General features: G+C 38.4%; 3 protein-coding genes across 6 annotated transcripts in view; 2 read left to right on the forward strand and 1 right to left on the reverse strand.

Annotated features, from left to right (window-relative positions):
- Window positions 1–5,147, forward strand: part of spi1b (Spi-1 proto-oncogene b) — a 12,618-nt gene extending 7,471 nt beyond the window's left edge. For both annotated transcript variants that reach the window (XM_041787236.1, XM_041787243.1), the window contains exon 5: window positions 2,376–5,147. In XM_041787236.1, the coding sequence (XP_041643170.1) occupies window positions 2,376–2,686 (311 nt within the window). In that variant the 3' untranslated portion in view covers window positions 2,687–5,147. The remainder of the gene's footprint in view (window positions 1–2,375) is intronic.
- Window positions 5,148–14,948: 9,801 nt separating this feature from the next.
- mybpc3 (myosin binding protein C3) lies at window positions 14,949–75,308 on the forward strand. 3 transcript variants are annotated; one of them, XM_041791415.1, is made up of 33 exons: window positions 14,949–15,052; window positions 21,548–21,817; window positions 26,129–26,374; window positions 26,891–26,965; window positions 27,170–27,318; window positions 28,811–28,928; window positions 29,054–29,102; window positions 33,029–33,088; window positions 33,199–33,201; window positions 34,381–34,404; window positions 36,855–37,018; window positions 37,121–37,253; window positions 37,414–37,416; window positions 37,578–37,702; window positions 37,786–37,891; window positions 41,901–42,067; window positions 46,440–46,605; window positions 48,099–48,205; window positions 48,297–48,326; window positions 48,413–48,552; window positions 49,934–50,005; window positions 52,438–52,597; window positions 52,734–52,838; window positions 52,947–53,135; window positions 61,719–61,853; window positions 63,318–63,485; window positions 63,658–63,746; window positions 64,049–64,244; window positions 64,375–64,514; window positions 68,246–68,405; window positions 68,567–68,703; window positions 70,483–70,669; window positions 73,521–75,308. In XM_041791415.1, exons 1-33 carry the CDS (start codon window positions 15,028–15,030, stop codon window positions 73,559–73,561), a joined length of 3,939 nt encoding a protein of 1,312 aa, XP_041647349.1. In that variant the 5' UTR covers window positions 14,949–15,027; the 3' UTR covers window positions 73,562–75,308. The 3 variants fall into 3 exon arrangements, with proteins under 3 accessions (XP_041647349.1, XP_041647361.1, XP_041647356.1); XM_041791427.1 differs by lacking the exon at window positions 49,934–50,005; XM_041791422.1 differs by lacking the exon at window positions 33,199–33,201.
- A 116-nt stretch (window positions 75,309–75,424) lies between these two features.
- Window positions 75,425–120,954, reverse strand: lgr4 (leucine-rich repeat containing G protein-coupled receptor 4). The gene is made up of 19 exons (XM_041791439.1): window positions 120,636–120,954; window positions 120,107–120,392; window positions 103,078–103,149; window positions 96,557–96,628; window positions 95,205–95,276; window positions 90,936–91,151; window positions 89,455–89,526; window positions 87,439–87,507; window positions 86,302–86,373; window positions 86,006–86,077; window positions 85,850–85,918; window positions 85,696–85,767; window positions 85,369–85,434; window positions 85,181–85,252; window positions 84,994–85,065; window positions 84,754–84,879; window positions 83,195–83,292; window positions 81,631–81,684; window positions 75,425–81,483 (listed from the first exon to the last, which is right to left on the reverse strand). Exons 1-19 carry the CDS (start codon window positions 120,664–120,666, stop codon window positions 80,084–80,086), a joined length of 3,063 nt encoding a protein of 1,020 aa, XP_041647373.1. The 5' UTR covers window positions 120,667–120,954; the 3' UTR covers window positions 75,425–80,083.
- Window positions 120,955–135,782: the final 14,828 nt, after the last annotated feature.

The raw sequence follows: 135,782 nt of genomic DNA on the forward strand, positions 1-135,782 counted from the left end.
TGGAAATAAGGCGTCATTGTAAAATTTTACAATTAGACTTAGAAAAAATGACTCTATAAGGCTTATTGGAAGGTCTAACTTTTTACTTAGAAAGTTAAAGTAGTTTTGCCACTATCTAGAAGCATCTATTGACAAGTTTTTCACTAGAGACAAAGCTTAAACGAAGAAGAGCTTACATTTAGGTTTAATGAAAAAACAAAGTATGATATCTGATATCAGGATACTTATAATACTCACTAATTCTGATTCTAAAGCATTTTAAAGCCTGCAACCTCTTTAGATTACTATAAAGTAAAAAGCAACCCAATTCGATACATTTTATTCTTGCATTTAAGACTTTTTAATACTTTTAAAAGTCTTAATTTTTGCTAAATTGATTTATCAACTTCTAATACTTTTAAGACCCCACGGTCACGGTGTTAATTCTTACCCCTAACCTAAACGGAAGGTTAATCTGATTTTATTTTGAAGTTTTAGCGGTATTTCTGTTCTGGGATATACAGTAGGTGCCTCAGATGAACCATCAGAAATGAACCAGCTGCGGCTGGACTGTTTTGAACAGAAGATGGAGCTCCATGTGAAACAGTGACCTTGAGTGGATTCATTTTTTCATCATTTGATTTGGAGTTCCCCGACTTATTTTCATACTCAAAGGGAGCTTAAATGAGGCTTTAGAGTGTCCCTACACACTGTAAAAACGAAAGGGTCCAACATAAAAAGTTAAGTAACAAGTTTCACAGCTTTTTTGAGTTTCGGGGCCCAACCTGACACTTCATGTTGCCATTTACTTGACGCAACATACTCATAGCTAAAGATGTTGAGTTGGTAGAAAATCTTTCCAACAGAAATACATATTACAGCCGAATACTTCCCACGCTGGCTCAACTTAGATCCATATGTTCACTTGGTCTTACATAGTTTTAGAAACTCAGTATGACATGTTGTAGCAACCAGTTGAATTATCAAGAGTGCACCCAATAATTCATAATTTGTTCACTAAACATCAATTAAGTTGGATTTTCTTTTTACAACATATCACAAAATTATTGCCAGGCACACATTCAAGACCCAGGGTCCTGACCCACTAATTGAGAACAAATGTTCAAGTCTATCCCGTCCACTGTAGCCTGTCTTGTGCTGCATTAACATACAGCCAGTTTAAATCAAATCCTCCATCAAACAATAAAAACTATAACAAGTAGAGTCCAGCGCTGCTCAGCTCTGCCAACCAATGTTTTTGTTTCATGGATGAACTTCTCAGAATGTGGGAGAAAAGCTGTTAAAAGTGCCCCTTACAACACAAAGCTAGAAGGCCACTTTTAACAGTTTTTCTCCCTCGTTATGTAAAATTTATCGATGACACATAAAAATGGTTTACGGTATCAATACATCAAATGGAGTGCCGTTTTTAATTAAAGAGTCCTCATTTCCAAACCAGAAGTAAGCTGCAGAGGTTGGGGCTCTTGAGCAGTTGGCCTGGTCTCTTTTGAGCCTTTAAAAGGATATTGAGGGCCGGTTTTCTGCATCCCCAGAGATGAGTTGGGGCGATTGAATTTGCAACCAATGGGAGAGAATAATGGTGGTCCATCACAAGTAGGCAGCACATAAGTAAGTCTTGTCTTTTACGGTGGCATGGTTATGACAGCCATTGAAACAAGACACGTGCCATAACGTTTCAAACATGAAGAATTCTCTGTCTTTGAAATTCTGTTTGAAATATTTACGGTAATATAAGAACCCAACTATGTAAATAACAAAAGAGTTGTGTTTTTTTATTTTGAATAAATCTAGATGTTGCGGTGCAAAAATGTAATATATTGAAAATTAGATAGTGTAATGTCCAACATGGCAGGAGTAGTACCGCACAGAGAGATTTTCTCCCTTCTACGTGTTTAAATATGTAGGTGCAGAAATTAATCCAGAAAAGCCACAGAGTTGAGTTTAAGTGTGTGAGAGGTTTTGTTTACTACAATACAATCACACAACAAAATAATGCTTTCATGGGATACATTCAGCAACTACATTCATTTTGTGCTCAATCTTTGGAGTGATTTAAAACTTTCACAATATCAAACACTGTTGGAAAAAAAGCTAATGTCAACTGTTTTTGACTCTGCCACCATGACAATGTGGAAACACAAAGAGATGACTCATGCTGGATCTTAATTGTCAGAATTTCTTAGAATTGTAACCAGTTTTCTGAGACATGGTAGATATTGATCAGTCTTATACTGTTTTTAAATCCAACGTTTAAAAGAAACACATTTGATTCCTCATCTCATCTCTATTACATTCTAGGTCTGTCTCATTTTTAGATATAAAAGTAATATGTCTACATACTGGACATGTTTAACTGAGTTACTCTGTTTCCAAAGGTAACAAAAAGAAGATTCGTCTGTACCAGTTCCTGTTAGACCTTTTAAGGAATGGTGATATGAAGGACAGTATCTGGTGGGTGGACAGAGACAAAGGGACATTTCAGTTTTCTTCAAAACACAAAGAGGCCCTTGCACACCGCTGGGGAATCCAAAAAGGGAACCGCAAGAAAATGACCTATCAGAAAATGGCCCGGGCTTTGCGCAACTATGGCAAAACTGGAGAGGTGAAGAAGATAAAGAAGAAGCTGACGTACCAGTTTAGTGACGAGGTCCTGGGCAAGAGTCATTTGGAGAGAAAACCGTACTGAAATGTCAAGGTTTACTAAGCACATGTGACACTGGGGGAGTTAAGTGTGATAGTTACTTAATAAACCTGGTCAAACTGGTAAATATGAGAGTGCTCGATTGCTGTTGTACAGTTGTTATTCTAAGTTACCAGCCAACGCAATGTTAAAGTAAACAACAAAGCCCTTATGCCTTACCAATATTAGTACAAAGACTGCATATAGGCACTACTTCTGAGTTAGCCCTGTTAGACTTTACATGAAATGGTGTAAACTCTGCTGAGTACAAAACTGGGGGCTGCAAGCTGCTCTGCAGCTTTACCAACATGGTGGTTCAGTTATACATTGATATATAATGTTCATAAATGGTTTATTATTGTATATATGCATTTTGTTGGTTGTAAAGCACCCAAATGGTAATGTCTGGATAAACATTTATTTTTGTTTATGTTTCCAGATCTTTTCTTTTTTTTTTTCTTTCCTTTTTGATTGCCTATTTGTGTGGTAATATAAAGTGATTGCGAGCAGGGATTTGTCTTACTTTAGCATTAAGACATGTAACAGAGGGAAGCAGCCGGCCTAGCTCTTTCACATACTTAAACTTTCAGCACTTCTTAAACTCAATAATAAGTGCATTACAAGTTATTTGTACAGTCTGTTCAAATCATAGCTGAAGGGCCTCTTGTCCTGAAGCAGTGACTTCCTGGAGTTTTGATGTAAGGTTTCTAAAACACCGGCATGAACTTTTAATGATTTTGTACGACCCTATAAAGGCCTGCCCACAATAAATGACTGGGCCCCTGAAAAATCTACCAAATTGGCCCACCTTAAACCTGACTTTTTCTTATTAATTGTGTCTTATCTTTCAAAACACTCTCTCCTTCATAGACAAATATGATGATTAAGGAATAGATTATCACGAAAGCATCACCTTCTATTTCTTCTTAGTGAACAGGCCCTCCCCAGTGGTGTTTAATTATCAACGCATGTGTGTTGGATCCGTGCTAGCATCCTGGCTAACAGTTACCTCATTTTGGAGCTGAAAATTATCAAGCTGTTATTTGGTTCTGATGTTCAACTGACCTATATGTGCCACTTTTTAAGACCTTTTCACCATTGTCTCCACCCATTGATGTCATATTCTTTACACATTAGACCAATTTTTGCATCTTTTAGCCAATTTTTGCTTCTTTTAACCTATTTGTGTGACACCTTTTCACAACTTTAGTCTTTTGTTTTGCAACTATTCAGTCACTTCTTGCCTCTGTTACCCTTTGTTGCCACTTTTTAACCACTTTTCACTGTTTTTGCTCTTTTTAATCATATTTTGACACTTTCATCCCATTTTTGTTTCTATTAATCCATTTTTACCGCTTTTTTTTTCTGCCAATTTTTGCCACTGTAGCCCATTTGTGCCACTTTTCACCTTTTTTGGGTCTCTTTTTACAATGAATTGATCATTTTCCCCATAAAGTTATTCTGGTTCCTTCTGTATTCTCTGGCATTCTGCTTGTCCACATCATGGCTTATCTATGAAATCTGTCATTACTTTACAAATGCTTTAGTTCAGTGCCCATCCACATTGTAAACATTACTGGAAAAAAGCTAAATCTGTTTTAAGAAAAGAGGTTTACATTTTTTTTAATTGGCTATATTTTACAACAGCATAAATGAATAAAATAATTTTCCCTTAATAAGTATGGTTATTATTCGGGTAAAAAATAAAATCTGGTAAAATATGGACCATTATTTTCCTCGTCTCCATGGGACCCCCAGTATGGCTGGGCCCCAGAAAGCTCTCCCCTTTGTCCCCCTTTGTAGGCAGCCTTGCTCACCATTGTTATCATAAAACTGGCAAAATTGAACTTAAGCAACAACTAAAAGCATATGGAAATTTCTTGTGTCAGTTAGCATTTAAGGTCAAATAAACAGTACATATTTTGTTGTAAGCATTCCCACATTATGGGTGGGCGCTGCCCTTATACGTGTGTGTTGTGTTAATCTTTTCATCCAACCACTGACATGCAAATAAATAACTATTCTAGGTGTAAAGCTATTCCTTTCAATGACTCTCTTTAGTGATGTGGGGAAAGGAGAGGCAGATGTAGCAGTAATGTATGTGTAGACCCTGTGATCATGTTGGCATTTTAAAGTGCATTTTGATGAGCAAATCAGTTTTTGTTGAATATGTGAATGTCTTCTCTCTCAGTATTTTTTTGTAACATGTAACACACAGTTTTGTTCTTCTATGTTTGATATTTCTCTCCTGTCACATCCTAAAGTTCTCTTTCAGTTGTGGGTGATATTCACTGTATCACTGTATGTACATACTAATGTTATGATTTAATATTTAAAACAGGATGGAGACAAAGAACCCTTTTACAAGATGAGACAATTTCAGTAACATGATACATTTTGTATATAGACAAAACTCTGTTTTATCATTCATAATTGCATGTAAACAAATAAATTGTTTATAAATTTATGTTTATTTTTACTGTTGTAATGTTCACTGCTAACATGGTGCATATTTGTTATTGCACAACAAGGAACTATCAGCTTTAAAAAACAAAACCTCTAATATTTTACAAGAAAATGTTCATCTACAAAGGTGTATAAACATGATAAGATCAGCAGGGAAGAGATATGTATTTTAGAAGGGATTTTAATCTCCTGAGACCTAAGCTTTTATTTGTCATGCAGATTAGTAGGACCTGAGAGGTTTAATTACTAGTGCTGTCAGGCGATTAATTATAGACGTGAATAATTAACTGCATATATGGATCATATGAGAAGGGCTGCATTACAATCCTGTTTTTAATTGGTTATATATTAAAATCAACCTAGCACAAAAAGTAAGGAAATTTGTGTTTGGTAGATTATTTCTTTTTTTAACAATGCTTCTTGGTGATAAATATTACCATTGGATAGCCTGTTTATTTCCCTTTTAAATGATGCCACATTTGTAAGGAACATGCATTTGTGGGATGAGCAGCAGAGCTGAGTATGTGGGTTGCGCCCATGAAAAATGAGCCAAATCCTCTCTGCCAGTGCCAAGCAGCTTATCTTGCTGTTGCTAATGACTCTTGTTTTGAGCCAGTATTTTACTCTGGTCTTCCCATTAATAATAATTGATTCAAAAGTAACTGTCTGATCTTATCCATTGAAATCTGACATACTGTACGCTGGGGGTACCTCTGCTCGCTGTCTGATTGGCTCTCTGCCTCCTGTTTTAGTCACTCTACCTCTGCAATGGTGTTAGTTTGATTCATAAGGTTATGTTGCTATTCCTCATGAAGAGGTTTCCATTACATACCTTTTTACGAAGTTAAAGTAGCGACACAGGAGTAAACTTTAAACCTGGGGAAGTCTGCGCATTACTAGATGAATTCAGCATTTTTTGGACGTTGTATGTCAGCAAGACCCAAGCAGGTGGGAGAGCTTGTCTCTGTGTGTGACAGTGTGTGTGCATGCTCAGAAGCCCTAACAGACACAGGCAGGAGGAGGAGATATGATAGAGACTAAAGGCTGTCTTATTAATCAGTCCTGATGAACGTATCGTTTAGATTTATGATATAATAATCATCTGAAGACAGACATGTATAGCTTGTTCTTTCATCCAGTTTACAATGCTACGGTGGATAAAGTAGAAACGGTGGTGTATGAAGTCAGTGTAATTAATTTGCCTAATAGATATATTAATAATATTAATAATTACTAATAATTACTAACCATGTTATCTCAACAACAAGAAGTCTGAAAACGATGTCCTCATATGAAGACAGTGGGTCTATTTTACTGTGTAACAGTAAAGACACCTTTGTGAAACAGTATGGGCAGTTCTACCAAATAGGTGCATAAAACTGAGTTGCAAATATTCTTAAAAAATGCATTTATTGCCTAAGTTATTTATTTCCTGCATATTGCTAACACTCAATATACAAATTTTTAAAACAATTTTCCACATAGATCTTACTAAAAAAATATGAGGAAAATGTTCATTTTCCTGTTATTATATATTATGCTATATATATAATTTAATATATATATATTATTTATCTCCAAATTTGTCATTACTGATCATAGACTGTAGAAAGAATTGGACAAACCCTGTGTGACATCAGCCGTCTGCTTACAATAGGCAGACTCAAACGGCTTTTGAAGGCAATCCATGTAGGCTTCTATTAGGGATGGGACCGATCCGATCCAATACCGGTATCGGGTCTGATATGGATGTAATTAATAGATCGGATATCTGACTGACGGCGCTGATCCAAATGACCGATCCAAATCCATCCTACAGTTTGTGGTAGACCATGAACGCACCGCTGTCTAACACGAGACAGTCTGTGTGTAACTGAGCTAGTATTAGTTGGGGATGTTCTTAGTGGTATAATAACCTAGTAGATTAAACATAAATCTATATTTAGAAGGTTCAAAACTAGTCTAAAGATGAGAGAACACAAAGAAGACTGGGTATGACGTTAGCCTGATAACGGGCGTCGCTAGCATTGAAAGCTAGCGCCGCCCGCCTTTGTTCCTCTTTGCAGATTAATATTGTGCTTTTGTATTTGGCCTCTTTTCACTTTGGGTGAGTAATCATACATGAGCTTAACCCTCGACAGCCCACATACCACTTTATTTCCATTTACTACTTTGGAAAACTGTCATACCGTGGTGTTCCTACTATACGCTACCAGGTTAGCCATTAGCCACTGCCGTCCGTCTCATTGTTTGTATCTGGCGAAGGGTCAGGGAGGAAGGCTGTGGCCATTAACTGAAGCTACAGCTGTCTCTAGTGGCGGGGGGTTCATTAAAGAGCATTATAGACCAGGATTTATAACTTTTACTCAGTTGTTATTTTTTGGATAATGCTGATATTTATTGTTTAGTAGTAGTTCAAATAAATTTGTTTGGAATACGTTTAAATTCAATTCATTTTTGTATTTTTTTTATTTTTTATTTTTTTTGCTTTTAATAAGAGGAGCTGGGTAGTTTACTACAGCCTCATGTAACCTCACACATTATACCAACAACAATAATAATTGTTAAAAAAAAACATATATATATATATATATATGTATATATATCGGAATCACTATCAGTACTGGCACATATTTATCAGAATCTGAATCGGATCGGAACTGAAAAAAAGAGGATTGGTGCATCCCTAGCTTCTACATTGAAAATACGGTCTCAACTGAGCTTTGGATCAACTTAATGGCCTGCCCGATAAGCGCGACTTCCTGTCAGCTAGATAGCTAGCATTCTGGTTGACAGAAACGTAGCTATCTGTCAATCAAATGAGACGTGCCAATCGAAGTGAAGTGAGGTTTTTCCTAAATATTATCCAAACGACTGTGGTACAAAAAAAATTCAGCCCCCGTACAGTGAGAGCACAAGAAGACACTAGCTAATGAGACACGTTTGTTTGTTTTTTTTTAAAATCAGGCTGTAAACCAGTTTATTTCTAGTGTAAAAAGTGGTTGTTTAACAGGTGTCCAGACGGGACTTCCAGTGTTCCTGCAGCCAGCCTCAAGTGGACACTTGTGGTATTGCAATTTTTTGCACTTCCGCTTTGGCTTCATTTTTCAGGACCGGAGGTTGCCGCTTGTTACTGATACAAAAAGGTTTGAGAAAAAAAAAATAATAAAAAGTTCTTAAGATTTAGCTGAAATTATATTTAAAATACACGTTATTCAAAAATGATTCTGTTTTTTTTTTAAACATTTTGAAAGTATTTTATTTTTTGACTTATTTATTTATGTATTTTGCATGTCTCTGTTCATAACATTGTTGTTGTTAAAGACCTCATTTTATTTGAACGGGTTTCAAAGTTATTGATTCATGAGGGTTTTCACACATTTAACAGGAAACCCAGGAGTTTGTTTTCTTGTAAAAGTTCTTAGTTGTTTTGTCAGAGACATCACCTTTCTTCCCAAAGATTTACAGATCCTCCTTATTCTTTTTAAATCTTTTCTGGGTGGCCCAAATATGCCATTTTACATAGCATATCTAATCATGAGTTTAGAAAAAAAAACAAAAACAAACTATATGCACATCTTATTTTTACAATGTCAGAGCAGGCACCCCCCCCCCCCCCCCCCCCACCACCGAGATCTTTGGGACCCCTCTAGGGGTGCCTGGACCCCAGATTGTGAAGTAATGATTTAGATCACAGTGTGATATGTTACCTTGAATATTTTTTTTTAATAAATGAAATGAATATCATATGACTGCTGCAAACATCATTAATGGTTGAAAACATCTCACATCAGAGTGAAAAAAAACCCCTAGAAAAGCAGAAGAAGAGGTCAACTCTTGGCTTCACAGATCCTGGCCATCACCTTTTCTTAGAGGGAACGTGGAGGGTAATTGAATGTAGGAGGGGTGAAGTGTTCTGTCACCCACTTCTTGCATGTATCTGCCTGTGTATCCTGACACAGTGCAGACAATGGCTCTTGATTCATAGTGTGTAAGCAAAGAGAAGGTCTCACATCAGAGTGTTTAGTTTATACAAATGTAAGTATGCAGTGCAGTTGTGTAGTTATTTTCTAGCTGCAGTGGATACTCAACCTCTCCTGCATGACTTGTTGCATTAAGTTTATCAAAAATTACAAGCAATAGACTTTATTTACCACCTTAAATTAATTATGTTAACTGTTAGGATTCAGCTCAACAACAGAACATGTAGACAGAAAAGTACCTTTCTGAGATCAAAATACAAAAACACTGAAATAAAGAGGAGCCACAACTTACACCAACTTAACATGCAGTGTGAAAACAGAAAAAAATGCACAGTAACACACAGCAATCAGTGTCCCAAGAGCCAACAGCTCCCCTCAATGGTCAAGTGATAGAAGCCCTCACGGGTTAGGAGTTACCAAGACTTTCATTCATTTGAATCACAAACCATGCAGTAATATAATAATTGTACATCGGTGTTATCTGTGTTAATATGCCCTAAAACAGCTATTTATTTTATTTGTGCATCTTGTATTGTATTTTACTTAATTTTGGATACTTTCACATGAAATGAGTATATTTTGAGACCAAGGATAAATAGATGTCTGCTTGTGTTTATCTGTTGTGCTAAAATCACAAGGTATCTACTCCCAAAGCACTCTGGGATCACTTGCAGCATGAACCAAGAAGGCCACTTTTAACATTTTTGTCTCTTGTTTGAAATTCATCCATGCAACCAAAACATTAGTTTACTGTTGGGTTAATACACCTCATGGAGCACACAGAGCCTCAACCAGGGGTGTCAAACTCAATCACAGCAGGGGCCAGATTCTGGATTCAGGTCTAACCTGAGGGCCTAACAGGGTCACTTTTTTAACCATAAACTGTCAACCTTGTTTCACCGGTAATATAATATGAAAAAAAAAAATTAGCACTCAAAAGGTCAAAATATGAAATAAAAATTTTAATCATGAAATTAAAAGACAAAATATGATCCAAAATTTTAAATTGTGAGTCCGAAAGGGATTATGAAGTCAAAGTTTGGAGTTGAATATATGAGGTAAAATACAAAATAATTGGTTCAAAAAGTCACAATATCACTTAAAAATTAGAATAATGAATCTTAGAGCTCAAAATATTATATGAGAAGTCAAAATTATGAGCTGAAATGCTAAGTTTAAAATTAAAAGTCAGAATCCTAAGTTTGAGTCCTAACTGTGAGATGCTAAATTGAAAATGTGAAATGAAAACACAAATTCATTTCTTTTCCCACATTCCTGACTTCTCATCGAATTATTTTTGCTCCTTATTTTCTTTTTAGAGTTTGTGACTTATCAAGGATACCTTAAATCATCAAGAATAAGTTGTTATGTTCGGTAGTGTAGTTGGACCCAGAATGCGGAAACGAAGGAGCAGGTTTAAACAGTTTTATTGTGCAGGTAAGTGAACAAGGGAGGGGGGATTCCAAGAGTCCAGGTGAGTGAGAGAGTGCGCTGGTGCTGGCTGCGGTGATCTGGGCTGGAGGCACTGGAAGAAGAGGAGAGGCACGTTAGAGGTAAGTTCACAAATGTTCAAGCACTGGAAATCACTGATAATAATCATTGAAGAGCACTGGAAACTTCTCTGAAGATCTTGAGAGTTAGCCTGGAGCTGGAGTTACCGTGAGGTAAGGTCTGCAAGACTCAGGCGCTGTAGAGAACTGCAGCCGATCTTAAGTAGTGTCCGTCAAATGAGTGATTCACTGCAGGTGTGGGCTCTCCACAGCACCGGGGGGGGTGGGGGGGGGGGTGGATGCCTCAGGAAGAGCAGAGTAAGGTCAGCAGCCAGCACGAGACTCCGGAAACCGGAAGTTAACCAAAATAAATCAATGAATATAAATTAAAACACCACATAAGTTCACTTTTTTTTACTTGAGGAAATCTGCAGACCTCGCACTGATGGGCCAGTTATAACAGAAATATGATATGATCTTGCGGGCCGGATTTAACTGTTCCATGGGCCGGATTTGGCCCCTGGGCCTTGAGTTTGACACCTGTGCTCTAAACAGAGGAGGTTAGCAGGCTGAGCACTGGGCCTGGGGTCTCATTTATATTACAGTGTGTAGAATCCATAATAAAACTGTACATATGCCAAAAACCCAAAATAGAACTGCACCAAAAATAATTCAGGTTTACAACACTCTGCCCACACACATTTTTACACAACGCCATCTTTATAAATCCTGATCAACCTGGAAACGTGCGGAAGTACATCAGCTTACTACTCTATCCTTTACAAGTATACATTAAACCTTACATGAACAATGCAAAGCCCCTTATGAATGAAAATGCATAAAAATTAGTTGTTTTTCAGATGAATCACAATGGCAACCAAAAGGAAGTGAAAAAAGGAAAAAAAAAACTTTCTGACACCAAAACTGAGGTGTTAGTGGGTTTAAATGGTAATGGATAACTCTCATTGTTTATTTGCTAAGACAGGAGCAGTCACAAACAAAAGAAAAACTGATTTCTTCACATAATTTCTCAACATTATTTAAAGCTTGATCAATGTACTAATACTTGTATTTCTTACCATTTAATTTTTTTTTTTTGTAATTAGAGAATATATTATGATTGTGTGAGATCTTTCCAGGCTTCATTTACACAATTTGCTTTATTATATGATTAAAAACATGAAGGTGATGAAGATATACCTAGTGATGAGAGGGCAAAGAGGAATCAGTGTAGAGCAGACACTGCCAATGCCATGTTAATACTGTGCATCTGTCTGCACAGTGAAACAAAAACTAAAGAACAGAATTTACACTGTTATAACAAAGAAATATTCTAAATAATTACTGGTATGAGTGTTATAGTACTCGAGAATGGTATTGGTCTTGTCTCAGACTCGAGAACACTTTACTCAGCCTCAGACCTGCCAGACTCAGGATTTTCCATCAAGACCAGCACTGATCTGCTATTTTTCGAATTCATTAATGCGATAATAAGAAGTACAGCATTTACTAAAACAACAAATAGCTACACTAAACACTTACTTTAGACCCCATTCACCTGACAAATCTAGATAAACATCTCATTTTCAGATATTTAAAATACTTGGACCTGTCAGTGGCTTTTAAATACTTTATTTTTTTTACAAGAAATTAGTTGAACAAATTTGCTAGATTTGAGATGAATGCTGTTCTTCGTTAGAGTTGCAGACACATTGTTTTTATCTGTCAAATGAATTAAAAAGAGAACTAAAATTAAAGAGAGAATGCTCTTTAACTGTTCAACCTTGTCATGGTGTTTTAAAATTGATTTTTATGGTCTTGGTATTGTCTCGGTCTTGGCTTGGTCTTGACCCTCAAAAGTCTTGGGCTTGTCTTGGTCTCAGTGCACTCTGGTCTCAGGCAAGTCTTGGTCTCAAATAGTGTGGTCTTGAGTACAACACTAACTGGTATAATGGTCTGTACTTTCTGTTGTTCGATTTCTTCATTAAACAGTGAAGTCAGCTACAGTCACGGTGACTGAAGAAGAGACTTTATAATGAAACATAGCAGGTTTTTAAAAGAAGTGATACATTTTAGAGAGTAGAAAATAGGCACGTGTAAAACTGTAACTGTCAGCTTTAAAAATTTAATTTCAGAAATGAATTAACAGAATACAAACTGGCTTTCATTTTCATGGGAAACTGTCTCATGTGTGCCCGAAAATATGTCTTGCACACTAGAAAATATCTCACGCTCACAACATTGTCTCTGGTAAGCATGAGGAAGTTTCTTGGGATCAAATCAGAAACCTAGACGTGTGCACGCAAAACTACTGGTATGCCTGCATTAGACAGTTTTGTGTGCTTTCAGAAACTTTATTTTTCTCCCACTCTACCTTTTGGGACTTGTAAATTCATCATTTTACTGTGTTTGTTGCCAGTTTCTTCTGCCCCCAAATGTTTGCAGTCATGGGTCTGATTTTACAACCAAGTCAGTGGCAAACGCCAAGTTCAGGCCCTGTTTGTTGCATAGTCAACTTTTTAACTGAGACCCTGGGCGAGACCTGGAAACGTCTGGTGGGGCTGCAACATTAAGAGAAGGGAGACTTCAGAATTATGGGAGTGAATTGGGCGAATGAACTAAGAGCAAGTGTCAGAATAATCTCGTTTAAGCAGCACAAACTGAAGGGCAACTTCCAGTAGCAGTCCCCATTTCATTATGGAGCAATCTTTCACTTCACATCCATTCTGACAGCTACAACTGACAAAATTAGAAAACTGTTGTAAATATTTGAAGTAATATAAGAAAAATAAGATTAACATAGTAGTAGTCTTGTAAAGTAAATATAAAGAGTTCAGTGCAAGACCCCCACACACAGACCGTAGCTCTCAGACGCCCATGGATAGCATACATATCTACGTTAGCTACAGCTCACAAAACAGCTATGTAAGCTACATGGATATGTTATCTATGTAGCTATGTTAGCTTTAGCTATGTTTGCTGAGCTCACACTGCTAAAGCTAATTTTGCTACATTGGCTTATGTAGGAACGTAAATGATATAGTTAGCGCAGATATGATAGCTTTAGCTAAAGCTAATGATAGCGAAGCATCCGTTCATGTAACTACTTTTTTTTTTTTTAGGATTTATTATTGGGCTTTCCATGCCCTTATTTGACAGTGGAGGACAGTTTATAGATTCAGAAACAGGACGAGAGAGTGGGGAGAGACGTGCGGCAAAGGCCCACAGGCTGGATTCGAGTATGGGCGCCCGTGTATTTGGGTGGCGCCTTAGACCGCTGGGCCATCTGCGCACCCCCCTTAACTACTTTTAAAATGTGTAAAACAAGCAAACAAACAGAAAAAAAGCAATGGCTGGACGCATCTGAAGAGGACCAAAAATTATGATGGGTTTCTTTGTTTTAAGCAATTATGATATGTTTAACTGCACCTTTAATTAGCCTTGTAGTCATTTGACGTCCCGTTTTTCATGTCTATATTGAGGTTTTGTGGTGAATACTCAAGATAGTCTTTTTAATCTATATGAACAATTTGTTGTAATACTAGATTGTCCTGTTCTTTGCGAAGTTTGCTGTTGGGATTTTTATGTTCAATGGTGTGGTGACCTTTGTTGCATGACTTATCACATGACACCTCATTTGTATTTAAATACTTGTTCTTCATCAACATGAAGATGATACTTGGGAACACAGGTGAGTCGTGAATAAATTAACATGATAAAACCTCTTAAATATCTCCTAATCGTGTTAATGAATAAGACTTAGCTGTAGCTAGCCATTTTTGCTTTGTTACTGTAGCATAGATTGTTACGTCTCTCCTGGATATCGCTTTGGTGTAGTAAAAATTGATAAAATTCTGTAGTAATCACCCATAACATTTTTGACCTCTCACTTGCTAATACAGTTTCCATAATGCTGACCGCCCTCTCTCATTCATTCTTACATTTAAGGGTGACTGGGTACAGCACAGATGTGCGGAGAACAAACAGACTTTTTTTAGGATTCAGGTTTCTAAATTTAACCGCTGCCTTACATCCTTTCCCCTCCCTCTTAAGGCCTATCAGTCAACGGAGGTGTTGGAGGAAAGGATGGGTGAAATACAGCCCGGGGTCTGACGTGACAGAGGGAGTGTGTGGTGGTGGGGGGGGGTGTCTGTGTTGCTGCTGGGATGGGATGTGCTTTGAGGAGGGGAGAACAAGGGGGCGGTTGTTATTGTTTTTCTTTTTTTCTGACATTGTGTTAAGCCTAGAAATATAATGGCAGGAGGGATGGGTTTAATGATAGGGAGTGCTGGGTGGGTGGGTGGGTGGTGGTGGTGGTGGGGGCAGTATTAAAGCCCGGGGTCTGAGATAGACAGTGGACTGTTTAGGAACAGAGAGTCACGCTGTAGAGGAGAGGAAATCATTCAGGATGCCTGAGCCGCCCAAAAAAGCAGGTAAGCATGTTTCCTTAACTACTACATGACTTTTATTTAATGCATGAAAATATTCATAAATACACAGCACTGGGTCAAACGTTCAACTTTGTATTTTAGCAGAGCAGTCTGTGGTGCCTGTTGTTGTGTTGTCAAAATATTACCAATGACTTCCAAAGTGACTTTATGTCATCATATTTTAAAGGTCTCTGTGCCATTAAATAGATTTAATAAAATATATTCAATATTTTTTTATTTATTTGAGGGTACTAATCAATCAGGCAAAGTGTCTATATACCTTTTCTGCTAATTTTACTTACTAGTTATAAACAGTGCCCCTTATAGACATAAAACATGTCATATAACATATGATAGGTATTTATATTGACCAAATTCATATTTTAACAGTTTAAAGGTTGTTTTTTTTTTTTTTAATATACAGTACTGTGCAGAGCTTTTGGGGTATGTTTGGGCCAAAAATTGAAGGTGAAATAAGGAATAGCTTTGACAGGTAAAACTGTCTGGCAGTCAGGTGAGAAGGAGGATTAACACAACCCTGGTCAACCCTGGATGTCCCTGCATAACACTGCTGAAAATATAACAAAGTCTATAACAAAGTCCACACCTTCAGAGTAAAGGTTTGCCAAGTCGGAGAGGGCGAGAAAATTTTAATTCAGTCTTTCTACGGTGGCTGTGAGGATGAACTTTATCTGTTCAATTTTTAAGGTTTATAATAACCACACAATACAAGGGCAAAGCACAGTTTATAAAGTGAGGTTACAGCATGAGAGCGAGAGGAGGGGGCTGAACGAGCAGGAGAGAAGGGAACTGTTTTTAATCATCACACATTTAAATGACCTGGACTGATGTGAAGATTCACATAAAATTGAACCTGTTTTGGAATAAATGATGGACGAAATTTTCAACGCCAGTGTGCAAACATGATTAGATCAACATGAGATTTAGACAGACTCAGTGTGCAAAGGCCTTAGGGGGTAGAGGTGGCACGTAGGTATGGTTTCCGATACCGTATGGGTTGGCAGTAGGGTTGCCACGAGCCCCTGGTTGGGCTGTGGGTGTCCCAAGGGCCCAGAAACTCCTATCAGTCTCCAGGTATACTCCAGGAGAAAAAAAGACTCAGACAGAGGAAATACCATTGAGCTTGACCTTGGCTGCCTGTTGACACACGAGTGTCAAGCTTGACTCCGGCCGCCCTCCAGCCCCAGGTTGTGCCACATCAACATTTGATAATGACTAGACACTTTTAGCATTTTTTGGCATTAATAAAACATAGGTAAGCACTTTGCTTATGATTCATAAAGCATTAATTATTTTTTAAAAATTTAATGTTATTGATGATCACAGTTATTTATGCTCTATTCATGCATAAGGAAAGCATTGGTAACTTTTATCCTGACCCTAAGTGAACCCGTACTAATGCATCAATAAAAGATTTATAAATGTACTTAAAAGTTGAAAATTGATTAATTATCTAATAAAGCAATTATATCTGTCTTCATAAATAGCATTTAAATTACTTTATGATGGTTAAGATGATGAATTGACTATTTAATAAAGCTTTATTGATGTATTAATTAAGTATTTAGTATTATGTTTATAAATGAGATATAGATAATTAACTAATGCTGTATAAATGATAAGTTAGGTTTTTAAAAATCAAAAATAGTTACTGTTAGAGCAGCTATTTGTGTGCATAGTGAGAATATAAAAAACTCATTCTTTGTCTAATGATATAATAAAACATTGTTCACCCAGCTGGTTGCTAAACTATCAAATGTACCATGGATTGCCCCTGGTTAGTGTCCAGGGGTGAGATAGTTACTGTAAACCCCTCTGGCCTTGTCAAGAACTCAGTAACACGTCACATGATCCGTGTGGAAACATTGTCTGATGTGAAACACACATGGTGACATTTCCAGCAGCACTGCATTCACAAAATACACCGCTGATCCTGAAATGCCAGTTGGGATTCCAGCTTGACAAATGACTTTGCTGAGTTTTTTTCTTCTCTTTGGTCTGAATGGATTGTTTGTGGAGTGTAAAGCCCAAAGTATCAAATGTCAAGTGACAGAGAGCAGCGTGTGTGGGCCAACACTTTTAGAGAGGAGGATTTGTTCAGGACTGTCACAGTTATGATCATCTTGAGCCTGTAGCATTATTATCAATTATTATTAACACCCTGCAATCAACAGGATGTTTGTCAGTGTTTTAAAGCATTACGACAGCTTCTCATAATAATGATTAAATATGAAAGCAATGCGATACAAACAGGTATTATGTTCTGTTGACATGTAGAGTTATCGCCTGACTCTGCAGCTCTCCTTATGTTTATAGGGCTGCAGCCATCATATAGATCTATAAATCTATTGTTTTATTAACCTTTGACAGGGGAAGAAATTATGGGCTCAGTGACAGAGCTTTAAAAATACTATCTGCATCAATGGCTGTGTATAAAGCTGGAAGGACAATGCATTTGCACCCTCTCCTAATATAACTAGAATGGAGCCGTAATACCCCTACACCAGGCGCTGACATATCGGGCTGGTGATTTAAAATCTGAGCCTCAGACGGTGCCATAGACCCAGTTGGATAAGCCACACTACTGACATCAGGCCTTTTCCACTAACTATTGCATACATTTGACTGCTAATCTGGGTCACACAATGCAGTTGGATTCCTCAACTGAACTGCAAATCATGACATTGCAACCTTTTATAACATCAAATTATGAATTCAAACTAAACATCGTAGAAAAGTGAAAAAACAGAAAACATGGGTTATGAAAAATGTATTGATGCATAGTTTGATTTTATAAATTGATGAATGTCCCATCTGTTAACATGGAGACGACAGAGCTTTATATGCAATGCTACAGCCAGTCAATGAGCATGGCTTAGGTGTGTGGGAGGAAGCTGTAGTACCCAGAGACACACCACACATGAATGTGGAGCACACTTAAACTCCACATAGAAAGGGATTCAAAGCAGGATCCTTTTTGCTGTAATGCAACAGCACTAACCACTGCACCACCGTGCAGCCCTGACCACACAAATAGTCAAATGCCTGATATTATGGCTAATTTTGTCTGTCTAAAAATTACAAAAAAATCTGAAATACAGTAATGCAAGTGTATCAAAACTTACAAATTGTTTTCTAATTAGCAGGATAAAACATTATACTCTAAGGAATTAAATGCCAAATAAGTACTGTGCAGAACTTTTAGGCATGTTTGGGCTAAAAATTGAGACTTAATAGGTGAAAATGTGGCGAGTAAGCTGCCTGAGGGCTCTATCAGGTGCAGAGGATTGACACAACCCCTACCATGCTCTGGATGTCTTTGTATATTACTAAAGGCATGGGAAAATAATCTGTTGAAGAAATAAAAAATTCCACACCCTTAGGGCAGAGTAAGGGGTGGATGTGGCGAGTAAGCATGGCCTAGGCCAGTGGTTCTCAACCTTTTCAGCCTGTGACCCCCCAAAATAAAGGTGCCAGAGACCAGGGACCCCCACTGTACCTGAAGGTGGTTGAACAGCCATGTGCAATCAAGAATAGTCATGTGCAGAGAAGGCCATCCATAAAGGGGGATAAATGGAAGAGCTTTCTGGTGCCTAGCCAAACTGGGGGTCCAAGGAAGTCAGCAAAACCATGGCCCATTGTAAAGTTAAGCTGTGGTATCCATATTTTATATTTAACCTGAAAAAATAACCACTCATATCAAAGAAACAATATCTTTTCTAAATCATTTGTGTACTAAATAACCTTAAAGAAGAATGAAAATGATTTAAAAATTGCTAAAATGGGTTAATAATGGCAAAAAATGTTGAAAGAGTTGGTGAAGTTGAATTTTAAAGGTAGCAGAAATGGGTTAAATTAGCAAAATGGACATAAATAGTGGTAAAAGGGAGTTAAAATGTGGCTGGAATGGCTTTTAATTGGCAAAATGCGTGGAAATTTGGTGAAATGGGATGAATAATTGATATAAACTGGCCAAGAAGGGTTAACTGAGAAAGAAAAAATAGACACACATTGGCAGAAATTGGTTAAACTACCAAAACTGGGCATATTAAATGTGGTTAAAATGGGAAAAAATTGGTGTAAAAAGTGTAAAAAAAGGTTTATTAGTGGCAGTAATTTGTCAGCAGAGGCAACATTACGCTTAAGTGGCAAGAATTGGTCTAGAAGTGGCAAAAACAGGCAGAAAAAAGTGGTGGAAAGAGTTTAAAACTGACAAAAATAGGTTTTAAATGGCAAAGTGTGTTAAAATTTGTGGGAAAAAGTTAAAAGGGATAAAAAATTGACAAACTCGGTATAAAGTGGCAACAGTGTCATTTAAAAAATATTCTTAGATTTTTTTAAGACCATCTGGAGACCCCCTCTCAGTGTCTCGTGACCCCCAAGGGTGTCCTGACCCCAAGGTTGAGAACCACTAGCCTAGGGTATGGTCCATGTGGGTAGTAGGGTTGCCACAAACCCTTGGTCCCACTGTGGATGTCCCAAGGGTCCGAAAACCACCAGCACTCCCCAGATCAGCCGATCAGATCAGACCAGATTAAAAAAAATAAATTAGTCATAATACATGTTTTCAATGCAAAATGTAGATTTTAAATATTTTGAGCTAAAATGTCAAGATTTGGACCCTAAATGATCAACTGTACTATTAAATTTCCATAACCATGGAGTTTCATCTGAAAAAAGGGGTTGAGGGTTTAGTTACTCTTTAACAAGTAATTCAAAAATTCCATGATAGCTGAGCTTATAGCTGGTCTTTGATTATGCAGGGTTTAAATTAAAGCAGCATGAATGATTGACACCAGAGATGTGTTAACAGTGAGACTGGCTGCAGACAGACTGTGGGGACATCATTCTCTCTGTGCTTCCAGAGTCATAAAAATAGAGTCAAGTTAATCCCTCAACTGTGATACCTGCACTACAGTTACAGCTGAAACCTGCCACACTCGGTTATTAGTCTGGCACATATGTGCCCTATATTTAAATCCATAAGGTCGTCTGTAACACGTGGGCTTCTTGTGCTCTGTGTGGTTTCATGTTGATCAGCATTCAGACCTGGAAATAAAATACACCAGAATTTTACTTCATGACGCCAATCACCTGCCGCCGCTGTGAAACTCTGGCGCTGTGAAACCCATGTCTGCTTTCAGGGCAGGAGTTTCAGTCACTATCTTTAGGTCGGTTTTTAAATTGACAGGTGTGGACATTTTATAACTTTTCAATAGAGAACAGCACAGCAGGTGAGGCAACAGCTGCTCTGTCAAACAATGGGAGTAAAAACACCATTACAAGCTTTTCAGACTGACTGTGAATGTTTTGTTATGATTTAGGATCATTAGTCATCCCTGATACCTTTATAGATACTGTATATGTAGTGAAATCAAGTCAAATTATGGTAAATTTTGTCTGCTGATGTTTATCTTATTTGGGATTGATGGATTATAATAATAAGTGAAAGTAGCTGGACTTCAGGGCAGGAGAACACAGTGGTTTGTCTTTCAAGTGTTTTGGTACTTGTACTTCATTTAAAGGGGGCATACCATGAAAAACCCATGATTTTGTGTTTTTTGCACATATACAGTATACTGTATATTGGATATCTGGGGGGGGGGGGGGGTGCATGTGAAAAGACACACACCAACACAGGTTGTAGCAGGCGGGTATAGTTTGTCCACATAATTTGTCTTTGTAACACTGGCATTCGACAAGGCTGGGAACTCTGGATGGGGAGTGATGCAGGCTGCAGACATCTGTGAGTCACTATCATCTGAACCGAACTGTCCTAAAGAAGTCCCACTCGTGACAGCAGAAGTTCTGTGTTTGTAGGCATAAAAAATGAAAACTTAAACACTTTAAAACATGTTCAATATAGCGTACAATTGAGCCAACTTTGTTTTTGACCCATTTTTACATAAAACTTGCTAAATTACATGGAGACAGTGTACCCGTCTGCTATGTTGTATAGTCAAGCACCTCTGCGTTTGTGTGTTGATTCCTAATACCTATCAAAACATGCACATAGTAAATGGTTAGGGTGAGGCTGAGGGTGAGGGCTGGACTCTGCTATGGTTATGTTCAACAACCAGTATGGTTACAACAAGTTAGTCCTCTCAAAGGGGCAATGCACACTTTAATCACTGGGGGATAATGCCACTAGTATTGGCAAGTGCTTTATACAACCCAACTTGAAAATATACCAAAATATTCCTTAAGTGATTCACAAAATAAAACTCAAACAATAGCCTTTTCAAACTTTCTCTTTAATTTGTATTTTTTTTCCAGGTATACATATATGTTGTTCTTTCTTCATTGTTTTTGTCTTTAAATGGGGGAAAATATCATAGAAAATATCCAAAACTACAACAAATTAACAGAAGTTATTAAAAGAGTTATAGTATCTGTTTTCTTTGATAGACTGGCTCTCAAAAAGCAGACATGTTGAAAAGCATTTCTTTGTATTATGAACCCACCTTACCTCTTCAGTTTCAGCCTTCACAAAGAAACCAAAGACTCGGGAGGCAGAGGAGGGGTCCTCAGTGGTCTTTGAAGCAGAGACAGAGAAGACTGACGCTAAAGTGAAATGGCAGTGCAACTCAAAGGACATCACCAGCAGTGACAAATGTATGATCACAGCGGATGGAAACAAGCACTCGCTCACTATAAAATCCATTACCAAGGAAGATGCCAATGTCTATGCAGTGATTGCTGGGGCCTCAAAGGTCAAGTTTGAGCTGAAGGTTGTACCAAAACCAGGTGAGGGGTCTTTGATGCTGTAGATGGGGCCTGTGCATGGTCGCTTGCATTCGCATGAAATAAAGCAATTAGTGAGAAAGCCTCTGGGATTCACTGCATTTATTTGATGTTCGTGCATGAAAACTTTCCACCTGCACTGCCTGCCTGCTAACCTGACACGCCAGATGGATGTGGTTCACACATCCATCTGGGAAAGCTTCAATAGGAAACGTTTGAGAAAAGGCAGAGGCTTTGAAAAAAACTCAGAGTATGATTGGGTGAACATTCTGTCTGTCACATCTCTACAGGCCAATCAAAGCAACAAAACACATGGTGTAGCCGCTATCAAGCTGTGCGTGCGCAGCTACTTACGAATAATGCGAAACATGGCGACTATAGGCATGTAGGTACTCGACTTTTGTCGTTTTTTGAAAAGAAAACAACTCACTGCTGTTTTTTGTTCTTCTTTTAACAAAGAAATGTCGTCAAGTTCTGATAAAACTGGCGCTTTAGCAGCATCCACGCTAATCTCTTCCTCCATAACTGCACCAGCTCTTGCTGCTGCTTGTTTACATCATGACTCTGCTGGGCCTGAAAGTACTGCCTCTTGTCGCTGATTGGTCCTGTCACTTTCTAACCGGGCCCAAACGGTTCAGATTGGAGCTTTGCAAGATGGATTCCCCAGTGAAAAACAAGGAAACGGGTGTATCCATCTGCTTTGCAAGGTTATCTGCCTGCTGCTTCAAAAAAATCTCTGATGCCACATTTCATGGTCTACCTTCAAGAAGAGGTTTCTCAAAAAGCAGACATGCTTGTTAGCATTAAATCTTAAAGGGACAGTGTGTAATATTTAGCCTAGTAGCACTGAGAATAAATGGTTAATAAAAATGGAACATAATATTTGTAATAATCTATATAAAGGTTTAAACACCTGAATATATAATATATACATTTTCTTTATTTTTTTTTTTAACTTAGAATCCAAGCAATGATAAAAATGAAGTCAGTGAAGAAGAGCAAAAAACGGTTCCTTCCTCATATGAGCACATTTCATTTTAGGTTCCCTGCACCATTTAACTTAATTTGCTAAACTTAAAGGTCTTATATTTTGCTAAATACACTTTTAAAGGCTTTTCTAGCAAAAATTTGTGCCCCTGGCCAGTCCACAAACCTCCCAAGAATCAAAACAATCCATTCCCTCTCTTTCTCCACCTTTTAGAAAATATGTGCTCTCAGATTTTCCCCTCATGATGTCATGTGTGGAGTTAGCCCCGCGCCCAGGCTCCGTAGACCCTCCTCGCTTGGAAGAAAGTTCCACCTTCCTCTCCTGATCTTCCTCTCAGCTGGAGGATCAGGAGAGCCACATCGATTTCCTGAGAAGGGTGGAGTCAGGGGTGGAGTCAGACAGCTCATTACCATTTAAAGCTGCAGACACAGAAATGGCTCGTTCTGAGCTGGGCTTAAACAGAGACACGCCAGTATCCAATACTGGAGTGTTTTTTTCAGAAACAAACTTCACAGGCATGTTTTGGGGACCTCTGAGACCAAACTTGTCTTAAAGGGGTAAAATATGTGACCTTAAACCTTATTCATGGACACTTTGTCTACTATCTTGTAGTCACAGAAGCCCAATACATTTGTCAATGTACATTTAAGGTAGCCACCATTCCCATTAAAATGTTCTACTGCCAGTCTTGACACAAAACTGGCCAGGGTACAAAAACTCTTCATATTTTATGAATGATATCTGTTCTTGGTAACAGTTTTAGTTTGGCGTGACAATTTGACAAATATTATCAATGGTAACAAGCAACAACAATGTTAAACAGTAAGTACTCATATGAAGACACTGGGACTTGGCCATTGTTTTATGGTTTAATATAGCTCGGGAAGAAAGCAACAAGTGTAAAAGAGAGTATATGTTTTTGCACCTTTTAGGTAGAATGGCCTGTATTTTGTTACACAATGGAGTCTTTACTGTGCTAAACTGTAAAATAAACCTAGTGTCCTCATATGAGGACATCCCTCTTTTATTCAACAATGACTTGCTAATATATGATGTTTAGTTTTTATACTCATCAGGTCCTTCTAATGACAAAGAACCTGGAGATACCAAAAATGGACACTAATTGGGTGTGTAGATGGTCACGAGGTTTATGGCGCTACCCATGTACGCGGGTGGCAAGGGTTCGAATCTGGCCTGTGGCCCTTTACCGCTTGTCTATCCCCACTCTCTTCCCTGTTTCCGAGTCTATCCACTGTCCTTCCTCTATCCAATAAAGGCATGAAAAGGCCCAAAAATTAATCTTAAAAAAAGGACACTAATAAAAGCTTTGGTCTCAAGAGGTTAAAATGCCTGTTTTATAGTAGAAATGTCTTAATTGGTGTGCACTGGACAGGGAATGTGTCATGATCCAGGTTCTGATTTGTTAGGTTATGAGTTTTTCTAGTGTATTTCCTGTGTTTAGTTTTGTTACTCCTTGTATTTCATGTCTAGTTTATTCCTTGTTTCATGTCTAGTTTTACTTTCCCTGTGTTTCGTGTTTAGTTAATTCCTGTGTCATGTTTAGTTTTACTCCCTGTGTTTCTTGTGTAGTTTATCCCCTGTGCTTCTTGTTTAGTTATTTCATGTTTAGTATTACTCCCTGTGTTTCATGTTCAGTTTTTCTCCCTGTGTTTTAGTTTCCCTCCTTGTGTTTGGTTCTTTGTATCCTCCTGTGTTTCCTTTGTTCAGCTTCTAGTGTTTAGTTTTGTGATTCAGTCCTTGTGTGCTTCTTGTGTTAGGTTCCATGTTTCCTGTTTTATTTTGTAGTTGCCTTCCCTTGTGTGTGATTCCAGTTTTGCTTCCTGCCTGAGTTTCCCTCCACTTTGATTATCCTCACCAGTTTCACCTGTGTCTCGTTATCCACACCTGTCTCCCATAGTGCAGTCACTCCCAGTGTATTTAGTCTCTGTGTCTGTGGCGGTTCATCAGATGTCATTCCCCGTTGTTACTCCCAGTGTTACTCCTCGTGCCTCCCGTGCCTTTTCCTTTGTTTCATGGACTTTTGGTTTTGTGGATTAGTTTAAGTAAGTTCTTTTGTTTGTTTTATTAAATCAGTTTCCTTGAGTTTATCTGCAATTTGGGTCCTTCTCCTTTTGTTTTTTGGATATTGCCTGCCTGCCTTCTGTGACAGAATGATTTTATTCAAATTCCTCATGTTTAGATTTTTTTTGGGGGGGTTATACATTTACGTAAATAGAGGGGGTTGTGGCTGTTAGTTGTTCACTGGAAAGCCTAAAGTCTGCCTCATCTCTACTTCTTTACCTGTAACTAGATTGACTGAAAGTTAGGAAGTTAGGAAGTTACATCATTTTCAGTATGGCGACTGTGAGCACTTGGCTTCAAACTCGGAAACCAGTTGGTGATGTTACTGAGACAACTTCCATGTTTAGAACAGTCTCTGTGCAAACCTTTATTAGAGGAATATCCCATATCCAGTACAAAACAATATATCTGTGACTTTATTCAAAACTACTCTATTATTTGACTGGGAGGCACAAAGCAAAAGATATAAAGTGTAATTCATACTGATTGGGGGATCTGATTGCTTTAAAAAAATAGACTTTTTTTTTTAAATCATAAGCTATGACAGCTGGCCTTTTCCAGGCTGTAGAACAATGTTTTCCATATGAAAGCAGTATGTATGGTTTCATCTTACTTTAAGCAGCAAATGACACTTTTTCCACAAAAGCATCAGACATGTTATTTCAATGATCTGGACATGAGTGCTAGAATGGCACTGTGCAGGGTTGTAGCATATCCTGCAAATGTCTGAGTACTAAGTGTGTCACAGAACAATATTTTGCCCATTATTCTGTCAGCGTGACCCGCTGAGGTCGTTTGTTTGGATCTGATAAAGTGGAAATAAATGTGAAAGAAAGGAAGCAGACTAATGGGCCCAATGCACTACAAGAGACTGTCTGTGGCTCATATCATCGCCACTCTTACCCTGTCTGCACGCCGACCTTGACCCTCACTGCAGCACATTATTTCCTCATGAGTAACCAGCACTTGACAGGCACTCAGGATAAGCATAACAGGCAGCTGATAGTGCATGGAAAACCAGCCAGCCTTTCAAAACGATAAGACAAAAGAAATGTCTGTGATAAATGTATGCCAAAGAATATTGCACTCTGTCGGAGCAGAGTTTAAAATATTTCACTGAAAGCAAAGGCAAAGAATTAAAAAATGGCCTTTCTACACACTGTTTTAAACTGATAAAATCCATGATACAATATGTGGCCATTACCTCTTACGTGTGACTTTTCTCTGTTGTCATTGTAACACAGAGGCTCTAGCAGAGGCCCCTGCTGATGGACCCAAGGAGCCCAGTGTTGAACCAGAGCAGATCCCTGCTGCTCCACCTGCAGAAGCACCCTCAGAGGATCAGTCTGCTGCTCCAGCACCTGATGCTCCGCCTGCTGAAGCACCCACACAGGATCAAGCCGCAACCCCAGCACCTGATGCTCCTCCTGCAGAAGCACCGGCAACTGACCAGACTGCTGCTCCAGCACCTGATGCTCCACCTGCTGAGGGTGGGTCACTGAATCCTTTAGTAGCTCATGTTCCATTTAACATATTTTTTTGTATTTTCAAGTTGAAGTCACACAGCTATAGTTATCTTACCATTTCATTAGAGTTTGCTGAAAAGTGATGTTTTACATGATGCAACTGACACGATGTATAAACAGTGTACTTCACTGCTTCATCCAAACTAGACACTTCACTGTGTTGATGTGAGGTTTAGGTAACAGGATAAAACACATTTCATTCTCTCAGGATACCTTGTATCAGTACTGCCTTTTCGACATACACATTATTTGGCTATTTTTCTAAGTTTTCGCTGTATAACTCCCAATAAAACTCAAATTTTGATAAAAATCAGGATTTCTAAGGTTTTTCTATGGAGGTCTAGGAGCCTGATGTCGAAGTGCACTGTATTGCTGCAAGATATTCAATTGGCTTGAGGTGTTTGAGGGCAGGGCTAAGCTTTAGGTAAGTTGTTGTTTTGTTCTGAAGCCTCACCTAAACTCTGCTCTGTTAATGTTTAGAGGTGCAGCCGGACACCAGGCAGGACCTGACTGGACTCTTCACTGAGAAACCTCAGAGTGGAGAGGTTACTGTAGGTGAGAAATGTGAAATAACTACTGTACATTCACTTCTAATAAATGTGAACTTGGCAACCTTGCAGAATTACTGAAGGTTGTTACATTTGTGCAAAAAAAGAGAGAAAAAGTTCAAGACTTACCATGTTTAACATGAGTGAACATGAAGTCCAAAAATCAAGGCTGCATTTCAAATGGAGGAAAAAAATCTACTTTGATGTGCAGGTGAAAACATCATCTTTGTGGCTAAAGTGAATGCTGAATCACTGCTGAAGAAACCCACAATCAAATGGTTCAAAGGGAAGTGGATGGACCTCGCTAGTAAGTCTGGAAAACACCTGCAGCTGAGGGAAGCCTACGACCGCAACACCAAGGTAGATCTATTTATTTACAGGCACCGAGACATTAACAGAAAAAAAGCAATATATTTTAATATTATTTAATATCTGACCAGGATATACAGTGCTTAACAAATTTATTAGACTACCACCCAAAGTAAGGTTTATGCCACAGCTGCCCTAAATTAACAGCATTGGAAGTGACTGACCCAACTAAACACAGGTCCAGCCTACTGATGCTAGTAGTCTTACAGATGGTGAAAAAGAGATACCCTTGAGTACAATAAATGTGTCTTAAGTGATCTCTATAAAGACACCTGAGTCTGGAAGGTCCAGTCATTGGTTAATCAGTATTCCTGGCTACCATTACATCATGAAGACAAAAGAACACTCCAACCAACTCAGGGAAAGGATTATTGAAAAGTATGAGTCAGGGGATGGATACAAAAAAAGATTCAAAAGCCTTGAACATCCCCTGGAGTTCAGTTAAATTGATCATCAAGAAAAATAAAGAATATTGCACATAATAGAAAACTCAGAATAAATCTTGACTAGACTTCACCAAAACACATGTGGGAGACTCCATGGTCAAGCGCAAGAAAGTTCTTTGGTGCTTTTTGGCCATCAGACAAGACCCTGTGTTTGGCGAACACCAAACACAGCACATCACCACAAACACACCATCCCCACTATGAAGCACAGTAATGGCAGCATCATGCTGTGGGGATGCTTCCCAGCAGCCGGCCCAGGAGGGCTTGTAAAGGTAGAGGGTAAAATTAATTGGGCAAAATGCAAGAAAATCCTGGAGGACAATCTTACTCAGTCTGCAAGAGAATTACAGCGGAGTAAAATAATTATTTTCCAGCAAGACAATAACCTGAAGTATAAAGGGAAAGCTAACAAGAAACGGTTTAAAAACAATGACGGAAATGTTCTGGAGCGGTCGAGTCAAAACCCAGACCTCAATCCAATAAAGAATTTGTGGCTGGACTTGAAAAGGGCTGTTTATACCAGATCCCTGTGAGCCCTGACAGAGCTAGAGCAGACTTTACATTTTTTTGTAATATTTCTTGGTCAAAAAAAGCCACATTATATTGAACTTGAGTGATTTATAAAATTGATGAAAGGGTTAAACACACAAGGGAGTGAATACTTTTTATAGACACTATATTGGTTTTATTACAAATTTTAAAGAATTGCTATATGAGCAAAGAAGTTCTGCAAACTATGTCCTTATCACCTTTAGTTTTCAAACTTCTCTCAACTGTTCAGCTTGATGGCATGATGAACTAAGGTACTCTACCTAGAGTTATTCCTGAAATGAGATTGAAGTTGTGTGACCCCCACAAATTTCATCTCAGCAATCAGAGGCAGTTCGAAAAACCATTGATACACTCAATAAAGCTCCAAAATCAAAAAAGAAAATGAATTAATGTAAAGCATGTGTGTAAGAAGGTATGAAATGAAGAAATCAGCATGACTATTTATGCCACTTTTTCAACATTTCTCCTAATGCTTGTGGTTGCAGGTGTACACATTTGAGATGCACATCCTTGCAGCCAAGCCTAACTTTGCTGGAGCTTACAGGTGTGAGGTCTCATCCAGAGACAAGTTTGACAGCTGCAACTTTGAGCTGACTGTACATGGTGAGATTTGAGATACATTCTTTCTTTGCTTTGTTTGTAACACCAACCATGTTTCCAATATCATTTCAGTCACTGGTAGGTTTCTCTTGTATCGTGATAGCTTTGGACACTGCTTTGTATTTCAGAGGCTTGTGCAGCTGAAGGTTTGGATATCAGAGCTGCTTTCAGGCGCACGTAAGTTTAACAAGACTCCGTTTCTTTCCATAAAAAATTAAATATCCCAAGTCAGTGGTTTCAAACTTTTTTTCCTAGGAGCCCACTGATCACTCCCACAATCCACCTGATGTATGTCATTATGAATTGTTTTTATTGATGAAATCCTGAAGGAGCAGGTCTACACACACTTTTCCCGAAAGACTCTGAATAAACTATTCTGTAATCCTGTTATGGTCATTTTTACTGATAATATTGATTGGAAATTTGAGAAAAGCTTTGACCCCTGCCTTGACCCAAACCCCTGGTTGGGAACCAATGCCTTAGGTCATATTAAATCTACATAAATGTTGGTCCCTTGACAAACACTAAATGGACAAGTATTCAGACACCTGACTATTACACCAGCAGGGACTTTAATGACATTATATTCAAATACATGTACTTTAATATGGAGTGGGCCCCCCTTTTGCAGCTATAACAGCTTCCACTTTTCTTGAAAGGCTTTCCTCAAAATTTTGGAGTGTTTCTGTGGGAATTTGTGCCCATTCATTCTGCAGAGCATTTATGAGGTCAGGCACTGATGTTGGGTGAGAAGGCCTGTCTCGCAGTCTCCGTTCTAGTTCATCCCAAAGGTGCTTGATGGGGTTGAGGTCAGGTTCTGTGCAGGCAGAACTCATTGACCATGTCTTTATAGGCTTTTCATTGTGCACTGGGGCACAGTCATGTTGGAATAGAAAAGGGCCTTACCAAAACTGTTACCACAAAGTTGGAAGCATAGCATTGTCAAAATTCGCTTGGTGTGCTGAAGTATTTGGGTTGTCCTTCATTGGAGATAAGAGGGTGGCCCAGACCCTGAAAAACAGCCCCATAGCGCTATCTCTCCTCCACCAAACTTCACAGTTGGCACAATGCAGTCAGGCAGGTTCTTCGGCATCCACCAAACCCAGACTTGGTCATCTGACTCTCAAACAGGGAGCCTGAGGATTTTTTGTGGTCCTCCGCTTCCTGGCTGAGTTGCTGTTGTTCTTAAATACTTCCACTTTCTAATAACATCACTTACAGCAGGGATGAAATTTTATGAAACGTCTTATTGCAAAGGTGGCATCAACAATGGCGCCACACTTGAAGTTGCTGAACTCTTCAGAATGACAGTGCTTGATTTTAAAACACCGGTGGCAACAGGACAGCTAAGTGTTTGTCCAAACACACTCAAAATATCTGAAATTGTAAATTAATTAATTATATGTTAATATTACATAGAAAAGCTTGATAAATTGAGGTATTTTGAAACTATAATGTCAGTGATGTGCTTGAAAACTTGTCACCTAATTAAAACACTGAGCTTATCCATATCAAAATGCTCATTTCCATAATTGGCAGATTTGTTTGTTGTTTGGTACAGATACTTCTGAAGGCCACTTTTTGCTTAAGTTTCCATGGTTTATATCAGGGATAACCCAGGAACTGTACCTTAGTTCCTTTTTTATATTAAGTGTTATATCTGGCTCATCAAAGGAGATTAAAAACTAGGAAAGGTACCTTTTTGCACCATTCCAGAGATTCAATAACTTTCAGTGAAATATTATCATGCTTTGTTTAACACATAACTGTGGAAATGCTAACCTATCAGGAGTGAAGCCAGTAAGAAGAAAGGTGGACAACAATCAAGGTAGTATAGGTGTTTGTGCAACTAATGGAGGCTCATATTCAAACTCTAAGGATTTCTGATTCTTAGTGAAGAGAAAAACCAGGATCACTGACCCTGTCTATACCTTGCATTAACACAGATTAACATGTGTTTGAGGAATCCGGATACCAAGAGGTTAACATCAATGCCAGGTGTGGCCATACCTCAAGACAATTTGACATCAGATTAAAATGGAAGTAGCCTTCATCTGGATTACATTAAAGATCAGACCATATTTTAATGGAATTGTGGAAGTCTGTTGGCAAACTAAAGGCATGGCTTTATGCAGACCCATCTAAGTTTGCTCGCTTTGATTGTAATTCTGGCTCTTACAGGTCTAGAACATTTGGCTCAACATTGTAATAAGAGCTGATCTATTGAGAGTGAAAAGCTGTTAAAGAGACACCACTAGCCCTGTAGCTTGTTGCTAATACATTCTTATTACTAGTGGCAAATAAACTACAGGAAGCATGGAGATCATGCATTTTCTACAACTTGCATAAGAGGCAGATGAGTGAGTTTCAATTGCAAACAGTCACTGAAGTCATATTGTTAGTCCAAAGTAAAGAGGCACATACTAAGTGCGGTCAACTTGGTATTTGATTACCTAAAACAGATGTTTAATTTGTGGTATAAACAGTCCCATAGACTCTCTCATGTGGCCTGGTTTTTCTCTGATTTCAAGGCAAACAGACGCAGTGTTTGGGATACGAAGCCTCCAGTCTGCTGAATTTTGAGAGAACAACAAAACAGAGATCAGAAAAGAGCTGATACGACCCAAATCCAGAACCCTGGATGTTCCAGTCGCTTACTCTCGTACCTGTCATTTTGTTAACCTATGACTTAAGAAGATCTTCAGATGCAGAAATGTATTTAACTGTTAAGTGTGACGTGCTGGTAGCAGCGTTCAGCTCCCTCTGATCTCTTCCTGGGTCTCAATCAAAACAGCAGAGCCAGCTGCACAAACAGCTCCCTGGCAGAGTGAGCTTTGACGGTGGTTTGATCGTACTGAAAGTGCAGGATGTGCTAAGACACACAGGCTTTTCAGTTGTCGAACTCTTCCACAGGGTTGCCACACAGAGGAAGCACAGCTTTGGTGTGTTGTAACTTCACCACATACACCATACACTGAGCGTCTATCCTGCTGTCGGATCAGAGACAGAGACAAGCACACAGTCAAACCTCTGCCCTTGTCTTTGTCTTTCATCCCACTGATTAGAGTCGAGCAGACTGTATGCTCACACTCTTTTCTTTAACCTCGAGTGTTTTGTGTTCTTGCCTGGATATCTGTTGCTGGTCATGATTTAAAGGAACAGTTTGCTGTTTTGGGGAAAGTATGCTTGATTACTTTCATCTCCAGTCAAAACTAACAAGATTGAGGTAGCTCTGGTAAGACAGAACTGGAAGTAGCTAGCCTGGCTCCATGGTTCAGATCTTTGATTAAATTACAGAAATGTAAGTTTTTCTAAACTCCCACTGTGTAAACAGGGAAAACAAGCAGTACTGCTAACTGATTTAAGCTTGACAAGAAAAGGGGGTTCAAGACATGACTTTTGGAAGAGAGCTCCATGTTGTTTTAAAAAGAATCCTGATTTTTATGTTTTAAAGCGTCTTTTAATGTTGGATTTGTGGCTTTGTAAGTATGGTTTAAATCAAAGTAAGTGTATTTTATGTCACTATGAAAAAAATTAGTCTAGCTGTGCTAGTTGGGCTATTGTTAGCCCGTCTGCACCTAACTCCCTGAATATATAATAACAACTTCAACATGCACATGTGTTTTGTGTTGATTAAAAAACAGCTTTATGTTTTAACTCCTACAAGTCTTTTTTTAAGGAGCCATGGCTTGCCTTATCACTCTGCTTCCAGTATTCGGATATGCTATGCTAACGAACCTCTTAAAAGCATATTTCTCAAAATATCTGTTCCTTTTATCACTTGTCTCTCCATTAAGATATTCGTCTGTGTTTTCATCTCTCCGTACATCCACTGTATTTCATCAATCTTTGATTCTGTTATTTCAACTCTTTATTAACCAAACTTATTTTGAACGTCTTTTTGCACAGTACCCAGTGTCATTAACGTACACATCCATATTGGAGCAAATGTTGACAGAAAATGATTAATTCTCTTAAAATATGGATGGTTTTATCACAAGCAAACACCATCTTAGGTTTTTATGCATCTTTTTGAAGCTGAAAGTTCTCCCACTGTGAAAAGCGTGTTTATGTTTTGCTGCTGGTTGATGATATTTCTGCAGTAGTACAGATGGAAAAGAAGACTCTGGAGAACTGGACTTCAGTACCTTATTGAAAAAGAGGTGAGCAATCATGTTTAATGCATTTTATTTGCTTCTATGTGGATCTAAAAGTATCAACTTTTGTAATCTGTGTGTTTCAATGTTCTTCCTGGACTGCCCTGCGTCTTCAGAGAGTAAGTGACCACCACTTTTGAAAACGAAATATTGGAATGCTCAGCTCTTAACCTTTAGGCTTCCTGAAGACAAATAACTCACAATACACCAAGTTTGGGTGACATTTTTCTCCGGATTTTTCTTTAAGATGTGTTGTGGCATACTGAGTTTGCAAAAACTTTCCCCAACTTCTTTAAGCATCTTTAAAAAATGCAGTTCAAAATAAGGTGTTATTTATGAGTACTCAGTACTTGCATGCAGCTGTTTTCATGCCAATGTAAGGACTCCAAACAATCAAGTCACCTTGTCTTACCATATACAGCCCCACTGAATCAGTCCAAGCCACACAGTGACGAGCCGCAGTAATGGAGGCGGGCAGATTAGAGCGGCCTGCTAGTGTCTGGCTTGGACAGATCGATGAGGCACAACTGTTACTGCACTTCCATCATCACAGTTATCATATTTAGATTAACCTTCTGATTAGCACTGATGGATTATGACACAGCTGGTCCCTGGACAGAGACATTTTAAGGCTACGTATCTCTTTGGTTCTTTGATTATCTTTATATCTAGTTATACATCTCTTTCTAGTTTTTTCCCAGCTATGTGTCTTTGAAGTTCTTTGTATCTATATTTTTTGTGTCTATATTTTTGCGTCTTTTCTGGTTGTTCAGTATTTAGAAAAAAAGTGTTGAGCCACATTAAGCAGAGGCTCTGGTCTGAAATGCTGCCTGTACTGCCTTTACTTCATCTTTAAGGCGTTATCACTCACAATAAAACAGTTTAGGCCTTTTTTTATACCCATCAGAGAGTTGCATCTCCCCTACAGATGCTGACAGTTTTCCCAGAGAAATTATTTAAGCCACTGAGATTTTTTAGTCATTAGTTCCCCCTATGAGCCCTTTTAGTCTTTGATATTTTTTGTTTAAAACATTAATCAGTTCTTCAGCTTCTGAAATCTCCTCTGTGCATGTGCTGAAAGTGTGCCACATACAGAATGATTTCTGCATGATTTTCACTGACCTGTTAATTTGGGCCTAAACTGTGCAGGCAAGCCTAACTGCTTTTCAATCAATGTAATGATATTAAACTTTTTTAAAAGACCTATTTCTAATAGGCTGTCTGCTTTGCTGTTGAAATGTTGTGTTTTAACTTGTCTGGTTTGTTTTGCTTCTTGGATTCTTCCTCTGATTGAGCAGCAGTTTCTTAAAATCCTCAAACCGGTAAGAAACTGCTGATATGCTGCCTGAGTATTACAGTTGAAAGATGCCTTGCATGCATGTTTATCTCTCGCTATTGCTTGTTTGATAGGATGTTTCATTTATCCCATAGTTTATAATAAAACAAATAAATGAACTGTTTTCTTATCTGTATAACACATACTGACCACTTTATTAGGTATATGAATGGGTATATCTAATAAAGTAGTGAGTGAGTCCATATTGTACTGAGTGTTGGAAGAAGCAGGGGCGTAGCCAGGGATTTTGGGCCCCCAGAAAGAATATCACACAGGGCCCCCTTCACCAGCTAGCCACGCAACAAATGTTGCATCATTTTTGCAAAAATCTATGCATTTATGCACTTCCCCCTTGTGCTACGCCCATGAAAATAAGTAAAATATAATTTAGGTTCTAAATGGCATTTTTTTAAATCATGAAATAAATTATTTGTTATACATTAAATATGTTAATTTGAATGAAGCTTTGCAGCAAAGGGCAATTATGTAAATAAGAATTTAAGAATAAAAGAAGAGCCTTTATTAGGAATACTACAGATTCAATAAGCAGATGATACATCTAGACTTTGGTACAGATTTGAATCTAACTTTTATTGTTTTTCAACACAGAGACATTTCTGTTTTTACTTCAACAAAACTGGTTTTAAATAGACATAAATAGAGAATATATCTACCAAAAACAATCAATGTACAACAGAAACACATAAAAAATAGACCTTTTCTATATTTTTCAAAACTTGGTTGGTTAGATTGGACAGCATCATGGCCCTTGTATACTTGCAAGTTTTAGTAAACTGCTGCAGACGTGCCACTTAGACGCTGTGTGTTGAGTGGCTGAGGGAGAAGAGTCACTGACAGCACCTAGTGGACAGGTGTGGTAAAGACACAGACTGATGAGAGGGAAGGAAAAGAGGAAGAGAGAGAGAGAGAGAGATGCTGTAAATATGTTTAGATTTAGAGATTACACATGTCCATGAATTGAAGAAATGTTTTAGCATCATATTAAGACTGCAAAGCTAGGCCAATAAAAAAAACTACTAAAACTTTATTTTGAGTTATCAACAGCATTGATTTAAATATGCAGTGAAATTGTGTTGCCAAGTTTCTTTACAGCATTCAGTGTGAATATCAAAATGCTGTGCAAGGAAAATGCAATGTTTTTCAGTAATGTTAGAGTCAAGCAATAGTCTCCCTTTAGATCAGGGATGTCAAACTAAAGGCACGGGGGCCAAATCCGGCCCGTGGTACAGTTATTCCTGGTCCACCAGATCATACCTATTTTTATTATAACTGGCCCACCAGTAGGAGGTCTGCAGATTTCCTCCAGTATAACAATGTAAACTCAACCATAATGATTGAAAATATCTTTGTAAAGTCATAACACTCCAGAATGTGAAAAAAAAGTTTTCATTTTTCATTTTGTAATTTGCATCTCACAATTATGACTTAAAGTTATGGTTTTGACTTTTTATATCATAGTTTGATATTTTCAATCCTAATTTTGACTTTTATCTCATATTTTTACTATTTAGATTTACCATTTTAATTTCTAAGTCATATTTTGACATTTTGAACTCATGAATTTGAATTTTATCTTACATTTTGGCATTCCAACTCCTAACTTTGAATTTTAATCCCAAATATTAAACTTTTCGATTTAAAATTGTACATTTTTGTCTCATCTTAAATGACTGTGTTTTTAATTTTATCTCATATTTTGACATAAACAACTCACGATTTAAAATTTTATCCAATATTCTGACCTTTAGATCTCTTGATCTAGAATTTTATCTCATATTTTCCCATTCTATTTTTTTATTTTGATTTTTTTTCTCACATCTTGACCTTTTCAACTCCTTAATATAACTTTTAATCCAAAACATTGACCTTTCAATTTGAATTGCTGAATTTTTAATCTCATCTTTTGACCTTGAAAAATCAAAATTTTGAATTTCTTCTCATATTTTGACATTTTAAACTTGTGATTTTTAAATTTTATCTCAAATTTTGACTTTTAATCTCAGTTTAAAAAAAATGTATCTCATATTTTGACATTTAAAACTCATGATTTTATCATTTTATCTCACATTTTGACCTTTTAAACTCATGATTTTGAATTTTATTTAGTACTTTAACTATTAAATATTATGATTTTAACTTGTGTCTTTTTTTCTCGAAATCATGCATCATCAATGTTACATTTTCTCCCTATAATTCGTTACCGAGGCAGTATGAGACAGTTTATGGGAAATTTTGACCCAGGTAGGCCCTCAGGTTGGACCCAAATTCAGAAGCTGGCCCCTGGCGTGATTGAGTCTGACATCTCTGGTTTAAATGGTCTAAATGAGTAAACTCACTGCCTCTATTCTCCTCTATTGTAGGTAAATGAATCTGTGCTCGTGTGGCCGTCTAACTGGGAGTGTTTATGTGTTTTAGGGCTGTCCAGGTGAACACAGAGCCTGATGTGGATGTGTGGGATATTCTCAGCAAAGCTCCCTCCTCTGAATTCGAAAAGATTGCTTTTCAGTACGGTATCACTGACCTGAGAGGCATGCTGAAGAGACTGAAGAAGATGAAGAAAGAAGAGAAGAAGAGTGAAGGTTGTTGCAGCTAAATCTGCACTAAATCTGATGCTGGCTGAATGTTAATTATTGATCTCATGTAAAATTAATATTCCTGTGTCTTACTTCTCTGTAACTCAGCTTTCCTCAAAAAGTTGGACCCTGCTTACCAAGTGACAAAGGGACAAAAAATTAAACTGGCTGTTGAGGTCGCCAATCCTGATGTAGATGTGAAATGGCTAAAGAACGGACAGGAAATTCAACCAACAGGAAGGTCAGAATAATCAAACTGCACCCTGACACCATGAACAAATGATCAGCTGCAACACCAAGCCTTGATTATTGTTACTGAATTTTCCTTTATTTCTGCCTGTCTGTCTTTTGCTTCTCATATTTTGCCATTTATGGACTATCTCTTTGCATTTCATCGTCAGCAAGTAAGTGTTCAAGAGCCATAAAGACTAGTAATGATCTGCTTTTTTACAAACAGCTTTAGCCTGACATTTTCCAGTTTTCTTAGTTGGACATTTTTAAATGTTTTGCCCTAAAGGTAAACTGTGTGTAAGTGTGTGTAAAACCATCCTCGGTCTTTATCAAGGTACATCTTTGAGAGCGTTGGAAACATGCGCTACCTCACCATCAACCACTGCTCGCTGGCGGATGATGCAGCTTACAGCTGTTTGATTGGAGAGGAGAAATGCACCACTGAGCTCTTTGTTAAAGGTAATTTAGGCTACAACTGAAATCTAACCATTTAAAGATTCACAAGTTTGAGTTAATATCATACTGTTATCTAATTTGTGCAGAGCCTCCTGTCCTGATAGTGAAGAACCTGGAGGATCAGATGGTGATGAAGGGTGAGCGGGTGGAGCTGGAGTGTGAAGTCTCAGAGGAAGGAGCCAATGTCAAATGGTTTGATATACTTCTTGACATCCAAAAATAAGAGGGATTACCCCGTTGTATGGTGTTTTTATATTCTTAAAGTGGAAAAGAAATAGTATAACAATAATAAGCATATTGTGAAATTGAATAACAAGTCACAGTCAGGGTCAACTACTTATAAAGAACTTTCAAAACAAACTGTGTTTCAGTCAGGACCACCTTGTCAAGAAACACAAGATTTGCAGTTAAGAATATTTGTCTTTATTAGCAGTTATTAATTTGCAGTTATTACCATTATTTATATTTGGCAGTATGCTTGTTCTGGGATCCCCCTTCCCTTTCCTAAGCCTAAAAAGCATCAAGCAGCAGCAGCACACATTTCTGCATTCCCCGTGCCTATGAGGAAAGAATGACATTGGTTGAGTCAGAATAGAATAGGAGCTGGGGTTGAGGAGGTTTGCAAAAGGTGCCTTGCAGAGGGAGCAGCAAAGTGTAAGCAGGCTAGAGCATCTTAAATATGGCAGCATGAGTGGGATTAGCCAATAGCGTGCTTAGAGCAAATCAGCTAATCTCAATTATATTGCATTTCTTGATCCTGTGGTCTGCCAAAACTAAAGCTATACACTCGATTTGATTGTAAATGCAGCACACGATTCAGGCAAAGGACGTCTACAAACACCGATTAAAACACTGTGACGTGGCACTAAATGTTTAATGGCTTGAAGAATTGTCAATCTAAAAACATACATCAGAAATATGATGTGTTAAAATGAAATCTAAGAATCAATGACCCAAAATGACAACACAGTGTTAAAAAGTGATCTGTCACCAATCTAAATAAAACCTGCAGAATCAGTATCACTCTCTTGACAGAGTTTCTAGCATGTTATTCTTTTTTATTTTGTTGTTGTTGTTTTTTACTATTATGAAAAATTGTGAACAGAAGATCAAGATGTGGTTGATGTTGGGTGACATCTCACCCAGTTTCAGATTTCCAGCTAGTCCACATAAATGTAGGTAAAGGACATTTAAAGGACAGCAGTGAATTCTGGCCTGTTTTGAGTCCCTGCACCCTCCGACTGGACATAACCTCACTGTCTTCTTCATTTGAAGTCAAAACCCTGGTTAAGCCTGCCATAAATCACTGAGCAAGTAAACAAAACATCGATAAGGAAAGTTGTAAATCACAGAAAGTTCATGCAGAAGAAACAAGGACATCTGAGGGAACATGAGAAATCTTTTGACCATAAATCTTTATCCACTTCCACCCATTTTTGTTACATTATAATGTTTAAATACAATTACCAGCAGTGGTAGTGGTGGACCTGGAGGGCACGGCTTCTCAAAGATGGGTCAGAGTTTACAGCTTGTTTGTCAGCTAGATGCTACATAATGAAAAACACCATTGAAAAGCACCACTATGGCAGCAGTTCTAACTTAAGAAGAAATCTATTTTATCTTAGTGGTTAGTAAAACAGTTCTTAAGTTAAGAGATGCACAGTTAGTGTCTTTGCATCTGTACAGACTTTGACACTGCACTACAAACTCTCACTTTGCTTATTGTTCTCCCTGACCTGGACTAACACAGAGTGCTCTACCTCTGAAAATCTACTCCTTTAATAATTTAATTCAAATCCATATTAATATCCTATTCAAGTGAAGAATTGGTTTTCCTCTCTCAGTATTCTTTTTAAACTTCTCATTTTAACTAATGTGCCAGGTCTAGCCCAGAAAAAAGGGATCTCGCAAGGGACTACCTGGTTAAATAAAGGTAAAATAAATCCACAAGACGGTCTGACTGCAGACCATTCATTTGTGACAGCCACTCTCACAACCATTAATCTGAGATGCTGTATATCTCAGAAAGGAAAACACACTAAACTTTAAAAATTAAAACCAGATTAAATGTTGGGTAAGGGTTAAGGTAAGGGCTAGGCTACCAAAAGTTAAGAAGTTAAAAACCTAACCCGACTAATCTGATTACGAAAGGTTTTATAAAGCCAAGTAAGCAGTCTGCTTACAGGAAAATAGTTCATCATTCATGAAAACATTCCAATGCAGACAGCGTAACTTACGCAACTCTTTTTGCTGCATAAGCTATGCAGATAACAGTTATGTCAATGTTAATGTAGCTACATAGCTAAAGCAGCTAAAGCTAAGCTTATATAGAAGCTATGTCATTTATGTATCAACATAATTGGCATAGCTTAGTTAGCTTTAGCTATGTTTGCTAAAGCTCACATTGCTTAAACTTAGTTGTAAGTTGTAGTTACCTTAGTTACCTTAGTTGTAAGTTGTAGTTGCAAATAAGTTAAACTTAGTACATAACGCAGCTATGTAGCTCACGTAGTAAAAGATACTTATGTAGTAAAAGACTTATGTAGCTACCTTAGCTTTAGCTATGTTTGCTACAGCTCATGTAGCTAAATTGCTTATGTATTAACGGTAATTTTGTAGCTAGCATAGATATGACAACTTTAGCTATAGCTAATGAAGCTAAAGGTAGCCACTGTTTGCATAACTACGTATAAAATGGGAATTACATCTGGATTTGACCTCTGACCCTTTTCTCACTTTCATTTACGAAATACTTGCATTGAGGTCATTTTAAGAATGTCTCTGTCAGAGTTTGTTTATGAATAGAGTTGAAATAAAAACAAACCTAAAACTGGAAATATGTTGTACTGGCCAATTACGCCACTTCCTTTCTGTCTCAGATCAACGGTCTGTGAGAGTGGCTGACAGAGATATATGGTCTGCAGCCAGACCCCTTTCAAAAAATAAGTCAAATGTCACCAAATCAAGGCAGTGTGCCATGACACCTATCTTATGTTTGCACCACTGAAGAGAACAGATGCTCCAGTGCTTAGGCTGTAAACAATAAGCCAGTTTACAGATGTTGCATGTCTTCTTGGAACTGTAAGTTTCAGCTGCTTCTCTAGGTTCTGCCAAAAATAAAAACAATATTAAGTTCTTTTCAGAGATATAAAGACAGCCAGATAGATAAACTTTGTTTTTTCTGTCCCAGAAGTGATTGAAATCCTCCTGTGACTAGACTCAATCAATAGATTAAACCTACATTAAAACAGATGTGAAAACACAAATAATTTTCTAATCTTATCATATGTGGAAGGGAGGACTTAGCCCTGCGAGTTTTCTGTGAGGCCCTGACAGAAACTCCTATGAGCCATACTAACTTCACCTGTGACTCCACAGTTAGGTCAGGTCGTGACAGTGCAGTTGTTTCAGGTTGGCAGCCAAATATACGCCTGGCAGCTTTAGGAAAGGCTCACGTCATGATTTAAATTTAGCAGCTGGCTGAACTTTTATTTACCTGTGGCGTAAAACGAGTAAAAAAAAGGGGGTTTTCATCATTATTAAGTAATGAGTGATGAAAATATAAAATATATTTTTAACTGAAGTAGGAATTGAAGCCTTTTTAACTTGATGACATGTCACTGAATCAGTGTTTATTACTCACACACCCAGCAGATGGCATTTGAGTTTGTCATGTCCACGCACACACTGCACTGTCTCTGTGACAGACAGGAGCTGTAAATTATCACCTCAGTGAAAAGGTCACATCAGCATTTCACCACATCCCGTGTGACCTTTTGTCAAAAGGGGAAAGGTGCTGCAAACACTGGTGGGCAAAATAATTTTCCTGGATGAGGGAGCAAAGTATCAATGTGTCTGATTAAAAGTCAAGTAATTAATGGTGAAAGAGACGTCATGAGCTAAAGTCTGCACAATAAATACAGTCTGAGTGGTTAATCTAAAACCTTCATAAGCCGAACAAAACCACAGCTTTTTTTTAGAGATTAAAACTGTGGTTTTTAATCTGGAAGTGGATGGGTTTTTTTTAACTGTTGAATAGTGATAGCCAAGGCCGATCTACCAAATGTTGTTCTTTATTTCAAATCTGCTCAAAGTAAAGATAATTTAACTTCAAAAATAATGAGTGGCTCAAGCTTATAACCTTTGTTACAACAAATGAGAAGCAGATCTATCATCAGATTACTTTTTTCTTTCCACACAGGGAGAAAGATGGTGTGGAGTTAACAAGAGATGAATCCTTCAAGTATCGCTTCAAAAAAGATGGCTGCAAACATGTCCTCATCATCAACGAGGCCACGAAGGAGGACTGTGGTCACTACAAGGTTAAAACCAACGGCGGCGAGTCGATGGCAGAGCTCCTGGTGCAGGGTGAGTGTCAGCCAGCTGAGTGTTGACTACAGTATGAAACATTTTTATCATTGATATACGTGCACTCCAACTGCACATTCCCATGCCTGGCCGGTAGTCGTGTGGCCTCGCCTCCCCTGGCATGCTGTCTATCTTTGGGATCTCTTGCCTGCATCATTCTGCCAAGGTTACCGCGGCGACGCAGATCCACATGCCAGCTAAAGTTAGAAGACGTGGACCATATTTCACCTGAAGGGCACGAGCCTGCACAAGGGACCAGGTTTCACTCCCTGGTCTTTGTTTCACCTGTCTTTGTTGTTGTTTGTTGTTATTTTGTTGGGATAATGTCAAACTTTTCAAGCAGAAATTAAGTCTGAAATTTCAATACTCTTTATAGTAAAAAATAGGTAAAGACTTTATAGTGCAGCCCATAGTTTTGGGCCATATTCTTATATAAATCACCACTAGGACATTAAAATCATAATCAGTTTCTACTGAATTCAGGGATGATAAGAATAGGATTGTTAGAAAAATGCAGAAATTACATTTATTTGCAAAGTCTAAGCAGTACTAGGAAATAAAACTAAAGTTTTAAACAACAGCATTATCAATACTGTTATTCTACATAAAGTAATGTACATGTATGTCATACTTAAAGAGCAAATCACCATTTTTTTTACTGGACTGTAATCAGTCTCCACCTTTATCTTGTTGATTATTTGTCTATGGGGTGAGCTATGGTGTAAAACCTGTTAAGTACTCTATTAATACAGTGTCATACTTGATAAATGGCTGACAAGTCACTGAAAACCTGAGCTCTCTACAGAGAGCTTGTTGCTGGATCACATCGTTGGTAGTCATTAAAAAACATGATCCCCAATGTTTCCTCTTTTCTTCAACATGTGATGAGATATTTGGAATTTTTGTCCCTATGTAAATCCCTATTATTACTCTATAAGCTCTGTGGAACAGCAGTGCTGATTAAAAAATATAATGTAATTTAATATTTTTTTCCAGTAGTGATCCACATAGGAAAATAGTATGTACACAGAATTAGTACCTTTATATATATAGTTTTCAGTCTTTTTGTACCTTTCTTCAGTAATTATGTCTTGTCCCCATAATTTTTTCTGCCATTGTTTTGGTTTTGATTTACAGCAGTCATTTATCATGTTAACTAAACACACTATGCTATAAAAAAGCTTAAAGGTACAATATGTAGAAATGACACTGAAATGATTACATTAATTAAAAAAATGGCTGCTCCGGTATTATATATTTTTTCCTAGTGGAGTATTGGCATTACCTCAAATATTTCCAACACTTTTCAAAACCAGTGAAATTCGTAATTTTTACTGTTGCGATGGACCATGACAGAGCGATCATGACATGCATCACATATTATTGCTGATGTGGAAACAGTGGATGAACCATGATTGTTCTCTGCCATTGGCTATACGTTCAAGCACCCTCTGTAACACACAGTACCTCACCCCTGGCCTCTCAAACATTGTAGTCCAACGACACATTTCTAAGCCTTGAGCTTGGCTAGCGGCTCAGCTTCACCAGACCCATCGCTTACTTATTTAATTAAGGACTCTGCTCACTAAAAAACTAGACCCCATAAGATGTATTCACCAATTTGTAAACCACATATTTGTTTCATTGGCAAATTTCACATAATGAGGGAGAAAAGCTATAGGAAGCTGACTTCCTGGCTAAAGCTGAATGCTTTACTGGTAGCTTGTAGTGCGAACCAGGGAGGCCACTTTTAGCAGCTTTTCTCCATCATCATTATGTGAACTTTATCTTTGAAACCAAAATGATTGTTTGCTTTTTATGGAGTGCAGTTGCTATTGAAAAGAATCTTCATTCAAGTTATATGCTATGGAGGCAGGCAGAGCCCCCTGGTGGTAGAATTAAGAGGGGTCTGGCTGTAGGTTGCAGAACTCAGACAGTTGCGCATCTGCACGAACATTTAGAAAAATTCAACTTTATTCATAAACAAGTCTGGCAATCACATTCATGAGAAAACCACTGTAGCTGTGTTAGTTTTCTAGCTACCTACATAGCGAATACAGCTTCTTAAGTTGTAGATTTAGCTATGTTAGCTTTGTTACCTACAGAGCTTACATTGTTGATGTAGCTTCATTAGCTTTAGATTTAACTAGGCTAGTTACATAACTGTTTCCTATGTAGCTACATTACCTACAAAGCTCATGTAGCTAACCTAGCTTCGTTAGCTTTAGCTTTAACTGCATGAAAAGGTCTTCATGGAGGAGAAGCTTTTTTTCCTGTAAGCATATCTGTTTACACGGCTTTGTTAAACATTGTGTAATGATGTTTTGCAGGTCTGGTTTTTGACTTTTGACCTCAATCTAACCTTACCAGATGTTTAACCTGATTTTATTTTGAAAGTTTTAGTGTGTCTTTCTGTTCTGACAGAGGTGGCGTCTCTAATAATCTGCAAGACTGTCTTAGTGGAATTTTGCATATTTTGTATTTAAAATGATTAATTTTTATCTGTAGATGTGTTTATATATTTTTCATTGAGAGAAGAAATAATATATGTATGCAAACATGCCAGGGTTAGCATGACTGCTAAGTTATTATTGCAGTCGTCAAACCTCAAAAAAGTTTAAACAACTTTACATTTCATTTCTAATATTTGGGGAATAAAAGCTCTCTGATAGGTTTTCTAGTTTTAAAAACACACAATGGAACATTTAGCCTGTCATTTCAGAGGTTTTAAAGTTAAAAAAGATTTTTATATTTGTCAGTATCATGGATTTTGTAGAAGATGGAATAAGTGGCATTTTTTTTTCTTTTTCTTTTTGTGGAAGAACACAACTATCACACTCAGTGTGAGTTAAAGTACAGTTAGAAATTCACTTAAGTATAAGTAAAAGTACCAGTCCATAAAATCAAGTCAAGTAAATGATAAAAGTAAGTTATTAAAGTTTAATCAAAGTACTGAGTTGCTCCTTTTGATACCTAAGGAGCTTGTAATTTTATTGCCCCATAATGTGCAATAACAAGAGAATATGAATCTCAAACCAAGTTGTTTATTAGAAGGTTTTTGGCTTTTCACTTTTCCTTTTTTTCCACTCAGTACTCAATGCTTTTTTAAATGTAATGAAGAACAATACTTTCCCCCAAATATACTTAAGTAAAAGTACAATTACTGATTTTAAAATGTGCTCAAAAAAGTACACATACACAAATAGCTATTCAGTGACAGTAACATGAGAAAATGAGATAGTTCCTCTAAACCCCTGCTTAAAAGAGACAGGAAATATGGCAAGACAGAGCAGGGAAAGACATGCACCAAACGCCTCAGGATTGAGAATCAATCCGATGACTATGTTGAGGACTGTAGCCTCTACGGTATTTATGGGATCTGCATTACCAACTGAGCTCATCCAGACCCATAGGTGGCATAATCTGCAGGAAAAATCTAAGGGTGATATGTTTTCTCAGACCTCTTATAATTTCAATCCACAGGTGATCTAGAAATGATGGAGGGGGACAATTCAAAGTCAATTGAACATGAACGTAGGCAAAAAATAAAAATGTAAACCAACTCCAACTAGTTTCATTTCCTATTTTATACTACCCTGTAACCATTTCATCTTAGTGCCTCAGATATTCATTCAAACAAACCAAACTTCATCCATGTGTGTTTTAATTTTTGGTATAATAGATATCTATGGAATATATATAGCCTCACCTTGCATATATATTCATATGAATGTGTGATGTGTTCGTCCCAGTGTTGTTGTGCGCAGATTTAAGCGTGACCTTTGCTCCTACTCTCAGTCCATTCTAGTTTATCTGGCTGTTAATCGAACATCCAGCCTGCCAAGAAACCCAGCTGTCGCGTGCAGCAGGGATCAACACCTTCCTCCACAGCAGAACTCCCATTATTATACCATTCCCACCTTATTCGCCCACCCAGTGAGCTGACGTAAAACTCCTGTAACCTTGACATGGAGCGGGGTGCTAGTTATCTCACTTGGATTACACTTCTTTCAGAGATTATTTTAATAACTCTCCTGCACTTTATTTCTTGTGATACAGTTTTTAGCCTGCAGCTCCTGCATCTAGTCTTCATATCCTCCCACTTGATTTCTTCTATAAAATCCAATTAGCTATTCCCCTTGTGCCTGTTGCTTAGATACAACACACCAAAGCTGCACAAAGATTATAAACACCTCACGCTCCAACATATGAGTAGTGTATTATCCTCACATAAACAAAGGTGTATCTTGTTTTTCATGATTTCATTCTCATGCTTCTCCATCATCGTTTTATTCCCACCCTTCCCTCTGAATTCTGAAGACCTCTGTGGTTGATTTTATCACTCTGACTCTGTGCTTTTCTGACTGTGTAGAGAAAGATCTGGAGGTGTACCAGAGCATCGCAGACCTCACAGTGAAGGCGAAGGATCAGGCGGTGTTTAAGTGCGAGGTGTCGGATGAGAACGTGAGAGGAACATGGTACAGGAATGGTGTAGAAGTCCAGCCAGACGCCAGGATAAACATCACACATATCGGCAGGTGAGGACAACTTTTAGGCTAAAATATTCACCCCCTTGGATGTTTTACCCTTTTATTAAATTTTATAAATCAATCTTGGTCAATGTAATTAGGATTAATTGACAAAACAAACAAAAAATTATTTAATGTCAAAGCAAAAACAGATATCTACAAAGTAATGTCAACTGAATAAAAATATGTAATGTAAAATAAGCAACTACATAAATATTCACCCTCTTCAAGTCAGTATTTAGTAGATTCACTTTTGGCTGCAATCCCAGCACTGAGTTTGTGTTGATAGGTCTCAATCAGGCATGCACATTTGGACACTGCAATTTTATCCCATACTTATTTAAAAATTGCTCCAGCTCAGTCAGGTTGCACAGGAATCAGACATGAACAGCCTAACCACAAATTCTCTATTGGATAGAGGTCTGGGCTTTGAATCAGCTACTCCAGAAAATTCACCTTGATGGAGATTGCTTTCCAGGATTTTCCTATATTTTGCTGCATATATTTTACTCTCTACCTTTACAAGCCTTCCAAGGCTGGCTGCTGAGAAGTATCCCCACAGCATGATGCTGCTGTCAACATGCTTCAAAGTGGGGATGGTGTGTTTTTGGTGATGTGCAGTGTTCAGTGTTTGGTCCCAGCAGAACAAAGAATTTCCTCTATTTGACCATGGAGTCACCCACATATCTTTTTGAATTCTAGTTGAGATTCAATGTTAGTTTTCTTCAGCAGTGGCTTTCTCTTTGCCACTCTCACATAAAGCTTTGACTGGTGAAGAAACCTGAGCAACAGTTGTTGTACAGCAGAGTCTCTCCAATCTCAGCTGCTGAAGCTTGTAGCTCTTTCGGAGTAGTCATAGGTGTCTTGGTGGCCTCTCTCACTAGTCTCCGTCTTGCACGGTCGCTCAGTTTGTGAGGAAGGCCTGATCTAGAAAGATTCACACATGTGCCATATTCCTTCCATTTTTGGTGATGGATTTATTGGAACTCTGGAGACATTCAATGCCTTGATTTTGTTATTGGTATCCATTCTTGGAATTATACTTTTCAATTACCTTTTCTCTGAGTTTTTTGAGTGTTCTTTTATCTTCATGGTGTAATGGTTGCAAGAAATACTGATTACTCAGTGACTGGACCTTCCAGACACCGGTGTCTTTATACTACAATCACTTTAGACTCATTCACAGCATTAAGGTGATCCCACTGATTGTTATACTAGCAGCAAATGGCTTGACCTCTGTTGAATTAGGTCAGTCAATTCAAAGAGGAAAAATCTTTATGCAATCACTTATTTTACTTCACATATTTTTATGTAATTGACATTACTTTTTTATAGATTTTTTGTAGCTTTTGTATTATTTCATACTGACCACGATTGATTTATAAAATCAATAAAAGTGTAAAACATCCTAGGGGGAAGAATACTTTTTTTTGGCACTGTATGTAGCATGCATGTATCCTGTTACTCCATAAAGTTAACTTTGAAAATATTCTTCTCTGTAGGATCCACAAACTGACCATTGATGAGGTCAAACCAGAGGATGAGGGAGACTACACGTTCGTGCCTGATGGCTATGCTTTCAACCTTTCTGCTAAACTCAACTTCTTGGGTAAAACTTCACTTTTTACTCTTTATACAAAATAATTAAAAAACACAGAAAGTCTTATTAACTAAAGCTGACACTGTCATCGTTTTCCCAGAGGTGAAGATCGATTATGTCCCACGCCAAGGTAACTAGGGCTCTCCTGTAGCATCAGACCGAACCATTTAAAATGCAAAGGTCAGCTCATTTGAACAGCTTCTCTCACTCTTTAAGATCCACCTAAGATCCACCTGGACTGTATGGGTCGCACTGCTGAGTCCACCATTGTGGTTGTGGCTGGCAACAAACTGCGCCTAGATGTCCCCATTACTGGAGACCCAGCTCCCACGGTGGTCTGGACTAAAGGAGAGAAGGTAAAACAGACGAACAAACCTCCGCTTTTAACCAGGCCTCTTCCTGTCTTATGATGTTTGGCAAATGTCCAGAGGTAAAGGTAAGGTTTGATTTTTACAGCTTATTCACAATTAAAGAAAGTTTTAAAGTCTCACTAATGCAGAAATTTTAATGCAATGCAAGCTAAAGGGAAGATGCTCTGTCAACTAACAATTCTGAGTCTAAAAGGCAGATTTAAGGTGGCACAGGTTTGAAGAAGTATAGAGCAGCATCTAATGTGCGTGGTCCAAAGTGAAACATAATTCTGGCACAACCCAAGGCACAGAGTGCAGGGAGGATGGATTACATGCCCTGATTACACATAAAACATTGTATCTCATTTTCTATAAGAGGCTAGGTGCCCCTGCATGGTGGTGCGTTGGTATTTACACAACAGATTTTTTTTTTTTTTTCCTAAATAGACCAAACTTCAGTTGACTCCTTTGACTTGACCTTTTTTCGGACTCTTTTATCTGTTTTTTTCAAGTTAACAGACATCTCCAATGGCATTAGTTAATAAGTTGTGGGTTTACAGCAGCACTGTCAATCCCTCTGACAGTATTTTGACAAAGGATCATTTTTTAAAGCTTATCTGTCAGAGTTCCAGGAGGATGACTGGGGAAAAGGGGGAAAAGCCTCTTCAGACTTCACCCTCTTTATTGAATACACATGAATTTACATGAATACAGAGAACACACATAGGACACTGATAAAATATGTTGATGGAAGATCCAAGTTACATTTCTCTGAAGCGTTCCCAAACATCAGAAATGATTGAAAAGATGCAGGAAAAAACTTCTGTATGAGGCACAAAGGTGTATCCTCATTAATAATCGCAATCTTCTGACACACTGTAGGAAGGAAATATGAGATATTAAGAAATGCTGCGCCATAGATCGTAAAAAAAAAAAAAAAAATAGTGCCTGTAGCCTTATGGTAAGAGTGACTGCTCTCCCGACTAAGCTCACCCTGTACCCCAGACCTAATGGGGTTCAGGTGGTCTGAGGTGTAGGTATTTTCTATATCCTCAAGATAGGAACATGCTTTGCACATAACCACTCCTTAGTTTTGATGAAAAAGACAGTAATGGATGCTAACGAAAGATCCATTTGTGCTTGGCGCAATAATGACAACTGTACCAGGTGGAAAATAGGAAAGACACATAGACTACGCTGTGCACCAAGAGCATGCTCCAGGCATCTGATTGGGCCTGAAGTGTTTTTGAAAAGGGCTTACAGGGTATAATGTTTCTGAATTCACTAAATCTTACCAGCCTGCTAATGTTTGAGTTGAGGAGAAAGTGAGGTCATGTGACCTCTCTGTACTCCTCAACCTTTACTGCTTTGCTTTACTTAAATATAGGCTAGTTCTGTAAAGCCTGATGGAGAGGAGAAAGAGGGGCTGACTCGCTCTTGGACTCTGAACGATGGAGACGTAAGTTTGCATGTTTCATACTAATATAGGTCTGTTTGCACCGGCATCATGCTTTTTAACGCTTACCTATGTGTGACGTTTGATGACAACCCCACCCCTCAGTCAAAAATAATGGGATCACCTGTGAAGTACTGGAGCAGTGGAGAAGCTGTTGTTCTCATGCATTACAGTCTAAAATATACATCGAATTTGATTATGAAATGAATTCATAAGAATACAAGAAAACAGCTTCACCAGTGGTCATCTGTTTGTCATCACTGTGAGTTTGTCAGTTTTTCCCTTCTGGAGAAAGGAAAAAACTGCTTGTGTTGTTCAACACTGCTCTGTGTCAATAAGGTAAGAGCATAATTTGGTGTGGCTGTTGTTCAGTGGTGAGACGGTCATCTCTCAAACAGAGGATTGGGGGTTTGATTTCCGACTCATACATAAAAGACATTAAAGCACCTGGTGCTTGATTGGTCAGAAGACGAAGAAGACCACTTTAAAAACTTGATTTGGGTCACATGTTCAAATTCTTTTTTATTAGAATAAAGAGGACAAGAAGTCACAGACGTGTAGTTTTTGCATATCATATAAGCGGACCTTTGCTCCAGATTATTTTCTTGCCGAAGGTTTTTCATGAGGTCACTGCAGTCATGCATATCTATCTATAATTGTTATTTCAAATGCAAAGTCGAGCAAGAATGCAATAAACTGCGTATGGACACAACTGCTTTTGTAAGCAACTCTAAAGCTTAATTCGGGACACTCTTCAGAACTGGTCACGTTTTGCATGATGACATCTGTCGGCTTATAAAAGCACGATTTGCACAAATTCTTCCAACAATTATTGTTGGAAGGTGTTTCCCTCTCCATTTTAAGGAAGCCGAAAAATTGCAATGAATGCAATTTTTGTCAAATGCCATTCATTTTTCAAGTTTAAAAAGCATGTCTTTGTGATAGCAGTTGCTATAAAAGTATTCACCTTCTCGGATGGTTTATCCTTTTATTTATTCTGTTATTCATTCATGGTCAATGTAGTTTGGCTTTACTGACAAAACAAAAATTATAAGGAGAAAACAGATTCATGCAAAGTTATTCCAATTAAACAACAATAAATAAGGTGAAATAGGTGCCCACATCAATATTCACCTCTTTTAAGGTGACTGACCTAATTCAACAGAGATCCAGCCAACTGTGCTAGCAGCCTCACAATTAGTGAAACAGGGATCACCTGCCTGCATCGAGTGTGTCTAAAGTGATTGTAGTATAAAGACACTTGTGTCTGGAAGGTCCAGTCACTGGTTTATCTGTATTCCTGGCAACCATTACACCATGAAGACAAAAGAACACTCCTAGCAATTGAGAGAAAAGGTTAATGAAAAGTTTGAGTCAAGGTATGGATACAAAAAAACATTTCCAAGGTACTGAACATCCTCTATAGTTAAGTTAAATCCATCATCAAGAAATGGAGGAATGTGGCACATGTGTAAATCTGCCTAGATCAGGCCGCCCTCACAAACTGAGTGACCGTGCAAGACGGAGACTAGTGAGAGAGACCATCAAGACACCTGTGACTACTCTGTAGGAGTTACAAGCTTCAGCAGCTGAGATGGGAGAGACTTCACCAGTCATAGCTTTTTATGGGAGTGTGGCAAAGAGAAAGACACTGTTGGAGAAAACTCAGATTAAATCTGTACTAGAGTTTGCCAAGGCATGTTGGAAACTCCATGGTCAAGTGAAAGAAAGTTCTTGGGTCAGATGAGACCAAAATAGTTCTTTTTGGCCATCAGACAAGATGCTATATTTGGCAGACATCACCGTTTACATTACATATTTCTATTTTATGAACATTACTTTGTAGAAATCTGTTTTCAATTTAACATTAAAGAGCTGTTTTTGTTAATTTTTTTCATAAAAAAAATTAAATTATAATAACCATGATTGATGTATAAAATCAGTAAAAGAGTAAAACATCCAAGAGTGTAAATACCTTTTATAGACACTGTATTTATGATAGATTTAAAAATGGATCCCTGCTTTATTTGATCACACCTGATATAATTTCTTAAAATCATCATCATCCCTAAAAGAAACTGAACAGAAGTTAAAATCAAGAAAAAATACTTCTTTATCCAATATTTTCAAACATTAATCCAGTTCAGTAGTCATCATGAGACCGCCTCTGCATCAGACGACATTTTAAATAGTAGAACAATACAGTTGTTTTTAATAATAATAGGTTTTGATTTCCAGATGATGGCATTAACAGTAATTGACAAGCACAGACCCTTCCTCTTCTCAGCCAAAGAAGCATGAAGTTAAAAAGCCTTAAAACATGAACTTTATCCACATCCTTACTGATGTTATGTCCAAAATAACAATCATTTAAGAAAAATGGCGGACTTCCCTAAGAGATATCTGACTGAGGATTTACCTCTGATTCTCTGAAGGTTGTCACAGAGGGAGACGGCAGGGTCCATGTTGAAACCACCAAAGGACACTGCATCTTCACCATCGAGGGGGCCGAGAGGCAGGACGAGGGGATCTACTCTGTTGTGGTTCGCAACCCTGCTGGAGAGGACACGGCAGATATCCATGTAAAAGTTGTTGGTGAGACAAGAGAAGACCTCATTTTAAACTGTCGTAGTGCCAGCTAGCCCGCCCAAACAAAGCTGCATTTAAAATGATAAAAACCCATCACACAGCTAGAAAACATTAAAGTCAAGGGGATTTTCTTGTCTCCCAGATGTTCCTGATCCACCACAGGCTGTGAGAATCCTCAGCGTGGGAGAGGACTCCTGTGTTGTTCAGTGGGATCCTCCTGTGTTTGATGGCGGCCAGCCAGTTATTGGTATAGCAATATATGTATCATAAAAAGGCATCACTTGTTGGTATTGTTTTGAGGCATCCTCCCTCGATGTCCTGACAAGCCAGACGACTTCTCCATTTTACCCCTCAGGTTATGTGCTGGAGAGAAAGAAGACCAAGAGCTACAGGTGGATGAGACTGAACTTTGATCCGTATCCTGAGACGACCTATGAGGCGAAGAGGATGATCGAAGGAGTGATGTACGAGATGCGAGTCTATGCTGTGAACAGTATCGGCATGTCTCGTCACAGTCTGGCCTCGCAGCCTTTTGTGCCGGTCGGTGAGTCTGAAACTCGTCACACTTACAGCCTTTTAGAATCACTTTACTCTGCTTCATATTTAATGAGAGCAGCTGTTTCTATAAAAGATCTCATACATTTATCATCAGATTAAAACTAAAATGTTGATTCTGTGTTTGTACAAGATGTTGATGGGTGATTTTTCTGGATGAGTTACTAGGGCCATCTCCTCTGATTGACTTATGTCTCTGACAGGTCCAGGGTCATGTTGATTGCATGTCTGTTGAAACCCAAGAAATCTATGGATTGTTTAAGAAACAAAAATACAGATCTGCAGATCATTTCTGAGTATTGTTAGTTATGAAGCTGTGTGTAAAAGATGGGCCTGGTATTTTTCTGTAGAGTACAATGGTAGATTGGTAGAAGTCATGCAGTGTTAATTAACATGTTGAAAAAGGCAGATGGGGTCCTGGTGCAGCAGATACTCAGATTAGATAGTTCTGTCTACCAAGTCATTAGACCCCTGGGTGCTGAGTCAGTCTATTTTTTGGCAATCCAGAAACTCTTGTTATTCCATTTTTAAAATTTTTTGTTGTTTGTTTGTTTGTTTATGACCAAAAACGGAAAAAACGGAAAAATCTGCTGTTTTTCTGTTTTTGACCAATAATGGGGAAAAATGATAAAAAACAAAACAAAACAAAAAAACCCAGCTAGTTTTCCCTGTTTTCCCTCTTTTGGTCAAAAACTTAAAAACGTAAAAACAAGAGTTTCTCCCAATTTTTCAGTCTGGTTTCAACCAGGAAATGGATCTGCCAGTAAGTACACTGACCAGAAGGTTTCCAAGAGCACAGTGGCCTCCATAATTCTCAGATGGAAGAAGTTTGCCTTACTAAGAGAGGTGACCTTCAGTGCAGCAGAAATGTTTTTGTATCCATCCCCAGATCAGTGCCTTGCAACAAACCTGTTCCTGAGTACAGAGGCAGGATCCTTTGACCTCAAGGCTTGGTTTTTGCTCTGATTGTCAGCTGTGAGACCTTCTATAAAGAGGTGTGTGCTTTCCACATCATGTCCAATCAAATTAATTTATCACACTGGACCTCAATAAAGGCATAAAAACATCTCAGCAAAGATCAAGAAAAATGGGAGGAACCTGAAATAAAAATCCATCTTTGGATGTCCTATATAAATGTGCTATTTCAGGTTTTTTTTTTTTTTTTTTAAATACATTTTTAAAAAATATTCAAAAATTGTGTTTTCACTTTGTCCTGATGGGAAATTGAGTGTAGATCCCTGAAAATACAAATATTTTTTTTCTTCAATCGTACTATTAGGCTGCAACTAAGAAAAACAACAAAAGTGAAAGGGGCCTGAATACTTTTTGAATGCACTGTACATAACTTTGTTTCAGTGTGTGAACTCTACCATCATTTTACAGCCAACTTTTCAGCCCATAATGTATAACTCTGCAAACCGATACCATTGTTTAAAGGCATAAACACGTTTTCAGTTCCTTAATATGCTCACAGTTTGACAACAAACAGGGCAGAAGCCAGCCTACAGCAGTGCTTCCTCAAAGTGTTGGTCAGAGGTCATGGTTAACAGTAACTGAAAACCACAGCAATTATTTGTAAAAACATTTTAAAATCTCATGAACTACTTGTTTACATGTTGTTATTTTAAGTCACAGAAGCAGCAAAAGACAGTAGTTTTAACTTGTGCAACTTTTTTTAGCATTCATTTTATCTGATTTGTACAACCAGTGTCATGATTTAACTGGTGCTGGATTAACTGGTGACACTCCGCCAATCAATCTACTGACTCTCACTTCCTGTTTTGATGTCTTAGAATGTATCATTGTATTCAAAGACATTAATGCTATAGACCAGGGGTCATCAGCTACATTTGTACAAGCTTTTTCCTTGATGAACATTTTGGGGCAGGACTTTCAAATGAACTTCAATAAATAGACATTTGGGTCTAAATAACATGTTTTAAAAATGTATTTTCATTTTCTTTCAAGTGTGTGCCATTTTGAGCCTCTAGAAGTGAGATCAGTCCCTATACCATAGTCAGCCACAAGGGGGCAATTGAGATATTTTAGCTGAAAATTTCTGAGGCTGTTATGTTCTCCATCCTTGAGTTTGATGCTAAAATGGAACATTTATGTTAATATGAATATGCATTTATTGTCAGTGATTGATTACCAAAAACATCCATCAGTGCTGTTTTTGCTATAAACTTATTTTTGAAATGGTTTTGTCTTTGTAAGGTAAGAGGGGGTAAGAGGGGACAGTTTAAATAAGATTTAGCTCCAGCCTACACCCTTTTGTTACCTTAAGAATTCAGACATCTCACTTTAGCCTTGCAAATTTTATTCATCCATTCAATGTGCTATGTCCTGATTGGTGAAAAATCCATGCAAGACACAGGTCTACAGTTTTGACTCTCAGGGAGGAAAACAACTGAAGTGGAAAGAAAACCACAGTTTTAATTAAATAATGGCTGATAGGAGGGTTTCTGAAAAAGGGGTTCAACCTTTAGACCAATCCAGACTTTTTTTTCAATCCTAGTTGTCTCAAAGAGTTTTTAAATAGCTGCATTGATAACAAAAGATACCTGATATACATCAACATATTTTCCCTATGCATATTTCTGAATTAAATAATGTTCTAGGGGCCAAATGGGAAGTTGTGGGGGCCCTGATGTGGCCCCTGTGCAGTCAGTTGATGATTGCTGCTATATAACATTAGTGATAAATATTACAAAAGAAAATTTGTATTCAACTGATATATCAGATGCATGAGCTTAACAAAATTAATGGCAGGTGCTCATTAATGTTATTTTGTGACCCTGAGTAATGGTAATGTATCTGAAAGCTAGGCATTTTGCTTTCAGATGCATTAACATTCTTGGAGAGAGAAAGAAAATGGAGCAGATTTTTCAGCAACAGATCACTTTTATGGTCAAGAACAAGTCACTGATTACTTGAGTTGCAAAGCTAAAGTGTTATGTCACAGGTTACGACAAAAAAGTAATCTGAGTACTCTGACGGATACTTTGTAATATGTTAACTCAACACTGGAGTGAAAAATTAGTCTTAAAACACCTGGAATTAACTTTCCACGTGGTTTCACCCCCCTTTATAAACTGGAGATGAACTCGCCCTCCATCCTGACAAAGTAATTTAAGTCCATGGCTCTGGTTCTTATTGTCTCTTAGTCCATCACTGATTTTTTAACTCCCCCTTCATTCTCCCCTTGTTGTTTTAAGAGGGAGCATCATTGTATCCAGATGGCCAGTGGCTTGTAAGGCAGCTGATTAGGAAACAATCTGTGGCATCCCTCTCTATAAATAATGGCCTGGGAGCTCTTGGCTCTGCTAGGACCAGCTGTTAAACACAGGGGGTTCATGCTACTGTGGAGGCTGCTGCTGCAGAGGAAGCATTGTTGACACTTGAGCCAAGACAAGTACAACAAGAGACCGCGAGTGTGTGCAAAAGAGAGAATGAGAGGTTAGAGCGAGGCATTTATAAGAAGAGAAGCCTAGGTACAAGGACAAGCTTTAATCAGGACTGGGAAACACGGAGGAGGAATGACGAAGCCTAAACTTCCAAAGACAGCGGAGAAGAAACCCATAGAGGAGAAGCCAGCTGATGCTCTGGTGGAGGTGGAAACCGGCAAGACCGAGGCGGAAGCGCCTACACCTCCTCCTGAAGCAGAGGCCGACAGTGAACCTGCTCCAGAGGTCCCAGCAGAGGATGGAGCTCCAGCTGACATTGAAACACCACCTGCAGAGGAAGGTGTCCCCCTAACAGATAGTGTCCCCCCTGCAGAGGAGACCCCCGCTGAGCCTGTTCCTGCTGCTGAACCAGAGCCTGAGCCTGAACCTCCTGCTAGTAGGCATCTTTGTTAGATGATGATTATCTTGTAGGGTTCAGACATAGAATTAAGATTTAAAACGGTTTCTGTGATAGTAAAGGGATAATTGGTTGCTTATTTTGGCCTCTTTATTGCTGCTCTTTAAATCAATTGTTTAGCTATCTTACTGGTGATTCTCCATGTGATTTTTAAACATCTAAGAGTTTTGCATCACACCATTTATCTAGATTACTCTGCCTTTTTAATCAATCCCTGCTTCTGTTACTTTCCCTCACATGATGAAACTCTTTACCTCTGATCTTTCCATTATTTTCTTCTGTTGTATACTTAGTCTGTGTCTCGTGACATGGAGTCTTTTGGCCTCAAGAAGGACAGGGCCACAGCTAAAATTCAACACATCTCAACTTGTCCTCGTAAAGTCAGCAAGTTGTGCCATGACATGAAAATTTATGGATGACTAAATACTTCCTCAGAGCAGGGGCGGGATGTTTGTTTCCGCTGTCATTTGAAGGAGTCTTCTCTTGAACACAACACCATAGCCCTAGTAGTGTCTGCTATATTGAATAAAGGTTAATTAGAAACACAGATGTAGGCAGTTGTTCATTTGTTCCAGAACTAACTGCAGTTTATCTTGAATAACTGTTGATTTTGTGTGCTAAACTATTATTAAGATTTATGATTACGATTTGCCTCCACACTTCTCTGCTCCTCTGTTCCTGGTTCACCAGTATGTGAGACAGAAAACAGCAGACACATACTGTTGAACCTCTTAAAAAAACATAATATAATCATTTTTAAGCAATAATATGTTGACTGTTGGTTTTCAGTCATTTTATTAACAAACTGCCTGAGTGGCTGAGGTCGTCTCCCTTTCCTGACTTTGTGGCAGGGTTGATAGTTAGGCAGGGAGGGTTGTCATGAAAAAAATGCTTGAGTTACTTTTGTATCTCTGATTGACATACAAACAAGCTAAGGGAAGCTCCTCCCTGTCAGTGTGACCACAGAGCTGAGAACAACAAACCCTTCACATGTCAGTGGCATGGGATGAACAGTATTATAATAGACAATGTTTGGGAAGGGCACAACCTTTCCAAATGTTTTTTTTTTTTGCCACATTAAGTATAGGCCAGTCAGATTATTAAACCCCGTGAAGTTATGCACTGCCCACGGTTGTAAACTACATATTAGCAGCTTTGCCAGCAGCTGCTGTTGAGGTTCTCTATCATAGGAGCCAGTTGGAAGATTAACTGGTGCCAAACCAGTCGCTAGAAATGCAAAAACATCTTTTTCTCCCAGAAAAGCCATTCCACCTTAATCTAAACCTCGAGGAATCATTGAGGGCATGCTCATTTTCAAAAATACAAAACCAGATAAACAGCTCAATAGGGTGGTACAAAGTTTAAGTTAAAGATGATAGCAACATAGTTATTAACAGTCACACTCAAAGGCAGAGTACTCTAAAATCATGGTTTTAAATTGACCCATGTGAACAAGTGTTTGCAGTTTTAATGTTTGTTACGGAGTTGTTAAGCTGTTGTTCTAGAACTTGTGGAACTTTGAGCATTGGCCAATCTCTAGATTGTGTTGAGTATTGATTATGGGACTGATTATTGAATAAATATAGTCCAGTTCTGATAAATCTAAAGCTATAGCAGCATTCACCTTGTTGCCAGCTGTAATTACTCACAGGCTGCAGCACAACCAAAGCATGTCTGTAGCTACTGTCTCTTTCTCTTCAAACAACACTATTTTGGCCTGGAATAAACATTTTAACCTGAAGATTTGCAAGAAAGAGGCCCTGACTGACATGGAGTCTGGCCAGTCAATTGACTTTGCAATGTTAAAGGTCACATATTATGCAAAATACACTTTTTAAGGCTTTTCTATCAAAAATATATGCAAAAATATATGCTCCTGGCCAGTCCACAATCCCTCAGAGGGCTATTTAGACGTGCAAAAATCCAATACTTGAGTGTTTTTTCAGCAACAGATTTCACAGGCATGTTTTGGGGATCTCTGAGATCAATATAAACTTGTCTTAAAGGGCTAAAATATGTGACCTTTAAGACATTACTCATCAATATAAAGTTGCACAGGGTTTTTTTTTTTATCATCAGAATGTCGTAGATCAAGACTTTGCAGCTTACTAACTTATGACTGAATCTATTGAGTTTACTGTGGTGACATTTTGAACTGTTTCATCCAAAATGATAAATTACAAGTTAATTGAAGGTTAATTGATCTGTGTACAGTCATCCCCATGTGAGTAAGATTCAGGGTTGCGCTCCTGAATCATCATCCATAAAACTGCTCTGTCATTTTCCCTTTTACTGAAAACTTGACCTTTCAGCATCTGTAGATTCGTGGTTGTTTGGCACTTGTGTGGTGAAAATAATGAGTGGGAAACTGCAGATGAACCAGCGTCTATAAGCGTGAGATTAAATCATGTCATTTTTTTCCGGAGGGACACACAGTACAGCAGATACTGAGACATCAGCCCAGTCAGGGAGCTGCAGGTCAGTCAGACAGCTCATGTTTCTCATGATGACGTTAGCAGACATTCATGCTAATGGAGTCTACCATAACTGATGATAACACAAATGTTTAATGTACAAATACTGACTTGTATTAAGTAGGTCGTGGCAAGACAGTCTGGCTGCAGACTGTCCATCTCGGATGGCCACTCTCACAGACTATTCATGTGAGATGCCGTTCGTGTAGTAGTTTGTTATAAAACCAAATTTCCAGTTTAAGATGTGTTTTTTTTTTAAGTTAAACTTTATTCATAAACAATGTCTAGCAGTTACATTCATGAAATTACCAAAATGCAAACATTACAGACTAAGAAACATTTCATTAATGAAATGGAGAAAAAGATCAGAGGTCTAATCCAGGATTAAATCATGTATCAACCTGTTTTCAAAGCAGATACTTGAACAGTGACTTGCTTTAGCTTTGTTAGCTTTAGGTAAAGCTACAATAGCTACACAAGCTACATAATTAATGTTATTACTTAAGGCAATGTAGCTAAATTAGCTTTAGCAACGTGAGCTTGAGCTAATGTAGCTACACAGATAACATAGCTATGCTATCTTGCATAGTTTACATAGATGCTTTGTGAGCACGTCTTTTGCCACATTAGCTATGTAGCTACTAGGGCTGACAGCCTCGAGTCGGTTGGTCGATTAATTGGTCGATAACCTCATGTCCGACCAAAATCCGATTGGTCGAACAATCGCACGTGCTACTTCAATTGAAGGAATCCATTTTTGCAGGGGTGAGAGGGGAGACATCATGTGTTTTTATTTTTTCAGTTATCTAGTGTTACAAAATATAATTTACAAAAAAAAAAAAAAACTATGAATATAACTATTCAAATACAATTTACTCATGCCTTTAAGAGTAATTTATTACAGGTTAAAAAAAACCCAACATTACTAGGACCCTCCCACCTTGGAGGAGAGCAAAGCCTGTGAAGCACCTTTATACTCCATTTCCCATTAATTGACAACATGTTGAAAAAGTCAGTGGTGTGGCAACATTTTGTTAAAAAGGATTATTATTTAATTACAACATAAGGTGATTATACTGCGAAAAATCGTAAGATTTTTTTAGTTAATTTTGGGCTCATGTGAGTTTTAATTACCACCTAAATGCACTGACTACACTGTCAGTGATAAGTTTGATGTAGAAATAACGAGAAGGCATGAAGGTTTTTTTTTTTTTTTTTTTTTTTTTTTTTTTGTCCGGCCCATTACCAATCGATTAATTGATGATCTAGTGCGATTTTAGTCGACCAAGTTTTTCTTTGGTTGACTACAGCCCTAGTAGCTATCTTAGCTATGTGGCTACGTTAGCTTCATGGCTTATGCAGCAGAAAAGAGCTAAGTGAGCTATATTTGCCGCATTACAATGTTTCTACAGTGGACAAGCTTTTTTTTCCTGTAAGCAGACTGTTTACTCTGCTTTATTTAACACTTTATCTGGTTTTAAAGGTCAGGTTTTCAACTTTTAACTTTTGGAATCCTACTTCCATTTTAACACAGATAAACAGATGGTCTGCAGGAAGTGCAGACTCTTCCCTATCACGGAGCATGCTTCATTAGGTTGTTTTTGTCTATAAAACACTTTTAAAATGTGCCAGTTTTTAACAATACCATCCTCTGAATGTACAGCCAGACTGAGTCCACACGTGCTTTACACAGACATGAGATCTCACAACATCAAACATGACCTCAGAAGACAAATATGAATGACGCTCCATGTCATAAGCTAGCTGTACTGCCGTTCATTCTGTTTTGAAAAAATAAAAAATCAGAAACATAGGCTAGTAGTCGTTTTTGATATTCCACTTGGCTCAGGCAACAGTCGTGTTTATATTCACTGACATGTTTGGAATCTGTAAAAGTACATTTGGCTGGTAGCACTTCCTGGACTGTGTGCTTTCATTTGTTCTTGCCGATATTCCATCAAAGGCATTCTGGTCTGGAAATGAAGGAATCTACAACTGAACATAAAGTAACCTTAGAATCATTCTGGGGTAGTAAAATAACTGTACTGAGACAGCCCTAGTTTTTGTGTTATGCTCTGTTTGCTGTTCCAAATCTCTCTGAAGGCTTTTGTAACAACACAAGTTGTGAAGTGCAGTTCAGGTTCAATCACTCTTCATCCTTCATTCTGGATCTAATTTGTTAATTGTCTAACTGACCAACAATTTCATTTGTCTGCTCTCCACCTCACCCTCAGCTCCTACAAGTGAGCCCATCGGACTGTGTGTGGAGGACATCACTGACACCTCCATCTCTCTGAAGTGGCGTCGGCCTGAGAGGATCGGCTCAGCTGAACTCGAGGGTTATGGGGTCGAGTACTGCAAGGAGGGCAGTAAGTGCTGGAGCCACAGACCTGCATGCTTGGATAAGGCTGTTTTGTACAGCCTGAAACATCAATTGTGATGAATAATGCTGAGACTACAACTGATCAGTCAAATGTGGCGCTGTTTAGAAGAGAAATAAACAGATTTTCTAACAGTATAAGACTTAATGCCAGGAAGCATTGTTACACAAAAGAGACTATTTAACCTACAAAAGGAAGTTGATACAAGGCACAGACATAGACATGGACATTTTCAGAAATTATTACAAAATTTTTGCCACCTTGGCTGGTACCCAAATTGGAAATTTTGGGGTCTGACCCATATCATTGAAAATTAACATAGTTTTCTATCAGAATCTCACAGGCTATAAGGCTGAGACTCTAGTTATTCACAAATCACAGTTATTCTGATGCCATGTCAGCATATTTGAATTTTTATGACAAGATTAACTATTAAAAATCACACCAGATGATTGAACCTTCCTCAATATGCATCAAATGAACTCCTTCAGTGACTAAAATGATCCTAAATATACATTATATGGACAAAAGTATTTAGCTGCCTGACCATTACACCAACATGGACTGTGATGGCTTTCTATTCAAATACAGGTACTTTAATATGGAGTTGCCCCCCCCCCCCCCGCCCTTTTGCAGCTGTAACAGCCCCCACTCTTCTTGGAAGACTTTCCACAAGATTTTGGAGTTTTTTTGTGGGAATGTGCGCCCATTCATTCTGTAGAGCATTTATGAGTTCAGGAACTGATGTTGGACAAGAAGACCTGGCTTGGAATCCCCATTCCAGTTAATCCCAAAGGAGATGGGGTTGAAGACAGGACTCTGTGTGATAGCATTGTCCAAAATGTCTTGGAATGCTGAAGAATCAAGATTGCGCTTCAGCAGAGATAAAGGGTCCTAGCCCAAACCCTGAACAACAGCTCCATATCATTGTCCCTCCTCCACCAAACTTCACAACGCAGTCAGGCAGTTATTTTTTTTGTCGACATCTGCCAAACCCAGACTTGCCCATCTGGCTGTCAAACAGAGAAGCATGAATCATATTTCCACAGAACACATTCCCACTGCTCTACAGTCCAGTGTCTGTGTTTTTTGCACTACTCCAGCCAACACTTATGTTAATGCCACTTCTGCTTTGTGGCTTGTTGCTGTTGTTCATAAACACTTCCAGTTTTTAATTATGTCACTGAAAGTTGACTGTGGAATAACCAGGGAAGAAAGAGACTTTGTCCATGTAGTGTATTTCTGCATTCAAAGGTGTGTCTTTGTGTTATTTGCTGTCAAAGCCTGTTTTTTCTCTTCCCAGGCTACATCATAAACAAACACGGGACGATATGCTCAAAAAAAGTGTTTCTGATGAACCTGCATCTGTATTATAACTTTGGCCTAATTGCAACAATGTCAGTTTTTATTCTTGTGTGTTACTTTGGTTTGTTGTGTGTTTCATGGTCACAGCGGATGAATGGATTCCAGCCATTCAGGGTCTGACCGACAGGACGGCGATGGTCGTCAGAGGTCTTACCACTGGAGACAAGCTGCAGTTCCGTGTGCGAGCGTACAACATGGCAGGACCCAGCGCTCCTGCAACTCTGGCTCAGCCTGTCACCATCAGAGAGATAATGCGTAAGTATTTAAACTTTACATGTCTCTTTGCAGCTGCTCTCAAACTGATGCTATATCAGATTTGACAACTTTAAGTCTCCTTTAGGTCCAGATGGATACTCACACTTAAATTTTGAGCTCCTTCTTTTTCTTGTCTTGCCTCTAATTTTGTCTTTTTTCTTTTCTTTCCTAGAACGTCCTAAAATTTGGCTTCCCAGAAACCTCCGTCAGACCCTCATCAAGAAAGTTGGAGATACTGTGAACCTTGTGATTCCTTTCCAGGTACAGGACACATCAGTTGATATCTACACAAAGTCATATGTTAAAAAAGAGGATGCTACACTTTTCTCTTTATAAGAGATTGATACGGCATTTTAAATGAACTTTTCCTCAACAATTGAGTTCGTTTTTACCCACAAATGATTAAAAATAACCTTCTCCATTGTGAGAGAAAATAATTTAAGAAAGTCGGTGCTTGCATTTGTTTCTTGAACTGCTAAAATGATGCTGTATTGGGCTTTGAATTGGGTTTATTGTGCACAAAATTAAAGTGTAGTGTTTACCTGTGCTCCTTGTTCATGCAGGGTAAGCCCAGGCCTAAGGTGACATGGAGCAAAGACGGGGAGCCTCTGACCCAGTCACTTGCCAGTGTGAGAAACAGTGAGGTGGATACGATCCTCTTCATCCGTAAGACAGACCGGATCCACTCAGGGAAGTATGATCTGCAGGTGGAGATTGAGAACGTGGAGGACACAGCGAGTATCACGCTGCAGATTGTGGGTAAGCAGGACTGAACTCGTGTTGGGATTAACAGGAATGAATACAATCTCTGTAAACAGCAATCATCAGAGTCACTCGAAACCAAGAGAGGTGCTGCCTGAGGAGAGCTCATCATATTCCTCCTCTGTAGATCTCCCTGGGCCCCCTGATGGTTTGAAGATCGTGGATGTCTGGGGTTTCAATGTGGCGCTTGAGTGGAAGCCGCCTAAGGATAACGGGAACTGTGACATAACTGGATACTGCATTCAAAAGGCTGACAAGAAGACTATGGTGAGGGTCTACAACCTTTAGGCTCAACAACAAGGCCTATAAGTCTTTCTTTATTTTACTCAAATGAAACTCTACTTTGTTCACTATTGTTTGCTGTGACAGTCCAGCTCAAATTTTTTAATGAAATGTGTGTGCACACAAATGCAAAAAGAAAATACGTGAATAAGACATAATATATCTAAATATTAACTTCCCACAAATGTAACATGAAAAATGAAAGTTGTGGCCATTGCCTTTTTTCAACTTCCAGTGGGTTAAAGTCAGCCTAACTCAGGTCACATAAAAAAAATGAAAAATGAAATTAAAGAAGTCATGGCAATTTTTTGTTCGCCATGAAACAGGAAGTTTTTCCTGTGTCTTTTAACACAGGAAGAGTTATAGATCTAAGCATACAATTTGGAGCAAGAACAGGAGAGGACTGATATCAACTTTCTTCTTGAATGAAGCCATCAGAGGGGGTTTATCTGATCCAAATGTAAGTATGTGTCTTAAACATACAGGGTATGAACTTCCTGAGACTAATAACAAGTTAAGTTATTGTGAGACAATAAAACTAGCTAGGTGAACAGTGTTTCTGTGCGTTATTTTATAATTTCCTTAGAGGGCTGTTTTGACACATTTCAAACCACTCTGATTAGATTCATGGCTCTGCCGGTGCTAAAGACTCTGATAAAACTACTTCCTGTTTCATGGCAAACAAAACATTGCCTTGACTAAATTTTTTGATGTGACTTGAGCTGAAGATGACTTTATCCCAACGGCAGTTTAAGAAAAAAGGCTACAACAAGGAATAGTTTGCTGAATAATTTTCATGTTCATGCTTTATTTGAGGAATTTTTTGCAATTTTTAAGATTTTTGCCTTCCCATACGTGTAATAAATCCCTGCAGATGTCATATTAATCACGTTTGTGGGATTTTTTTTTAATTACATTTGCTGCAGGCAACTGCTATTACATTTGTAGGAAATGTATTAAGTTTGTGGGTTATTATGTCATAAACTGCTGATTTGTATCGTGTTCGTGATTTCTTATGTTTGTGGGCAGTTATTATGTTTGAAGGTGTAATAAGCTGCTTCATATTCTTTCCTTCTAGCCAGTTTGTTCTTTTTCACTCTCCCATTGATATAAGTCACAGTTAAACTTTTTAGAGTTGACAAATCCAAAAACTGTATTTATAGTGATGTACTCAGTTGTTTGGTCCACCATCTTGGATATTTTGTCAATAACATTATGTACTTCCTTTGTTTTTTTTTCCATCATTCTTTTTACCTCATGTCCTATGGGGAAGATATGTTTTGGGGGGGGGGGTGTAAAGAGCAAATTACGAAGTTTCAGTGAGCTGTCCTATTTTCGAGAAATTTTCAAGAAGAGGTTAAAATGATGCCTTGGCTGAGTGGTGGTGTTAGCGTGTTGCACCACAACATAACAACTATGACATTTGTCCCTGCACTTGATACTCTCTCTGTTGCCTTAATTATCTGCTTGTTCACAGCCAGCAGCAAGTCCACTGTCATCTGTTTGGTGTGACACATACTTAATTACACGTCAAGCTCTGCAGACTATTCAGATCAAAATCCAAATACAAAGAGACACTGCCAAACATGGCTCGTGAAAACTATGTTAGCTTACTAAATGAGGACAGTGGTGTTTGTGTCATATTAAAAGCTTGCAGTGTTTTTTCTCTGGAGCTGAGCCAAAGTAAGACTTAGTGGAGCTGATCGGCACTCACATTGTAAAACCCTCTCTTCCCCTTATGATAAATGCACATCTGAAAATGCAGGACAATGAATGCTGCTGGGACACAGAGGGATATTTAAGCCTCCCTTGTGACATATACAGTAATCGGCTCTATGGGCCAGAAGTGATGCATTACAGGATGGTTGGCAAGAGCTCCGACCGGCACTATCCTCCAGCTTGAGTTTCCAGGAACAAAGTGAAACAGGAATGTCCTAATCTTATCCTCACAGCCTTGACCTGGTGTGGCTTGTCTGTGCTGTGACGCAGAGCCATTGTTCTGCTGATGGTTCATGTTTCACTGCGGTCGTTATTAGATCAAATTAATTTAGCCCACTTCTTTATATAGAGAGAGCACGGGTGTTGATTATCATGTTACCAATGACAATCTGCTGTGTACCTGTGAGATGGCAGACAACTGCTGATACTGACTGGCCACTTTATTCAGTTCACCCATCCTACATGGCAGTAACCGTTGCATCTAGGTGTATAGATATGGCAAAGACGATCTGCTCACAAATGAGTTTCAGTGGGAAAGAGAGGGGATTTCAGTGACTTTGCCTTGCCGTGGTTGTTGGCACAAGATGCGCTGGTCTAAGTATTTCACAGAGAATGGTTCAAAAAAGAGTAAATATCCAGGAGCATCACTTTTTTTCTGCAAAAATGCCTTGTTACTTGTAAAGGTCAGAGGAGAATGACTAGACTGTTAGAGCTGGCAGTAAGGCAACAAAAATTACTTTTTACAAGAGGGAGCGAAGAAATAGGCTAGCAACACTTAAAAGGGCAGAACATCTTAGGAGGAAGAGGAAGCAAAGGGAGCAAGTTAGGACAGCATATCAAAGGAATCCATTCAAGTTGTTCAACAAGTTCAAGTTCAACAGAGTCCCCTACAGGGTTTATAAAAGCATGACTGATGTGCTTAGATTTCTGTGGTGGTTACCAAGGATAGTTTGGGAGAAGCAATCTATCCAAAACCTGGTGTAGAGCAGTGAGAATCTTGATTCCCAAGGAGAAGGAGTCCTCTAATCTGAGCCAGTTTCTTACCATCTCAATCCAAAATGTGAAGGGGAACATTTCCTTTAGCATCATAGCATAGAGGTCATCCAATTATTAGAAATGTGTGGATTAGTAGACACAACAGTGCAGAAAGAAGGGATCCAAAGTTTTGCAGGGTTTATAACACCAGATTCATGGCCGCTAAGATAGAGAATAGGGAGTTAATAGGGTGGTGGGAACTAATTGAATGAAACACCAGCAAAAGGGGGTTCCTATTTGACAACCCTGGTGAAGTCCTGGATTTTTGCTACCCGTTGTTCTGCACTGGTTGACTTGTTGAGGCAAATAGTATTGGGTTAGGGATTTCTTCACTGATCCTTTTTGTAGGTATGCAGGATCATCTGAGATATGCAGAAGAGCATTTTTGAGCACATCTACCCTAGCCTGTAATTACCACAGCAATCAAGACAATTAGTCCTGGTGCCAACATAACACACACAGTCACTGAGGATTAAACTATGTTACACAAGCGCAGCAGGGAGCCATTTCCATGTCAATGCACAGTTCTTCCCTCTAAGTGGAGTCAGTTGGTATATCAGACTCTTACAAGCTTGGGCTGGGCTGTTGCTCTACCTCCCACTACTCTTTCATTTTCATAGTGGAAGAGGAGTGCAACAGATTAAGTGCTGATGTTGTTTTTATCTTTGGAAAACAGAAACTCCTCGCTGTATAACAAATATACCTTTTTAGGTAAAAACAAGTCTGAAGTCTTGACAAGAGAAAGTGACCCACAGCATGAGGAGACTGAGTTTGTTCATGATTCCAAACCTTCAAAGCAGTTGACTCTCCAGATTTCTAAAAATAGATATTTGATGTTGACATTTTGATCCTTAGTGTTTCATCACATTATTCAGTGTTTTGTTTCTCCACTTACTTTAATCTGTCACCTACATGTGAACAGGGATCTGTAAAAACTGAACTTGTCTGTGTCTGATATGTAGGAGTGGTTCACAGTCTTTGAACAGTACAGGAGAACAAACTGTGTGGTGTCTGATCTCATCATGGGGAATGAGTACATCTTTAGAACCTACGCCATCAACCTGGTGGGTCTCAGCCTGGACCCCTGCAACACTAAAGACAGCGCCTTCATCCAGAAAACAGGTGCACATACACATTCATTACAGAGCTGATATAAAATTCTATCAGTAAAAATACAATTAAAACAGTATAAGAGTCCAGATATATGGATATATTTATAAAATGTTGCCATAAGCGTAGAAAAGCAGAGCTGAAGGAAATTATTTGTTCGTGTGTGTCTTTAGGTATGGAGTACAAACCGCCTTCCCACAAAGATCACGACTTCTCAGAGGCTCCTAAATTTACTCATCCTCTGGTGAACCGGTCTGTCATCGCAGGATACAACGCCACGCTCAGCTGCTCAGTCAGAGGAATACCAAAGGTGAGTGCAGTGAAAAAATTAGTAACAGATATGATCTCACCTCGAAAATCCTGCAATTTCAGAAAAAGTAACTAACATCTTAAGTGCTGAAGCCAAATAACTCTGATTTTTCTGATCATTTTTTCATTGAAGTGAAAACAGATTTCTGCAGAGTAATGTCCACAGAAAAAAAATGTCATGTAAAATAAGGGACTGCATAAATTTTTGTCTGTGTGGGCAGGTCTCAATCAGGCTTACACTGAAATTTTACTCCATTCTTACTGGTAAACTGCTCAAGTTCTGTCTGGTTTATGGAAATCAGGCATAAGCAGCCTGTTTCAAGTCCAGTAAGAAATTCTCTGTTGGATTGAGGTCTGGGCTTTGACAGAGCCACTTCAGAACAATCACCTTGTTGTTTTTAAACCATTTCTGTGTAGCTCTCACTGTAAGCTTCTGGTCATTGTCTCGTTGAAAACTGAATCTTCTCCCAGTTTGTGAGGACAGCCTGATCCAGGCAGATTTACACGTGCCATATTCCTTCCTTTTCTTGATGATGTATATATCTGAACTCTGAGGATGTTCAGTGCCTTTATGGTTTTTATCATCTCTTGACTCATACTTTTCATTAATCTTTACTCTAAGTTGTTTGGAGTGTTCTTTTGTCTTCATGGTGTAATGGTTGCCATGAATACAGATAAACCAGTGACTGGATCTTCCAGACACAGGTGTCTTTGTACTACAATCACTTGAGACACATTCACTGCAGGCAGGTGATCCCTGTTTCACTAACTGTGAGGCTGCTAGCACCAACTGGCTGGATCTCTGCTGAAGTAGATCAGTCACCTTAAGAGAGGTGAATATTGACGTGGTCACTTATTTTACATTACATACTTTTATTTTATTGATATTACTTTTTACAAATCTGTTTTCTCTTTGACATTAAAGAGTTAAAAAAACAAGTCAAAAAGCCAAATTTTATTGATCATGATTTATTGATTTATAAACCAATAAAAGGGTAACACATCCAAGGTGGTGAATACTTTCTAAAGGCACCATAAGTGCCTTTGGAGACATAGCATTACTAGGAAAGAGTTTCCAGTGTCACAATGTTTGAAAAAGAAATATTTATAAAAAGAAATGTAGGTTTCTTTGCATGCTGGATGAATGAACAGTAGTGGCTGATCAATTTTATCCTGTTACACTGTAAAATCTTTTCTTGTGATGTAAATGCCTCTGAAAATGAAGTGTTTTTACTGAAATTTTCTGTTAATGAAATGAAAATATGGAGGTAACCACTGTAAGGCTCATTTCTACAGCTGTAAGAGAATTGTGATGGATCCAAGAGGATTATCAGGTATTAAATTGGCTGTTTTAAATTGGGGAAATGTTGCCCTAGTTGTTAAGCAACAGTGATATTCTTTCTATTCTCCTATCATGATTTTGTCCACACTGGCTTATGTAAAGGTCTTACCTAGATTAATTCACTTGATTTTCCAGATTTTTCAACTATTCAGTTGTCAGCCAAGCATAATCGTTGATACCAAAATGTTATTATTAAAAATGTCAGAGTAGAATACAATCACAAAGAACAAAATGAAAGAAGAAATCAGCCAAAAGTCACAGACATCAATCTTCATCTCTCTGACTAACACACACACTGGCCCTCACACTCTCTCCACGCCTCTTTATGCGAACACTTGGGGGTTATAATCGAGTAATAAACACTCAGTGAAAGACGATCCAGTCGATAAATGCGGCTGTCTTGATTGACAGTAATGACACTCTTTGATACTCTGTCAGCCAAAAGTGACCTGGTACAAGAACAAGATGGACATCTCCCATGAAGCCAAGTACCGGATGCTCAGTAAGCAGGGAGTCCTGACGCTGGAGATCCGTAAGCCCTGTCCGTTTGATGGAGGAGTGTACATGTGCAAAGCCGTCAACGCCAGTGGAGAGGACACAGTGGAGTGTAAACTGGAGGTCCGCCGTAAGTAGAAACACTTTTTACTTTTTTTACGACAAACTTAGACACAGTATCCTTTTGGCCTCTGTACATACTTTAAAATTAATCACTGTATCATAAAAGTCCATTAAAAACAATGTTCAAATGGCATGTAAAATGATAAATATATATTATACCCTTCTGGACTTCTGTGTATCTAGGGCCAAAAAAAATAATAAATATAAAAACAAAACCCAAACACAATGTTCAGTTTACTTGATATTTCATGGAGCTATAACTAGAGTTCAGTCAGACGGCTCACGTTTGTAATGGTTTAAACACATTTCTAAGTTGAGTTTCTTCTACTCAAGACACCTCAATTCCTGATATGGCTGTTTCATAATAAAAGCACTTTGATATATAAACCAGGTACTTTTCTTTTGAAGAACGTGTCAAAAAAGTGTTTATTGTCAAATTAGCTGGCCTTTAGCTCTTCTTATAACTAATCAGAAAAACAATCCTTTGTATGTAACTTAAAATGTTTCATTCTTCATGTTTTTTCAGTAACAGTAATGAGCAGTGCAACAGCTAGCCACTGTTTCTTCTGTCTACTGTTTTCACCAGATTATTTTGTCCTATAAATAAAAAAGAAAAATGGAAGTCCTGAAAACTCTTCAGTGTCATAGAAATATTTCACTTTTTAAAGATAAACAATTAGTACCATAGCTGTTATATAAGTTACCATGGCAACAACAAACACAAACGTGTAGAGCAATGCCATGGTGTTAAAATCACAAGCTTTACACTGTGAACATGTATTCATGAGTATGTTCTTAAGGTTTAAATAGACCTTTAAGTCCTGATCCCTGAGTGTCTCCCTCCCTCTTTTATCTGTTCACCTTTTACTGACAACGTTTTGTCCCGTCATGCATCAAACCAGCCTGTGATCCCGAGCTAACACCCAACTCCACCTCACATACCGATAAATGCTTTACATGGATTTGTCAAATCATCCGAGCTTAAGGACAATTATGTGATGTTCATGTTAACTGCCTCCTTTTTTGTATGTCACTTTGACTCGCTGAGAAATTTTAAGAGCTTAAATGTATGTGTGATTTTTTTTAGAAAAGCTGTAATCACTGTGTCAAAAATCAAGCATGGATTTAAAAAAAATACTTGTTGACTATTAAAGGTGTCAGTCAAGGTGTTGAAACCCACACACAATGTTTACCAGACCCTGCAGTTCCCCTCAGCACACAATTTTACTTTTTTCAGTCTCTCTCAGCACTTCTATACCTCTGAAAGCCCATTCACTTCCTGGTAAGCACGACACAGCAGATTGAAGGCCTGATTCACTATAAGTGGATTGCAGCACAAAGAGCTTCAAAAATTGTGGATCATTTGCACTTCCTGTATGCTCCATCATAGTCTGCTTCACAGAACACATAGCACTCGTGAAATCCAGGCATGTACACACCTACAACCTGCCCTGTTCTGTGCATTAAGCTCTTTTTCATTTAAATACAAATAGTGCCAGTACACTGGGAGGCTGTGCAGCGCAGCTAGGACAGCATTTAATGCCTTTGTTTTTGTGTGAATTACACAGTTTATGATTTATTTACTCAGGTTTAGCATGGGCAACAGCCATCAAATCATTTTGTATATCAGGCCAAGATAAATCTAGCATTTAAGCTGCTAAAGGGCCTGATTTTTTCTTTAGGTGATGGTGGAGACCAAACACAAAGAGAAAAGTAGAGTAACTGCTCAGTTTACACCGCTGTATACATGAAAAGTTTTGCAAATGTTTTGATTAAGTTAGAAAATTATATTATGTCAATCTTAGAATCAACCAAGCAGCAACCTCTGATTGAAAAATTAAAGAAATGCAAAAAAAAAAAAATGCAGTTCAGTGTCAAGTGTCACTTGAGGCTTGCTGCAGAAGCACTGGAAATCTAACCTGGCACACCTGTTTGACTGTGTCATATTTACATTGCATGGATATATTTCACATTTATTTGGGAAACCTCCCATAGAAAGTATGGGAAGGGCAGGACCTTTCAAAAAATTCTCAGACAGTGATTGGACAAACATTCTGTCTGTCACTTTTGGCATAGGCCAATCAGAGCAACAAGAAAAAATGAGGTTGTCTGGCTAAGACTTGAGCTCTACAGGCTGGGGCTGCTGTATGAACAGTGGAGCTTGTCACAACTACTATTACATTGCAGAAGAGCAACATTTTTTTTCTACAATGAAAAGCCTTCAGTGATGTTCTTTGCTCTTTATTTAATAAATAAATGTTGTCCAGTTCTCATAAAAAATTGAAGCTTTACTGTAGCTAAATCTAAAAGCTACACTTGCGGCAGCCACTGCTATTGGCTCACAGTACAGCTTAACCCCGCCCAAAATCAATAGTGTGCAATATTTGGCCCAGTAGCATCTAGCAGAAAAACTTGATAAAAATGAATGTAATTTCTATAAGGAGGTCTATATAAATAAGTGTTCGATCAGCTAAATACAAATAATAATAATAATAATAATAATAATAATAAATACCTTTAAAAATTTCACTCGGAATATGCTTGATATGCATATTTAGGGAGGGTCCCTTCCATTGGGGCTGCCATCTTTGATTTTAGCATTTTGCATGTTTCTACATTAAGACAGACAGAACCAAATAACTGATAACAATTTTTAAATGAGTATCACAGTCAAGAATTGACCATTGGATATCACTGATATATCCAATTTTACACACTAGACCTTTAAAAAAATCACAACAGTGAGGCACTATTAGCGTCTATAGAATTGTATTTTATTTTGAAAAATGTGCTCACAATAACAAGTAAATTTCCTCTAAATTAATATGTCTATCTTGACTTTTGTTCTTTGCTTGCAGCACAAATTGCAAAGGAAGACAAGAAAAATGAGAAGAAGTAGAAAGTGCGACTTGCAGACCAAAAAGAGGACAAATCGTCTCCTGCATGTTTACTGTTCGTTGTCATAAGAAACCCCTCACCTGCATCACAAACTGTGTTTAGCCCACAACCTTTTTACACCACTTTCCTCTTCTGCAATCATCTTTCCATCTTATAATCCTCACCTTTGTGTCAGAATCATGTCTATCATTGGATTACTTCTCTGATAGGACCCGTACTTGTGATTTAGTTGTTTGTTAGAAGGGAAATGTAAGTATTTATGTCATCTAACATGGAAGATTCAGTATACACTTAAAGATAATGGATGCTACTGAACAGTAAATCCATCATAGTCAATAAAAAAGATGATTTTTCTGAGCTATTTTTGTTATTGCTGTTTGTTTTGTGTGCATAAAAAGTGGTTTAAAAGCTTGAAATGTGGATTTATTAATCTTCTTTGAGAGGTGCAGTAAATTATAAATGTTCAGCTAGGTGGACTGCAGCTTCTCTAAGTGCCATCATGATGGCTGTAGTCCATGGTATTCAGAATACGCAGAACACATTACTAGTGATACTCCAGAGTCCAGAGGAGTGGATGAGAGTTGTCAGGGGATTAGTTTTACTGTGACAGAGCCTCACTAAAGCCAGAGGTGTGAGGCATGTGCCTAATGTGCACGCCACACAGAGATGTGTGTGAGTGGCTGGAATAGCTGGGATGTCCTTTTACCACCGAGGACGTGTGTCACTGAGGAGGAACACATGTAGCGTTGGCTGCTGTAAGATTACACCAGTTATGTCTTTGATGCCTTAAATGTAAATATTTCCTTCCTGTGTCCTCCCAAAGATCTGGGTGAATCTTGTTCCTGTCACTGCACCGCCATTAACACACATGACGAATGTCTCACTGGACCTTCATTTAAGAGGAGTGTTGTGACATGGTGATCCACCAAAATCCATAGACTACATGTGGAAAAGGCTGCATGGTTCAAAGCTAGTTAGACTTTTGATTTTAATTTAAAAAAAAAATCAATTCAGCTGGTAAACACACTTTTTTTTCTGGACATGCTGATGTTACAGTGAAATTAAAGTAAAATTGTCAAAGAAATCAAAGGATGGTTTTTTGCCTTAAGCTATCTGCTAAGAACTGTTAAATATTCCAGGTTTGTCTCTGTATGCTAATTCAACTAATTTTTTTTTCCTGTATGCATGCTATCTCCATTTGCAAACATTTGTGATACAAAATGGGCCTTTCTGAAGAACTCAGTGACTTCAAGCGTGATAATGTGATTGATGTCACCTTATATAAGATGGTATGGGAAATTTCATCACTGCTGAATATTCCACAGGCAACTGTAAGTGATATTAGAAAGTGGAAGTGTTTAGGAACAGCAGAAACTCAGCCACAAAACAGAAGACCGAGCGGGGCCAACTGCTTAGGCGCATGGTACAAAAAAGTGGCTAATGCTCTGGCCAAACTCTTTAAGATACATTTTCTTGGATCCATTGATGTGTACACAAACATTTAGGCAACATAATTGCACACATGAAAACAAATTTTATAGGATATTAGAAAAACTTGTACCTTACCGTGGCACCAAGTATCAGGATTTGTCTTCTAAGGACCATGACTGTCTACAAAAATGTCCAATGTATTTCAATATTGACAATAAACTGATTGACACAGCCACCCTATCAGCATTTCGGCACATTTTGAGCACAAAATTAAGACACTTTATTTAATTTTCAACTCCATTCTAAAACCCATTGAGTGGCTGATGTTACTCAGTTTAGAAGATGATATAAATATTTGGTGAAATTTGGTGTACTTCCTCTCCTTCCAACACTGAAATTAAGCTTCAGATGTTTTCATATAAAACAAAAAGGATGTTTTCTTCCATATTTATTCTTTCACAATTAACAGAATTATTTTTTCTAACAGAATAGACCAGCTTGGGAAGATCTCACATTAAAAAAAAAAAATCTACAAATAAAATTACAAATGCATCTGAAGTGAGATTGGGTTTATAATCTGTATTATTCTGAAGGTCTGTATCTATAAAAAAAATAAAACAAAAAAAATTAATAGTTTATAGTTTGGTTAAAAAAAAATCACAGTATACAGTACATAGATTCCTCCCACAATTTGTACTTTTCTAAAATGATGACATACAACACGTGTTGACATAAAGCCCACAAGCCAGAAAACACAATAACGACAAAGAAAAACAGACTTTTCTTTTACAAAGCACTGCTGGCAGCCACTACAGTAGAGGAGGTAGCTTCCTTAGTTAACATCCCATTCTTGATTACTTTTGTCTTTCAAATAATTTACATAAAAATACAAAAAAAACAAACAAAAAAAAAAAAAACAAAACAACAACAACCAAATACAAAAAGGTTTGTACATTTTCACCAGATGGGATATCTCAAAACAATCAACGGACATTTTGGTTGGTGCAAGAATTTTCCACACCCAGTCGAGACACAATGAAACAAGGATTCAAAGTACATGTTGCATTATAAGGAGACGTGTTGGTGGCAGAAAACAGTTCCCTACGTTGGCTAAATTCCTGAGCGCTCACATGACGTGCACTTGTGGAGACACGCTCCGAGGGTGTATCCACCTCGATGTGTGGTCATGATCCATCACACCAAACATCAGTCAATCTCCTGTCAGACACAGCTCAGCTCTCAGGGTGAAAACAGACCTACAATACACAAGCGTCTTTGACATGTAATAATGCTCGGACTGAAACAGTGAGTGTAGGAAGAACAGGAATTTAAAGTCTTGTTTTAAAAAGAGGCCTTATTTTCTATTTTTGTACCATCATGTCTGTTAATTCTGGTCATCATTATTCTTATTACTCCCCAACATTTAACAAGCACAGACCTACCCTGTGCTCACATGTAAATAATCCTTTAAATGAAAACATACTCTACAGATTTTCCTCTTTGAATATCTGCCATGGAATAATAATTGCCCAGTTTTCTATACAGTGCTCTATTTCAGGATTTTTTGGCAACCCCTGCTCACTTTCTTGTTGACTCAGCTGGCTGAGAGTCTTGTGCTGCTTTCAGATCACTCTGGAAAAGTGTTAAAATGGGATTACATTCAGGTGTTTAACTTGGACGGCACATGTGTGTTTAACTTGTAGCCCACAAGCTAAATTATGTTTAAAGATTGGAGTAAATCAACTACAAACAAGCAGCAGCCATCACTCTTCTGGGTTTAACTAAGCCGTAATGGTTGTGGATATTTAAAAGTTTTCTTTTAAGGTTTGTAGTGTTTGTCATCAGATAAATCATAAACTTGCAAGTATTTTCTCTGGTGTAAGATGAAATATGCCATCTTGCTTGTAGCTGGAAACTAAACTAGAAGCAACAGCCTAAATTTTGTGTAAAAACTGAACCATTGTTATCAGGGGAGCTGGCTTGTGCATGCCTCATTAAGAGAACTCAACGGTTATTTCCAACATTATGCAATTGCACCACCTGATATTTGTAACTAATTTCAAATTAAAAAAGCAAACACTTAGAATGTTACTTTTGTTCTTGTTGGAGACTGGAAACATTTTTAAAATAAAATCAAGAGTTTAACGGTGAAATATATATATATAGTATACAGTGAAAGTGTACCCACCCACCTGTGACGGGCAACAAATATTTTTTTTATCTTAATTTGAAAAGGGTCTGCAAACCATCTCACTTGGTCATGAGCGCCAGCTGGAATCAAATAGATGAAAAATTATACCTCAATCTGCTTTTATCACTTTATTTCAAAATAAAATACCCCTGATTATGGTGCTCCACTCTGACATTTAAGAACTTCCAGGACAGAAGTTTTTGGATTACCTTAATAGCTTTGAAATGATACATTTATTTTAACCATAAAATCCTACCAAAGTATCCTAATTTGAGTTGCTCACAAACAAAATCAATAATCTGTTCATTGCTCAGACTGTTGCTCCATTGGATATTTTTAGAGTCTGAGATGCCAAAATATTAATTTTATTATTTAAATATATGGAAAACGTAAACAAAGAAGGTTTCATAGAACAAATTAATAAATACCATGAACTGATTGATTTCTTTCCAAAGGAAATAACAGATTCAGACACAAAAATATGCATGCCATGTCACCAACCCATACTCGTATTTTGTATTTGGAAATATTTATCTTTGTCTATCTTCTTGAAAATATCATTTTTACACCCAGTAGACAATCTGGTCCAGTCCACCAGTTGTGCAGGGTACACGGTGCTACTTGCTATTAAGCCCATATAGGAAATTCATGGATGTGGCAGCTAAATTTGTCAATATGAACATTATTTTCAGTAGAAATCTGTTGGTTTTAACGTAACAGATGCAGCAAAGCATCTTTGTGTTTATATGTGCTGCAGTGAGTGAAACCACACCATGCTTTGAATGTGATGGTAAGACTTAAATGCACAGCTGCATCATTATTAAAGGGAATTAGTGATGAATTATCCATGTGTAGCAATCACATAGCCAATACTGAGGTCTCCAAAATATGGCCTGGGGGCCAAATTTGGACACTGCAACTACCCCTGGACGTTTTTCTTAAGACTTCAATGTGTTCATCTTCTTTTCCCTGGATAGCAAGGCTTATTTTTTTCAAGATACTAAGGATCTTCCAGAAATGATCAAATTGCTGTTCTGTCTTGGGAAAAAAGTGTAAATCAGAACGTATACATGCATGTCCTTCCATGATGGGTCCTGATACCAGGCCAGATGAGAACCACTGCCCTGATAGATTATGGCAGCAAATAGAAGCACCAATGACATCCAGGGGCGGAGCCACAGGTAGCCAGGGCCAACCAGAGCCCCCTGAAATCTAATTAGCCACCCTGTAATCCTTACAATGATTGGCTATTTGCCTTGCCAGCCATTTTAGCATACCCAATCACTAAGCATATCTCAACCTACATTCGACAGGTTTTACTAACTTAACTATGGTCATGGAATCTATAATTTGGCACTGATGCTAAGCTGGCGGCTGATGCCAAACTACAATTTGTTGTGTAGAACTATGCACTGATAATAAAGTACCCACCTATCCACCTGCCAGCCAATAAATGTAAATTCACAGGACCCTCTAATTTCAGAATTTATTTTTCTTAAAAAGCACTGTATGGAGGATGTTAAAATACCACAATATCAAACTTCAGTATCTTACAAGTAAAAAACAATAGTTATAGATATTTTCTGATATCACAGCAGAAGAAATTGGAGCCCTAGGCATCCAATGTTGCTTCATTTACTCTCCTCAGTCCTCAAACATTGCAATCAAACTCTTGCACATTGTCAAAATTACACAAATTCTGTTGAAATTAATGCTGTGTGTAAGAGTTTGACTGCAGTTTTTCATGGATTAATTCCTTTGTTATTTATCAGTCTTATTAAATACAGTGTAACTTTTAAAATTACTTGTGCTATTATCAGTTGTTAGAATGACAAGGGTTGTATTCCTTAAATACATGTGGTATCAAGAAAGTATCAAAATATGACATTTTGGCAACCTTTGGGGTAACATAGCTATGAATCCAAAACAGTTCTATCAGCCAGTACAATCAGACTTTTAGATAAAGGCACATTTCAGAATAAGTCAGCCAGCAACTAAATAACTGAAACTTTGATCCAATCACAGAGATTAATGACAAAAACCCAGAAAATAAGGCCAAGATTTAAAAATAATTATCCTTCAAACAATGAAAATAACAACCTCCTCATGTATGAGAATTATTTGAGAGGGATTACATAAAGAGAGCTGCTGTTGTTTGGGTGAATGTTTGGGTTATATTGTGTATTCATCATTCAAAGGCCACCTCACATGCACCTGAAATCCTCTCCACTCTTGCTCAAACAATAAATAACGTCTTTCACCACCACCAAGCAAAGCTTTTGCTTAAACAGTGATATCTGCTACTTTTATCACATTCTTAGTCTTAAAGCAGAGAAGTGTTTCTAATAGTCTGGCATTCTCACGCGGTAGATTACGATCACAGGCAGGCAGGGAAGAAGTTATTGCTGGCATTGGAGTGTACCTCCTCAGCCTGAACTTACATTCATACAGAACAGTCAGGATGATTATTACATGTGCTACATTTAAATCAGAGTATAAAATCAACAGTTGATGTGAAGTTAAAAAAATTAAAAGATGAATAACAAAAATGAAAAGCTTATGAGATCAGGTAAAACAGACAAATCATAAAATCTTTGACAGATTGAGGCTTGCAACATCAAGACCTCCATTCTAAAGCAAGAGGCAGGCACTGGTGGCAAGACTTTTCTTTGCAAGATCCTTTGTCAGTTTGTCGCATGAAGTGCTCAGTTCAGATCACTTGCAAATTGTAAGTTAGAGCCGTTCCCTTTAAAGACTGGCTGCATGTGTTTCCACAGTAAATACAAACATAAGTGCTCTCTGAGAATTCTTTTAGCAGACTAATTGGCACATTTCGTCCGATATAAAATGTCTTGATATTCTTGTAGCATCTAAATTCACATGTGGTGCTCTGAAGCGTTCTTAGTCTTTGACTCGAGGTATGTTGTATGAGTAGTGTACCAAAGGGAGTCCTCTGCTCTGACAGAAGCACGCTCTGCCACAGGCCTGAACCTGGTCTGAGCTGTCCGACACAAACGAGTCCCCCTCGTCTGCGTACTCAGACTGAGCGGAGGGAGTGCCGCTGTCTGCCCAAAAGCCCTCGGCACGCTGGCAGAGTGCAGCTCCTGCCAAGAGGGTTGGACAGCTGTGAGACTTCACCAAGTGTCTACAGACTGCGGAGGATGAGGGGGAAGAGCAGGTTCTGGCATGCAGCGCTGCCTCACACTGCTCACACACAACCGTCTCTCCACAAAGCTGTGTGTACATCCCACAGTCAAAGCCCAGGTGGGTGGAAGAGCCCCCGTCTGTCAGCTCTGACCCTCCACTGCCATCGTCTCCGTGACTTTCTGCTCCAGCCTTCAACTCTCTGCTCGAACCTCGTCCACGTAGTCTCAGCCAGTCCTCCCTGAAGGCTGGGCTGAAGAACACATACAGCACCGGGTTCAGACATGCAGGTAACGGGAAGAAAATGAGGGTGACAGACTTAGCAATCTCTGGGCCCCCTGCTGTGTATCCAGTCAGGAGAGGGGCGAAGGAGAAAGCAGCCACAGGGCAGAAGAAGATGCAGTTGGTGAAGATGAGCCAAGCAACATGTCGCAGAGCACCAGTCTGCTCTGGATCGACCAGCTCCATCCTGCCAAGGTGGCAGTACAGCTGTGTGTATACAGCTGCAGTGAACAGGTAAGCTAGCGCGTTAAACAGCACCAAAGCCACTGTAACACTCAGGGCGGGACTCTCACCTCCAGCTAGCGGCAGGCAGAGAGGAGAGGCAGACTGCTCGCTGGAGGTCAGGACAGTCAGGCACGCTCCAGCAGCAGCCAGCAAACCCAGAAGTCCTGCAGCCAGGCTGAAGCGTCGGTCTCCTCTCCAGCATCCTCGATAGCCACCGTTCCTCCTGGGTGACATAACTTTCCTGAGTATCATCCGCACGGCCACACTGCGCTCCACTGCAGACAGTGACAACAACAAAACGGCCCACTCCGAGGAGAAGACGGCCAGAGCTCCTGTGATCTGACAACCGGGCCCCATCTCCCACCACACACCGAACTCAGCAAAAGAGCCCCAGGTAGCAATGTCGAGGACAGTTAGCACACCGACATACAGGCCTGTGAGCAGGTTAGCCAGGGCCAGCAGCCCCATCAGCAGTCTGGCTGGAGAGAGAGATGGGGTGAAGGAGTGGGAGTGGCCTGCAGCTCGGTGAGACGGGGAGAATGTGACCACCAGAACCAGGCTGTTAAAAATCAGTGACACCAGGCAGATGAACCAGACGGTCAGACGGATCATCCAGTTCCCCAGCAGGTGCTCACATGGCTTGAAGGCTCCTGAAGGCAAAAAGGGGACATTTTTTAAATGTCTGTTCAAAGGTGAATACCAAAGATGTTTTAAAAATTTTGCTAAATCGCTTTAAAATTGATTGAGAAACAAGACAGACTCAAAATGAAAGATGCAAAAATATGGTTAATGCTTACCTGGTGAAGGGGAGCAATGCATGATCATTGAGATTCTTTCAACATCGTCACCACCTACATTAAGAAAGCAGCAGCAAAAGTTAAAAAGCAGCACAACAAAGAAAGGTAAACAAACATCTGCTACTGCTATTTCTCAAATTTATGCTCATCCTTAAATTAATAATAAAAAAGTTAAGTATTTAGTGCAAACATATCTTACAGAAAAAAGCACACTATCTTCAGTATCTGAAACTCATTTCCTGCTACCATGGCATGAGCCTAATATGAGTTATCATCGAGAATTAAAGATGCACAATATTGGATTTTAGCCAACAGCCAACATGCTGATATTTCCAACTCATTTTTTTTGCCAATACCGATATGAATATACTGTATACATCCTTTTTTATAAGTCAAGAACATTCAAAATGGACTCACAGTGGGCCTCCTTGGTGGGTACAGGCAACCACCTTTACCTGATGGCACAGTTGTACATTCTCCCAATATTTAAGGCTAAACTATGATTTATACTGCCTATATAGACAGCAGATATATCAGCTGCAAATATCCGCAGAAATTTTCATACCTGCCAATAATGACATTTAACTTTTTCATCTAAAATCTGCTGATTGTGCATCCCTTGGTAATGATTTTATACAACAAACATACTATAAAACAATAATCCACTAACATGCTGATATAAAAGAGGTTGTAAATGAAGAAACCAGGCATTTCAAGTATGAAAATGTACAGAATTAGAGAGAAAACACTGAAAAAGCCTTTATTATAATAGCAAAATCATTTAAAAAGCCAGAATATTTTGACCACGTAGGTCTTCATCAAGGCTAACATGGTTGAAACATGGTGGCTTTTTAAATGACTTGGCCATGGGTGCAGGTGGCCGAGTGATTTAAGGTGCGCCCCATGTATGCGGTCGACCTGGGTTTGCATCCGTTCTGTGGCACTCTCCCGCATGTCTCTCCTCAGCTCTCTCATTCCTGTTTCCAATTCTATCCACTGTCCTCCACTGTCAACAAAGGCATAAAATGCCAAAAAAAATCATTAAATGATTTGGTCCCTATTATAAAGGCTTTATCAGTATTTCCCTCCTTTCGTTTCCTTATTACATTTTTTAATGCATGCAGTGCCTGGTTTCATCTATTAGCATTGGTCATGATTTTTCTAAGAGCACCCAACTTTATTATACAATTCTTCCACTTTAGCTGCACTGAACAGCCATCCCACTTTGTCTTCAGAGTGTAAATAAGGTTTTCATTAGGCTACAAGTTGCAATAACCTCACATTAATTGACCATTAAGCTCAAAGAGACTGAAAATAATAATAGTCAGATACTCCAGATTTAGCTAAAATTGTATCCTTTATTTCCTAATTTCAATGTAAAAAAGATCTAATGCAGCAGAGGACAGTCAACTGTTCACAGAAGCAAACAAAAAAATTGCAATACTTGTTAAATGAACTGTTAACAATTAGCAAACTGAATGAGTCTATACTTAAACTCCTTTTCTGTGGAAATAACAATTAGCTGTCAAGTCAACACTTCTGAGGAAAGAATGCAGCATCCCACCTGTAGATTTCTTTGCATCATTTTCTCCAGGGGAAGTCATCATTGAGTCACATCCCACAAATGCACAGCACTGGTATGCATACGGGAGAGAGATGGACCTACAAACAAACAATAATTATTTAGGGGGGGTGAAGAGGGTTGAGTGCTACACGGGGTCACAAATTGTAACATAGAAATATCCACCAGAATGAGAGGACAAGGATTAAAATTTTATAAAAATTAATTGAGGGAGGTAGTGAGCTTCCTGTGCTGATAACACAATTGTTCCATGATCTCTATTTCCACACTAGGAAAGGTATAAATGATGTGTTTGACTGAAATATTAAGCCCTTGTGATTTTTCTGGAAATAGTCCTTAGAATTTTCCATCGTGTAACAACATTTTTTCTAGGAAATAGATTCACCTGGTTTTTACATTACACCAAAAGAAAAGTCTAAGATTGTGCCAGGACCTCTGTCAGTCTGCAGCGTACACACAATCAAAGCAGACAGACCAAAACAAGTTTGATGTTATGTTAGTGTTTTATTTGTAAAACCACTTTGTGCTATGCTATTAAGACATTTCTAAGTTTAGTGTTTGGCTGTGGAAAATCTGGTTCTTGTTTAGGATACAGAAGACAATGATGACCCTTCAAAAAATGAACATAGTAGTATGAAAAAGTACTTGGATACCTAAAATGCAAATAAATCTGTCTGATATAAGACAAATACATTAATCTTGATTAATGAAGATCTTAAATAAGTGCACTAGTTTTATAATGGATATGTGAACCAATTCCTGATGTTAAACATTTTAGTATTGCACTGTTTACTATTTTTCTCAAAACTATTGATATAATTTCTTTCTATAAACATTTTACATGTCTTACATGCATATCTTAAATACAATTTCATTCATTAAAAATCCAGATTAACCTTGTTCTATTGTCCCTTTGAGCACACGTTAGTTAAACCAATGCAACGAGTCCCTTTAGCCATGCAGGTGTCAAATAAATACACCACTGTGCCATAATGGCTCATTTAAGTTTTTAAAAAAATTAGAGAGGTCAGTTGACCAGTGAAAAGTCATCCCCACATTTACCTTTTTACTGTTCCTGTGTTTCTTTTTCAATCTGTAACAAGTTCTTTTTGTTCCACAGTTGATGTCATGATCCTCATTCTATTCAAAGTTCCCTTTTTTCAAAATAAAAGCAGGTATTTATTGAAACGGGGAGTCAATTGCCCTTAGTTTAAGACAGTACTGAAATTCAAAATGGAACAAAAGAAATTTCAAATACATAACACTGGAATTTCAATTTAAAGAAATTAATTGTGACTAAAATATTTAATCTTTTGAAAGCCCTGGTCTGAGATGATTGTTCTATCCACTTTTCACTGAATCATATGGGCCACTTGAAGAACAAATATTTCCACTGGAAATAAAAATAAACGGAAAAGGACAAGGACAGAGAGAGAAGTGGGAATTCTATGCAACAGATTTGTCAACATTTTCTCCTTTCTTAACACTTGAGACAACAAAAACATGCCAACAGATCATAAAAAGTGCTTTCTTGAGTTTACCTGAGCTTGGGCAGATTTTTTCCAGTCAGAACATTTTTCATTTGTGGGTTCCCTGAGAGTTTCAACTGACTGAGTGCGCTCAGTCCAGTGGTTGGCATCACAGTCAGAGAGTTCATACTCAGGTCTCTACAAAAAGAAAAACATTACAACAAGTTTTATTCTGCAGTTTCATGATAGGAAACCAGAGTTTTGTACTGATAATGGAGAAAGGTGACAGAATTGCAAACATTTCATACTCACAGGTTGGTGAGCGCGCTGAGGGTGAGGAAAGCATCTCTGTGGATAACTCTGATTTCATTTCTGCTCAGATCTCTGTGATGATTCACACAAAAACAAAACCACAGACCAAGCTTTAAACATTTGTTTAAAAAAGCATCTAAACTGAGACTGAATGTGTCACTCAGTAAGTACAACTGAGCTCACTTACAGTAAACGGAGAGCAGAGAGACCTTGGAAAGTGTCCCTGTCAATCTGTTGAATTTGATTGTGTTGAAAGCTTCTGTAGATTGAAATAAACACATGTAGCACATTATAACCAAGAATTATACTAATAATAGTATCATCTATCAATTCTGAATTGGTTTGTAGACAGACTTTTACATGTTTATCACTCACATCTCCTGCAGGCGAGTGCAGCCCAGGAGGGACGGTAGCTCCTTGATCTCATTGTAGGACAGGTCTCTATTGAATGACACAAACAGCTTCAATATTTACTCAACAAAGACATTTCTTAAATGAATCTAGTGAGCTAACATTTCCCTCTTTTTAAGTGTGGAAACTTTTCTGCAAAAACCCACTACAGCATTAGCTAGATTCCACATTCAGTCTTTAACAATAAAGCATATTTTATCCATCCAGCTAAATTTTGTACTTTTACTACTGTCCTAATTAACTTAAATATGTTGTGAAAACAATTATTTATCACAGGGAAAAATGTTTTACAGTGTCCGAAGTAACTTGAGATCTTCACAGAGATCAGCAGGGATGGATGATATCCTGGTTCCTGACAGGGTCCTGAAACAAAAAGTGTATTTAGTCACTCCTAAGATTAACACAAGGATCAACAGAGGCAGATGCTGCGTCCATTTTCACTCACAGGCTCTCAAGGTTATTAGTGAACGTAAGGATGGGGAAGTCCTGCATCATGCTGGCCCCTCTCAGCATCCTGAAACACACATGGTGATGAAAAGTCAAATCTCTGCCATGAGCACCAAAGCTGTTTTAGATTAAAGAAAACAAAGCAAGGACTTACAGGGAGTGCAGGTCGGACAGATTCTGAAAAGCTGAGGCGCCCACGAAGGACAGAGGGTTGTCATAGAGATGTCTGTGAGGGCAGCAAGAGCAGAGAGGAAGAGTTCAAACTGAGATCATTTACTATGCGAGAATGGCACCATCTTCTGGACACTCATTCGCTGGAGACTCACAACCATGTCAGCACACAGGTATGTGAAAAGACAGGACATTATGCATGGCAGCATTTGTTCACATCTGAGTAGTTAGTGTGCTCAGTTTGTTTCAGTGTGAATCAGTGGGGGAGTTTGACCTTACATGGTTCTCAGCAGGGGGTTTTTATGGAAGGCTCCTTCAGGTATGGAAGCAATATCATTGCTGTGAAACCCGCTGCAGGAAAAAGGTCACAGAGACTGAGTGAGAAAAGTTACATTAGCATATTAAGCAGTCACACAATGCACAAATTATCTGTCTTTACCTACAGAGATCAAACCTCTGTAAACTGATTTGAATATTACTTTATAAATGTGCTCATCCAGAAAACCAGGAAATTACACTTGTGTGGGTTTTAGGGATTAAAAAGAAGAGCATAGATACTGAAACTTATCAAACAAAGTTTTAAGAGATCCTGTTTCATACTATTCACTTGGTGAGAGCTCACATAAACAATGAATTAATGACATAAAAAATGATATAATTTTTGCCCAATCTGGTGGTGCATTTAAAGGTATTTTTAAACCACGTTGGGTTAATATTTTGAGGAAAAGGGAAAGAGAGCCGCACACCAGGAAGCTCCCATTCCAAGCATTTATTAACAACAACTGACCTTTCAAGCCAACCTGCTCTTAAGACTTGAAAACATTTCTGATTCGCCATCCTCAATAAGTATGCTTTAACACGTGATCTAACACAGCTGAAGGCCATGTAGGATATTTTCATATCCATTTATATAGTGTTGGTGCTTAAAAGATAAGAAAAGATAGATAAAAGATAGATTATTATATCAAAATACCTAATAAGACACTGATGGACTTCAGCTGTGTTAGATCATGCGTTTATGTATACTTATTTAAGATGCCAATCATAAATACATTTGTGAAGTCTAAAGAAGACCATGTTGGCTGGAAACGTCCCTGCATATAAGGAAATGCTTGGATTCCTAGTGTGCAGACCTCTTTCCTTTTTCATCAGATTTTTTTTTTTTTTGATCCAGCCCCCCATTCTGATGTGAGTGTCTGACTTTATCTTTTCAAGAATAACATTTTAACCAGTGATTCACACACAAAATGAGGAAACAGAGGAAAAATTAGGCTACTTTATTAGATACATTTCTAATTGGTATCAGATTATGAAATAAAAGACATTCACAAGCCTTCGTGTGTTCACTCGCCCCTGAATTTAGTGTCAGTGTAAAAAGTTTCCTATGGTGGAAGAGAAACATGAAGATATACTCACAGTTCCTTGAGTTTGGGCAGGGCCTGAATAGCTTTGGGAAAAACCTTGAGGTTGTTGAAGTTAAGATCTCTAGGATGAAGCAGAGGAATAAACAGGAAGTTGGTGCTATTTCTTGCATTTTGACGTTATACAATACAACACAACACAGTGCATTATGATATTTAACCACCATTACAAATCCATCCTTTAAAATGTACTTAATAATGACACAATCCATCAAAAGACTAGGGAAATCTTTTATAGTTTCCAAAATATATACAGCCAGCAACAAGTTTAACAATAATTTCTAGACACATTGGTGTCTAGATAACATTGGTACTGGGTGATATTATTCCAAAAACATTGGCCAAAAGAGTGACTTTTACAAACTGAAATCTTGGCATATAAGAAGTGTTACACTAAAAGAAGTGATTAAAAAACTGGTATCGTCAATTGACATCAGCTGAATTGTTATGTTAAACATCAGTAAGGGCATCAGCCCTTTTCTCACAACTTAGGCATCTCAAACAAGTAGATAACCAAATTATGGATTCCAAGTTCATGCAATGATGATAGTATGAGGCCTCCAGAAAAGTCCCATTGTGACTAATCAATAAATCTTTATTTTATAAGCTGCTGGAAAAAACTGTGGAATTGTGGTTTGTTATGCTGCACTTGAACTTTGGTATTCTGTTGTGTTGCCTTATGGCATTTGAAACTTTCATAGGGTGGCTTTTGTGAATTTTGTGGGCAGACTTTGTTTAGATTTTAAGATTATGTTTGTAAAATTTGTAGTGTTTGCCATGTAAAGTGCCTATCAAAAGTATTCACCCCCTTTGATGATTTACCCTTTTATTGATTTTATAAATCAATCATGGACAATTAATTTGGCTTTTTTGACAAAAAAAAAACTATTTAATGTTAAAGTGAAAACAGATTTCTACAAAGTTATATCAATTAAATGAAAAAAATATGTAAAGTGAAATTAGGGGTTGCATAAATATGCACCCCCTTAAAGTCACTGACCTTATTCAACAGAGGCCCAGCCAATTGGTACTAGTAGTCTCACAATTAGTGAAATGGGGATCACCTGAGTGCAGTGAATGTGTCTCAGTGGTTGTAGTATAAAAACACCTGTGCCTGAAAGGTCCAATCACTGGTTAGTCAGTATTCCTGGCTACAATTACACCATGAAGACAAAAGAACACTCCAAGGAACACAGAGAAAAGCTTATTTAAAGGAATAGGTCAGGGGATGGACACAGGTCTTTGATATAAATTTTTTTTTGTAATTTTTGTCAAAACAGCTAGATTATATTTACTGTGATTGATTTACAAAATCAATAAAAAAGTAAAACATATAAGGGGTTTTTTTTTATGGGCACTGTAAATCTAAGATGCAAGTCTGATGTACCTACAACAGACACTGAAAGTTTTGATGTCTTTATTTGCAGTTTTCCCCATCATGTTACTGTGGACAAGTTAAAGTAAATGAGAGGAACCTTACTACTTCATTAGTTTAACTTCTTGTTTAGTCAAGAGTACCCACAAACTGAGGGAGAACACTACAGTGCTAGGACAAAGAGGGCCCTGCCTTTGCTTAAAGGTCTGCTTGTGGCTAAGTGTTCAATGTATTGTATTTTAATGTAAGATTATTCAAATGCTGGATAAGCCCAAGTTGGAGTAGGCACTATATAATTATGTACAAACATTTTGCTATGGAGTACAAAACAAGAAAAGAGCCATGTTAAATCCCCTTTAAGCTCTGTGTTTTGTACAGTAGCTGTTAGCCATTAGGTACATCTGTCACGAAGGAGATTTTTCATGGCTGTGTGGCAGGAGGAAGTGAACAGCAGGAGGGCAGATTTGATAAGCATCATGTACTTTGCTCTATTTATCCTAGAGCAATTAAAGGCGGAAGTGGACACAATGATGTCTGGAGGATGGGAGCAGAGGTGGGTGGGGGAGCTGTTAGCACACTCAAACACACAGACACAAATGCATATATAAGTCAGCTATTTTGTGACTGTGCACTTACAAAGTCTCCAGGTTTACAAGACCAGCAAAGCAGTTGTCTCCTATCTCCTTGATTCTGTTGTTATGGAGATGCCTGGAGAAGCAAACATGAGATTTTCATACCATGACAGTAAAATATAAGCTTTTCACTTTATCATTTTATTCCAGTTTCTAAAAATGTTCCAAGATTCCTTTACCATCACAAAAAGATTTGTGAATCAGAAGGCTGTGCAATGTGTGTATATACAGAGAGCTCCCCTCGCCTAATAGATTTCAGGTCTTTTCTTCCTGTTTATTCTTATATGTTTATACTAACCCAGCAGTATTACCACTCAGTGTGTGTGTCTGTGTGGTCGTTTATGTGAGCAGCCAAAAAAGTCTATGTTTGGAACAATCCTTCTTGTTGGTAGTGCTCCACATAATTGTAAAAGCTGCTCTTGTGGAACGTTTCAGCATAAAACAAAAAGATAATCTTGATTTTACATTAATACTCACAAAGTGACATTAACATTCAGATTCAAACCCTAAAGTCACTTTTCACCGCTAAAGTGCCTGCATGCAAAGCACAGTAGGAAATGAGCAGCGACGCGATTTGTTGACTTATTAACTGTAAGCTGAGGAAATAAATACTACAGTATGTTTGTGTTTGGATCTTTATTTACAGTGAGAGCAGAGCACGAGCAGAGGTATTTTGCATTGATTTGTGGTGACAGAAAACTGAATGATATATAAAAATCTGAAAAAATGACTGCTTTTTAAAATTATTGGGTAGCATCAGCAGCAGAGTCAATTTTACTAACACGATGGAAATCTAAGCAGGAAAAGAGGCAGGAAATTAACCCACAATGACTAAACATAATTTTACATTAAAGAGGCAATGGCTCAGAAATGAAGTCACTTTAAAGAGTTTTTTGTATATTGGCTTTCAACCGGAGAATTATTCTCTTTGAAATAACACCCCGTGGCTTTCACTCCTTCTGCTACTCCCTCAGGTCATTTCAGTAAACACGAGAACATTCTCAGTCCATCAACGCGCCTGGTTAATTAAGCTTTTAAAAAGTATACCAGCAGGTTGTTCCTGCTGAGTTATTCAGTGAACGTGTGTATGCTAAATTAGCCTGACAGTTCTGGGAGTTTTGCTTGAAGCACTGTGAAGTAGTTTGTTACAAAATGTAGATACTGAGTCTTTAAAATGACATCTCAACAAAATCCTTGGGGAGAACATACCATAGTGTGTAGTAACTTGAATAATATTTGGAGGAATTAATCTAGGTTCATGTCCAGCATCATTCACGTTTTATTGTGGGTGTTTTCAAATTAAGTTTAGCAGTGTTGTTAAATATCGTACTGCACCTGATTTAGAGTTATTTCGACAATAATACAGTATTATTAATAGACCAGTGTATGCATCAGAAAAAGAAACAGATTAACTTTTATACATTAATAATAATTTGGGGTTTTCACGTTAATCCAAAAATAGAAGAGTAGCTAATTATAACTTACAGCACAACAAGACTGGTGAGGTTTCCAAAGGAGTTGTCTGGTATGTCCGAGATGCGGTTCAGTGCCAACGTCAGAGCCTGAAGGTTGGCCTGGTGTCTCAAAGAACCAATGGGGACCTCAGTCAGGTTGTTATCATCCAACCAGAGGTGGCGTAGTTGCTGAAGGCCCTCAAAACTGTCGTCTGGCACAGCGGTTATATGATTCGCATCCAGGCGACTGTAGGAGAGAAAAAAAAAAAAAGAAAAAACAGAAAAGGCATAACACAATTTTAGTATTAGAATAACTCATGATTCAGTCATTAGGGGTTGCTTTAAGCGTGATAGAAAAGGGAGGAAAAATAAGTTGATGCTCCATGATCAAATAGAGGTGAGCAAGGCAGCTTACAGCCAGGGTGAAGAGTACCTTAACTAATTTTTAAACAACGGATTACCAGTCTGTAGGCATGAAACTGGATGACAAGCTCTATTGTTTTTTTATCTAACCTCAAGCATTTCAATCATGTTACGTTCTTTAAAACACAAAAAATGACCTATTAATAGAGGTGTTAGGGTATTGTTGGTACTGCGGTATCGCGGTAACAGAAGCGCCTCTGTGACGTTGTGGGCACGGGATGGTTTCAAACGGTAGGTCTCAAGGGAAAAGTGTTTTTTGCGGAGCAGAGCGAAGGGAAGTGGGGACCAGGGATGAGTGTGGAAATTTGGTACCAACATGGTGCTGGTACCAACTCATCTGATACCTACCGGACCAAATTACAACATAGATATTGATACTTCATTTTGATAACCCACCACCCCAAATGAAAGGCAAGAAAACTGTTATGGATTTTACGTGATTTATGTGTAAAGTATCTTAAATCTTATATATATTTCTGTGACTCATTTACGAAACCCAGACAGCTTTAAGTCTCCCACTGACTTTCAACACACTTTTTCCCTTTAAAAAAGTATCAATTCAGGCACAGTTTAGGCCCAAGCACCATATAAAAAGTATAGATTTAGTACTGTTATCAGGAAAAAAAAAAACCCAAAAAAACAAACAAACAAACAAACAAAAAAAAACATCCCTAGTAGGAACTACAGTTACCATCGGCCCTTGTGGGTCCATCATCTGTTACGTGCCACTCACTGGCTTGATCTAACAGCCCAAAAATGGAGGATGCTACGAGTGGCAAGGGAGACTCAGTCTATGAGAGGAACTATGCAAGTGATTTTTTTGAGATTGTAGAGGCTCCCTGATGTGTGGAAGTGTCAAGAAATGAGAAAGGAGAAAAGGTGACGGACAAACAAAAACAATATGCAAAAACTGCCAGACTGCAGTGACACACTTGATGGGAAATAGGAGTGATACAAGGAGCCACTTGGCAAATCATCACCCTAAAAGGATTCAAAAAGATAGGAGAAACAGTATCAGGCCAGGCCAGAAGACTCTTAAGGAAGAGTTCACAATCCCACATTTCCACAGCAGCGAGAGGGCTCAACAGATCACAAGGTGTATGTGTGAATATATCACCAAAGACCTACAGCTGTTTGTGGAAAATTAAGCTTCAGAAGGTAAGTAAACCTAAACGCTGGAGCCAAGTAGAAGTATATATTTTTAAGCCAAATGCACATCTATTATTATTATTATCTTTTTTTTACTATAATGGAACATTGAAAGTACAATTGTTTTATAAATGCAGATGTCACTTTTTTCAAGTTTTTATTTGTTGACACCACAATAAATACTGTACTATGGACTTGTTACCAAGGTATTACTTGGTAATCTTGCTTTAACTTGTAGTCACATCAGTAACAGAAACCTTAGGTTAAACTTCTGCTGCACTGCTCACTCTTTGAGACCCGTCTAATTTTTTGACCGTTATAAATGTCTCATGACTTTAAATAAGGGTTCAGACTGGTAAAAATTAAAGGGCTGTTCTCTGGTGATTTACTTCCTTTGCTTTTCCACAACAGTCGATACAATGGCTGCTTTATTAGAACCACTGCAATAGCACAACTCACTTTCAAGCTTCTTCAGGTCTGAGAATCACCAAAACATCTAATAATTCCCTTCTTAGGTCAACTTTTTATTTTTAACATGAGCTATAAGTCATGATTTTAATAACATAATGAATATGACATAAATATCCTCTAGTTACAACATGAAAAAAAATCAAAAGCTTTCTGAAAATGACAAACTGTACAAGAGGACCAGGTCTGATACAACAGGTTTTCAAGAAATACAATTTGGACTTTAAATTACAGGAGTAGCAACACCACAAGCTGATGAAAGTTATGATCAAATGCCATTAATTCAGTGGTGAAGGGGGAATTATTTTTCAAATGAGCCATATCATGAATGCACAAGTGTTCTTTTCACCATCACCACACTGTTTTCTCCTGCTATCCTCCCTCACTGAGTGTCTCGCCCTCCCTCAAAATTCCTCAAGTGTCTGGGCTAGAAGAAAAACAGTCTTGATTGACATTTAGCTCTCTAAGGCTTTATACAAACCAAGTCTCGGCTCTGCCAAAGCATATTACTTCAGCTACAGACCTTAAAACCCTCACAGAGAAAAGACATCTGTTAAAAAGAAAGAAGACGCGCAGAAAAAAAAAAGAGGGGAAGCAAGGGACAAGGGGGGGATGCAGAGGGGTGATAATAGCTGAAAGCTGGATTTTCAGCACGTCTCTCCAGCTGCATTCATTCCTCCATTAGTCCCTGTCAAACTCAAAAGAACGGTGGTGCAAGGAGGTGGCACAAATAGAGACATGCACATGTAATGGTCTCATGAAACTGACATTCAGCAGGCTGAGGGAAAAATGCTTTAAGGAGACTGGAGGCAAGTGGTACAGAATACAGTAAGAGTAACAAGTAAACATGCAGAGACACAAAAATAAAAAGTATGAGGTGAAAAAAGCTGCAGATCTACTGAATGAGCAAGATCCCTATTTTCATAGAGCTTCGCGTAAAATAAATGCTGCAGTAGGTTTGGGAGGAATTTAATATCACTGTTAATATATAATTATGCATCAGATGCATTGAAAACACTTGAGTCAATTATAGACAAAAAAATACGGTTCAAAGACTTTAAAGATCTGCCGGCTGTACTTTTAAAAATACATGGAGCATGTAATGCACATGTAACCCAAAGACATTACTGTAACTTTTTTATTAGTGTATGGCTGTATTTGAAAAAAAACAATAAATCCTTAATTTCTAATAAAAATCTAATGTTTATCGGATATCAGCAAAAATCCAATATTGTACATCCCTATATCTTTAATCATATTTTGTATTCTTTATGTGAATCTGAAAGCAAGTTCTGTTTTCAGATGTAGGGTAGCAGAAGAATTAAGTAGCAGAAAAGGAAAATACTATGTCAAGTTCTTTGTTTGCACCAGGTCTTCTATGAAGTTTTGTTGCCTTTGTTATTTGACCACTTCAGTCCAATCAGGGTGGATGTGATGGTGACATCATCATTGGGTCAAGGTACTGAAGCCTGAGAGGCAGGTAAACACGAAAGCTTGATATAGATGATGAAAATAGTGATGTTGATATAATGGATTACAGCTTTGTGTTAGATTTAGTCAGTCAGGCTTTTCTAACTGACATAATGGAATTAATTTGATAAATAAAAGCTACAGAAAGAATAAATAGGATGAAAAGATTATGACTTTGATTAGGTTTTCTTCAGACTTGTAGATGGATAGATGCATAAACTTCTTATACAGCTGAATATAAATGTTTCAAAATGCAGAAAAGGGCGTCATCCTTCTGGTTTCCCCCTCCTGAAAAGGAACTCTTTGACCGCCTGTAGCTTAGCACCCCCAGACTTCTGGCTTTCCCCTGGTACTGCATTTTGTTCCGTTCTTTATCTCGCTGCCACTGAAACCTGTGCATCAACACAGAAGCTTTACTGGGATGTGGCAGCTGCATCCCCTGATGCATTTTGTTCAGACACACAGGAGACAAATCCTCTATTAATTAAAATTACAATCCCCTTAATTTTCAACTAATTTTCAAGGGTTTTCTTTTGTTCTTCTGTAAAAAAAGGCAGATGTGAATTTAAAAATGTGTGTACTCAAGTTAAATAAAGACAAATTTTAAAACCAAAATACTGACTTTGCTGCTAGTGGCAGCAATATTTCTGAAATATATTCAGGGGACTGTAACCTACACAACCCTTTTCTTACTTTGAGTGAACTATGGCTGTTATGATGTTTCTTATTTTGAGGCTCTGGGGATGCAGAGGTGCTCATATGTGTTTTTGTGTGTATGAGAATAACTTACAGAGACTGAAGGGATTGAAGGTTTTTCAGAGCTGCACTGGGCACAGTCTTCAGCTGATTATTCTGGAGCATCCTGAAGGGAAAGTGGCATTGTGATTATTCAAGTCAAGACACTGAGACACTTATTGTTGTACCATGAATAAAAAAAACTACAATAAATATATATGTTTAGTGTAGGGCTGTCAGTGTTAAAGTGCTAATGGTGAAGCAAGTAAAGGCTACAATTAATGCATTAAATGTTTTACTTGCATATATTGTAAGCTATTTTATTGCTTAAGGTGCACCATAGCTCCCGTAGCAGGGCAGCAGCTGGATCTTACTTATGTTAGTGCCTTCCTGCTCTCACAGTTATAGAGAATAAGGATGTCGCTGTGCCTTTGATTTCACATCACTGTGATATCGAGTGATTTCACTCCCTTACAGCTCAGGTGACAAGTCAAAAGTAATATGCTACCTATAACTTCAAACATTTTACTTTTTTCCAGTTATTTTTTTCTTTTCTTTTCCTATCTGTAGCAAGTTATCCCCCATAGTTAGGCTAAAGCTGCTGCTTTTGATCTCTACAAAGTTAAAGCATAACAAAGAACAGTTTCTTTAGAAAATCTCTTAGTTTGCTGGTAACCTTAATTAGGTAACTTGCATAGAGAAAGCAAATGAAGTGCAAATGAGTGACATTATCCAGGATCATTGGACCTCAGTGAGTCATTTTGTCCATGTACTCCTACATATTTCTCAAAGTAACAGTTTCAAACACTGTATTTCACAGAATAAGCACTTTAAAGCTGTCTCCTACCTCTAAATCATGGTTTCAGACCACACTGGTGTAGGAATGAAGTATTTATTTAAATGATAAATCAAAAAGTTAAGATCATGAAATATTTCTCTCTGCATTCATTTCATTCCCAAAGTAAAACATGGATGAGAATTGCTTAAATTTGTCAAATGGACTTCAAAAATTATTTTTTAAAATAACTTTTTTAACAGACTGTTTAATGTGTGATTAATCTGGATTAATTAGTGCAACAATTAATCGTGATTGAAAAATTGAATCATTTGACAGTCCTAATTCAAACCAGACCACCTTACATGTTTAAGGTTGGAATCAGATTTTCAGCCTCCACAGCTGGAAACAGAGCTTGGGAAGGCATAGAAACTGTATTTGGGTTTGTTTGACTGAATGTGAATTTGACAGTGTTTAGTATGGCAAGGAATGGCATCACCACAATGTTACCACACACTGCAATATTTACTCCCTCCCCTAGAGTGTGGAAAACTTCACACTGTCACAGCCATGAGTGTGCGTGCCTGCATGTGTTGACGTTGGTGGTGGTGGCAGGGAAGGTGTATACTTACAGGACTTTGAGCTGATGCAGTCCAGACAGGGCTTCAGGGTGGATGAATGACAGGTCATTCCCCGCGAGTCGCCTGTGAGGGGAGAAACAGTCATACTCAGTTTGGAAATTTCTTAAATGTTTAAAAGAGCCATTTCCTGCAATATAAGTACAAACTGTAACAAAAGAGTATATTTAATTTCTGATGAAGAAATGCATAGTGTTGAGAATTTCTTCACACCCAGTGTCACGGCAGATTAGATTCCAGGACTGACGCTGAATATGGGGCCAGGGGTGTCAAAGACATGTGTCTGTGCCATGGCCTGTTGTCACTTTGTCTGACACCCACAAGAGATTAGAAGTGTTCCTAGATATCCCCTCCTTACATCCTGTTTTGAGCCTCCCAACCAAGCAGAGAAAGACTAATTCAGCCCTCTGAGGCTGATACAAGCAGTACAGCTTTGTAAACCAAATATGACATTTATCACCAGAGAGCTATATCATTCCCTGCATGAATTACTTAAGGCTGAGGGGACACCTCCCTTTCCTGTTGGGAATAGGAAGTGCAGGAAATAGGGGTGTAAATAAGCATGGGACATGCTGACTGCGACACAGCACGAGTATGCTATCTGGCCAGAGAGATTAGCGACAGATTTATCACTCCGCAACTTGAGTAAGGCACTGTAGAGTTCCCTGCAACAAGAGCTGCTGGGTGTGAGCCTGGGAATGGAGGCTGACTGTGTTCAACCTTCACATGGATTCAAAACTGCTACTTCATTTATGTGTGATAAATTCCACCAAACTAGGGAGAGTCTATTCTGCAAAAGTGTAAGCTGACAGGCACATCAGATGCGAGCACAGTCACTGAATAACCTGTTCCTTAAGCATACTGTATGCCAGTGGTATGCAAATAGAAGCTTGTGGGATAATTCCGGCACTCCAACAAACATTTTTTCCCCTTGTTATTTTTTCAGAAATTGACTGTCAACAATGGTAAAACAGGACCTTTTACAACAACAAATAATAATACATGATTTAGATCTCAAAGACGAATAGGTGACAGCACTACCATGCAGATAAAAAGCTAGTCACTAGGAAAACTTCCCATCAATCAAAACCAAAGGTACTGGTGCAATACAAAGCATTGTATTTTATTTGCGTTTGCTTGGCCTAAAAGGATTTGCAATACATTTTCTGCCCCAGTCTACAACATTTAAGAGCACAGAACCAATGCAGTCATGCCATGAAAATTAGGGATGGGACCGATCCAATCCAATATTGGTATCGGGTCCGATATGGGCGCCGATCCAAGTGACCGATCCAAATCCATCCTACAGTTTGCGGTAGACCACGAACGCACCGCTGCCTAACAGGAGACAGTCTGTGTAACTGAGCTAGTATTAGTTGGGGATGTTCTTGCGGTATAATAACCTAGTACATTAAATATAAATCTATATTTAGAATAGTCAAAACTTGTCCAAAGATGAGAGAACACAAAGAAGAGTGGATGTGACGTTAGCCTGATAACGGGCTGATAACTGCCCGCCTTCGTTCCTCTTTGCAGATTAATGTTGTGCTTTGATATTTGGCCTCTTTTCACTTTGGGTGAGTAGTCATACATGAGCTTAACCCTCGACAGCCCACATACCACTTTATTTCCATTTACTACTTTAGAAAACTGTCATACTGCGGTGTCTCTACTATACGCTAACAGGTTAGCCTTTAGCCACCACCATCCTTCTCATTGTTTGTATCTGGTGAAGGGTCGACGAGGAAGGCTGTGGCCATTAACTGAAGCTACAGCAGTCTCTGGTGGCGGGGGGTCCATTAAAGAGCATTATAGACAGGGATTTATAACTTATACTCAGTTGTTGTTGTTTTTTGGATAATGCTGATATTTATTTTTTAGTAGTAGTTCAAATAAATTTGTTTGGAATACATTTAAATTCAATTCATTTTTGTATTTTTTTTTGCTTTTTAATAAGAGGAGCTGGGTGGTTTACTACAGCCTCATGTAACCTCACACATTATACCAACAACAATAATAGTGAAAAAAACTATATATATATATATATTTATATCGGCACATACATATTTATCAGAATCGGATCGGAACTGAAAAAAAGTGGATCGGTGCATCCCTAATAAAAATATCAACACAGTTTTAATCTATAGCATTCTGCAATGGCAGACCAACTGCTCTGAACTAGCTTTAATTAAATATTTAGCCGACCACAGGGCCTCGTTACTGTTTGATTTGTTGTGGTTCACCAAAGCTGTCAAACTACTACATGAACACTTACCAGCTTTATAACAAGGTTGTTTATTTAGACTGACTTGGCTTTGAGACAAACCCAATAATAAATTCCCAAAACTGAATCTACTTTTCAGCTCATCAATGTGAAAACGTGGACCTCTAATGAACGCCAATTTGTCAACACGATGTCTCAAGACTTTAAATCCAAATACAGAATCCTTAATTGCAGTCATGACAACAGTACATGCTGTCACACGCATACAGACGCCTACAAATTAAACAGGACACGAATCGTGCCTCTAGCTGTTGAGTCATTCTTGCTGATTTCTTACAAATAGTGACCAATAAGGTTAATTCAATATGACTGAGCTCACCAGAAAACTTGAACAACTCACAGCCTGCACTCGCTGTCATTAGCAGCTGAAAAACACATTCACAAATCATACAGATATCCTTGAAAGATCACAACATTAAGAGCTTCTACTTCTCTTCCATCCGTCAGCCAATTCAGTACATGTCCCCCCAAGGCTTTAACCAGGATCGAAGAATGTGCTAAATCTCATTGAGAAAAGGCTAAATCCTCTCCTTGTGCAACACCACTCCCACAGATCTACTTTTGTCAAACACAAATTCACAGACAGCCCTGCAGTGCACTCTGACAGCAGTTAACAGCAACAAACATGATTTGATAAGTGCCTTGTGTGTGTGTGTGTGTGTGTGTATGTGTGTGTGTGTGTGTGGGGGGGGGGGGTTCTGGGCCTCAAATTCAGCTATAACAATACAGTTTGATTTTCTCTTTAGGAAAAGACTGGGGCAAAACCAAAACAAGCTGCCTTCCTTTACAACATGCTTCCACATGTACAATACACACCTTTCAGTAACCTGGCAGGTATAGGAAGCTAGCACAAGTCTGTGACTTCAATTCAGAAGTTCATATTTGCAGTAAAGAGTTTATAATACATTTCCTAATAACCATGATATTAAAAAGGGTTGTGTATTAGGAGGCTCTATTTCATTCAACCTATATACTATATTACTTAGCTTTAGCTATAGCTCTATTAAGGCTGTGAAAGTTATCAAGAGATAAACAGCTGTGTTAAAGTTTTGAACATGTGGTAATTTGATTAAAAAAATGTGAAGTTAGGGGCCCATGCTGGTAAAACATTTGGGAGGAAATTAACTATGACTGTGGAGATGCATCTGAACAGGAAGCATCCAATAATCAAGCCTGGACGCCACAGAACAAGTTGAAAAAATATGCTGTTGAGAAAACTTAGATATTATTCTGCAGATTTCAGACATGTTTTAAATGGTACATCAGCAGCTGTAGTCATGTGTTTCATGACCACCTAAGAGAGTTACATATGTCTTAGCTATGCTAACAGTTCTAATAAAGAGGAACCCAGCTCTGTGTGTGTCCATCTACTTAACCACAGTCCTGAAGTTTAGCTCATATTTACCTCACTGCTCATGTTCACTTAACACTTCATAAGACCTTAACATTCACTCTTAGGTACAGTGCACCTCTTTTAACACTGCTGAGCATGTGGTGCACACTGGGCTGTGCTTTACTGCCAATACTGAAATACAAATAGGTATATGTTTGAGAGTTTTGATAAAACTATTGATACAAGAGTAAGATGCCTTAATACCAATAGGTTCTTTGCAATCACATGATCTGATAGTCCGTTGGGGGTCAGGTAGTGGGGAATGGCCATAAGGGATGAATAGGAATGAAGGAAAGTTTGTACTAAGCAGCTCTAAATGGACCTGTGCAAGTATCATAAGAAAATGTCTACATACATTGAAAATGATCCATACATTTCACAAAAAGTTACCTTTTTTTTTTAAAACTACAGTTTAAATGATTTTGCTGGCATAACGGTGACCAACTCCACCAATTACACAGTCCTGCAGACCGTCTAGCATCTAGCATTGTCTAGCCAGATGAAGGGAGACAAGAGCCTTGGGGATTTTAGTACGGAGCTAAGAGACACCCTGAGCCCCTTTAACATTCAAAGAATTCCTCATTTTGTCACAAACATGCTTTTAAGTGAAACAGTAATATAATATCAACCAAATAAACTTTGTGGGTGAGCAATCGAGTTAAGATGTGCCGTTCATAAATGACTCTGTGCTACGAAACAGCTCTTTTATGAAAGCCACAGTGGCTAGCTCCCTTTTGAGTGCCAGTTTCCTTTCCTCCATCCTTTGTCATTATTTAATCCACATTCAAAAAGACAAACTGGTACCAAATGAAGGGCTGTTTGGAAGCCAAACCAGCTCTACTGAGCTGAGCCAAATGATCGGATCTCTAAAAAGTGACAGATGTCATATCACAGCAAGCGAAGCTGGAAGTTGGTGGGACATACTAGTACATCAGCTTTGGAAGCACAGGTAAGTTCACTGTTGAAAGTGCTAAGAGCTGAAAAAACTGTACAAAACTAAAATGGACAGCTTTGTGGAAACAGACCACCCGCATGTGCCCCACCCTTGCTTTAGATTGAGGCTGTTTTAAATTCTTGCCTGCTGCTGTTTCTCTGTGATTTTTGAAAACCTTTATTTTTTGCCTGAAAATTTCACTACTTTCAGAACACAAAAGTAGCTTAAGGATTAAGAATGTTTATATTTTCACACTTTGGATGCTTGGCAAAGTCGTAAACAACTCAAAACATGGCCTTTTGGTAGCATTACTCAATGTAGAAATTACTTTTTGCCCCCCAAGGGGTGTTCTCCACTGCTACATGACGCCATCTGCAAAGAACCTATATGTAAGCAAAACAGATTTTGAAAAAAATCTTTTTTATAGAATTACATATATTTAGAGGAAATCAACACGTGATTGACAACAAAAATTAATTTAATAAAAAATAAATCTTACAAAAATCTAAAACTAAAAATAGCACTAGAATAAAAAAATTTCAAAACATCTAATTAATGATTATTTTTTCATCACTCTGTCAACACAATGTAAAATATAGACAACAGCAGACCAACCCAGCTGTCATTACCACAACCCACTGCAGACATAAAGAGTGCCAATCGGTCACAGCTTATTTTCAGAAATAAAAACAAACTGTAAGAAAGACAGAAAGGACCTGTCATCACCTCTGCTAAGCTTTGTGGTGCCTTTGGCAGGAGAGAAAAGCAAGCACAGGAGATTGCGTGACTATGAAGGAGGGAATATTCCTCCCTCATCTCCGCTCCTGTCCTGCATGAGGACGGCCTGCTCTCTTGTCTCTCCCTGATCTCTTTCTCTGTCAACTCTTCCTCTCCCTGTCTTTGCCTTCAGGGCCCATGCTCTGGTTCACTGACACTGCTACAGCCCTTCAGCCAAAAAGTCATCCAGTAGAGTTCAATCCTGTGGATTTGTTCTCAGAAAAAAGGTTAAACAAACACACACATGAGCTATGGGTACATGTCAATCAAGGAACCTTCTGTCAAAAAAAAAAAGAAAAAAAAAAGAAAAAAAAAGATACCCCAATGACAGTCCATCCATTATGAAGATATAAGATCTTGCAGCTAGACTGGGTGGGTTTCTCAGCCCTGTTGCCATGGAAACTATTGTTTTGCCCTCTTCCTTCCTGCCTTGCATTCCTCCTCACAATGCGATGAAAAGTAAATTGCCTTTTTTGACAAAGCAAATTGTAGTAAGGAAAAGACGGGGGTGAAGATGCAGCCAGCTGAAAGATGCTTGAGCACTTGGGGGAAAAAAAAAAAAAAGCCTGCAAAGGCTAAGTGGAGCTGAAACCACTGGAGTGTGTTCACTCACTGGTCATTTTGTTTTCTCAGGGCTGCATGTTACCTGATATAAGGTTGACAGATTTTATCACTGACTCCCCAGCAGTGCTGAGCCAGACAACAGAGTATTTAAAGAGTGAAGAAATAACAAACATCCACTAAGATTAGAGGTACGCCACTCAACAAAAGCCCCAGAGCATAGATGTGCTGTTGCCACCCTGATAATCCCTTAAAAGCAAAAATCCTCACAGGATGTCACATGACTGTAGCTTCAATACAAGTTGTCTCACCTCACCTTTTTAATTTAGCTTTACTGCACCTTTTATAACTGCCCTAGTTCAATTCATGGATGATGAGTGATCTCATGTAATGCCGAGCTTATCTTCTTTAGCTGAGCAGAAGGGCCTGTTGTGTGCACCTATGCTGTGTGTTTTGCAGTACAAACTTAAACACCCAGGTGCATATCATGAAGCCTAGCCCTCATGTCAACATTGCACAGAGTAAATACATCATTAAGTAGAAAAAAACGTTGGGCATGTACTCACAGTTCTTCAAGATAGGGGAAGTTCTTGAAGATGTTGGCTGGAAGCTCGGTGATGTTGTTCATGCTCAGGTCACTGTGAAAAACAATAAATCTGTTAAAAACAAAGAAACAGTGGAGCCTCTGCAAGACTGCTTATAGTTTTTTTTTGATAAATCTTAATTTAAAAAAGTAGATCTTTAACAATTTAACTGATAAAGGTGTTATTTTCAGCTTATTCTTGTAACAGATTTGGAATGCATTCTGTGTACATTTAGGTTATAAAAATAATAACACAAACAGTGAGGTAATTGTAACATCCATCCCCTGTGGCAGTCTCATGGCTTTAAATGTGCCTGCATGAGTTCAACCTCAACAAAAAAAGCCTTGGAAAAAGCCCTTCTCTCTAGCCCCAGGGATCTTCATTTTTCAGACCAACTACAGGTAAAGATAGGCATGTAGCAGCATGAAAAATATGCACACAGGACTTGATTTGCTTCTCCGCCAAAGCTAATATGAGTAAATGTGTTTACGTCTTCATCAAGCTAATCAAAAAATAAACACACTGAGGTAGTTATCCCAACTACTGAGAGGATTTAAACTTCATGACGGCTTACATTGTTTTCAACTATCTGCGAAACAAATAAGGGACTGTCACCGTAAAAGAGAGGACAGAGAGGTCTACTGAATAGGCCTTAACAGCGCTGATCCCTAATCTAGATAAGGACTCCACTAACATGCTTCAAAGAAAAGCCCACTAGATGCCAAAATCAAGATTGAAAAAACATCCTGGATTCACAAATGAAGCGACCCCCTGTCCCCTCTCTCTCCCTTTTCACTCTCCAACTGGCCATCTTGAATTTCACTGCCAGATCTCTGTGGGACCTTGTGTGTGGGCCCCTGAATCCTACAAGGATCATATTGCCCTTCCTCTGCAGTCCCAAATACACACACAGTCACTCACACAAACACACAGGCACACAGAGGCCTTAAAAGGCGGGCCCTGACAGAACCCTCATCATCACTGAGACCTGGGTCCTATCTCCACTTACCTGGCTATCCAATTACCTTATAAACTGTGCAGCTACAACAGCGCTTCCATCAACATCCAACCACTCCTGATCACTCTGCCATAGCCAGAAAACATCTCTGCTGGTGTTCTGCAGGTCTGCCTCCACGGGTGGTCAGATGGATACATCCCTAACCACATTTTGACTAAATCTTGCACAGAGTGTTGACTGGTCTGAACCACATGCTGGGTTTGGGAGTATGGGAGGCCTGCATGCCTCTATCACACTTCCTCCCTCCCTCTGTGTCTGGCTGCTTTACTCATCAAGGTCCTGGCCTGTCCTTGCTAAGATAGATTGAAGGAGACACTAAAAATGCAGCTGTGATAAATGGTGACAAGCCTAAACGCTTCTACAAACAGGTATCAGTAAATTTCTATCCCATGTGTTATTTGCCTTCAGTTTAGCACAGAGGAAGCAGAGAATCTGAGAAAAACAGCAGACTTTCTGGAGACAAGCAAAGGTGGCTAATAATGAACATATTCAAAAAGTAGGCACTGATACGCTGAAAAGATAAGACATGCATCTGTATGAAGCGAAAATCTATTGGAACTAAATACTGATTAAAATAAGCTTTCAATTTGGACGATCAAGTTTGAAAGCAGCGTTTTAACTTTTTTTTTTTTTGTTTTAGTCTCATTTCTTCCATACTATGCCTGGTGCACATATTGAAAGGGAAAAACTTTAAAGATGACAGCATGTAGCCTACCCATCAACATCATACAAAGCATAGCTGACCAGTACAATGCAGCAGAGACACCATAGCCACTGCTGGACTCAATAAGAGCAGAACAATAATTTAGTTTAAACCACAACAGAAAAATATATCAATACATGATACATTTATGCATTACTAGCAACACCTTTTATTTCTGGTCAGTGGGCTACAATTGAAAAACATGAACAATACAGTGCTGTGAAAAAGTATTTGCTCACTTCCTGATTCTTGATTTTTTTTGCATATTTAGCACACTTAAAATGTTTCGGATCATCAAACTGATTTTAATTTCTCACAAAGACAACCCAAAAATGCAGTTTCTAATGATTTTATTTATTAAGGGGAAAAAAATCCAAACCTATCTAGCCCTATGTGAACAAGTAATTTCCCCCCTTGTTGAATCATGAGTTAACTGTGATTAACCACAGTTCTTGGAAAGCTGAGTTCAACTTCACTGGCCACACCCAGGCCTGATTACCAGCAGATTTGTTGAATCAAGAAATCCCATAAATAGAAGCTGTCAGACACAGTGAAGTAGGCTGCAAGATCTCAAAAAGAAACGCATCATGGAACAATTCAAAGAAATTCAAGAACAAATGAGAAACAGAGTGATTGAAATCTATCCGTCTGGAGAAGGTTACAAAGCCATTTCCAAGGCTTTGGGACTCCAGCGAACCACAGTCAGAGCCATTATCCACAAATGGAGAAAACTGGGAACAGTGGTGAACCTTCCCAGGAGTGGTCGGCCAACCAAAATTACTCCAAGAGTGCAACAATGACTCATCCAGGAGGTCACAAGAGAACCCAGAACGACGTCCAAAGAACTGCAGGCCTCAGTTAAAGTCAGTGTTCATGACTCAACCATAAGAAAGACACTGAGCAAAAATGGCACCCATGGGAGAGTTCCAAGACAAAAATTACTGCTGACAAAAAAGAACACAAAGACTCATCTCACATTTGCCAAGAAAGATCTCAATGATCCCCAAGACTTTTGGAGAAATATTCTGCAGACTGAGGAGACAAAAGTTGAACTTTTTGGAACGTGTAAGGCCCGTCACATCTCACGCAAAAATAATACAGCATTTGATAAAAAGGACATCATGCCAACAGTAGGGATGGACAATATGGGCTAAAAAAATGTATCACGATATTTTGCTGTATTTATTGCGATAACGATATAAATCATGGTAAAAAAAAGCACCATTCAACACAACCGTTTTGGCTAGGTAAAATGTATCAAATGGGATGCTTAACTACACCTACATATAAATTAGGGCTAGGTATTGCCACTGATTGCCTGAATCGATTAAATTCCGATTCTCAAGGCCCTGATTCAATTCTCGATTCAGTTCAATTCGATAAATATCAATTCATGTAGGGATATTTTAGATATTTTACAACAACCTGAAACATACCAGCAAGTCCACTTCTGAATGGCTGAAGAAAAAAAAAAATTAAGGTTTTGGAGTGGCCAAGTCGAAGTCCTGACTTAAATCCAATTGAGATGCTGTGGTGTGACCTTAAATGCTCATGCTCGAAAACCCTCCAATATGGCTGAGTTAAAACAGTTATGCAAAGAAGAATTACTTTTTCACATAGGGTCAGATAGGTTTGGATTTTTTCCCCCTTAATAAAAATATTGTCATTTGGAAATTGCATTTTGTATATACTTGGGTTGTCTTTGTGAGATATTAAAATTGATTTGATGATCCAAAACATTTAAGCATGATAAATATGCAAAAAATATCAGGAATCAGGAATCCAATCCAATCCAATCCACTTTATTTATATAGCACATTTTAAAGACATTCAAGTTTACCAAAGTGCTGCAAAGTAAAATCAGAGATCACAAACACTGCAGAAGTAAATACATTAAGAGGAAAGACATAAAAGCAGGCAAGGACACCATAAAAACATAAAAATGAAATAAAAACATATAAAAACATAAAATAAATGAAAGCCATAAAAAACACAGACATTAGGACCATAAAAGACATAAAAGGACAGAGATCACACAACTCTCATGCTAAATTAAAAGCCAAAGAATAAAAATTATTTTTGAGACACGATTTAAAAGTTGGTAGGGTGGGAGATGTTTTAATTTCTAGTGGCAATTCGTTCCACAATTTGGGAGCCACCACAGAGAAGGCTCGATCACCTCAGGTTTTCGGGATGAAAAGGTGAAGCCAATCAGCAGACCTCAAGAACTGAAAGGGGGTGTAAACATTTAAGAGGTCAGAGATGTACTGGGGTGCTGACCTGTTTAAAGATTTGAAGACAAACAATAAAATTTTAAAATGATTTCTAAAATGAATGGGAACACAGTAGAGGGACGCCAGTATCGGAGTGATGTGTTCATGTTTTTGTGTACCTGTTAAAAGACGAGCAGCAGCATTTTGGACTAACTGTAAGCGTGTGAGGGAAGCTTGGTTAACACCAATGTGAAGAGCATTACAGCAGCCCAACCGTGTAGAAATAAAAAAATGAATTACTCACTCAAAGTCTTTAAAGATAAAACCAATTTAATCTTGGATAAAAGCCTCAGATGATAAAAACTGGATTTAACAACAGAATTTATTTGTTGATCCAATTTAAAATCATTGTCAACTTTTACACCAAGATTTAAAACTGTGGATTTAAGATAAGATAAGGTAAAGAGGGTCCAGCTCCCTGAGGGGTGCCTCTTGGGCTCCAATTGGGCCAAAAATGATCAGTTCTGTTTTCTTTTCATTCAAATTTAAAAAGCTCAGGGCCAAAGGAAGGGGGCAAATACCTTTTCACGGCATTGTAAATACCATAATTTTTGAACCCCTACAACTTGTCCATCTTAACTGCTGTGTTAATATAAATCTTTGTACTGGTGCATCAGTTCCGGTTTGTGTACATTAGAGCTGTGCATCTTGACTGGTCTCGGGATATGACTCGATTAGGATTATCAGGCCAGTGATTCAATTCAGTATCATCCAATGCATTCACATGGCTTCTTTTTAGCAATGGAGACAAGCCATCTGATAAACTCCATGTCAATGTAAATTCATTTACAAATCCATTTTCACCTATATCATATAAGCTATAAACTGAATAATATTAACAAAAATTACTAGCTTATAATCATTCTCTTATTTCAAGTAAAAGGTTTGCATGAAAAATAACAGATTTGGAAAAGGCATATTGAAATAGGCTTTATAATTGAAAGTATGATAGAAGGTTTAGTTAGGTTTTTCTTTTTTAATTCATAGTTCAACTTGTTTTCTAAAAAAATGTAATCAATAATGTTACATATTGAAGTCAAACAGATTCATCACTTACTTTTCTCTTTCCTTCCCTCATCACACACATCTGATTTTATGAGAGAAATGAACTTCAGATCACCCTGTTAGGGTTCCTGTGTAATTAGAAGTGTTTTCATATTGACTCAAACTACCATGGCTTTAAGAGAACATTGTTGGCAATTTTGGGCAGCATTTAACTGTGTAAGGATTGTAGCTAATCAGACATATTGGGCTTTTAGTTCATTTATTTTCTGTGCCATCATATGGTGCATTCAGGTGTTTGCATTACACCATCACAACAGCACTGAAACATACGATACACACTGGCTATTGTCTGCGAGGATGACCATGACGAGCATATTAGCATCCATTTATCCTTGATTTAAACGTCTCTTTTTGCTGTCTTCTAATCCTCCCTGACTCACTCTGTATCTCTGCGCTCTAAGGAGTATTTTCGGGCAGACTCCCCAGCAGCACACTCATAACAAAGGAGCTTACTGGTTTAGTAGCATCCCATGTGACTACTGCTACCGCAAGGACAAGAAAAGCTGCATCATTTAAAAAAGACCATCATTGAAATGCACTGAAAGCAGCAGTGTAAAGAAGTGACGCGGGTCATTATTTGAGTATATACAGTAGGTCCAGCTGTAGCAAGAAAATACACAAGCAGTGTCTGTCTGCATCGATTAAGAATGCCTCTGCATCAATAAAATTTGTCCATGTCTGTAACGTGATGCATCGTGGAAATTATTCTCAACACCAGTAATGTACAGTATATTATGTGCCCGAAACTTTCAATTCATGAAAAAGGTATGCAGAGTGTTTTATTTTTTTATGTTATGCATGCTGACTTGTGGGCAAATTTTCCTTCAGAAACAGATTAGAGCCCGACCGATTTATTGGTGGGCCGATTAATCAGGCCGATTATAGTGTTTCACAGATTAATCAACATCAGCCAAAATGTAGCCGATATATAAACTTTTTTGCTCCGTGGTGCTTGTCTCCTGTTGCTCTGTGTTGACTCTCCATGCTGAACTCAGCCCGAGTGCCTGTCCCCTCCCTCTCGGACGCAGAGTGCAGCAGCAGCTCTCCCTCACTCAGTGTTGCCAACTTAGCGACTTCGTTGCTATATTTAGCGAGTTTTCAGACCCCTCTGGCAACTCTTTTTCATAAAAGCAACTAGTGACAAATCTAGCGACTTTTTCTGGTGTTACTGGAGAGTTTTGGAGACTTTGACGTGAAAGCACGTATCGTTGTTTTCCTTCTCACTGAGAAGTGCTGCTGCCGTGGGCCTCTCGCCGTCCCTAAGCACTCACAGGCAGCCTCTTCCTCGCGCAGTTCGGCTGCAGCAGAGTAGAGGACTTACGCCCGTTTCAGACTGGGATTGTGTTTTGCTGCTCGCCTGTGCCGCGAGTGTCAGCTCCGGTTCCTGCCGGTGTGGCTTTCACACTGGACGCGAGTTTTCTGCATGTCAGCCGCATCTCCCTGCTCTCAATGCCCTGTCCTTCTTCATAAGTTTTACCTCAGTAAACACCGCTAAAAGCTACTTGATTTAGTGTACAGAGGAAGTGTGTTGGGAACTTTTCAAAATAAAAGCATTCTCTACAAGTGAACAGAGTTTCTCTATAGAAATACTAAACTGGGCTTTTACTTTGAAAAGCACAAACCAGAAAAGCATTCGTACAGTGTTTATCTTTCCTGTGACATATTCTACCAGTGTGGAGACAGAAAGTTTCACTAATAGTAGATCTTTAGAGAACAACTTGATACCACATGTATAACACATTGTAAACATATTCTATGTGCATATTTGCCACAACGATGTAAATATGGCTCCCCATTTATCATTTTCCTGTCTAATATTGTCCACAGCCACAGGATAAGACTATTAAACAGCATTTTAATGTCGTCTGAGTTGCATCTTTGTGAAATAAACAAAGATAAATGCAACTGGTTATTCACATGTCCACATTTGTGTTCATGTACAGTATATATCCTGTGTATATTAATGTTCTTCTTTCATATATCGGCCAAAATATGGGTTATCGGCCAATATATCGGATCGGCCGATATTTCGGATATCGGCTTTGTTTTTAGCCCCCAATATCGGTATCGGCATCGGCCCCAAAAATCCCATATCGGTCGGGCTCTAAAACAGATGTTAGTTCTTAGACAAAGTAGTCACAGAGCAGCCAGAAGCTATAGCACAAACCTTGTCAGGATATAGTTTTTGAGTTTTGCTTTATTGATTTTTTTCTTTTACCAAATTTACCTCTTATAACTTTATGGCAAATAAATAAAATGTGTTATTGCTGCTGTTTGCTTACTTTGAGCAACCAATGATTCTCTTAGAAAAGATGCTAGTGGCAGCCATTTCAAGAATATTATTGTTGAAGGCATGATCTGGAAAGGGAAAACAAAATGGTAAATTCATGGTGGGCAAATAAATTACACTATGGTATACCTATAGGTGCATTTACTGTTCAGGTTCAGGTTACTTTATTTGTACAATTTCAAAATGCAGATCACAGGACAGAAGCAATGAGAAACAAACAAAGGGGGGGGGGGCAAAAAAACTTGAACTTGTCAAAACACTTTACCAAGCTTTATCAGACATTTCACATACTGCTATCTGTATCAAAAACTCTAAAGAGCTGAATGGGCTACATGACTTGGAAAAACAAACAATATCCAGTCTTCCTGGAACTAGCTGCATCACTTGTCAAGCAACCAGGAAATCACGATGGACTGAAACCGGAAATCCCAAGTTCAGTGATATTCAGTGATATTTGATATGCTGATATGTCCAAACTCACTTTAGCTGATACAAATGCCAATACAGATATATTTACATTTCTGTTTTTGTAAAAAGCATTAAGTGTCTCCTGTGCAAAGAGAGGCTTAGTCAAGCAGAGCTTAGAGAAAGGATGGGAAGGAGACAGTCTGGTAACTGTTTTAAATTTGAGGCTTCATTTAAACCCCCAGGGCGACAGTGGGCCTCTTTATGTGTGTGTCAACCTAAACAACCACCTATGCCTGATGTTACAGTTGTAAATTTTGCCAAATTTTAAAGCAGATATACATTTTTTACTGCTGATATGTATATATACAGTCAAGGGCATATGTTTTTGGCATGTAGGGTGCTAGGGATTCATCGCAGGGCATGATGTGCCACAACCCAAGGCTAGAGAGGAAGGGAAGGGTAGCCAGAGTCAAGCTTGACACATATTGACACACAAGCGTGTCCATCTGAAGGTCAAGCTCAAGTGCTTTCATTTGTACAGGCCTTTTCACCCCTGATGCGCACAGAGATTGCCGGCAGTTTTTGAGTTCTTTGGACATCCGTAACACAACCAGGGGCTTGTAGCAACCCTACTACCTACCCAGATGGTACAATTGATCCACATCTACCTCCATTTATCCCTAAAGGAGTGGACTTTGATACTTTTAACAGATTTTTCCCATCCCCCTGGTAATACACAAGGACATCCAGAGGATGAACAGGGTTGTGTCAATCCTTCCTGCCTGATGGTGCCCTCAGGCAGGCAGGCTTACTCACTGTTACACAGCTTACTATATATCAGCTGTAAATTTTTTCAGAAATGTTCATATCTGTCCATACTGCAGTAAATTTTAGGCTTATCTGTCATTAATGATATCATGCCGATAGTTTGCATCCCCAGTCCAGAGGGTTTTAAGGCTGCCTATAGAGTTTTTCATGAGATGCCCAGATAACAGTCCAGCACTGTGTGGAAGAGTGAATGAAAAAAATCACTCTGAAAAAAGGAATATGTGTAGTGCAAAGGTCCTGCCATCTGAAAAAACTGAAATCCACAATTTCAGCCATATTTTAAAGCATAATGCCAAGAGGACACTGGACCATCAAACAACATATGACAAAGCAATCCATCATTTAATATTAATTGATAAGGCCAAGCGTTGACAGATAAATCAATTTGTTTGTGTCTGTGTCATGGAATACCTATCAGTTCTACTGATATTTCATTTTTGATGTAAAAACTAAGAAATAGCTCCAGACCAAGAGCTGCAGTTTTGTTAATTTCTAAGTATTCAGCTTATTTATAAATGGTGTTTTTGGTCAATTATTCTCCCATAAAAACTCTTCTGCAGTCAACCTGCAGTGAAACAAATATTTGGCCACACTGCCTATTTTCACAGTTTGTGGAGTGTAAATTTGTACTGCTGATCAGACATAACATTTAAAGATGGCACTTCAAACTCTGGAAAGCTGGACTGACCATTGATTATATAAATAGCCTATGCACGTTGATTCTGCGAACACTTTCAGAGTTTTGGGAGAGAGTTTTGGCAGTCCATCAGTATTTGTCTGTCAGTGGCTAGTTAGCTTAGTCAGGTTAGTCAAGCTAAATATGCACTGATAAGTGTTCTACTGTGTGTCTCCATCCTTCAGCTGTTGAGTTTGTGGAGATTTATGACAGCGTCAGCTCAATTGGTCAATTACCAGAGACACATAAAAAGACTGGAGGGCGAGTCCTTACCCTCCTTCAGTCAGTCAGTCACTACCATGTGACAACGTTTACTGGATAGATTGTTATCACTGGGGATGTCTGGTGTCTTGAAAAATATCACTCTTTACATTATTTTCAATGTAATAATCATAGCTACATAGTAGTACCAAAAGAATTATGGTCACCATATCTTCATGTTGTATCTTCATGATGCAAAGAATATTCACTCTGTTTCAGACTTTCCTCCAAGATTCTTGTTATTGTTTTTTAACCATTAAATGCTGCTTTAGAGCTCTTCAAATATTCTGTCTTCAGTCCCACTAGTTAATAAGGTCTTAGTTTTCAAGAAAACAAACTTACACAATGCAACTATTAGTACTGAATGTGTGAAATACTTGTTTTTAAGTAACTTATGTTACACCAGTACATTTCAATCAAGAGTGGTATTTAATATTTATGTACTGGACATAAAATTCTGAAAACTTGTGATGATTAGCAGTAAAAAAAAAAAAAAGTTGTGTGAATGAGGTGAATAAGCTAAGGTTGGAGACTCAGAGAGGGGCCCAGAAAGCGTTAATATTCTCCCATCCACAAGTCATCCTGTTTGGGACCGAGAACCACTGACTGGCTCCTTTCACCTCTGCTGACCAAGAACAAAAGTATCATTCAGTTAAAAATGGATTGAGGGCACCAATGGTGAAGCCTGCAAGCTCCACCAGCAGAGTGCAAGACCCCTGACGCCACCCCTCACTCTTCCCTCAAGTCTCTACCTTGTGCTCTCTATGAAAGGGCCTAACATGACTGAGATGTTAGCTGCAATAACCACTTCTTGCTCCCTAAAAATGTACAAGAGTCCATGCATGAACTATACCGAACACCTATGCAAGGCTCAGTGGTGGCAGGTAAACTACATACCATGTGAAGGAGTGTTTGCTTTGTTACTGGCTCTGGGGCCTCCTCTATTTTCTCATCTGTTTTTCTCTAAGAGGGCTGTTTCCACTACAGATGCCAAAGCTCAAGCCCCTGTGGGCTGTAGGTAAGAGTCCACTCCAATGTTGTCATATGATTTATTGTCAGATGTGTTGTCTGCCAGTAAAATAAGTTATTTCTTGAGTAAATCAAGATAACAATGGTCAACAGACTGTAATGAGACTCTCCTGACCTTTGAGTGCTGTTGTACATAAAAACACTCTTAAATCTGCCTCTTTCTGCTACTACACTAGTACACAAATGTTTGTATCTTTATGTGTACACAATTTACTGTTGGTACTGATTAGACTAGATTTTTACGAGTGTCTCCATACCATTGTGCCTAATTTAAAGACATGACAACTGCACACAAACATGAAAAAGAGGAATATAAATACTGCAGTGACGAAATACTAATATGTGACATTTTTCCTTTACACATCAGCAGTCTATTGTGTGTGCATTAGCCCTGAGAAGACGGAGCCCTTGCAGCTGCAATATGTCTCACTAATCCATCATGATCCCTAACCCCAGTGCTCCACATACAAAAGACGGAGGGAGTGGGAGAGGACAACTTAAGTTCAAGAGACCGGGAGAACAAATGAGAGCAGGACAGAGAGCGGGACAAGCAACCTTTCACATACTTTTAAGAGTCTGAAGTGAATACATTAGGCAGTTTAGTATTTAAAAGCTGTCACAGTGCGTTTGGATAACTATGTGCAGGGCACACAACAAGACAGAAGATAGCACAATCTAGAGAACAACACTGTTTCCCAGTTTTGCACTGAATAGGAAAGCATGGCAGTGCTAGGATATGATATCATTTTGTGAAAACATTGCTTCATGAGGTAATTGAGGTGAGAGACTGCCTATAATCAATTTCAGTGTTTTTTTTCCCACAGTTTAAAAGGTATGCAGAGAGTTTCAGCTGTGAGCAATCTGCATAGTGTGACATGTCTTGACAGCTTGGTATATGAATCTGCTTCCTCTGTTTACCTTACCCAACAGTTCCTTAACAATAGGGATTTCGAGAGGCACCATATTGGTTCCTGTATGAGTAGGCTTGGGCCACTGTTGTTAAAATTCTTAAAGAGGTGAACCAGCTTAAATGTTTCCACAAACAAATACATACATTGTAGCAAGAAGATAGTGAAATGCAGTTTTTTTTTTATAAGTGTTAAAGGAAAGTCATTACTTCTTATTTTCTTTTTCTAAAGGTACACTGTAATTACAAAAGCTCACAATAAATTGCTGTTTTCAATGCGGTTGCTGAGGTGGTTACTTAAGTTTATGATTAACCTGGAGGTTGTGAAACAAACTAAGGAGTTTCTTCATGGGGCAATCATCAACTGTAACTGATGCAATGTGTAAAATTCTGACCTACCTTGGCACCCTCACCTGAATCTGTCTCTCAGTATGAATTGTTGTGAGAATGTGATAATGAATAACAAGCTTGACTCCAAGTTATTCTGTACTAGACATTCAGCACTGGAAAGAATGCACTGCTTGCTGCAAACCATGCAGTACACCTGAATTAAATCAGGCACAATCTGTGACCTCAGAACTGCGTGCATTACTATTATTACAGGCACACTGCACCTCCTACCCAACTCTGACATTAAAAATGACAATCATAACCTGTCACACACCATCCTGTTTCATCTTCAGAAGTTACTTTTGCAAAACACGAAACAATGTTTTACCTATAAAAATACAATTTTAGTCAACTGTAAATGATAAATGGACTTGACCTTCAGAAGCCCTTTTCTAGTCGCCTTGCAACTCATAGGCCTTTACACACTGCAGGTCACATTAACCCATTCACACCTATTTATTCCCCATTCACAAACTGATGGCAGAGGCTGCTATGGGGGTGGACATCAGTATTAACAGATCCAATTCATACACATTCAAACACCACTGTCACAGCAGTGGGAGCTGGTGGGTGCAAGTGTCTTGCCTAAGGACACATCAGCATGTGTCTGTGGGAGATGTGGATAAAACCCACGATCTTCCGCTTGAGAGACGACTGACTCTTTCTACTGAACCACAGTCACCCCTACAGACTGTGTGTTCCCCCAACACCCCCCACTGTTCTCTTTCTATGAAGCCTATCCTCTCACAGACATGGGGAAACGATAGAGAAGGTGTCGACTTTACTGCATTTGTAAATACAAAGCAACAAAAGGTGACTGCCGGTTTTCCTGACGAAGTGTTAAACCTGTAGCCCATGACTGAATCAAAGGGTCCTTTTGTATTTGAAATTGTGGTGTCCAGACCGCCTGGAATCAAAGCCCGGTCTTGGTGAAGGTCTCAGCAGAGAGAGGGGGCAGGAAGTATATTTTAGGGGTGTCGAGCATACCTTGGGGAAGGGGCATTGCTGAAGGATACAGGTGCTAGTCTCCCGATGCGGGGGGCTTCTTCTGGCTCTGACTCTGCTCTCTTGCACTGCTCCCTCTCCCTCTCAACCTCTCTCTCTCTCTGTCTTTTGATGTTTACTGACCGCTGTACATGTTGATTGACCTTGCAAGAATAAACCTTTTTGTTGGCCGGTAGATTGTCCAATATTTCTTTTGTTCACCAACAACAGAGAAAAATTGCAAAAACAGTGAACAGAGTAAATTCACAATTATTCCATATCTAAATAGTCCTTTTATAAAAGCAACAGACACAAAACTCAAAATTATGTACGTTTTCATCAAAATTTGCCATAGAAAAAATGGAAAACTGGAGGAAAAAAATCACCAATGTAGTGGAGTGATATTTGACTGCTTTTTTAATTCCAGTCTTTGAAACGTCTTCTAGTTTTTGTCACATTAAGTCATATCTACCCTTTACAGTTTTAGTCTCGTTTCCAGTTTTAGACAATAAAATGTCCTTTTGTTTTAGTCTCCAATTTTAGTCCAAACAATTATTCTGTTGCCCGAATCTACAACCAAATCATGTTTGTGGATTCTAGGCACCCTTTCAAACCTGGGGTCCTTGTTTCTACAGCTGAGAGTCAGAAGATTTGCTATGTTACGTTGTGTTGTGACAGATTTACCAAAAGGGAGGGATATCACAGATTTAGAATGTCCTAGGAAAATTAAATTACATTTAGTCTTGTGTTTGTCAGAGTTTTAGTTATCAAAGATCTGTTTTTAGGTAGTGTTAGTCTTGTCTTCTCATGACAAAAAGGTTGCTGACCAACATCTTTAGTTAGTTTGTTTAGTAGTTTTAGTTGAAAAAATTAACACTGCAGTGATAAATGTTCAGCAGATTTCTTTGGCAGTTTCTCACAAATTCTGAGCACAAATGAATCCAGTAATCCTGCATCGCTATCAGAGCTTGAGTGGAAACCCTGAATTGATTTCTAATCATTTCTAATAATACTGTATAAGTTTTCAAATATGAACTCAATCACCAACAATTTTTAGGATCAAAAAATCATTGTAAATAAATTTTTGAAGACAAATATGGTGATTACCAAACTTCAAGCTATGAAATTGGGGATGCATAATACTGGACTTTTTTGTGTTGTAGGCCAAAATTTCCACATGCATTTCAGCCAGTACTGGTTGGACAATAATTATTTTCAAACATTATTTTCAATGTAAAGAACAATTTTGGTCTTTACTGGAGTAGATATGTCACTCTTATGACAGTCTGTCTGTACAGAAACAAACACAAAAACACTCAGGACACAAGATATTTTTACTAATATTCAATATCTACAAAATAATTTTAGCCAATACTAAATATTTAGATATTTAGATGCAGATCAGACCTCAAACTTCAGTCTCTTTAACACACAATTTTAAGTTTGAGGATAAACAAATTAACACATTTTGGCATTAAAACATACTTTAAAGTGTAAGGAATGTTGATGAATAAGATAAGACTCCTGCTGAAGTAGGTCTGTTGGTCCAGCCTAAAACTCCACTAATTTATTTGTGCGTAAAGTTGAAATCTACAGCTGAAGCAGAGTTTTACAACGAAAAAAATGGGCTACAAATAATGGAAGAAATTTTCATACCTGTCAATACCAATATCATACAGCTAATATTATGCATCCCTTGAAAAAAATATTTGACTCTACCATAATTGATAAATGTTTTCTTTATCAATTACAGACATTCAGCAATGAAAAAATAAGTCTTTAGATTAGATGTTCAATATATGTAAAATGTATTTATACCAGGGCTGTCAGAAGATTAACATTTTTTTTACCCGATTACCCTCAGGATTTCTGTAATTAATCGCACCCTTTGTATTACATTTTAAAATGCCACTATTTTGCATTAAACTGTTTTTGTGTCATTTGGGATTTTTCTACTATCTTAATCTAAGGGTAAATGACTTCCTGTTTGGATACAGTCTTGATTTTATCGTCAGATTGAAGATTATGATATGAACTTAACTACACTAAAAAACAACAGTAGAAAGTCCAATAAGCTGTCTGTGAGTTGTTAAAAGTGAAATTAGACATTAAGTAGCAGTGGTAGACATATTTTACATCACTGTGTCAGCAGAAAGACACTGAGGTAGCTTAACCAAAGTGTGTTGAAAGGGTCAATAAGCCATGAGATTAATCACAACAAAAAAATTAATGCAATAATTGTGGATCATAGTTAATCACACTTAATCTAGACAGCCCTACTTTATACTGAGCTTCATCTACCTTTAGCATTGTAACAACATGCTGATGGACAGTGAGCTCTGTAGAGCACTAAAAATTGGCCACTTTTGTATGGAGCTTATCCACCTTTTTCCTATCACCCATGATTCTTTGGGTGAAACATGGGCGCAGCTTCCACTCCGTTCTATCTAGATGGGACTTTGCACAGAAACGAGACGCTTAAAGTGATAAATAGAGCAATCTGGACACCAAAATATGTAAACTTCAACTGCTTCACCTCAAACGGGATAACGTTATTTCTCCGCCCTCTACTAGAGAGTACAAAGTGACAACATTACCCAAGATAACCTAGACAAGCATATTTAGCTAACTGTATTAGCTTCATATCAGTATAGAAAGAGATGATCACGTTTTGTTAAAGGAGTTTGGACACCACCTTCAGATAAATTTCTAGTTTGTGGGGTTGCTGAAATGTTCATTTCAAAAACTAATACCTCTTAAAATGTGGGAATTATATTCATAAAACCAAACAATCTAAATATTTAACTTTGTCACATCATTGGCACCGCAAACGAAGCAACAGGTAATGAGCATTACAGAAATTATTATTTAAAACTTTCAGCTCATATTGATCGAACAAAAATGAAGCAGTATTTATTGCAGCAAATATTTATTTATTTCAGAACAACCACTGTTGACGCTAAATCACTTTGGTAAGCCCTTGAAAGAATCGCGTTTTTGCTGTTATTGTTACTGTACTGAAAGTTCCACTCACATTCGTAGCAGTAGACCCCCAGGAATAATGTGGTATCCACCTTATTTACTTATTTACAGCCTACAATATAAACAATGTGAGCATGTGATTACAAAAATATATTTACAAATTCGAGGTCAATTCCTATCAAAACAACTGTTGTTCTGTGTTATTACCTCTGGTTAGCAGCTGTATTAGAACAGATATATTTAATTTACTTCCGCTTTAGCACTGGAAGTTTCGCTCATATCAGATTTACAGTAGCGGCCCCAGGAATAAGGCGGATATGTTTTCAAAGTAAAATTATTTCTCTTAACTAATGAAAGGTTTGCAGGGTGTTCCTTAAGACTATCCTGGGAAAGTGTCTAAAATAACCCACAAAAAAACCTAAACATGTTCCCTGGATTAAAAAAAAAAGGAAATTAAAGTAGAAGTATTTCACACCTAAACTTCGGCCATTACTTGCAGGAATGAGGATGAACAAACAGAAACAAAGTAGATCTATTTATTTTGCTTAAAACTGAACAAACCTATTTGTACTTTCCACCCATGTGTGTGATGTATCAGCAGTATATGAGTGGTAAATTTGGTCAGATACAGATAATGAACTTTTAAAGCTATTATCCTGCCTATGCTGATAACATACTGATAATATCATGCATTCCTATCTTAAATGTGTTGATGTTGTGGTATTTTACATTACTATAACAGTAAACCTGACACTATGAGTTGTCAACTCAAGGTTGTTGTCATCTTAGGCTTTTAGAAATACTGGTAAGTCTCTTTCCAATCAACTCTTTCTTGCACAATGTACTGAGTTATGCGCATGAAAAGTATTTTTTTTTAGAGCACTTGTTTTAGGGAAAGGTTAAACATTTTTGCTGCACTGGAAAGTTGGTGACAAGTTGCCAGGGTTTGACTGAAGATCTTGACAGTTCTGTCACACAAAATAATGACATACCAACCACTGGGGTTTCCATTATATTTCCATTTGAATATTTTCTCCATTGAGCTATTGAGACAAAGTTTGGTCCATTTTATTGTATTAATGTCCAATATTCAGTTGAGATGTAAACACATCAGTGCCAAACTCTCAGGCCTTTGCAGGTAAGTGAATAGGCATGTTTGGATGTTGGATTTTCATGTGGATGTTGGTTAGTACTTACAGGTAATAGGTGAAAGTACTGAGCCCGGTTGGGACGGTGGTCAGCCCTCTCCCGGAGCAGTCTGCACCCCCATCTTCATCGCAGCTGCATGAGGAGGAACACACGGCCGTAGACTGCCCTTGACCGGTGGCACCGAGGCGAATGAAACACCACAAACACGTCCAAAACAAGTCCACACGCATTTTTGGTCTTCTTCGGTTCAGGTGAAAGCGACACAGACGTGGTGGGGGGCCTTGTTTTGCGGTTAAACCTCTTCCGGACGTCGACTTCTCATGTGGTTGGTCGGCTGAGGCATGAAGAGAGATGAAGCTCAACCGTCGCTTTTCGTTACAAAATTAAACGTTCATTCACGCGCCCGACACCTAAAATATAAATGCTAACGTTTAGCTAATGTCAAAACGCACACATTATCTGCCGATACAAGCGTTTAACCTTACTGTGAAACATTTCTCAACCCTCCTGTGTGTCGTATTAGTCCAAGAAAATAACAGCAGGTCTGGCGGCGACAGGAGCAGGAGCAGTAGCCTACCTTGCGTTTTTTTGCGTTTTCGTTGTCCCATTAAATAACCACATACACAAAGCGGTGCCTGTTTGTTAATGAGTCGCTGGCTGATACGGAGGCAGTGAAGTCTTAAGTATGTAGTACGCTCTGGTTTGTTTCCTATAACAGGATATCACCGCCAGTTTTCAGCCATTCTTCACGTTCCCCTCCTCTCTCTCTCTCTCTCTCTGCTCCTGACATCAACAGCGTGCTGCTTGTAGCTCGGCAGGCACCCTACCGGACAACCTGCGGCACTGGGCCCGGCCTGTGCAACACTGAAACCTGCGCCACAGCGTCAGGGAGCCAACCTCTGCACTCAACCCAGAGAGAGTTACAAAACAAGTCAGGTAAAAGTGCTAACACAAGTATGGACGTCCTGTGTGGATAATTATTACCTCGCTCCTTATAAAACAACTGTTAACCATGCTTCAGTAGTTATGATGGAATGCAGTTCAGTAGGCCCACAATTAATAAAACAATCTGACACATTACGGCGCCACTTTAGCTTGGCCATCATATGCAATGAATATCTTTATTCCATTGTATTACTTTGAAATCTACAGACATCATACTTTCTTAGTTCTCGTTTTCTCTCCTCTCTTATGAAGTAAATAGTCAAAGTCAGATGTAGTCTTATAGTCATTTAGCCTAACTGCTGCAGCATGTTATGGTAGAGCAGTGGTTCCTAAACTCTGCCATGCCACAACCTCCCCATTACCTCCTGAGACCTTTTGTTTGGAGTGCATTTTTTTAGTTTCCCACACTTAATTGGGTAAAGTGGAACCTGATAAGTTTAAAAGCTCAGTCTTGTCTTGAGACAGGAATCACTTTTTGCCAAAACTGATGAACACAAACCTCCTGAAGGTTCTGTTTTGCAGAAAATCCAGTGCCAGAATGGCTTTTGAGCAAATGTTTTAGCTGTGTGAGCCAGTTGGTCAGTTGTTGGGGGTCTTCAGTCAGTAAAAGAATTGTTTCAGTCATTTAGAGAGGTGTGTGGCGTTATTTTATTTCTTATTTTGATGGTGGGCCAGAGGGACTTGCTAAGGCCAAGCATGAACAAAATTTCTTCTAAAAGTTATTAACCATTTTTACATAAAAATGACCCCAAAATATCTTCAAATATTCCCCAAATGTTTCAGTGAAACTTTATTATAAAGTTTCAATTTCGGCCCTTTTGACAGACACCGTCAATTAGCAAGTAATGTGGGAATGAGCCAGTGTCTTTAGTAGATGGTCATCCATTGTGTCTAATCAGTTTAATGCTGGCATTTAGCACACTACAGTTGATTCACAGAGGATAGTTATTATTGTGTAGAAGATGTGTCCTGGTGGTCAAACTCAGATCTGTTTTTATGGTCAAACATTAGAGAAAACGTTGGGGTTGTGGACGGGTTACACCAACAGTAATTCCAAAGCTTCAGCATTGGTATTAGATACAATTTTCTAAACACTGGTAATGGCATCAGCCCAGATTTTTCCAAATGGTGCATTTCTACACAAAAGTTGGATAGAAAAATTTTGCTCATGCATAGCAGAAAGATTTCACATACACTGGCTGGGTTAATTTCATGAGTCTGAATTTCAGGAGTTTATTTTATTTTATCAGTCATACAAATTGCAGAGAGTATATACAAACATTTATCAGGGCATCCATGACAGATTCTCTAGTTCATGCTTTTCTGTTTTAAGTAAAGTAGCTGGTAGTGAAGCACGCATTGCTATGGTGTAATATTTTTAGATACCTCCTTGAAAACACAACTTAATTGCATCATGTGAACACATTCATATTTTAAAGCTACTTTGTGACACTGTCCTGCACCACAACAAAGGGACCTATTATGCAAAATACTGTAATTTAGATGTTACTTTGATCATGCAAATTCCTTACAACTGGGAAACTAATGATTTCAACGTAGAACAAACCTTGGAGCTTTTGGATGCCTGGTGCTGTGCAACTTTGTGCACAACATTTTGCATGTAATACACGCATCATTCATGACATTATTAGCAATAAATATTCTGCTTCTTTTGGTGAAGTTAGATGACGAAAACAGGTAGAAAGAATTGAACAGGGCGTTGAGTGAAGGCAGTATCACACATAATAAGCAGCAATTCAGTAATAGCATAAACTTGCAACACTTGCATGGAGTCCAAATGTAAAATGAAAGTTCAAAACTAAGAAAGGGTGTGTTTGTCAAAGTTAAGAGGAAAAGTACGCATGATTTTTCTCAACTTTACAAAGGCCATTATGGTAAAGAGAAATCTTGTTGAAGAATGCAGAGGATAACAGAGCACTTCCTGCCACATGAGGGCTTTATGTTGTTGTTTTTAGGGTTACACATTACCTCTTTGTCTGTTTAACCCACATTTCACAGGAAGACACAAATGAATCAACAGCCACCATCCAAAACCAGCAGGTGTAAGCTGGTTCTACATGCATTTATGGTCAGTGTTTGTCTTTTTAAAATAGGGGTCAATCACCAGAAGCTTGTTGTGAATGTCTATCAGGTAGACTTCACCTATTGAAAGTAGCACCAATCAATGGTTGTGCAGACTTTATCAATAGCAGTGCACTAGTAGTAATGTCACTCCTACTACTACTACTACTATTACTACTGTTATTTTGTCATTCAGGACAGCTTTTGATTAAATGTATACGGTATTTAAAGTGATACTGATAAAACATTTACCTAAGCACAGCTATACATGCACTCTGAGATTTATAAAAAAAAAACATTGTAATATGAAGAAAGTCACACCGTGAAAACCTAATGGTATGACCGGAAAATAAAGTAGTAACCTAAGAACTGTCTTTGTAAGTTTTTTATTTTTTACATCTGCCAGGAGTGGATAAGATTCAACTTAAGAACCCAAAACACTTGCACTGTGCATGTACTCATAGCAAGTGGCAGCCTCTGACACTGGAAAGTTTAGTGAAGTCCTGGTTTATACCTCTGCATTGAATCGACACCATAGCTACACTGTAGTCACTTTGCAGTGCTCCGTTTAGTCAGCATTGTATGTTCAGTTCATTCCCAGTCCTGGTTATGTTTGAGCTCATAAACATTGAGCTGCTGTGATAGATTCTTTGCAGATGACATCTCATAGCAGCTGAGAATTCCCCGTGGAGGGCAAGTAGTGATTCCTGCATACGGAAATGCTAGCAAAAATTCTATGTTTGTTTACGACTATGCCAAGTGGTCAAAGTGATACAATAAAGCACTCTTTACCCCCCCCCCCCCCCTTCAGAAAATTCAGAAAATGTTTACTGAAACAAGCTGTTCTCAGATTTTCCCCTCATGATGTCATGTGGAAAGTTAGCCCCGCCCCCAGGTTTGGATGGCCCAACCTGCTTGATCTTCCTCTCAGCTGGCAGCTGAGAGGAAGATCAGCAACATCAGCAACATTTAAAGCCACAGACACAGAAACAGCTCGTTCTGAGCAGTGCTGAAACAGAGGGTTTTTGAGACATACATAAATCCAATACTGGAGTGTTTTTTTCAGCAACCCACTTCACAGGCATGTTTTGGGGACTTCTGAGACTAATGTAAATTTGACTTTAAAGGGTAAAATATGTTCACTATAAATTACTTTCGTGTCCTGAAAGTAGTAAAATAATCGGCATAAAAAGTTTTTAAAAACTCATGAATAGGTGGCATCAGGCAGGAATTAAAAAAAAGCCTCGTCTAAAACCTGGACCTGAGCTGTCACACACTGCTTGTGTATGGTCCATTTTCACAAAGCAGTCCAGTTTGGTTCAGTCGGTTTTGCTATGGTTTATCTCATTAAACTCTGATCTTACTGACATTCCCTCAGCTGATGTCCATCCACCCTTCCTCGTGATGGGAAATTCATCTCTTTTAGAGATCCAGATCATTTGGCCCAGCTCAGTGGAGCTGGTTGTTTGGCACACTAACAGCTATTCATTGGTAAAAGTCTGGCTTTTTAAATGCTGATCAAATAACAACAAAGGATGGGGGAAAGGAAACTGGCACTCAAATGGCAGCTAGCTATCGTGGCTCACATGAAAGAGCTGTTTCGTAGAACAGGCTCATTCATAAAGAGCTCATCATTACTCAGTTTCTCACTTCACAAGGTTTATTTGGTTGATAATATATCACAGTTTTCAGTGAAAAGCATGTTTGTGTCAAAATCAGGATTTTTTTTTTTTTACATTTGGAAAGGTTCAGTTAGCCTATTGGCTCAGTGCAAGAATCGTCAAGACTTTTGTTTCCCTTCATTTTTCTAGACGACACTAGATGCTGCTAGGAGGTTTGCAGGACTGAGTCAATTGTGGTAAATCGGTTTAACTGCAGAAAATATCACTCTATTCAAAGCTGTAAAGTACTAACTTTCCTCTGTTCCCATTCAGTCCTAATGGCTGTCTCCCACTTCCTGACCCCCAGTGGACATTCAGGATCATGTGTCACTAGCCACACCCAGACCTGATCACTGCCAGACCTGTTGAATCAAGAAATCTCTTAAAAAGAACCCGTCTGACAAAGTGGAGTGGGCTAAAATATCTCAGAAAGCAACACATCATGCTGCGATACAAAGCAATTCAAGAACAGATGAGAAACAAATTCACTGGTATCTGTCAGTTTGGAAAGAATTACAAAGCCAATTCCAAGGCTTTTGGACTCCAATGAACAACAGCGAGAGCCATTATCCGCAAATGGAGAAAAGTTGGAACACTGTTTAACCTTCCCAGTAGTGGCTAGCCTACCAAATTGACTCAAAGTAAGCATCAATAACTCATCCAGGAGGTCACAAAAGAACCCAGAACAACATCTGAAGACCTGCAGGCCTCACCTGACTCGGTTAAGTTTGGTGTTCGTAATTCAACTATAAGAAAAGGACTGGGTAAAAATAGCATCCATGGGAGAGTAAAAAAAAAAACAAAAAACAAAACAGCATTTCATTGAAAGAACATCATACCAACAGTCAAACGTGACGGTGGTAGCGTGATGGTCTGGGGCTGCTTTGCTGCTTCGGGTCCTGGACAATTTGCTGTGATTGATGGAACCATGAGTTCTGTCTCCACCAGAAAATCCTTAAGCAGAATGTCTGGCCATCAATTTGTGACCTTAAGCTCAAGCCACTTGGGCTATGCAGCAAGACAAAGATCTGATACACACCAGCAAGTCCACCTCTTAATGACTTAAAAAAATGAATGTTTTGGAGAGGCTTCAAGTCCTGACTTGAATCTGATTGAGATGCTGTGGCATGACCTTAAACAGGCCATCATGCTGAAAAATCTCCCAGTGTAGCTGAATGAAGACAATTCTGCAAAGAAGAAGTGGCCAAAATTACTCCACAGTGACTCATTTCCACTTATGACCAATGCTTACTTGCAGTTTTTGCTGCCAGTTGTGGCACAACCAGTCAGTAGGTTTAGGGGACAATGTTTTTTTTCCACATAGGGAGAGGTATGCATGGCATTTTCCCTTAATGAAATCATCATTTTAAAACCTGTCTTTTGTCTTTACATGGCTTATCTATGTCTAATATTAAAATGTTTGATGACCTAATACATTGTGTGGCAAATATGCTAAAGAAGAAGATGGTAAATAATTTTTCACAGTGCTGTGTATGTCTTCACTCACCAAATGTCTAATACATCACTTTAACACCTCCTTTTATAGCTTATTTGTACTGACTTTGCATCTGCTTTCACACCTTCCCACACAAATATTTCCAACATGAACAAACTGATCTTCTTAACACACCACTGACAAAGCCACTTTTACAGCACCTGACAGTAAGAGCATCTCCACCCTTCACATTGTAAGATAACCAGTGGTGCATGGGGGAAAGGGCAGTCAACCAGGGAAGGCACAAGGTGCACAGGGTGTGGTCACTATGTTTGGTATTCTTATAGCCAGAGGCAGAGTGCGCACCTGCAGCACATATAGAAACTGGGATTAGATTACAAGCAATACATTATCAGTGGGGTGGTTTACAACATTGCATCAATCATGACCCCTCAAATAAGCCCTGCTTTTTCACTTAAAAAGTACTTTTAGCACTTTTCCATGCACATCAATGTGGGAGAAAAATGTTTAGAGTGGCTGTTTCAAAAAAATAAACTGATGTTTACATGTGCAGAAGGTTTTGAAAACACAAGTATATAATTTAGTTTTAGTAAATCCACGCACTCAAATGTAAGTAATGTTTAGTTGACACCACCTGAAGCTCCTTAGATGTGCCAACAAGAGCAGCTTTAGTAGTTTGGAGGCTCAAGCCAGGGACTGTTATGTGGCCATTCCCCATTTTGCTGACAGGAATCATAGCGAGTAAACAAGATACTTGAAGCATCTTTTAAAGGTAGTAATTCCAAAGAACATCTAAAATATAAATACACAAATACCTAATAGTACTTAACTCATCTCCTGTTAGTAGAGCATTAGAACTCAAACTCACCACAAACGTATTTTTTGACATGTCTCAAGGCCAGGTATAACTTTTTTGCCATTTGCGTGATACAATGACATTTTGGGGATTTTTGAGGGCTTCAAACCTTGTTGTTGGGTTTTTCTCCAGTGGCATTTTTGGATTATCAGAATGTATTTTCATGCTAATTCATTCACCCTTTCCCCTTTATATACACAGTGTAACTCCAAGTCAATCTCATTTCCAGGATATTCACCTGTCCAGTTAGGGAGCAAAACTGATTGAGAGTCATTTTCACCTGCTGTTGTGCAAATGGGACAAGAGGAGTCTGGCTGCAGTCTGTCTATTTCTGACGGCCACTCTCACAGATGTTCCATACTGTAAAAACCACACTGCAAACATCACAAACTAAGAAACAAACTCCTGAATGAAACAGAGAAAAAAGTCAGAGGTATAATCAGGATTAAATTATGTACAGCTCCATTTATTTTTGTGAGCAGTGTAGAATCTTAACTTGTTGCCTTTTGGAGCCCAGGTTATTGCCTACTTTTTTTGCCATGTAAAAATCACCAATGAGTACAGATGTACTTACTACTGTGCTTTGACCTGGGTGATTTTTTTGTACGTTTTGGTGACTACCATTCCAAAACAACAACACGCAATATGAAAAACTCGATTACATCTCTTGAATCACTTCATACGTTTTCTTCTGATATTTATTTAAAATGTAGGACTTTCCCATAAAGGTAAGTTGGACTGAAAACATCCAAGATGCATGACAATTAAATTATTTCATCAGTGTTATTTGGAAAGTTGATAAAAGTTTCCCATTCCTGTCAGATTTTTGAAGATACTGTTAACACTGTGAAGGGTGGAAATAGTAAGCCTCTATTATGTCAAACAATATGAAAATAATCTTGAAGCCTGCCCTTATTTGGCAAATAATAAACCGTCTTTTTATCTAGACTGAGGCCAAAGATAACCTCCATAGTTTTTACTACAATGTCTGCTATAAAAGAATAAAACACATACACAAAGGTTAGTTAGAGTCTAGTTGGAAGCTTACACTTAGCTGTATTGAATCACCCCGACAAACGTTTAATATGATCACAAGTTAGCTCCATGTTGGTTTTGTTTGATAATATGAGTGATCAGTACCTCTTTAAAAAAAATCAAGAGACAGTTGACATCACTTGGTGTCTGTTATATATTTTTGCAATCAAAAACAGAAGAACTTGGTTTGGTTGTAATAAAGTACAAAAATGAACCAGACAACGCTTCCTTAGTTGGGTCAAGATCATACGATCAAACTTTTTAGTTTGAGGCAGCAAAATAAGCTGTTTCGCTTTGGTAGAGACGATTTGGCTAATTTTCCTAGGAGCAACCCACATACTCAGCTCTGCTGCTCATCCCACAAATGTGTGTTCCATACAAATGTGGCACCATTTAAAAGGGACATAAACAGGCTATTTTGACAATGTAAGATTTATTGCCAAGAAACATTGTTACAATGAAGAAATAATCTACCATACACAAATTTCCTTACTTTTTGTGCTTAGTTCACTTTAAAAAAAATCAAGGCAAACTTTGCATATTTTTTATGTAGACCAAGCCAGGTTAATCATAATATAAACTACTAATTTCTTTTTGTACATGAACAAAAGAACCCAATTAACATAAACTTACATTCTTTGAAAAAGGTTGAACAGAACTTGACTTTGTGATCATTTGGATTTCAAGTAAACCCAGCTTGTGTTCATTATGTAGATCTGAAAAAAAAAGACTTTTTTTTTCAAACGCTCATAAAAAAAAAAAATCAATTCAAGACATTTGCATGTGAATTAAATTTTATCACACATCAAGCATAACTACACTGATAAAAATATCCTCCATTGATTTAACAAAAAAAAGATGAAGTAATTTTTGGAATTATTTATTTATGTGGAACAAGCAAGATCATCCTTTGATCTTGCTTGGACATCCTTTTTCTTTATGTCATAATCTTCTATCTACCTGTAAAAGCAGGACTGTGTCCAAACAGGAAGTCAATTACCTTTCGTTTAAGACAGGGTAAAAATCCAAAAAAACAACAACAACAAAAAACATTTAAAATTGAAAATAGTAGAATTTTAAAATGTGATAAAGTAAAAAGGGAGCAGTTAATCTCCATTAACTACAGAAATTTTGACAAAAGATCTTAATTTTTTGACAGCCCTACTTTAAACTCTACATCCTTGTAATTTAGGCTATCTAAGAAGGCTCAAGTTTCCAGATATAAGAACGAGTCAGACGAGTCAAAGTTATTGTCAGGAAGTGTTCACAATTTCACTCACGGTGCAAAAGTGTTTAGTATTAAAAACAACAATAATCTATCAGAAACATGAAGAAAGGAAATTCAACAATGATTTACTGTTCAATGCCTGTACTCACCTGAACACATTTATACAAAACTAAACACATATAAACTCTCTGCCAAAGGGCATCATGGGAAAATTCTGCCAGCATGTCCCCAGATTTGAAATCCACCGATCTTATTCACCATCTCTGCCATATCCCAGTCAAAAGTTCAGCTATCCCTGATTGTATGAAAAGCTCTATCACTAATTTGGAAATGCCCACAATGCACCACAAGGGGCAGTGATAGTTCATGGGTAATGTAGAATTTTGTGATTTGAAATATAGAAATGAACAGAGTGAAGATAACAAGATCAGGTTTTGTTCTGTGGATGAACTTTGGTAAAACGGTTTATATTCCTTAAATTATTCCTGCTCAAGGAAAAAATACACAATGTCTTATGTTTTTAACAAATATTAAATGCCTTTCAAACTAGAGGTTTTTATGTAAAGCAAGAAACTTGGATTTTTTTATTGTTGATATCACAGATTCAATTCAGCTAAATGTACTTTTGCTCAGATTAATTTTCTCAGTGAGTAGAAAGATTGGCAACTTTATCAGGATCAGGAATAGAACCTACGACCACTATGATGAGATCTGTTGTCCCTGCATACAGTAAGGGCCTACTCCACCAACTGAGCCAAACTGGTGCCCCCATTTTGAAAATTGTTCAATTTTCTAGTGTTTAGTATTTCAGTACAGTAGATAACCAAATAAATGTAGGGCCTGATTTTGGAAAATTGTGCTACAGTTAAATTTTGGTCTTTATGTGTTGCCAATTTCAGCTAATATAACAATACACACTTAAAGAATCTCTACTTATCTAACTACTCAATGACAATGAGAATAAGAGTTGCCTCCAAAGTGAACAAGCTCTAGTAAGAGACCACAATAATGCCGTTTATACAGTCTGCATACTATTCTCTAAATATTTTGTAAAATCTCAGCTCATGCGCACAGCTATCAACTTACACATGCATGTAAGTTTTTCCTGTCATTTCTTTCTGGGCTCAGTAGTGCATTTAGCCTTGTTCTTATGAAGAGAAACACTACCCCACAGTGGTTAGATTTTCTCAGTGCTCCATGTTATTCTCCATTCACACTCAATACACAGGAAATTTCCCCCCGAGTTTTACACTGCACTGAAACAGATTAGGTTGCATTCAGTGAAAAGAAAAGTATAACAACAAATCATACATGCCAAAAGATTAAATAAGCAATTAGATATCAGTGTAATATAGCACCTTTTACAGAACAAGGTCATGAAGAGCTTCACCAAAAATAATATACTAATAATGATTTAAAACAACATAAACAAAGTATCTTAACCAAAACATGGAAGAAGTATGATTTTATAAATTACATCAAATGTCCAAAAGCCAGTCTGAAAAAAAATGTGTCTTAAGCTCCTTCTTGTGCATATTTTCAGTTAAAAGGATTCAAAAGGTTGGTGCTATAAATTTAAAATTCACCTTTAGTTATTAGATGGACCTGAGGGGCAAGATGTAGCCCCTGGTCAGGTGATCTGAAGGTCTATGGGTGATATAAGGATGCAGGTCAGCGATACACTATATATGAACTTAAGTGACATTCCATTCTTAATCCATAGGGTTTAATGTGACGTCGCTCCACCCTTTGCAGCTATAATAGCTTCAACTCTTCTGGGAAGGCTTTCTACAATGTTTAGGAGTGACCATTCTTCCTGAAGCACATTTGTGAGGTCACACACTGATGTTGGATGAGAAGGCCTGGCTCTCAGTCTCTGCTCTAATACATCCCAAAGGTGTTCTGTCGGGTTGAGGTCAGGACTCTGTGCAGGCCAGTCAAGTTCATCCACACCAAACTCTCTCGTCCATGTCTTTATGGACCTTGCTTTGTGCACTGGTGCACAGACATGTTGGAACAGGAAAGGGCCATCCCCAAACTGTTCCCACAAAGTTGGGAGCATGGAATTGTCCAAAATGTCTTGGTACGCTGAAGCATTCAGAGTTCCTTTCACTGGAACCAAGGGGCCAAGCCCAGCTCCTGAAAACAACCCCACACCATAATCCCCCCTCCACCAAACTTTACACTTGGCACAATGCAGTCAGACAAGTACCGTTCTCCTGGCAACTGCCAAACCCAGGCAGTGATGTACGCCAAACCTTGGTGATGTATGGCTTGGATGCAGTAAGGTCTGTATCCAATTTTAAACATTACAAGCTAATTATTAACAAACTGCTGTATGCAGGGGGAGAAGTGTTGATTTAGTTGACTAAAACAACAACTAAAAATGTTAGTCGACTGTTTTTTTCATGATCAGACTACATCTAGCAAAACAGATCTTTGGTGATTAAAAGCTTAGTTATTTCAAATTTTTGCATATTCTATACATATGTCCTTTCAATTATTAGTAAAATATACAGTGAAATCACTTCTTTTTGGGGGGAAGAAATCTCGCCCCTCTCATGGTGTCATGTCCACTGGGATTAACTGCAAAGCCGATAGACTGGCCAGACTCATGTCTGTCATCAGATGGATCCAGCTTTCAAAATTTCAATCATGTAGCCTGTTACCAGTCAGAGAATGACCGGACCAATCAGTGTCATTCAAAGAGAACAAGGCGGTAGCTACGGGTGTGGTCTAGTTGTACTGCAAGCCTGTAAGCTGTACCATTACACTAAGCAGCTTGGCTCTACTTGGTTTGACTCGGTACTGCAGCCCAAGGGGATTAGCTTTACACCACAACCCAGCTACCCATTTGAGGATGAGTCTAGAGCTTATGACGCAATGTTTTGAGTTGATGGCATTAAATTACTGCACTTCAGTAGGCATTGTTTTGTTCCACCAGGAGAAGAAGATGCACAGTTGGTTGAAGCTGTTCACTCACATCTTGCCTACCCATGCTCTTGTCCTGAGGTATGTCCAAGTTTGGTTGGAAGCGGAGCACACACTTGCGCACGGTTCTAGACACGGTTCTATTCTAGACACGGTTGGCAACTGGCGAAGGAAGAGTTAATCATAATGGCTTGGCTTTGATCCGTGTGGCAAAGGTCATAGTGGAAAAGTTCTAAATGGCTGCAAGTGAAGAGTTACAGTACTGTGCTGAACCTTTAGGCATGTTTGGGCCAACAATTGAGACTGGAGGAAGGCGTAGATGTAGCCAGAAAGCCACCTGAGGGCACCATTGTGCAGGGGGATTGACACAACCCCAGTCATGCTCTGTATATCTTTGCATTACCAAGGGCATGGGAAAATACTAAGTTAAGAAAGACAAAGTCCACAACTTTGGAGTGGAGTAAGAGATGGATGTGGCAAGTAAGCACTGCATGAAGTACCGTTCAGGCCCGTAGTAGGGTTGCCACAAGCCCTTGAGCATGCTGTTGGCTTCCCAAAGGTCTTTAAACCACCAGTGGTCTCCAGGCCTATTACCAGAGATGAAAAAGCCCAGAAAAAATAGATACCGTCAGGCTTGACCTTAGCTGCTAAGCGACACGTGTGTCAACATCTGAAGAGTCTGACTCTGGCTGGCCTCCTTCTCTCCAGCCCTGGGTTGTGACTCATCGGCCCCTTGATGTATCCTTAGCACCAAAAACATATGCACATGATGCAGCTTTAGTGTCAGTTTATCAGAACTCAACATTTATTTTTTGAAAGAAGGGCAATACATACGATGCAATGGATATGGGAAACAGGGGTCCCTAACCACCACTTTGAGAGCAATCGGTCCAGAGCATTGGCTCCCAAAGTAGGGTTGGGGCCCACTCAGGGTGGGTGCCAGTCTCTGTCAGCTCTGAGGTTATCAAACTTTGACACATTAACTTATCTACTAACTAACTAGCCTATAATTCTTCATTTAGATGTCTGTAGATGAAACCGAGAAAAATACAAATTCCTCACTCAGATATATCAGGTTATTTCATCAGCCACTCTTGTAATTCAGGATAGAATGAAATCAATAAAAATGTATGTTTTCTTGACAGCAGTGTAACACTTTTTTTGTGCTGATCCTTGTGAGGGGGCTTAGCTTTTTTGGATAGAATTAAGAGGGGCTCAAGGAAGCACTATTCAAAGCCAGGCTCTATGTTCCAGGGTTATTGTGATAAGAATGAGAGCAGTGGGCAATTTCTAAAAAGTGTATTCGTTTCTTATGAAGGAAAATTTGTGGAAGTCTAAAAAAGAAAGCCAGTGAGGATTGCCATTTCAGCTCTTTATCTGACAATATAAAAGCTCTGTAGATACAGGTGATAACCCTTGCACCTTTGGGTCTTCGCTTCCCCTCATCCATGGGCTAAACAATACAAATTTCCCAAACAAGTAGCATAAATATGGAAGTAAAGCAGCATCTACACTTTCAGCGATAATGGCCACAGTTATTAAAGTCTGAATGGAAATGATGCATCATACACATATCATTTCCTGTTTTTGCTTCAAAATGACTCATGCTCTGCTTTCCTGTTAATGAATAAGACAAATGTAGCTTTTACATTTTTCTCTGTTTTTCAGGTTGGACTTTTTATCCTGACATATGCAGCGTTAGTGTATAATGTAGAAATGTCCATCTCCATCTTCTAGAGTGTTCCTTTTAGCTCTGAGGCTCAATAAGAAAGCCAAGCCCTGAGTCACAGTTTGAAAACTATTAGAAAGTAAGGGCCAGAGTGACCGTAACACCAGATGACGCTCTCTGTCTGTCCTCAGAGGAGTGTCGGTGGTCACAATGATCACCGCCTTCCACAACAGCTTTGGATGTCTGATGTTCGTCACAGCGAGACTGTTATAAAGCGTCTTTTGTCCGATGGCCATAGCTGACACAAATAAGGAGCATCGCAGGCAACAAAAAGGAGCATAGAAAACAGGGCAGGCTGTGAAGTGAATGAATGAAAGTAAAGTCTCTATTGGAGTTTCAAGGTAATTAAGCACTTGTCATTTTGTTTAGATAGTATTATATAAATAACCTTGGGACATTGCTGTGTTTTGGAGACTGTGAAAGACAGCTTTGAGGACATGCACAGTCGCAGCCATTCAGGTCTGAATATGCTATTGTCACTCATGAGTGTCATTTACACCAATTTTACATCCAGAGCAACAAAATTCACTAAGAACTTGTGTTCAAGGCACTAAGAAGAGATGAGATCAGGCTGTACTGACTCAGATAGATGAGGCTTGGTGACCTAGAAATGGTAACTATGAAAGCTTAAAGCTAACGATCTCATATTAAAGGTTACTCATGGATATAACATCTCAGCAACAATGGAGGAAAAATTGCTCCTATGAAGCCTTTAAGTCTTAAGGCCTAAAGCTATCACTCTCATTAAAAGTTACCCATGGTATGAACAGAGAGAGGGTTTTTAATCAAATATCAGGAGTTAAAGAACACACCATCATGTAAGCACAAATTTTCCAGGCTTTTAGAGAGGGAATAGTAAGGCTTAAATGTACCTTAAACCCAAATACTTTATCCTCATATTGCCCTTTAAAAATCTGTGTGATTGCATGTCAAAAACCAGACTCTTTCATGATCAGCCTATGTGGTCCTGTCATTCATCCCTGCCGTGCGTATGAATGCTCATTGTGATACTTCCCCCTCAAGCTATGATCTTGTATCGTCGTGTGCTAGCACAGTGCTCACTGTTGTGTCTCACCAGTTGGTGACACAGTGATGAACAAGATGGGCCTTCATCAGACGAACTTCTGTCAGTGTTCAGATCTGACAACACAATCCATCGTGAAGTCTTCTGTCCGCATCCTGACCCTGAAAATACTGCGATTCTCGACATAAATCTTGATACCCATAGATTTCATTGGCAACATTCATAGATAGATATTAGATGTGACAGTCTGAACATCCACTTCACAATCCACTTTATCTATAGAGCACATTTTAAAGACATATAACATTTTACCAAAGTGCTTCACAGTTAAAAACATAGGAATAGAATACAAACACAGCAGAAATAAAAAAAAAACATTAGAAGGAAGTTGTAAAAGCAAATAAGAACACTATAAAATCAATAAAAAAAGAACCCATAATAAAAGCATAAATAAATACAAGCCATTAAAACACAAGGATTAAGAAAATAAGACATAAAAGGACATTGAAATCAAGCAGCTTCATTATGGACTAACTATAAACGAGTATTACAGTAGTCCAAGCATGTAGAAATAAAAGCATGAATCACTCATTCGACAGCATTGAAAGAGAATACAGATTTAATCTTGGATAAAAGCCTCAAAGGATAAAATCTGGATTTTACATCATAGTTTATTTGTAGATCCAATTTATAAACTATTGGGTTTAAAATAGGGTAGCAGGGGGTCCAGGTCCCTAAGGGGTGCATCCCAAACTCCAATAGGGCCAAAGACGATCA

This window comes from Cheilinus undulatus, linkage group 1, assembly GCF_018320785.1.
Source record: "Cheilinus undulatus linkage group 1, ASM1832078v1, whole genome shotgun sequence".
NCBI lineage: Eukaryota > Metazoa > Chordata > Actinopteri > Labriformes > Labridae > Cheilinus > Cheilinus undulatus.

What these genes read in the sequence shown, in the direction of transcription:
- mybpc3 (XM_041791415.1), top strand. Translation starts at nt 15,028, where the DNA reads ATGCCTGAGCCGCCCAAAAAAGCAG. An exon ending in TGATGCTCCACCTGCTGAGG is followed by an intron (nt 26,375 to 26,890) that starts GTGGGTCACTGA and finishes GTTAATGTTTAG; the next exon opens with AGGTGCAGCCGGACACCAGG. An exon ending in TCTGGACTAAAGGAGAGAAG is followed by an intron (nt 48,553 to 49,933) that starts GTAAAACAGACG and finishes ACTTAAATATAG; the next exon opens with GCTAGTTCTGTAAAGCCTGA.
- lgr4 (XM_041791439.1), bottom strand. Translation starts at nt 120,666, where the DNA reads ATGGGACAACGAAAACGCAAAAAAACGCAAG. An exon ending in CTGTCCGACCTGCACTCCCT is followed by an intron (nt 85,919 to 86,005) that starts GTAAGTCCTTGC and finishes TGTGTGTTTCAG; the next exon opens with GATGCTGAGAGGGGCCAGCA. An exon ending in CTCAGCGCGCTCACCAACCT is followed by an intron (nt 84,880 to 84,993) that starts GTGAGTATGAAA and finishes TTCTTTTTGTAG; the next exon opens with AGACCTGAGTATGAACTCTC.